This window comes from Salmo trutta, chromosome 1 (genome assembly GCF_901001165.1).
Source record: "Salmo trutta chromosome 1, fSalTru1.1, whole genome shotgun sequence".
In the NCBI taxonomy this organism is placed as follows: domain Eukaryota; kingdom Metazoa; phylum Chordata; class Actinopteri; order Salmoniformes; family Salmonidae; genus Salmo; species Salmo trutta.
Window position 1 is genome coordinate 29,278,577 of NC_042957.1, and position 144,179 is coordinate 29,422,755.

Genomic DNA, 144,179 nt, shown 5'->3' on the forward strand with positions numbered 1-144,179 from the left:
CATCTATGAAGACAAGGACCACTGTCAGGGCAGGTGATGAGGTGATCTCTCTCCTACAGAACCTCCACAGGAGAAAGATAGAGAGACAGGAGAGAGAGAGAGAGAACATCATCTGAGGTGTTGATAACCACACCACGTGATGGAGTCAAGGCAGATCGCCTCCTTAACTGTCCCCATCAACCACAGACATAAACCACGGTCCTTTCTCAGGACGATGATAATGTCATCATGAGCATTGCACTGTGTGCCCAGCCACCATGGAGACCATCTGGGCCTGTCCGCTTTTTATACATTTCAATTCAGGCCTTTCTGAAGGGCCATTAGGAAGATTTCCATCCAACCTTTTCATGCGGATGAATTACCTGACACATAAAAAGAAAGTCACTACAGTGCTGACGGAAACCGGAAATGTCGGTTCAAATTCATAGACGTCGACAGACAATTTGTTCGTTGGACATGGCAAAATGTGTTGCAAATGATATGTTAAGTTGTAGGCCTACCTCCATGAGGTGGGAAACCATGAAGAGTTTCAAGGCAGATGAAACATGTTATGATGAACTTCAGATGAAAGAACAGTTGCTTTGCGATCATGCTCGTTTCCAATAGGCTAAATAGCGAGGGTAGGCTATTTTTTAATGATGGTGACATTATGATCGGTGCTTGGGTGCCAGTTATCAAATAAAATAATCTTGCTCTTATCCATATCTCATCATATAAGCTGTCCACTTTATCATCAAACTGTTGTCTAGAGAGCAGAGTGAGCACATTTTTATTAATCACAACAGTTTTTGTGACAACCATCGGTAAAGTTGAAAATGTTTTCATGCAGATTTTAGAGTATTTGCATTCAAATCTGTCCCCAAATGGATGGAAACCTAGCTAATGACAGTTCAAGAAGACGACGGGTTGATGAAAAGGTAAATGAGATAAATAGACACGGTATCCTTGGCTACTGCTAACAATATTATTACTGTTAACCATAAACAGACATCTGCCATGACTCAGGGTAATTCACTAGCTATGTGTGCTTGGACATAACCTCTGCTCTTGTATATTCTAAAGACTAACACTGTAGGTCTATGAATGTGCTGAAAGGAGGCTGGGATGGAAGTGATAATTCCTCCCTCTCCGACTGTGTGTCTCATTCAGTGTGAGAAAGGCTGAAATTATTACCAACTTGCCTCGCTAGCTCTCTCTTTAATTACTGATATTGTGCAGATGCAAATTTTGGATGATGGAATGTGTAATTTAAATCAGATGAACTGCAAAGTTCTCGACAGGATGCTTGTTAGTAAGATGAGGAATTCTCTTAAGGCGCCCTTTGTCTGGGAGGAAAATGTGTTGCAATCAATCCATAGTTTGGTGACAAGCGCTCTTGAAAGCCTAGGCAACTTTTCATTATATTCTTCTCCAGTATCTATTTACTGTGATATAGTATGTCTGGAAGGTGGGAATCATATTCTAATTGTAGTGGCTATGGTTATGAAAATTCGTAATCTACAAAAAGCTCAGGTGGTAGGATCTGTAAAATTGTTGATAAGTTTGTTTGATTTGCCCTCAGTAATGAGCACTCATCCAAATGTATATGAGGGTAATGAGGGCATACTGTGTGTGTGTGTGCCTACAGGGTGTGTGTGTGTGTGTGTGTGTGCGTGCTCTGTCGATTGACATGTGAGCTCATTGCCACTCTGATCACTGGTTGCCGAGGCTCCAGGGCCACATCATTAATTAGAGCTGGTATAATCTGTGCCACATGCTGAACTTTGCAGGGATTTCAGGGCTAGTGCAGCTGCCACCAAATTAATGTCAATGTATGTGGATGTAAATGAGCGTCTCCTATTTTTGTACTGCCCTCACAGACATCAGTGGCTCTAATGCTCATTTCACAGCCATTCAAGAAGTGAAGCTACACTGATTGCATAATCCCTGACACAACTAATTTTGGTAACTACATAAGTAGAAACTGTACACAAAACATTGATTTAGCATGATACGAATATGGTTAAGGTTATTGATTGGCACAAGGACAGACTTTGACCATGACAACAGATGGTTTACAAGTCTACCTACTGCTAATGAATGCATCCAGATAATGTAGCTTGACGCTAGCTCTCGATGTGAGGGCCACCCCTCTCCTTCTCCTCTCCTCTCCTCTGCTGGTCATGCCAGTGGGATCAATAGCAGCATGACGAATGTGAACTTGCCAGGGTTAATGAAACTGGAGGAATATTTCAAATGGTAATACGAGGAAAGAGACAGGCTGCGTTTACCATGCATGTCAGCGTCCCAACTGAATAATCAATCTCTCCATCTCCTCTTCTCTATTTCTTCCCTGACTCACTCCATCCTGACCGGGACACCTCTGCACACAACAGCATTGGACGTTTTACTTATGTCATATTATTGTATTTAAATATTAGTTCAAATGCATTGCCTGCAGTATGGTGCTAGGGGGTGATTCCAGGACTTGCTTTTACAGGTGCAGTGTGATCTGTTTTTGTTATCTCTTTTTTTTTATCAGCGGATGAGATGCTGTTGGCCGTCTGTCGCTGGTGAAAAAATCTAGATGACAGAGGTCATGTTTATTTCATGGCTGAGCTCACCGGCCCATTTGATCTGATTACTCAGCCCATCTCGCTTACTGACCTTTCATCTCCTCTGTACGGGGAGAACTCCTGCACCTCACCAGGCCAAACTCATTTACTGTTGCACTTTTATCACACTCTCTCTCTCAAACTGCCAAACTGCTCATATCCAAAGGGGAATATCAAGACAGCGAACAAGATGGCATGGGAAAACGTCCTCGGTTAGTCATCGTAGCTATTAATATGAATACATTATTATTAGCTTTTGTTTAGCTTTATAGATTGCCTGGCTAAGAGCTAAATTCAGACTTTTAGTGAGTCTGCAAAGCCTTGTCATTATCAATCTAATCTCTTTGCATGACTTGCAGAGTGGACCACTTTTCCATGACTGGGAGCTTGCAGAGTGCACTCATACTCTGTGACATTATGATTAATATTTGACTGGAACTGTCCCTGGACTCTTGTCTCTCCTTCCCCCTGAGGGGCCTGTATTGATGCATGAAGAGCACTAAGTTCAGCTTGTTTGATCTGCCCAGTCAAGGCTATACAATAGAGAACAGTTGCATCCCAATTCATCGGTCTCATCTATCTTTCACCCAATGTTGTTTGTCACATCATCAGCAAAGCAGGCCAGTGATTATTTTTACTGCCTTGTTTCACTGTAATAAATCATGGTGATCAGTAAGAAAAAGTGTCTCCTGTAATCACATTGCTTTTGTATGGACACCTTTATAAGGGTATCACTATGCACAGTATACACAAACTGTATTCATGTCAATAAATAAAGCACTTTATCACTGGCATCGCCAACCCTGGATAAAATATGTTTTAAGCATGATAGAGTGGTACACTCAACAAATAATGTCACTTCTAGACCGACAGGTTTCTTTCTCAACGTACACTACCAAACCCCTGTAAAAAATGAATGACATTCAGCTCTGACCTTTAAAGGGAGCCATTGTTACCGTAAAGTTTAGCATCAGCTGTTGACCGGGCGTGCTCCGCTCCAAACAATGTCTCTGGAGTTGTGACATTCAACAGCACAGAGCAGATAACGCAGCTATGAACACTTTGACACTAGCCTGACATTTCCTCACACCAATACAAGCTGTCAGAAATAGCCCTCGTCTGCACACTAATGCCCATGGACAGCATCTGAACTCAAAACGCCTGAGCCGCTGGTGCATAATACTATGACAGCGAGTTAAACGCATGCATTGTGAAGAGTTAAAGATATTAACTACCTATAAGGCCTACACTAACCCATCACGACTGGACTACCGACGTAATCTGCCCGAGGGTTCTTTTTCCAACAGGACCCTCCGTCGCAACGTCCCCTGAATGCCCATCTGCTAGCCTGCTAGCCACGGCCCGGCTAGCTGTCTAGAGCATATCGGACTGTTAGCTGAATAGGTCCATCGGCCGACTTCTTGGGCCACTATACCTATTTTGCCAATTGGACTGGGCACCTTTACTACATGGAACCCTACTAATCCATCACGGCTGGTCTGCCGACGGAACAGCACGAGGAGGCTACAACAAACGTCTTCTGTCACAACCTCCCTCAAAGGCCCTTCTGCTAGCTTGCTAGCCCCGTCCCGCTAGCTGTCTGAATCGCCATGTCTCCAGCCAGCTTAGCTACTCACTGGACCCCTATGATCAGTCGGCTACGCATGCCTCTCACTAATGTCAATATGCCTTGTCCATTGCTGTTCTGGTTAGTGATTATTGTCTTATTTCACTGTAGAGCCTCTAGCCCTGCTCAATATGCCTTAGCTAACCCTTCAGTTCCACCTCCCACACATGCGGTGACATCAACTGGTTTAAATGATGTTTCTAGAGACAATATCTCTCTCATTATCACTTTTGCCTAGGTTTACCTCCACTGTATTCACATCCTACCATACCTTTGTCTGTACATTATGCCTTGAATCTATTCTATCGCGCTCACAAACCTGCTCCTTTTACTCTCTGTTCCGAACGTACTAGACGATCAGTTCTTATAGCCTTTAGCCGTACCCTTATCCTACTCCTCCTCTGTTTCTCTGGTGATGTAGAGGTTAATCCAGGCCCTGCAGCCCCCAGCATCACTCCCATTCCCCAGGCGCTCTCATTTGTTGACTTCTGTAACCGTAAAAGCCTTGGTTTCATGCATGTTGACATTAGAAACCTCCTCCCCAAGTTTGTTTTATTCTGCCTTAGCACACTCTGCCAACCCGGATGTCCTAGCCGTGTCTGAATCCTGGCTTAGGAAGACCACCAAAAACCCAGAAATTTCCATCCCTAACTATAACATTTTTCGACAAGATAGAACTGCCAACGGATGCGGAGTGGCAATCTACTGCAGAGATTGACAGATCTCTGCAGGCTTACTATCCAGGTCTGTGCCCAAACAATTTGAGCTTCTACTTCTAAAAATCCACCTTTCCAGAAACAAGTCTCTCACCGTTGCCGCTTGCTATAGACCACCCTCTGCCCCCAGCTGTGCCCTGGACATATGTGAATTGATTGCCCCCCATCTATCTTCAGAGCTCGTGCTGCTAGCTGACCTAAACTGGGACATGCTTAACACCCCAGCCATCCTACAATCTAAGCTTGATGCCCTCAATCTCACACAAATTATCAATGAACCTACCAGGTACAACCTCAAATCCATAAACACGGGCACCCTCAAAGATATCATCCTAACCAACTTGCCCTCCAAATACACCTCTGCTGTCTTCAACCAAGATCTCAGCGATCACTGCCTCATTGCCTGCATCCGTAATGGGTCTGCGGTCAAACGACCTCCCCTCATCACTGTCAAACGCTCCCTAAAACACTTCAGCCAGCAGGCCTTTCTAATCGACCTGGCCCGGGTATCCTGGAAGGATATTGACCTCATCCCGTCAGTAAAGGATGCCTGGTTATTCTTTAAAAGTGTCTTCCTCACTATCTTAAATAAGCATGCCCCATTCAAAAAATGTAGAACCAGGAACAGATATAGCCCTTGGTTCACTCCGGACCTGTCTGCCCTTGACCTGCACAAAAACATCCTGTGGCGTACTGCACTAGCATCAAATAGCCCCCGTGTCATGCAACTTTTCAGGGAAGTTAAAAACCAATATACACAAGAAGTTAGGAAAGCTAAGGCTAGCTTTTTCAAACAGAAATTTGCATCCTGTAGCACAAACTCAAAAATGTTCTGGGACACTGTAAAGTCAATGGAGAATAAGAGCACCTCCTCCCAGCTGCCCACTGCACTGAGGCTAGGAAACACTGTCACCACCAATAAATCCACGATAATTGAGAATTTCAATAAGCATTTTTCTACGGCTGGCCATGCTTTCCACCTGGCTACCCCTACCCCGGTCAACTGTCCTGCACCCCCCACAGCAACTCGCCCAAGCCTCTCCCATTTCTCCTTCACCCAAATCCAGATAGCTGATGTTCTGAAAGAGCTGCAAAATCTGGACCCCTACAAATCAGCCAGACCCACCCAATCTGGACCCTCTCTTTCTAAAATGATCTGCCGAAATTGCTGCAACCCCTATTACTAGCCTGTTCAACCTCTCTTTCATATCATCTGAGATCCCCAAAGATTGGAAAGCTGCCGCGGCCATTCCCCTCTTCAAAGGGGGAGACACTCTAGACCCAAACATCTACAGACCTATATCTATCCTACCCTGCCTTTCTAAGGTCTTCAAAAGCCAAGTTAACAAACAGATCACCAACCATTTCGAATCCCACCGTACCTTCTCCGCTATGCAATCTGGCTTCCGAGCTGGTCATGGGTGCACCTCAGCTACGCTCAAGGTCCTAAACGATATTATAACTGCCATCGATAAGAGACAATACTGTGCAGCCGTATTCCTCAACCTGGCCAAGGCTTTCGACTCTGTCAATCACCACACTCTTATCGGCAGACTCAACAGCCTTTGTTTCTCAAATGACTAACTTGCCTTGTTCACCAACTACTTCTCTGATAGAGTTCAGTGTGTCAAATCGGAGGGCCTGTTGTCCGGACCTCTGGCAGTCTCTATGGGGAAGCCACAGGGTTCAATTCTCGGGCCGACTCTCTTCTCTGTATACATCAATGATGTTGTTCTTGCTGCTGGTGATTCTCTGATCCACCTCTACGCAGACGACACCATTCTGTATACTCTGGCCTTTCTTTGGACACTGTGCTAACTAACCTCCAGACGAGCTTCAATGCCATACAACTCTCCTTCCATGGCCTCCAACTGCTCTTAAATGCAAGTAAAACTAAATGCATGCTCTTCAACCGATCGCTACCCGCACCTGCCTGCCCGTCCAGCATCAGCACTCTGGACGGTTCTGACCTAGAACATGTGGACAACTACAAATACCTAGGTGTCTGGTTAGACTGTAAACTCTCCTTCCAGACCCACATTAAGCATCTCCAATCCAAAATAGAATTGACTTCCTATTTCGCAACAAAGCATCCTTCACTCATGCTGCCAAATATACCCTCGTAAAACTGACTATCCTACCGATCCTCGACTTCGGCGATGTCATTTACAAAATAACACTCTACCTAACAAATTGGATGCAGTCTATCACAGTGCCATTGGTTTTGTCACCAAAGCCCCATACACTACCCACCACTGCGACCTGTACGCTCATTGGCTGGCCCTCGCTTCATACTCATCGCCAAACCCACTGGCTCCAGATCATCTACAAGTCTCTGCTAGGTAAAGCCCCGCCTTATCTCAGTTCACTGGTCACCATAGCAGCACCCACCCGCAGCACGCGCTCCAGCAGGTATATTTCACTGGTCACCCCCAAAGCCAATTCCTCCTTTGGCCACCTTTCCTTCCAGTTCTCTGCTGCCAATGACTGGAATGAACTGCAAAAACCGCTAAAGCTGGAGACTATTATCTCCCTCACTAACTTCAAGCACCAGCTGTCAGAGCAGCTCACAAATCATTGCACCTCTACATAGCCCATCTGTAAATAGCTCATCCAACTACCTCATCCCCATACTGTATTTTTTTATTTTGCTCCTTTGCACCCCAGTATCTCTACTTGCACATTCATCTTCTGCACATCTATCACTCCAGTGTTTAATTGCTATATTGTAATTACCTCGCCTATTTTATTGCCTCACCTCCCTTATCTTACCTCATTTGCTCACACTGTATATATACTTTTTTTCTATTGTATTATTGACTGTATGTTTGTTTATTCCATGTGTAACTCTGTGTTGTTGTATGTGTCGAACTGCTTTGCTTTATCTTGGCCAGGTCGCAGTTGTCACGACTTTCTCAACTAGCCTACCTGGTTAAATTAAGGTAAAAAAAATTTAAAAAAACACTGTACGTTTTTGTTTGACATGCTGCTTTGTTGCTAGTACGGAGCATGGTCCAAAAACATGACTGTTATTGGTTAGCCATAATCATCTGTCATTCATTACAGCCTGCGCAACATGTGAATCCCAATGAAGCACAGCTGAGACGAATACAACACAACACGATTAAATCATGTTTCAATGCTGACCATTATGAGGGCTGAGGTGATGAGAGCACTTGAGTCAGAATGAGAGGATCTATCCATTATTTGCACAGCGGTCAGGCCCTTCTAATGATGTCTCCAGCTAGTGACCTTTCTCCGCGGGTGTCTGAGACGTGAGGAAGTGTCCCTGCTATCATGTTGCTGTGATGTATGGCGAGGAGCTGCTCTGACTTATTGCCCTTCACACGCATTACACAGTGCCTGTTAGTCAGGTACTGCCCCTTCATTTAACGGATGTATCAGAGTGGTCACCATAGCAGCATCTCTTATTCTGCAACTGCCAGCCTATTAATTATGACTGGTTTGCAGCTTGATTTCCTGTTTCATTGTTTTGGATGGATAAGTGCTACTTGAGTGTTGGTTGGAAACCTAATGTTTGCGGGTGAGTGTGTGTGTTTATGTGCGCGTGCAGAAGAGTGAGAGTGTGCGCGCTGTTATCAGTGTGTGTTCCTCTCTGTATTGCAGTTCAGGTCTGGGTTTCTTTGCCATTTCTCATTTATTTTCTTTCAGGGCTCTTGTTCAGTATTCTAACAGGACACATGGACCAGTGCATGTTGTGTGTTCTTTGGAAAGATGTCCTTCAACTGCAGAAGTTGAAGCAGAAGTTGAAAACCATATATTTTGTATAAATAGAAAGCAAAAGAGACCAGAGTTTTGACTAATTAAATGAGTGTTAAATTAGTGTTAACCTTTATCACTCACCTCTCAGTTGTACATCACCAAACATGTCTTGTTGGAAGCTCTTCATTACTACACTTCTGCCTGTGTCACCAAGCCCTGACAGATACAACAGACAGCCGAACAAGGAGGTGTGGAATCTGGAATCTTTTGTAAAGAATATGAGGGTGCTGTGGCAGAGTGTTATTTGTGTGAAAGGGGAGTAATAAGAGCAAGTTGACCAGGGTGATTAATGCGTTATCGATCCTCTCACCTCTCCTCTCTAAAGCGAGGAGTCTCCAAGCAATCTACAGGCCAATTTACAGTTCTCCTTCACAAAGTCTCCCAAAGGGTCAGAGTGCAACGGCTTGGATGACACAGAATGAAAACATGCAAAGCTGATTTCTTTGCCAGCCAGGTGCCACAGTTGCGCCTCTGCACCTTTCTAGTTCAGTCCTCCTCCACTGACCTGGGACCAGTGAGTGGAATAAACGCTTTGGGAGTGTGGCCAATGCAGCGATTACAACTGATAGACACTTAGAGGGAGTTTGATCGGCTGGGTTATCATTTACAGTTCACTCATTGCCTTTGGTTCTCAAACCATTCTACTCTCTCATGGGCTCTATACAAATCTCTGTACAAACGCCTACAACTGCTTTTCAAACGGCAACAAACAATAATGCGGATCAACAGTGATGAAGTCGAAGTGTGACTGTGGACTAATACAACTATGAAATGTTAGATCATGGAGGCATTAGATTAGATGTGGAGAAATGGATAGGGCATATATAGCCAACCACTTAGCCACTATGTTAGGGACAGCAAAGCCATTACAATCTTAAAAGTCCAAGCAAAATGTTGCCTCGTGAATATCTACCAATTCAGAACCTGTGCCCATGACAAAGAATCTTTCTTCAAGAGTTGTTTCAAGTTTCTTGATTGGTCTCCCTATTATCTTGTCCTTTCCATCCAATTCCTTCTTCCACCTCTATCCAACGAAGAGAACAGAATGTATTATTTTCTCTCCGTCATTCTGTTCTCTCTCAGACGGGACAAACTGTCAAATCTAGGGGTTGACGTAAGCAGGGTTTAGGCAGAGGGACTACGAGAGTCTACCTCTTGCATTTTAATCAACACCAGCCCATTTCAAATTAAAGGGGAGGCAGCAATGGAATGGAGACTCAAGTTATGGAGTTTCTACCGCTGTTTAATGCACTTTTGGATCAATAAACAATTGCAAATTGTTATAGTCAGCAAAGACGTGGTTGTAAAATACTAAGTTCAGATGGCATCCAATGACCTATGCTATTCTGTGAGTTGGTTGCCCATCAATATGTCTGATGTAATGGTGGGAGGTATTGAGTTGTTATTCCCAAACCACCCTGCTCCACACGCATGCAAGGTGAACAGCATACCGCACCAACATAGGCATTAGTAACCACCGAAATGCTAGTAAAAAATAAATAAATAATAATATCGGGAATCTGCTAAGAAAAGGCTTGGCATGGTAGTGTCGCACAGCAGCTGAGGGTGTGCCTTAATTACCACAATCAGTGTAATGATAACTAATTAGCCAATTCAAATTAGTTCCTGTAATTTCAAGTCTATCATCGAGATGAACTATTAGAGTCATCATTACTGTAAAGGTTGCTGTTGTCATTTCTAAAATGTAATCTAAGCGCCATCTCCAGCAGATGCAGCAGTGTTGGCCGATGAGATTTTTCACATCATTTAAATAAACAGCTCATTACACTGAAATTAATTGATTTAGCACAACGGAATTATGGGACGTACCAACAGGGGACAAAGGACACTGACAGAAAATCAAACCTCGACTGAATGTTCCATTTTATTTAACACATGGAGATCAAAGATAAAGAAATAAAAGTCAAACTCATTTTAAACCTCACTTTAAGTGCTTATCGGGTAAACATTTGGTGGCACTGATTTCTATCTCGTCTGTCAACCTCTGCCCTACGTAGATGGTAAACAGTATATAATATTTAACAGTTGTGTTGGAGTAACCAAAGGCTTTAATGATCTCATTCATTATTCAGAGGCGTTCATATCAGATGGTTCAGCTGAAAGAGAGAGATGGGCTGTTTACTAAGACTTGTAACAACAACACGCTGCCTCTCGACTGTCACCATCAAGCCTCTCAACGAGGAGATCGGACCCACAACGTAGAACCACTTGGTAAGCTACACGTGCGGCACGTACACAGACCCTACACCTCCCATTACGGTTAGGAGCTTACGACCTGTAATGCATTTACGAGTAGAAGTAGAATTAAAAGGTGTGAACAAACAGTCATCATATTGTCTAGTGGAGGTATTAGTAGTGGCTGTATCGGATAGGAGAGGTCAGTAGGTTTACAGGTAAATATCATTATGCCCTTAAGGTTGGATTAATATAGAGAATGATCATAACATTTCAAGAAGATCCATGAAGATGAAAATAGACAAGAAAGTACATCAAGCAAGAAGTTAATTACCATGTATTTCATAACATTATCTCAATCCGTTAAATAATATGTCATACATACATACATTATATGCCACTGTACATCTTTAAATATGGCGAGAAATATTGACAGATCTTAGAGGTAAAAAATAAATAAAACATTTACAGAGAGCATACACAATATCAAATGTTTAACCCGTCTTGAGAATCCTTTACCTTGTTATAACCAGTCCCAGTGCAGCCTGGTGACTGGAGACTATTGTGTGTCTTAGCACTGCTAGCTGACTCTCTGGGAGATATTGTTCATGTCTGTCAGTACCATTGTTCTGTAACTGCGCTCCAGACCCTCCATGAACTCAAGGTAATTACTCACTCTGAAGCCTTGGATGGGTTCCTCCTGATGGGAATCAAGGGGAGAGAAGAAAACACAACAACTCTGGTTAGGCTCCTAGTCCAGAGCTTTATGGGCTGTGTGTGTGCGTGTGTGTGTGTGTGTGTGTGTGTGGTAAGGAGGGTGGCATAGCAATATACAACTAACAACAACGTGGACTTAACAACCTGTAATAGTGCAGCCAGTATGTGGTATGACCTAATTTGCAAGGAAAATTTAACAACCCCAATTGGATCAAGGCCAAAATGCTGGAGACAAGAAGATAACATTTAATTTGGTCATTTGTACTGTCAGCAATTTACCTTAAGGTATTATAATTACTCTCGGAGTGACATCTTTTATGGTGATTCTCAAGTTCACAGACAATGAAAATGAAAAACACTCGGTGTGCAAGTGTATTCTGTTTGCTACCTACAGAACACAGCACCCAAAGGGCAGGTTGGCATTTATTGTCATGAATCTTGCCCTGGAGGCAGCTATGCAGTGTGGTCACTAGCTAGCACAGTCACAAAATCATAAAATCGGATTTAAACCGAACCTTAACCATACTGCTAAGCCTAATCTGAATGCCTAACCCTAACCTTCAATTAAGATCAAAAAGCACATTTTATTTTCATGACTTTTTCATGAACAACCCTGATCAAACAAGTGCAAAGCTAATTTCACATTCTTAAATTCACACTTTAAATGATGCAGAGAGGTACAGGTAGAGGTAGAAAGGTAGACCTGTTATCTACAGTATGTTCAGGAGTACATTCACTTAATCACCCTGTCAAAACATGAGTGCCGTCATGATAAATGTGAGATTAGCATGAAGAACATCCTACATCCTGTTTCTTTCTCTGTAGATGACAACGCCAATCGTTGTATGAAAATCCATCAAAATGACCAATGCAATTTCCCTTTATCACTTATCACCCAGAAAAAAGAGCTGTAAACACCGTCAAACATGTGGAAATAGTGAACAGATAAGAATTCATACTGCAAGAAGGTATACCAACTGTACTGCAGCCTTGATCTTATTGTTACAGTGAGAGAGAAGTAAGTAGGGGAAGAAGTGGACATGTTGGAAGGCACTTTAGAAAATGTTTCGGAGCAGTTCTTTGAAAAAGCCAAGCTATGTTGGCTGAAAACCTATGGCAGCATTATGTAATGACAGGCATTTCCTTTAGAATTTTCACAAACAAAGAAAGGCTTTATTTTCAGTTTTTCATGTAACTTCTGAGTCACTGACGATGCTTTTTCACTTTGTGTCTTCCACCGCATCAAGCTGCAGACTGACATCAAGAACAATTGTAACAAGTCATTTCCATTTCAATGTTTTATTTACATGAAATATAGACTCAGAAGGTGTAGATATGTAAAAACCCAACAAACCCATCCGAAGTCCGGCTTAAACCCTTCTCCTATTATTCAAAGTGTGAACCTCAATGAGCATATACAAGATGGCATGTTTCAAACTTTCCAAGTTGAACCGGGGACAGTGAAGAGACTGCTTAAGTGTGTTTCTGTCAAGCTGTATTTGCTACAAAAATGCATGCTACAATTCATCACAGGAATATCTCCAGATACAGCCATAACATTATCTTTTATTCAAACTACTGTCAGAGTCTGTCGATGGAGCGTGGACTCTGCTGTTATCTGCTGAAGACCGATTCACTAACCCCAGGTAGACAAACAGACTCACCTTGAGGAAGACCTGCAGGTCCTGGGTCTGTGTGTGCTGCAGGATGTCCTGCTGCAGGTGTTTCAGCACAGCCACACACATGTACACCTGGTAGTCCGGCCCCATCACCACACAGGTGGACACGTAGTGACAGATCTCAGACCAGTCCAGGTAGTTCCAGAAACACTGGCCTAGCCACTGCACACACATCTGGAAAAACACCCGCCCACACATTGAATAAATTATATAAAGAATGTAAACCATAAAATTAGATGGTTGAAGTGATGAAAATAAAGGGTTATGCTTTTTTTTTTATCTAATGACTTGGAGAAAAGAGTATTAAGGCTTTGAGGCAGTAGCTTTGTGGAGCATGCAGAGTGGTTGTAAGTCTACCACGTGCTTTAACAACTGGGGTTACATGAAAAATAACTGGACAGTCTGACTGACCATAATGACCTGACTAAACACTCTACCTAGGATACTGAAGCACACAGAGGACAATAGGTAAAGGACCCTGTCTTTCAAAGATAATTCGTAAAAATCCAAATAACTTCACAGGTCTTCATTTTAAAGGGTTTAAACACTGTTTCCCATGCTTGTTCAATGAACCATAACCAATTAATGAACATGCACCTGTGGAACAGTCGTTAAGACACTAACAGCTTACAGACGGTAGGCAATTAAGGTCACAGTTATGAAAACTTGGGACACTAAAGAGGCCTTTCTACTGACTCTGAAAAACACCAAAAGAAAGATGCCCAGGGTCCCTGCTCATCTGCGTGAATGTGCCTTAGGCATGCTGCAAGGAGGCATGAGGACTGCAGATGTGGCCAAGGCAATAAATGGCAATGTCTGTACTGTGAGACGCCAAAGACAGAGCTGGAGGTTCTGTCATGGTCTAGGGCAGTGTGTCACAGCATCATCGGACTGAGCTTGTTGTCATTGCAGGCAATCTCAACACTGTGGGTTTCAGGGAAGACATCCTCCTCCCTCATGTGGTACCCTTCCTGCAGGCTCATCCTGACATGACCCTCCAGCATGACAATGCCACCAGCCATACTGCTCGTTCTGTGTGTGATTTCCTGCAAGACAGGAATGTCAGTGTTCTGCCATGGCCAGCGAAGAGCCCGGATCTGAATCCCATTGAGCACGTCTGGGACCTATTGGATCGGAGGGTGAGGGATAGGGCCAATCCCCCCAGAAATGTCCGGGAACTTGCAGGTGCCTTGGTGGAAGAGTGGGGTAACATCTCACAGCAAGAACTGGCAAATCTGGTGCAGTCCATGAGGAGATGCACTGCAGTACTTTATGCAGCTGGTGGCCAAACCAGATACTGACTGTTACTTTGATTTTGACCCCCCCTTTGTTCAAGGACACATAATTCCATTTCTGTTAGTCATATGTCTGTGGAACTTGTTCAGTTTATGTCTCAGTTGTTGAATCTTATGTTCATACAAATATTTACACATGTTAAGTTTGCTGAAAATAAACGCAGTTGACAGTGAGAGGATGTTTTGTTTTTGCGGAGTTTATTTTCAATGCATAATGGATTACTATCAAGCTCAAATAATGCACCAATAAAAACAATGACAAATCCTAATTGGTTTTCCTGTCAGAATCACCAGTACGCTGGACACCCTTTACAGTTCTTTCTAACTGGGCCTCCAAGAGCATGTTGAGAATGCATTGTCTTTTCAAGTTATTTTCAATGACAGTATTTTGAAGGGAAAGAAGTGAATTCAACTAGAACTATCCAGTTTATCCTACCCTGTCTTTCTAAGGTCTTCGAAAGCCAAGTTAACAAACAGATTACTGACCATTTCGAATCCCACCGTACCTTCTCCGCTATGCAATCTGGTTTCAGAGCTGGTCATGGGTGCACCTCTGCCACGCTCAAGGTCCTAAACGACATCATAACCGCCATCGATAAGAGACATTACTGTGCAGCCGTATTCCTCGACCTGGCCAAGGCTTTTGACTCTGTCAATCACCACATTCTTATTGGCAGACTCGACAGCCTTGGATTCTCAAATGATTGCCTTGCCTTGTTTAGCAACTACTTCTCTGATAGAGTTCAGTGTGTCAAATCGGCGGGCCTGTAGTCCGGACCTCTGGCAGTCTCTATGGGTGTGCCACAGGGTTCAATTCTCGGACTGACTCTCTTCTCTGTATACATCAATGATGTTGCTCTTGCTGCTGGTGATTCTCTGATCCACCTCTACGCAGACGACACCATTCTGTATACTCTGGCCCCTCTTTGGACACTGTGTTAACTAACCTCCAGATGAGCTTCAATGCCATACAACTCTCCTTCCGTGGCCTCCTACTGCTCTTAAATGCAAGTAAAACTAAATGCATGCTCTTCAACCGATCGCTGCCCGCACCTGCCCGCCCGTCCAGCATCACTACTCTGGACGGCTTTGACTTAGAACACGTGGACAACTACAAATACCTTGGTGTCTGGTTAGACTGTAAACTCTCCTTCCAGACTCACATTAAGCATCTCCAATCCAAAATTAAATCTAGAATCGGCTTCCTATATCGCAACAAAGCATTCTTCACTCATGCTGCAAAAACATACCCTCGTAAAACTGACCATCCTACCAATCCTCGACTTTAGTGATGTCATCTATAAAATAGCCTCCAACACTCTACTCAACAAACTGGATGCAGTCTATCACAGTGCCATCTGTTTTGTCACCAAAGCCCCATGCACTACCCACCATTGTGACCTGTACGCTCTCATTGGTTGGCCCTCGCTTCATACTCGTCGCCAAACCCACTGGCTACAGGTTATCTACAAGTCTCTGCTAGGTAAAGCCTCGCCTTATCTCAGCTCACTGGTCACCATAGCAGCACCCACTCATAGCACGCGCTCCAGCAGGTATATCTCACTGGTCACCCCCAAAAGCCAATTCCTCCTTTGGTCGTCTTTCCTTCCAGTTCTCTGCTGCCAATGACTGGAACGAACTGCAAAATCTCTGAAGCTGGAGACTCATATCTCCCTCACTAGCTTTAAGCACCAGCTGTCAGAGCAGCTCACAGATCACTGCACCTGTACAAAGCCCATCTGTAAACAGCCCATCTATCTACCTACCTACCTCATCCCCATACTGTATTTATTTATTTATCTTGCTCCTTTGCACCCCAGTATCTCTACTTGCACATTCATCTTCTGCACATCTACCATTCCAGTGTTTAATTGCTATATTGTAATTACTTCGCCTCCATGGCCTATTTATTGCCTTAACTTACCTCATTTGCACTCACTGTATATAGACTTTTTGTTTTCTTTTGTTCTACTGTATTATTGACTGTATGTTTTGTTTATTCCATGTGTAACTCTGTGTTGTTGTATGTGTCGAATTGCTATGCTTTATCTTGGCCAGGTCGCAGTTGCAAATGAGAACTTGTTCTCAACTAGCCTACCTGGTTAAATAAAGGTGAAATAAATAACAAATAAATAAAAGACAGAGCTAACTCAAGTCCCAGCCTGTTCTGCTAGGCCCTCCACCTCTACACTGCAATTTACTCTGTATGTTTACATTCTCTGAATATCTTTCCTAGCAACTCCAAAGGATGTGGCGTAGCTGCAGCTGGAATTTTAACGAGGCACCCAGGAGCACAATAATATCTTGCCATTCCTGATGGAGGAATGAATCTGACCTTCATCCGATGGTCAGATTCATGACGTGATTCCTGATTTGTCATGTTTTCAAAACTCAATTTATTAGGGTATATTTTCATTTATGGCAAAGAATATACTGGATTTATATATAGAGCTGTGATTGGGAAACTGGGAGGAAGTGCATTCAATAGTTTGCACCCAATGACTTTGACTTAAAAGCTATATTATAAACTTTTTTTATTGTGAGAGACTCTTTGGCTTATAGTCCCTGTTGACACACATTACGTCTGAGATGACAGTCCGCCTGAAACACTGAGCCAAAAGGAGATGAGATCAAAAGGAAGATTTTTCAAGGTGAACTTTTTGTTTGAGGATGAAAGTTTACGTCAAGGGAATCAACTGTGGCAAGCCTGAACAACAGAGGGATTCCGCAGCCTCAGTTCTGAACTTTTATATGGAGAATAAGTACTACTGTCACCTTGAGGAAAACGTATTATGCCGGTTCATGAAAACTAATTTTCTATCCCATTTTAATGGTCATAAGCATGGTCAAAATAGTCTCCTAGGGTGTCCATTTCATTATAATACCATCCTGATGAGCAAAACATTTGGACGAGTGAAAGGACGGAGGGTGATATTATACCTGGGAGGGGGTAAAACCGGACATCCTGAAGGCAGAGAAAACTAGAGGCACTTCAGTCTTCAGCAGCATCTCTACATAGTGTGTTGTGCATGAGTAGACCGGATGGATGCTAGACTGAGCAATCTCCATGGGCAGGTGAACCTAAAAGGTGAAGAGAAGTTCAGATTTACAAAGCATAGTAACTAACAAAAGCCAAGCTCTGTAGGTTAATAGCTAAACTTGCCAAATGTGAACACCAAATGCCACACAAACAGACAGCTGATTGGTCTAATTTTCACTCCTCAATTTCCTCAAAACAGAATTGTCAGAGCCCAATGCTTTCGGAGAACACAGTGTGTGTGCGTGCGTGTATGTGTTTCACTGGGTACACTGTGTAAATTTGCTACTATCACTTAATCACTTGTCCCTCTGTTCTTCTAGGTATTGACAGCATCGACCGCATAAAACTTACAGAGGATTGTGCCGCCACTGTTTAGTAATTCTCCCTCATCTGCGACATGGTGTGCTTACTCCCATCTGCCTGCGTACATCCTGATTTGCATGCACTGCTGTTCGGATGGCAGAGCCATGAAGATTTGTAATCAGTTGTACAAACGCTTCCACCATTTCCAAGACATATTCTTACTGCTGAAACGCTATTAATGGCTGAGTATTCAACGTCATCAGCAGCCAAAGATGGCTGTTTCCAAATGTAAGTGGGGACATTGATAATGACTATTCCAGCATAATCTTATCATATTCACCATTTCCATCAAGAAAACACGCAGTATTAAGAATCCCTAGTCTACACGGATACAAACGATAACATAACTCAAACGTGTATGATTTGGCTTGTGGTTCATAAATTGGGTGAGAATATTTAGCATTAAAACGCAACTCATCTTTCCAATGTATGGCCATACAAATGACAGTATTTCATAAGAATCCAATTTTGCAGCAGGATTCATTACACGCTCCCACCGAATGAAAGACGTGTTTATCTCCTTACATACTTTTAACCGTCCTCTTCCTTGACTACTTCCAAAGCTGCATGAAAATAGAAGGCAGGGAGAAACAGAGGGAGAGAGCAGGGGGAGAAAAGAGCTACGCTCTATCTGTCAGACTGGAGGCAACTTAGTATTCAGTCCCTTCCTGGAAGAACGAGGGGTGGGCTGCTGGACTCACCGATCCGTGGAGCCTGGCGGGCCAGAGGAAGGCTGATGTGAGCAGGGTGGAGAGGTGGAGGAGGAGGCGGAGGGCTCTCTCCATGTCTCCAGCCATGATGAGGAACACGGTGGAGGCGAACCAGTCATGACCGGGGTAGGCTCCCTGCAGAGTGTCTGGTGGAGGGGAGTTATGGAGAGGCTCTGACAGAGTGCAACATCTGGGCCTGTCTGACTGGACATCACCATGGCCCCCCAGCAGAACAGCCAGACCAGGGGTAATGTCAGGGCCACTATAAAAACCACACCTAGAGCACCACAGGTCAGTCTCAGCAGGCAGGAGAGGGGTTAAAGATTGAGGGGCCCGAGGCTGGATGCAGTGGGCCTCCTTAATGTGATTGACAGACACATACTGTAGGGGAGTAGACGATGATGATGATAAACATAGACGTATGAATCTAAATTTAAAACAGAGCATAGTCATGAGAGGCTCTTATCAGGGAATAAAGAGAGGAATCTCAGCAGAACTTCAAGTATCATTCATTTGAGAAAAATGTAAAGTTTCTGAAAGGCTCTTGAGGGTTCATGTTGCGTCCTTGAAAAAAGCAGGTGTAAAATATATTTTCTTCCTCTGAGAGAAAATAATAGATATCACTTGACTGACTCTGGAATAGTCAGCGGATGCTTAGCCAGTCCCATTGTGATTCGTATGGTTGTCGAACATAGCTGATAAGGATACAAAGCTCCGACGTGAGTTTGGCTCTCTGTTGCGATAGGAGCTCTTGGCAATGCTTCATCAAAAGACAGAGGTCCTGCTCAGAGTTATCCCTCAGTAAGTTCAGATGTCTCCCATACCTACAAACAAACAGACACAAATTCAAACATTCAGGATTCTACTGTAGATCACACTTTGACTCATCTATTTAACAAATTATGTGGTGTTCAATCAGAACAATTAGGGTTAATAGAAGGATATAATTAGCCTAAATGAGCCTTGTCTTAACACTCATATCTCATTAGCATATTGCCCAAAGAGTATGCAATATCTTATTTGAGTTTATAGAAAGTTTACCTATTGTTCTAGAATATCTCTGCAATAGTGCTGATCACCATATCATTCTGTAATAATCGTTTTTTTGTTATCTTTATTGTCCGTTGAGTACCTGCCCTATCTGAGAAAATGGCTGGTGCTTACTGGGGGGATTGGAACAAAGCTGGGAGGTTCAGACTTTGAGGATGCAGACGGCGTTACCTGAGGGAGGCCTGAATCCCCAGCTGGTCCACAGACGACAGGCTGCCAGTCTTTATGCCGCTCCCCGACGCTATAAAACACGCAATAAAGGAACTGGAAATTACCAGGGGTTTACTCACTAGCGCTCCCCAGCCATCAATAAAAATGTCAATTCAATGACTGTGGCAAAGCAAAGTGACTGTGCCTTTGGTAATGCTCGCTCATTTGGCGAAATGACTCAAACCCTAATCTCGCATCAAGTGATACACTGCAGAGATGATCAGACGAGCATTCTGTATTCATCATAGAAACCAATGCATGCTTTAATTGAGAAAATGGCCTTGATGAGAGTGAAGTAAACCTGCAGCTCTGTGGAAACTACTCTTCCCTCCTTATTAATATCAGTGCCACTCCCTGATTGAAATGACTATCTAATGGAGATGAATGGCTTCTCTCTCCCATCGGCCATTGTTTCTTCTTGATAGATGAGCCCCTGAGAAAGGCCTGGGAGTGAGGTGAAGGAACTCCAGCAAATGACTCTCCACCACATAATGGCAGCCCCTCGACATGAGCAAATCTGTGAGCCTGTTGTTAATGTCAATCACACGCCATGACAGGGAAGGGGAAGAGAGCTAAACCGCACAGGCTATGACAACTGCTCCCCTAATGGACCATTTGGTGAAAGGAATAACTTCACGGAGGAAAGGACAAAAGGGGAAAACAGGGCATGGGAGTGTGTGTGTGCATGTGTGTCTGAGGGGGAGATGGGAGAGCGTGAGAGAGAAATGGTTTTCTTGACTTTTCAAGTTTCTTTAGACCTTTTCTACGATTCACCCTCCTTTGTGAGCTACAGTACAGCCCAAGAGTACAGCTCAGCTCTAATGAGCATGTCTCGCACAAAGAGACTCCAGTGTTTGTTTGAGTTAAGCAAGCGAAGCGGAGAAAGAACACTTCAAATCAAAATCAAATGTAATTTGTCACATGTGCCAAATACAACAGGTGTAGACTTTACAGTGAAATGCTTACTTTACAGTGTAGAGTTAAAAAGTAAGACACATATTTGCTAAATAAAAAAGGAAATAGTAACACAATAAAAACAATAACAAGGCTATATACAAGGAGTACCAGTACCGAGTTAATGTGCAGGGGTACGAGGTAGTTGAGGTAATACGGTATGTACATGTGGGTAGGGGTAAAAGTGACTAGGCAATCAGGATATATCATAAACAGAGTAGCAGCAGAGTGTGTGAAAGTGTCAATCTGTGAGTGTGTGTGTATGGCGTCAATATGCATGTGTGTATGTGTGTTTTGTGTGTGTGAGCGTATGTAGTGTGAGTGTGTGGGTGTAGTTTAGTGAGTGTGCATACAGCCAGTGCAAGGGAGTCAGTGCAAAACAACTAAGATAAATAAATAATAATAAAGGGTCAATGTAAATAGTCCTGGTAGCCATTTGATTAACTTTTCATCAGTCTTATGGCTAGAAGCTGTTCAGGTGCCTTTTGGTCACAGACTTGGCGCTCTGGTACCACTTGCCATGTGGCAGCAGAGAGAAGAGTCTATGACTTGGGTGGCTGGAGTATTTTTAGGGCCTTCCTCTGACACCACCTGGTATAAAAGTCCTGAATAGCAGGGAGTTTGGCCCCAGTGATGTACTGGGCCGTACTCACTACCCTCTGTAGCCCCTTGCGGTTGGATGCCGAGCAGTTGCCATACCAAGCGGTGATGTAGCTAGTCAAGATGCTCTCAGTGGTGCAGCTGTAGAACTTTCTGAGGATCTGTGGGCCCATGCCAAATCTTTTCAGCCTCCTGACGGGGGGACGGGGGCGATGTCGTGCCCTCTTCACGATTGTGTTGGTGTGTTTGGACCATGATAGGTCCTTAGTGATGTGGACACTGAAGAACTTGAAGGTCTCGACCCGACCTACTACAGCCCCATCGACGTGAATGGGGGCGTATGAGCACTCCGTTTCCTGTAGTCCATGATAAGCTCCTTTATCTTGCTGACGTTGAGGGAGAGGTTGTTGTCCTGGCACTACACTGCCAAGTCTCTGACCTCCTCCCTATAGGCTGTCTCATTGTCGTCGGTGATCAAGCCTACCACCGTCACGTTGTCGGCAAACTTAACGATGGTGTTGGAGTCATGTGCGGCCATGCAGTCCTGGGTGAACAGGGATTACAGGAGGGGACTGAGCACGCACCCATGAGGGGCCCCTGTGTTGAGGGTCAGCGTGGCAGATGTGTTGTTGTCTACCCTAACCATCTGGTGGCGGCCCGTCAGGAAGTCCAGGATCCAGTTGAAGAGGGAGGTGTTCAGTCCCAGGTTCCTGAGCTTAGTGATGAGCTTGGAGGGCACTATGGTGTTCAACGCTGAGCTGTAGTCAATGAACAGCATTCTCACATAGGTGTTCCTTTTGTCCAGGTGGGAAAAGGCAGTGTGGAGTGTAATAGAGATTGTGTCATCTGTGGATCTGTTGGGGCAGTATGCGAATTGGAGTGGGTCTGCAATGATGGTGTTGATGTGAGCCATGACCAGCCTTTCAAAGCATTTCATGGCTACAGATGTGAGTGCTATGGGGCGATAGTCATTTAGACAGATTACCTTGGCATTCTTAGGCACAGGGACTATGGTGGTTTGCTTGAAACATGTAGGTCAGGGCTGCCCAACCCTCTTCCTGGAGATCTACTGTCCTGTAGGTTATCAGTCCAACCCTCTTCCTGGAGATTTACTGTCCTGTAGGTTTTCAGTCCAACCCTAATTTAGCATATCTGTTTCAGCTAGTTAAGGTCTTGTTGAGCAGCTAATTAGTGTGTTAATTTAGGGTTGGACTGAAAACCCACAAGACGGTAGATCTCCAGGAAGAGGGTTGGGCAGCCCTGATGTAGGTATTACAGACTGGGTCAGAGAGACGTTGAAAATGTCAGTGAAGACACTTGCCACAGGTCAGCGCATGCTTTGAGTACTCGCCCTGGTAATCCCTCTGGGCCTGCGGCCTTGTGAATGTTAACCTGTTGAAAGCACTTAGAATTCTCTCACATCGGCTACGGAGAGTGTGATCATGCAGTTGTCAGGGGACAGCATGGTTCAGTGTTGCTTGCCTTGAAGCGAGCATAGAAGGAATTTAGCTTATCTGGTAGGCTCACATCACTGGGCATCTCTCAGCTGGGTTTCCCTTTGTAATCTGTGATAGTTGTCACGTCCTGACCATAGTAAGATGTTATTTTCTATGGTAGAGTAGGTCAGGGCGTGACATGGGGTGTTTTGTGTTTTTCAATGTTTTGTATATCTATGTTTAGGATCTAGTTTTCTATTTCTATGTTTTTTTGGGGGGGATGATCTCCAATTAGAGGCAGCTGGTCCTCGTTGCCTCTAATTGGAGATCATACTTAATTAAGTAGGTTTTTTTTCCACCTGTGTTTGTGGGTAGTTGTCTTCTGTTTAGTTTATGTACCTGATAGAACTGTGCGCTTTCGTTTTCTCTTTGTTATTTTTTTATTTTGTGTTCTGAGTTTAAATAAATATTCATCATGAGCAATCAACACGCTGCGCTTTGGTCCCCTCTCTACGGCAGCCGTTACAATAGTTTGCAAGCCCTGCCACATTCATGGTATTGATCAGGACTAAAACACAGGTGGCTCAATGAGAAACACTGACATACCTCTGCATGTTACCAAGTCAACCATATATTATTAGACATTTATTAACAGAATTCTACAGGAACACATAACGGAACATATATAAGGGAAGGGGTCTCAAACGGTGATAAAGGTATATTAGCCTAGGTTTGAGGAAACACTAAAACTAAGCTCCAAGAAAACATCAGCACCAATGCTTTAGAAATGACAGACCATCATTGACTGGTCTAAAGTTACTAGCTAGCTCCCATTAATAGATAATGGGCAGTGAGGTCTCATTGGACCCTGAAAACGTTGATGTGTGTTGACGGCTAAAAGAACACCAAAGCACTGAGGATCCTTTGAGCTTCAACGGAAAGTTAGTTAAATAACTAGTGATGAGATGGAGAGAATGTGCTCACTGAACAGTAAATAACCTGCCTTTGGATATCTGGACAAAGAGCCAGATGTCATGATGGAGCACATTGTACGAGATAAATTATTATAACACTAGGGGAAAAAACTATAATTGAGTTGGATTTAAAATGTTCCATTCTATATGAGTGGGGGATGGATGCTGATTTGTCCTGACATTAGATATCCACATAAAGTTGAGGTCAGAAGTTTACATACACCTTAGCCAAATACATTTAAACTCAGTTGTTCACAATTCCTGACATTTAATCCAAGTAAGAATTCCCTGTTTCAGGTCAGTTAGGATCACCACTTTATTTTAAGAATGTGAAATGTCAGAATAATAGTAGAGAGAACGAATTATTTCAGCTTTTATTTCTTTCATCACATTCCCAGTGGGTCAGAAGTTTACATACACTCAATTAGTATTTGGTAGCATTGCCTTTAAATTGTTTAACTTGGGTCAAACATTTCGGGTAGCCTTCCATAAGCTTCCCACAATAAGTTGGGTGAATTTTGGCCCATTCCTCCTGACAGAGCTGGTGTAACTGAGTCAGGTTTGTAGGCCTCCTTGCTCGCACACGCCTTCTCAGTTCTTCCCACAAATGTTCTATGGGATTGAGGTCAGGACTTTGTGATGGCCACTCCAATACCTTGACTTTGTTGTCCTTAAGCCATTTTTCCACAACTTCGGAAGTATGCTTGGGGTCATTGTCCATTTGGAAGACCCATTTGCAACCAAGCTTTAACTTCCTGACTGATGTCTTGAGATGTTGCTTCAATATATCCACATCATTATCCTCCCTCATGATGCCATCTATTTTGTGAAGTGCACCAGTCCCTCCTGCAGCAAAGCACCCCCACAACATGATGCTGCCACCCCCGTGCTTCACGGTTGGGATGGTGTTCTTCGGCTTGCAAGCATCCCCCTTTTTCCTCCAAACATAACAATGGTCATTATGGCCAAACAGTTCTATTTTTGTTTCATCAGACCAGAGGACATTTCTCCAAAAAGTGCGATATTTGTCCCCATGTGCAGTTGCAAACCGTAGTCTGGCTTTTTTATGGCAGTTTTGGAGCAGTGGCCTCTTCCTTGCTGAGCGGCCTTTCAGGTTATGTCGATATAGGACTCGTTTTACTGTGGATATAGATACTTGTGTACCTGTTTCCTCCCGCATCTTCACAAGGTCCTTTGCTGTTGTTCTGGGATTGATTTGTACTTTTCGCACCAAAGTACGTTCATCTCTAGGAGACAGAACGCGTCCCCTTCCTGAGCGGTATGACGGCTGCGTGGTCCCATGGTGTTTATACTTGCGTACTATTGTTTGTACAGATGAACGTGGTACCTTCAGGCATTTGGAAATTGCTCCCAATGATGAACCAGAATTGTGGAGGTCTACATTTGTTTTTCTGAGGTCTTGGCTGATTTTTTTAGATTTTCCCATGATGTCAAGAAAAGAGGCACTGAGTTTGATGGTAGGCCTTGAAATACATCCACAGGTACACCTCCAATTGACTCAAATGATGTCAATTAGCCTATCAGAAGCTTCTAAAGCCATGACATCATTTTCTGGAATTTTCCAAGCTGTTTAAAGGCACAGTCAACTTAGTGTATGTAAACTTCTAACCCACTGGAATTATGATACAGTGAATTATAAGTGAAATAATCTGTCTGTAAACAATTGTTGGAAAAATGACTTGTGTAATGCACAAAGTAGATGTCCTAACCGACTTGGCAAAACCATAGTTTGTTAACAAGACATTTGTGGAGTGGTTGAAAAACGAGTTTTAATGACTCCAACCTAAGTGTATGTAAACTTCCGACTTCAACTGTAGATGAGAGACTCATCACTAATTAAAACAGTTAATTATAGATAACAAAACTGTGAATGTGACACCGATGGCAGCATTTTATCATTTGCTCTTTACTTTTGATTGATAAATGTGTCACCACTGGGAAAGCGTCAAGCCAAAATCCACAAAAATGCAATATGAATCCCTCACTCACTCACTAGGCCACACTGACCTATGTAGTCCGTAGGTGGGAAGAAACGTTCTGACGGCAAAGCAGAAAGGTGCGACACAGCCTTCTCCAGTAGATCAGCCAGGACTGGGGGCGGATACAGGAAACACATAGTGGGTTTAAGGAACATCACAGATGCCTTTGAAAAGCCATCTCTCTTCAATGATACATCATGCAAGTACAAATTGAGCTGCTTTTACTGTACACACAGCTGGGAAAATAGGAAGGTAATCAAGCATCTTGTTTATCTAATATATGAAGAAAGGAAGCTCTGTGTAGACAATTTTTATAATTTAAGCTACATCAAAGGCCCTCGTCCTGGGCGCTTCTTTGTCTCTGAATTAAATAGGAAATCATGAAGTCTCTGACTCTGCACTCCGTGATCCCTTCACAAGCAATAATTCAAAATGTAACTATTTTAGATTGACATTCAGAGGAAGCAATTGAACACACAATGAATCATGACGGTTTCGATGATTAGCAACCAATAAATGACATGAACACCCTCAGAGACCGCAACAGTTGACACATGACAAGTATGGTCAATTACAAGTACAGTAAATGAAAATCTTATGTGGGAAAGATAGGAATCTTAACAAATTGGTCATTGATACATTTGCAGTTATATGCAGAGAGCTATTGGTTCTTCATTATCTAGTAGTCAGGACACTCAATATGGGTCTATCATTTCATCCACTGACAAATTGATCATCCACTGACAAATTGATCGTCCATTTATTTGTGGGAACTTAACGGACTATCAAATGTTAACATACTGTGTCCTCCGTCTGTGGTTTGAATATAAAACAGATGAGTTTATAACCCAACAGAACTATCGTTCTCAAATACAGTGTGTAACGTATTGATTGTAGCATATCATGTAATGGCAAGAACTTTCAAATGTTGATTCAGGGTTTTTATTGATAAACTATTCAAGGTCAGAAGTCTAGGTCTGGGTTTTTTCCCTTCTGACCATGTGACCTTACCAGGAATATCTCTGTATCGTATCTAGGGCCCAGAGTTGTTCCTGGTTAGACCATGTGGTCTAGAAAAACATATTGCCCTACACATAACATCATTGTATATCACCCACCGTTCCCTGAGACAATGTTGGACTTGGTGGTCATGACTTTGCAGTACTGTCTCCTACAGGTATCCATCCAGCTCCCATCCTTCTCTGTGTTCTTGGTGGAGGCCAGGAAGGCACTTATCTCACAGTCTACAGACAAAACAAAAATACATTGTTCACTCCGACTACCAAATGCATTTATTGACATTCTCATTAACTTCCAGGAGTCTTTTGCCTCCATTATGCAATCGGAGATATATTTTCTTTCGTGACCCTGACCTTTAAAACAACATTGACATACCGTTGAAGACAGAAGTTTACATACACCTTAGCCAAATACATTTAAACTCAGTTTTTCACAATTCCTGACAATGTATAATGTAATATTTACCCTATTTACCCCGGGTTATCTTTGGAAGATTCAGTATGTAATGCTTACCCTGTTTACCCCGGGTTGTCTTTGGAAGATTCAGTATGTAATGCTTACCCTGTTTACCCCGGGTTGTCTTTGGAAGATGCAGTATGTAATTCTTACCCTGTTTACCCCGGGTTGTCTTTGGAAGATGCAGTATGTAATTCTTACCCTGTTTACCCCGGGTTGTCTTTGGAAGATGCAGTATGTAATTCTTACCCTGTTTACACCGGGTAGTCTTTGGAAGATTCAGTATATAATACTTGGGTAGAGGGTATGATGAAAACATCGGCCATGGATAAGGGTCAGTGCCCTAAAAAAGATTAATAATCATAATGTTAAAATATATGCGATCTCTCTGTTAACAAACTCCTACAAGCGTACGTATCTCATATTATTGACACACCTAATAAAAATATGATGTATTACTGATTGTCTGTAGATGCTATGTAGTAAGTGAAATCTGAGCTATTCCACATGTAAAGATTTAGAATAGAAATCACATATGAACCATGGTTTACTTTTCAGATTCAGTGTACTCTAAATGTTAATGGAGTTTTGTTTGCTAATCCTTATCATCTTGTCTGTGCTATTTACAGTCATTGAAGACATGGTGCTATTGAAAGCATGTCTTTCCAGGTCACTAGTTTTTGTGTCACGGAAGCCACAGAATATCACAGCATCCCTGGAACAGGTTACCATGATGAACCTTTTGTATGCAGATGATAGCATTTAAATGTAACACACAGTTCTGGAAAACCATTCCTTCAGTCATCAGGACTTCCTCGACTTGATGTGAGGCCAAGGGGTGTGAATAGAAGGGCACTGACCTTCTGGAGGACCCTAAGGGGAAGTCTCCTCTCCGATGGTCCTCCAATCACACTAATACGCACCAGGATGTGGTTCCTCTCCACAGATAGACCATCAATGATGAAATCTCTGAGAGAGGAGAGGGGGGAAGGAAAGATGGGAGGAGAAATCTCCACTTCACAAATAAAACTAGCGTGCATGCAGATATATTTATTTTGTGACTGGACAATATGGAGCATTTCAATTCATGAACAGTTGCAATATCCATTAAGGAGGCATTCAAAACACCCTTTTGGAAATTGCCTTTTGTTTACGCTTTATTTCCATGACAAGGCAAATGATCCATTTCTTATTTTGTTGTGATTAACCTCTAACGGTGGAACCAAAGCCTGCCATACCATTATGAGGCACAGGAAATCAAAACCCTTTTCAAATACCCTTCACCAGACGATGGATCGGTGATGTTGTCCTTCTGACATTGCAGCAACATGTCGGAGATGTTGTACTGTGACTCCAGAAGAAGGAGGGAGTCTAGGTTGCAGCACATCACACTAAGTAATCTGAAAGTACACCAAAACACATAGATAAACACATTTTTACTTCTCAAGGACAGAATTACAGATCGTACAGACGTAATCGTTATAACATGACTCAGCCACTTGATTTTGAGTGCTTGCTCTGACAACCCATTGGGTCTAGCTGCCTACTGCTTACACACCTACAACGGACAGCATGTTGTCTTTTTCCCAGGGCTTATGAAAGCTATCATTTGTTTCTGCTAGCCTGCCTTATTGCCTTGTATATTAACAGACTCCACAGAGGACCAAGCCAGAGTGCTTTGCATAATAGGGAGAAAGAATCCCTAACTGACTTGTGGAAATAGATTTCAACATTAATGCAGCAGTTGTGAGAGTAATAAATCCTGAAAGCGGATGCAGGAGTGATGTGACGGAGACATTGTGTATTTTTGGAGAACATAGCTGCGACATAAAACAGGCAGGTGGAAGTGAGCAGTAAAATATGACAACCTTGGGTTATATTGTTAAGTGACAGAGATGTCCCTCTCTAATAGCTATAATGAAGGGATTTCTTACCTAGCAGTCAGTTCATATCAGCCTGGTCCTTTTACAGTGACAGTGACACAAGCCTACTGAACAGGATTTGGGCAGCAACACAACATACTGTACTGAAGCTGTACTCAACCAAAATGGTTCTTCCATTGCAGCCGGCTCTTTAACTTAAGACCAAAACAATCTTGGGACCCTTGGAGCAATTCTAGATATAATTGTTTCAACACAGACACCAAACTGCAGGAATGCAAGTTCTTGTAAACAGGAAAAAAGATCCAGTCCTTGAGCAGAAATAATCCTACCAGTCAAATCATTAACTACAAGTGAAAGATTGTGTAGAAGCCAGCCAGGAGGCAGTAAACATTATAAATGCTTGTTCTGCATTCAGGGAGCAAGGAGCTCCATCTTTGTTCATACCATTACAGGCTCTGATAAGGAGTGCAGCGTGAGGGCAATTCATTATCATTATTTTAAGCATGAAAAATGGGAGCCAACGTGCTGCTGAGACACTTGTGAAATGAACACTGAATAAAACCATTCAAGCAAATTACACAGCCACAGCGTTTTGTCAACAGGAAGCCTTCCTCTTCAAAAACAAGAGTCTCCTAATTGATCCATTTTGCATATTTGGTGGAGCTGAGTGGGGCCCTCCTAAGAGAATGTAGCTCAGGCTCTTTCATCTGCAGTTTCCGCCACGCTCCCTGAAACACCAACACTGACTTGCCCTCCTTCTGACTGGGGCGGCCATCGCTAAGGATTCCCTTTGACTTCAAAACCAGTGTGTCCCTCTGGCAGAAAAGTACAGAACATTCGAAACAGCAGAAAGAAAATAGTCTAAAGTAGTGAAAAATTCAGGGGCAATGTGTTAAAAAACAATAAGGTGTTTGTAAGAGAACAATCTAGAGACAGCCTTTTGAGATGCGGTACACAGAGATGTGATCTGGTTAAGCAAGGAGAGGTGTGAGTTGTTGCTGTGATGGAGCATTCTGTCAAAGCCAGATGATTCATTTCTGTGATGCTGTCAACTGTCATCATGCCCTCAGTGTGATGGACACCTTCAGTCATTCAGTTTGACGTCCATTGGAAGACAGAATGGCTTTGTGAGTTCTGAAGGCTGTCCGTTTCCCAACTCATCCTTCATTGTTTAGCATGCAGGTCAACATCTAACCTATATCTACAGTTCTTTTTCAAGATGTAGATGTTGTGTTCAGTTCCAAAGACAATTAGCATCGAGAAACCCTAACAAACAGTGAGTGAGCTAACACCCAGTCAAGCCTGAGTAAGGCAGCTTGGAAGTGGAACAAAAAATACTTTCCTCATTTCCAAGAGCTACTTCCATGCCAGAGAAGAAATACAGCCCCCCAGCATTGAGAAATGGTTACCAGGTGGTCCGTACTCACAGTGCTCTGCATTATTTATCCACTCTTCCTCCACTAGGAAACTGGTTTACTCACCCATAAACACACAGCAGCTGCTACATCTACACTGTGCTGTGCTGTCAGAGACTAGACATGTCTAGACTGTCCTATGGACACCGTACACGTCACTCTGACTAGTCCTCCCTGTGATATCCTGCCAGCCACTCCAGCGACACACAGACGGCTGTGACAGTTGTTGGGTGAAATGAGGACGTGAGGAGGGACAGTGGCTCAGTATTGATGACCTCTCCCCAGAGAGACAGGCAGAGGTCATCCAGTGACAAGTCTATAACCACTAGAAGTGTGTAAAAGTGAAAGAACCAGCCAGCCATGTTAACACTGAGACAGCCTGGTTTTTGTTTGAAGTCGATGTGGAATACATTGCCCTTTCCAATCCATATACATCACTAGGTTGATGGAAGATTATTTTCCAGAGAGTTCACAAAAGATGTGAGCAATATAAACAAAACAAAACATTCACATCAAATCATGTTTAGAATGAAAAAAAAATACTTCAAAAATAAGAATATCCTTTGTGGTAGCTTTAACAGTCGTGGGGTCTAATCTGTAGCAAATTATTTAGTGTTATATTAATTTGCTTTCTCTGTGTCTAAAATAGTGACTCAGTAACACAGCCTTAATTCAACTAAGAAAACATACAAGTCAATTCTGAGAAAAGCTCTTTTTATATAGTGGAATTATTCAGACAGTCGATGTCGCATAAAAATAGCATAAAGCAAAGAGTCAATCTCATATTGATCAGGCTAATCAGATGATAAACCACACAATGCATGCACTGCTGTGCCTTTGTGCTCCCGCCCCCCATTCATTCTGAAAGAAAGATCGGAGAACAGTATTGATCTTACCTCAGGCCAAACGTGTGAGATTGCTCGTAGTTGAACAGTGAATGAATTTTCACATCTGAGTTCACAGCAATCAGCCTATCAATCAAATCCTGTGGCAAAGAGGTACAACACAGAGTGAAAATGCTGAAAAGATTGTGATGATGTGAAAGGTAGATAATTACATTTCTACCTACATCCTGATCGTGTGCAGTAGTTATTGATTAGGCTATGCCTGTAGAAGTACACATGTAGGACTATGTTACAATGTAAGTGTGGCCTCCTATGGCAAAACCTGGAACTGCAACCAGTTAAAAGTACTACTAGAGACAGAAGAGGAAGCGACACACCCCATTCCCTCATTTTTAGCTGGTTACATTACATTCAATAAACTTAGCAGACCAGACCCAGCTGATATTGCATTGGTGTCTATGAGAGAACCACCCCGTTAAGCAGAGCGGAACTGACCATTGTTTTCCAATGGTAAATGGCCCAAGTGAACTATCTTCATGTATTCACCTTTTGGTACTACCTTATCTTCAACATTGTCTGCATAATCTTATATTTCACATTTTCACATATCTGCAACAATACATTTTATTTATGGGTAGCATAATCCGAACAAACTGATGTTAAAATGATATCCAACATAGGAAACAGATACAAGTGTATGTCAAGTCCAGCATTCTCCTGGTAGGGTGTGAGGGTCGGGACTGACTGTAACGGATGTGGGCATCTCCCTTAGGTTGTACTCAGCCTTGTTGGGCAGAGGCTGCTGTCCCAGGAGTTCCCACACAGCATGGGGGGAGGACAGCAGGTTGACCAAGGACAGGAACGACTGGGGGGAAGGGGAGGGGTGGGGTCAAAACAGTCATACATCATACATCAAACAGTCATACAGTCATACATCATTTGGTTGTTCTGAAAAGCTAAGGTCAAGATGAAATGAGTTTGGGTTTATGACAAGGTTGGGATACAGCACATTTTTTGTTTCTTTCCTACATTCTATTTATTCAAAGAGCTTTTTTGTTGTTGCTGAAAATGGAACTTGGAACGTTATAGGTCTAAAGATCTATACTGCATTTCAATAAAAAAGGATCAAAGGGATGACAATTACATTCACATGTGCTCCAGACAGTGTGTATTGCTGAGGCGTATCAGAGGACTGACATATTGCTAGATCATCTCAAACTGATGAACACCAACTGTGAAAACCTGAGTAGATTACTTCCTGTAGATTGGTGAATATAAAAGACCGTATTGAAATAAAACATCAGAAAACAAGAGCTAGGCTATTATCTGTTAGATACCGTTATTTAATTTAGGGGATAAATGGCAGCAAAAAAAAAACAAACATTGTCATTCTTGCAGGTCTTCTACTATTCTGGTTCCTATCCTATCTGAATACGGTATAGACCTACCACTCAACCTTTGACCCACCCACCATGAATAACTAACAGAACAGGGCCCACAGTCATAACACCAATGTCAATCAGAGTGTTCACTGAAATAAACCATCCATCCCGTTCATGAGCACTCTCTGTAGTAAGTCCTCTCGCTGACCTGATGACCAAGAAAGGTTGACTGTGAATACCAAGGCTGAGTTGTCCTGCTGATTATCCTCAGGAGGCTGCATGAGGAAACCATGGACGTTGAAGCACACGGCACTGTAAAGATCTGAGCAAAATAATTTACCTTCAGACAGCTCCTGTCAATGGGGTCCATGGGGGTGGACTTGGGGTGAACGACCCTCACATCCTCTCTCCCACACTCCAGGACCGACCATATCTCCACCACTAAGGCCTGCACAAAACCTGCCAGGACATACTGAGGGGTAACTCCTGTGTTAACACTGTATAACAATATGCTCTGTTTTACTAGTAGTAATACTGTACCAGAACTGTGTAAAGCCACCACACCGGGGGCTGTTGCTGCTACCTGTGTTACCATCACACCGTAGCCAAACTTCTCACATCGGCTGACCTGGAGGAAAGCGTTTTCACAGATTTCAAAATAGCTCATGATTACTATTGGCCCAATGCTATTTACTATCTTGCATAATCAAAAAGTGTATGTGTGTGTGTGTCTTTGTGTGAAGAATATTTGTTTATTCTGAAAATGGGAACACATTAGTTAGGCCAGAGGCACTGTTCTACGAAATGGCACTCAGATGTATAAATACATCGCATTTCTGTTAATTGATTTGATGTAAATCACTAGCTCAAACAATTGATCGAAAATAAAGATGAAAGTAAAATAACAAGTAGAAAATGCAAGAAAGACCTACAGAATTTAAGCCTATTAAGCCTCAGATTCCAAACACATTTTCACCAATATTGTGGATGAATCAAAGTAATGAGCATTAACTACAGATAGGACTAAAATCTGAAATGCAAGATTTAAAAAATTTATAAATGTGAATACAAAGTGATTTCATGCGTAAAGATTCTTAACTAATTACAAAACAATGGCGCAAATTAAAAATAGATTAGCTTAATTACAATCTGGAGCAAAATGTACGCAAAACAAGGAAGGTAATTAGGAAGTGCATGTTAACAATTCAAGGCAATTAAATCAGCAGGGAATTGTGCCCACGTTTCCAGTACATGATGTATACATTGGGCAGTAAGGCTACATAAAGAGACATTAATACATCAAATTCAGTGTAGGGGTACCAGCATATGTACAGTTGAAGTCGGAAGTTTACATACACTTAGATTGGAGTCATTAAAACTCATTTTTCAACCACTCCACAAATTTCTTGTTAACAAACTAGTTTTGGCAAGTCGGTTAGGACATCTACTTTGTGCATGACACAAGTAATTTTTCCAACAATTGTTTACTTATAATTCACTGTATCACAATTCCAATGGGTTAGAAGTTTACATACACTAAGTTGACTGTGCCTTTAAACAGCTTTGCCTTTAAACAGCTTGGAAAATTCCAGAAAATTATGTCATGTCTTTAGAAGCTTCTGATAGGCTAATTGACATCATTTGAGTCAATTGGAGGTGTACCTGTGGATGTATTTCAAGGCCTGCCTTCAAACTCAGTGCCTCTTTGCTTGACATGGAAAAATCAAAAGAAATCAGCCAAGACCTCCACAATTCTGGTTCATCATTGGGAGCAATTTCCAAACGCCTGAAGGTACCACGTTCATCTGTACAAACAATAGTACGCAAGTATAAACACCATGGGACCACTCAGCTGTCATACCGCTCAGGAAGGAGACGCGTTCTGTCTCCTAGAGATAAACGTACTTTGGTGCGAAAAGTACAAATCAATCCCAGAACAACAGCAAAGGACCTTGTGAAGATGCTGGAGGAAACAGGTACACAAGTATCTATATCCACAGTAAAATGAGTCCTATATCGACATAACCTGAAAGGCCGCTCAGCAAGGAAAAAGCCACTGCTCCAAAACCGGTTTGCAACTGCACATGGGGACAAAGATCGTACTTTTTGGAGAAATATCCTCTGGTCTGATGAAACAAAAATAGAACTGTTTGGCCATAATGACCATCGTTATGTTCGGAGGAAAAAGGGGGAGGCTTGCAAGCCAAAGAACACCATCCCAACCGTGAAGCACGGGGGTGGCAGCATCATGTTGTGGGGGTGCTTTGCTGCAGGAGGGACTGGTGCACTTCACAAAATATATGGCATCATGAGGCAGGAAAATTACCCAACTTATTGTGGGAAGTTTGTGGAAGGCTATGTTTGACCCAAGTTAAACAATTTAAAGGCAATGCTACCAAATACTAATTGAGTGTATGTAAACTTCTGACCCACTGTGAATGTGATGAAATAAATAAAAGCTGAAATAAATCATTCTCTGTACTATTATTCTGACATTTCACATTCTTAAAATAAAGTGGTCATCCTAACTGACCTAAGACAGGCAATTTTTACTAGGATTAAATGTCAGGAATTGTGAAAAACTGAGTTTAAATATATTTGGCTAAAGTGTATGTAAACTTCCGACTTCAACTGTATATAGCTGGGCGTTATAAATACTAAGTAGGGTAGTGGACTCAATTTTGCCTATTCATCCCTACCATGGTGTTTTCTCTCCATACCTGTAGTTTCTTGGTAAACCTGGAGAACATGTAGGTGACACACTCATTGATGGCTCCAGTCTGCTGGAGGAGCAGCAGGCCTTTCGGTGTGGCAGCGAAGTTCAGCAGGTTGTCCAGCAAAGTCTCCTCCCAAACCACTCTGTGTGAACAGACAGCAGAAGGAAAGATTGATGGGAAGACTCATTATTTTCCATCTTATTTATCCTTCCTTACAACATGCTAGAGGGGTGACTGAAAATAAAATCACAACATCATTTTAATAGATGCTGTTTGCCTGCAGGGGGAGACACAAAGAAACTTACACATTCTGCAGCTCCTGAGAGGATGTGCTGGGGATGGCTCCGGGAACCGGTGTGGGAACTCTTTCTGACAGGGAGCTTGTCTGTGAGAGAGAAAAGAAACCTTCAGCTTAAGCCTTTGTTTTTCTCCCCTGAACCCGTACACTGAACTTCAATAATGAGGAGTTCAGCAGTCATGTTAGAGGCTCTGCATCTCATTCCTCCAGTCTTTCTACCTTCCTCCATAGAGGCACAGGGCTCACAGGGATTCATTATTAGCAGTGTAGAGAGTTCTCTGTCTCCTGTAGCTGCCTGCCTGATACGCAACACCCATCACAAAACAATGGCCTTAGACAATATGGTTTTGTTTAAACTTTCATGATATTTGGTTTGTGGAGGTGCTATTGTGAAGGCAACGTTTTGTTCTGGGATGGTGAGGGTAGTTGCGAAGCTCTAATTGAGCTCTAATTGAGAATTGGTTAACACTCGCAAGGCCGCCAGACGGAACACCAGGACCGGTTCTCAAAGCATGCACAGACCGGGTGGCAAGTGTCTTCACAGACATTTTCAATCTCTTCTTGTCCCAGTGTGTAATCCCAACATGTTTCAAGCTGACCACCATTGTCTCTGTTCCCAAGAATTCCAAGGTAACCTGCCTAAATGACTGTCGCCCCGTAGCACTCACAGCCGTCACATTATGAAGTGCTTTGAAAGGCTGGTCATGAGACACATCACACCCTGGACCCACTCCAATTAGCATACCGCCCAGCAGATCCACAGATGACACAATCTCAGTTGCACTTCACACTGCCCTCTCCCACCTGGACAAAAAGGGAAATAACTATTTGAAAATGCTGTTCATAGACTACAGCTCAGCGTTCAACATCATTCATTGTCCATCACCAAGCTGTGGACCCTGGGACTGAACACCACCCTCTGTAACTGTTCGTGGCGGGGCGCCCCCAGGTGGTGAGGAGGCTGAAAAGATATGTCATGGGCCCAAGGATCCTCAAAAAGTGGAGAGCATCTTGACTGGCTGCATCACCGCTTGGTATGGCAAATGCACCACCCTCGATCGCAAAGCGCTACAGAGGGTGGTGCGGACAGCTGCCATTCAGGACGTGTCAGAGGAAGGCCATAAAAATTGCTGAAGTCTCCAGCCACAGACTGTTCACTCAGCTACCGTCCGGCAAATGGTAGTGGAGCATCAGCTCTCGGACCAACAGGCTCCGAGACAGTTTCTACCCCCAAGCCATAAGACAGCTAAATAGTTACCTAATGGTTACCTGGACTATCTGCACTGACCCTCTCTTGCACTGACTCTATGCGCACTCACAAGACTATACACACACAACTACACTGATACACTCACAGAAAACCCACTCACATACACTACATACGCACACACACGCTTACCTTCAACACACATACACACACGCATATGGACACAACATCAACACACATTCACACACACTTTCTCTCATATACTGCTGCTACTCTGTTCTTTATTTTACTCTTAATATTATCTATCCTGATGCCTAGTCTCTTTACCCTGCCTTCATGTAGATACTGTACAGTATCTACCTCATACCTCTCTCTGCACATTGATCTGGGACAGGTACTTCCTGTATATAGCTCCATTCTTGTGTATTTTATTCCTCTTGTATTACTATTTTTCTTTTTATTATAATTTTTTAAAACTCTGCATCATTGGAAGGGCTTGTAAGCAAGCATTTCATGGTTAAGCCTACACCCGTTGTATTCGGGGCATGTGACAAATACAATTTGATTTGATTTTTAAGATACCACGGATGCTGGAGGTTTGCGATCAAGAAAATACAGCTTGTCCATCATAAAGTATGTTTTTCGGTAAACTCCAGCATCCATGGTCATTTAATGACTCCAAATATTGTATAGGGCTGCTATATATGGTAAAATAGTATTTTTCTGATGTTTTCCCCCCACCAAGTACAATAGTTAATACTGTATTTCACATGTTATGTGTATGAGAACATTTTAGGAGGGTGGAGTTTGGTATCTGAATGTGGGATAAGGAGTACTTAGAATTCCTATTGATAAAGGCGTAGACAATGGCTCATAAAAGCCAACAGCATATCATACATGCTAGCTGGCAAATGGGTAATCAAACTAGTAAAACTGCTGATACACTGGGAGTGTAGATTTGATATATATAAGGTTACATAAGCAAGATCTTAAACTTATCCTTAGACACTCCCAGTGTATCAGCAGTTTTACTAGTTTGATTACTCATTTGCCAGCTAGCATGTATGATATGCTGTTGGCTTTTACTATATATATATAGTATACACTGAGTGTACAAAACATTAGGAACAACTTCCTAATATTGAGTTGCACCCCCTTTTGCCCTCAGAACAGCCTCAATTCGTCAGGGAATGGACTCTACAAGGTGTCAAAAGCGTTCCACAGGGATGCTGGCCCATGTTGACTCCAATGCTTCCCAGTTGTGTCAAGTTGGCTGGATGTCTTTCGGGTGGTGGACCATTCTTGAAACACACGGGACACTTTTGAGCATGAAAAACCCAGCAGCGTGGCAGTTCTTGACTCTTGGCAACACTGATTGAATTGGATTTAACAGGTGACATCAATAAAGGGTCATAGCTTTCACCTGAATTCACCTCTTCAGTCTATGGCATGGAAAGAGCAGGTGTCCTTAATGTTTTGTACACTCAGTGTTTAATGACTCAACACAAGTTGAGTCTCAGTGATGTTCCATCTCAGTGGAAGTACTTTTGTCCCAATACTTTTGGTCCCCTAAAACGGGGGGACTACAGTTGTTCTTCCTTTAAAAGTTTTGAGCTTATGCCGCGACCATTTGTGGTAGATGGTGGCAGATTGTGGTAAATTGCATCATTCTGGCAACAATGGCTGAGATTTAAATAACGTTCAATAGAACTCTGCGGCACCCCGCAAGCTGTGCTGCAGTACGCCGCAACTTTTAAAGGAAGAACCACTGTATGTACAAAAAGTGCTGTAACTAAAGCTGACAGTCTGCACTTTAACCTCATAGTCATCTTTTTTTATTTTTTTTATTATTTGTGTAGCTGTTTGACATTTTACTGCATTGTTAGGAGCTAGTAACATAAGCATTTCGCTGCACCCACTATAACATCTGCTAAACTGTGTATGCGACCAATACATTTTGATTTGATTAGTATGATGGAAAAATTGCTTCCTTTTCGGTAGAGTAAAAACATACCTTTTTCCAAGCTGCAGCGATGCACTCATGCAGGCCATAGGGCCTGAGCACCTGCAGTCCTTCACATGTGTTGTACATCTGCCGACACACGAAGATGAAGGCCCCGCTCACGCCATAGGATGTCTCTGCATTCCGTAACAATGGCAGCTCTTTAGCCAGGAGCCTCTGGGTGAACTGAACGATTACATGGGCAGCTGAAATACTAGACCACAAATAAAATACCCTGATCGATTACATGAGCCGTCACTCATACTGGTATACCATTCAATTGTTTGATGTACAAGGATTAACAATCCAACATAAATTGTTGTGCTCTGTAAGTACACGAGAAAAAACGGCATACTTTTTTAGTATACTTAAGATACTGAAAGTGCAATATTCATAATAATAAACAATGAATAAGTACCCTGTGTATAAAATATGTTTTTACTTACCCTTCCCCCTCACCAGAAACTAGATTTCTTTCATATAAGAAAAGTGATAATCCTCGCTCAGTGGTGGCAATTCTTGCGAGAGTGTCTGCTATATGAATCAATGTAGTTTCTGGGGAGTTTAATTTAGCCTGTGACACAAAACACTTAATTGAAATGGCTTTGGGCACATTACGGAATTAATACAAAATAATACAGACAACTCATACAGTGCAACTGTAACTAACTTATCACATACCATCAACACATTTCTACAATACTAATAAACATATTGCTGGGGATGTTGGTTGATTCATTTGTATATAGAACTGAACTGAAATATTGTATACATTATGTCCAAATAAACACCTGGATTTACCCCAGCTTACACTGCATTACATATATTGAATAAATACAGGTTTATAACCATTAGAGCTGAAAGATTGTATTATTTTAGTGTAGTTATTTAGTGATATTGTACCAAGTAACCTAAAATGCTGACCTGCTTTATGCTGACCTGGTTTATACTGACCTGCTTTATGCTGACCTGCTTTATACTGACCTGTTTTATACTGACCTGCTTTATGCTGACCTGTTTTATGCTGACCTGCTTCATGCTGACCTGCTTTATGCTGACCTGGTTTATACTGACCTGCTTTATGATGACCTGCTTTATACTGACCTGTTTTATACTGACCTGCTTTATACTGACCTGCTTTATGCTGACCTGTTTTATGCTGACCTGCTTCATGCTGACCTGCTTTATGCTGACCTGGTTTATACTGACCTGCTTTATGCTGACCTGCTTTATACTGTCCTGCTTTATACTGACCTGCTTTATACTGACCTGTTTCATGCTGACCTGCTTTATGCTGACCTGCTTTATACTGACCTGCTTTATGCTGACCTGCTTTATACTGACCTGGTTTATACTGACCTGCTTTATACTGACCTGCTTTATGCTGACCTGCTTTATGCTGACCTGGTTTATACTGACCTGCTTTATACTGACCTGCTTTATACTGACCTGTTTTATACTGACCTGCTTTATACTGACCTGCTTTATGCTGACCTGTTTTATGCTGACCTGCTTCATGCTGACCTGCTTTATGCTGACCTGGTTTATACTGACCTGCTTTATGCTGACCTGCTTTATACTGTCCTGCTTTATACTGACCTGCTTTATACTGACCTGTTTCATGCTGACCTGCTTTATGCTGACCTGCTTTATACTGACCTGCTTTATGCTGACCTGCTTTATACTGACCTGTTTTATACTGACCTGCTTTATGCTGACCTGCTTTATGCTGACCTGCTTTATGCTGACCTGTTTTATACTGACCTGTTTTATACTGACCTGCTTTATACTGACCTGCTTTATGCTGACCTGTTTTATACTGACCTGTTTCATGCTGACCTGCTTTATGCTGACCTGTTTTATACTGACCTGCTTTATACTGACCTGCTTTATGCTGACCTGTTTTATGCTGACCTGCTTCATGCTGACCTGCTTTATGCTGACCTGGTTTATACTGACCTGCTTTATGCTGACCTGCTTTATACTGTCCTGCTTTATACTGACCTGCTTTATACTGACCTGTTTCATGCTGACCTGCTTTATGCTGACCTGCTTTATACTGACCTGCTTTATGCTGACCTGCTTTATACTGACCTGTTTTATACTGACCTGCTTTATACTGACCTGCTTTATGCTGACCTGCTTTATGCTGACCTGTTTTATACTGACCTGTTTTATACTGACCTGCTTTATACTGACCTGCTTTATGCTGACCTGTTTTATACTGACCTGTTTCATGCTGACCTGCTTTATGCTGACCTGTTTTATACTGACCTGTTTTCCTTTGAGCAGAGTGATGATGGGTGCCAGCAGTGTCTCTATGACAGGGGTTTGGTAAAGGCACTCCACTGCACACTCTGTGCGGTCACCCAGGGTCCTCAGCAACTCCATTACAAGAGTGGTGGGAGAGAGAGTGTCTAGAAACACAATTGCAACGACACACATGCAGACATGCACATACACCCACGCACACAAACACACGGGACAGCTCAGTTTAAGATTTTACGACACTGCAACGAAAATTCCTAAGTATCAGTAATCATTATTTGAACAAGGACCATGAAATCTATGTTTATTTTAAGCTAAAGTTTGTGGCTTTAGCTGTGGAGCACTGGCAAAGGACATGCTGTTAGACAGGGAAGGTACATTACTATTGATCATTTGACTGGGGTAAAGGTATTGTAGTGTTGCTCATGAAAGTGAAGGGGCAATAAAATGGGTGTTGGTGTCACCAACAGATAATATACACTGAGTGTACAAAACATTAAGGACACCTTCCTAATATTGAGTTGTGCCTGGCACCTACTACCATACCCTGTTCAAAGGCACTTAAAAATGTTGTCTTGCCCATTCACCCTCTGAATGGCACTCATACACAATCCATGTCTCAATTGTCTCAATGCTTAAAAATGATTCTATATCCTGTCTCCTCCGCTTCATCTACACTGATTGTAGTGGATTTAACAGGTGACACCAATAAGGGATCATAGCTTTCACCTGGTCAGTCTGCATCATAGAAAAAGCAGTAGCACACTCAGCATATAATGGCTCAACACAAGTTGAGTCTCAGTGATGTTATGTCTCGTCTCAGTGAGTATCACAGTGTTCTCTAGACAAAGGTCTGACAGACACAAAGTGGGTGTACTCTAGAACACACATATCAAGATAAAGGCCTGTCATAAAAACTAAGCCACATACTGGAGTATCTGAGTTGTTCCACCAATTGGGTGCCTTTGAGTAGTGTAACTGGGCAAAAACAAACTTAGATTTCACGTAATTTTTACATTCTGTCATAAAGAACTAAAAAAATAAAACACTGTTTCCCATCTCACGAGGTTAAATAAAAAAATGAATATGGTAAGTTCCTATAAAGTGCCATATAAAGTAACAGGGTTGACGATTTCATCTTAAAACAGCCATAAATCCCCTTATGACAGCGGAATTGGAAGTTTGCTGTTGGCAACAGGGAGGGGCAATTGAAAGAAAGCTTCACAAAAATGGCTGTATTGTTAAAACATTTCTAGCTTGTCTATCTATGGGTAGCAGGGTTGACAAGTTATGCTTAACCCTCTCACTTTTCAACCACAAAATACCAGAACACAGCCAAAAAAATCGTAGAACCAGCTCAGCTGCTTTTACACTATGGTTTCAGGATTAGATGTTCAATGTTCATTTTAAAATATATATTTAAAAAGAAATAGTTTCACCACATTAAAACAAGAGTTCAGTTCACGTAACAGGGTTGACCTTAAAATGAGGGACAGACAGACGTGAACAATTAAATAAATAACACTATTCAGAAACGACTTTGTCAAAGCAGCAAAAGAACTAGGGCCAATGAAGGTGAAAAAAAAAATCTTCCTAGAAGTCACAAAGGGTGCACCGAGGGACATATCAAAATGCTGCATTTTGGGACTTCAGTCATTATAAAAATCTGATGCATTGAATTCTCCATGTGGTCTATATTAAAGGGCACCTCCATTAATATAACTTGCTTTCTACTTAAAATATCAAAGGGATGCAAAAGGCACTCATTTCGTGGAACAACTCATCTCTTGTTGCACCTTCTTGCATAGTTAATTCATCATCTTAATGAGAGGGTGGGAAGCATGTGTAAAAGAAGGCTTGATAGTGAGTCAATGGGATGGGAGAGGCAGCGTGAACCACACCTGCATGTGATGAGTCACTGTGAGGAGGCTTGGGGTGTTGGTACATGATGCTAATCAGAATGACAACCAGGTCTGTCAGACTGACTGGATCTGTAAGAAAATTACACATGTATCAGACAGTTAGGGTGGCAACCTAGAGAAATGCAACAGCTCTTCCTCCAGGATGGGGTCTACGTAACTTCTGTGAAATAACTGTCACACTATGTTTTTTCCATTTAAAAAAGTATTCATTTCTGTTCATACCTTTGCGTTTCCATACTGTGATGGGAAAGAGCTTTCTCCCATTAGTGTACATGAGAAGCCTTCCAAGCACACATAATGAGTGAACGAAATACATATATTCCAGCTCCTTGGTAGTGTAGAGAGTCCTTTGAGCAGTGCCTGGACAGAAACAAGATTATGCTTCAACAGTGGGAACAAAAGAGATAACATGCTGTCTAAACTCCTTTAACATTTATTCAGGTGAAACTCCATTCACGACATGTAACAAATAGCATGCTGATGTAATTTCATATGAAACAAAATACAATTTCTTCACCAACCTATCTTTTAGCATATGCTGAAACAATAAAACACTACGGGCAGTGCTGATAATACAGGTTCAAACAAGGGACAAAAAAGCCTTTTGCACAATCACTGACAACAGGGTCAGTTTATCTGTGTTCATCCAATGCAAGGTCAAGAATGCAGCCTCACTCTACAGCAGAGCTGCCCCACAGAAGACAACACGAGACACGCTCTGTTTTAAAGAGACCTATAAGGGAGAGAGGCATTAGGCATCTTTTTTATTAGGCCTTCCATACTATACATGAGGCTGTAGGAAATATCAAAGGCACTGTATTCAGGAGAAACAACGTATGGGAGAGAAATAGTGGGTCATTCTTAGGTCTCAGTGGATATAGCATTGGGAGAGAAGAGAGAGAAGCTAGTCTGAATTAGAATACAGGCTTAGTTTTTTTTCAAAAAGCCTAAGGGATGCTTAAATAATTTCTGCACTTCCATAACCCCAGAGTCTCCCTTACCTAATTACCTCCTACATAGCTTACAATTAGTTGTTTAGCACAATCATGGTGATGTCACGCCTACACCCCTCCCCCTCTCCAGGGCTTGATGTTGCCGGTCTACTAACCACCGGTCCTGGCAACCATCATTACCCACACCCCATCATTACCCACACCCGCTCCCCATCATTACCCACACCCGCTCCCCATCATTACCCACACCCGCTCCCCATCATTACCCACACCCGCTCCCCGTCATTACCCACACCCACTCCCCATCATTACCCACACCCGCTCCCCATCATTACCCACACCCGCTCCCCATCATTACCCACACCCACTCCCCGTCATTACCCACACCCGCCCCCGTCATTACCCACACCCTCTGCCCATCATTAACCCCACCTGCTCCCCAATATTACCCACAACCACTCCCCATCATTACCCACACCCGCTCCCCATCATTATCCACACCCGCTCCTCATCATTACCCACACCCGCTCCCATCATTATCCACACCCACTCCCCATCATTACCCACACCCGCTCCCCAATATTACCCACACCCGCTCCTCATCATTAACCCCACCCGCTCCCCAATATTACCCACACCCGCTCCCCATCATTACCCACACCCACTCCCCATCATTATCCACACCCGCTCCCCATCATTACCCACCCACTCCCCATCATTACCCACACCCCCTCCCCATCATTACACACACCTGCTCCCCATCCTTACCCACACCTGTTCTCCTTCATTACCCACACCTGCTCCCGATCATTACCCACAGCTGCTCCCCATCATTATCCACACCCGCTCCCCATCATTACCCACACCCACTCCCCATCATTACACACACCTGCTCCCGATCATTACCCACACCTGCTCCCCATCATTACCCACACCCGCTCCCCATCATTACCCACACCCACTCCCCATCATTACACACACCTGCTCCCGATCATTACCCACACCTGCTCCCCATCATTACCCACACCTGCTCCCCATCATTACCCACACCCCATCATTACACACACCTGCTCCCCATCCTTACCCACACCTGTTCCCCATCATTACCCACACCTGCTCACGATCATTACCCACATTGCTCCCCATCATTACCCACTCTTGCTCCCCATCATTACACACACCTGCTCCCCATCCTTACCCACACCTGTTCCCCATCATTACCTACACCTACTCCCTATCATTACCCACACCTGGACTTCATCATCACCTTGATTACCTTCCCTTTCTTTAGCTCTCAGTAGCCTCAGTCATCAGGCAGAATTGGTTTGTTTTCACGTTCAGTAAACCACTCCTGTTTTGTTCACCTGCCTTGTCTTATTATTAAACTCTCTTTCTGCACCTGCTTCCTGACTCACTGCATATTCATTACAGGTGAGCTCTAGTCCACACAAGTCATTATTTGTATCATGGACCAAATGATGAATACATAACACATGGTCATACATAATCTGGGCTTCTCAAGACTTGAAAGACCAGACTTGAATATACTCTGGCTGATATTATAGACATTTTGCTATTCTACTCCCTGAGCTTGGCCAGTCAGTGATTTCCTCCATCCCCACCATCCCTAACAGTATTTCACTATGCAGCTTCTCTGCTCTTCCCCAGACTACACAGTATACACAGTGGTAATCTCTTTCAAAGCATGGTAGCCCTCCTCGGCCCTGGCGATAGATAGATAGCAGCAGAGCCATCGGGCCTGGAGGAGGACAGACCGTAAGACCACAGACAGAGGAAAACAAACCACCGGGTGTCTGATAACTGCAGATACGGGCCGCCTCAACAAGACTTGACTTATTCAGCATCGAAACACCCCACACTCAGTGGGATAAGGAGGCGTGTGAACCAGGTGAATAGGGAGAGGTGGAGGCGAGCTGGGAGGGAGGGCCTGGTGCCAGCATTGAGTTCTCAAGGGATGTACAGCAGGTGAAAAGCCACAGAAAAAGCTATTAGCCTCTACTGATTAAAATGTCCTGTGTAATAATTAGAAATGTTCTCCAACAACCAAATACAAAATAGGTCTACATGTTGATTATTGGTGTTGTGCTACAGTAGATCTTGGTTACAATATCATTTGAATAAAATGGAGAAATACAAGTGTAGATGAAAGTTCAATTTACCGATGTGCTGGTGCTCCATAGAGTGGATGACCTCAGCCGTCTCATCTCTGACTGGGTCACAGGAGTCATAATAATGAATGCACTGCTGAAGAGCTGCCACAATCTGGGATAGAACAGCGCTCATTACAATCATCAAAGGAATGTTGAAAACACTGAAAAAATACAACTGAAGACCTGTAAAGTAAATCATTTGTTTGAGGGTAATACATTTTCCAGCACTCTACCTGCGAATAGAATATAACTAGATATATAGAAAGTTTAATGTCTTCAACATCCATCAACTATATACTGCAAGACAATAATGAAATGTATGGCAAGGTTTTAATAGCTATAAAGGCAATCTAGACTTTAATCTTAATAAAACTGGAAACAAATCTATCATCACGAAGGAGGACAATCAGAGACAATCATCAGCTCGTCACCGATCGCATCACCACCACCCTCACTGTCACAGAACCATAAAGATGAGTCATCACTCACTCACCAGAGACTTGTACTTCCTCTCCAGGAGCCTAAAGACCACGGTCCTGCTGTAGTAACCATGCTGGAAGAGACAGGAATGACATCATATTCACTCAGCACTGACAATTGGTTTGACTACTATGAGGGGGATTGTTTTTTTGTGGTGTTTTAGAGAAGGTTAATATTGTGCTCACCATCCACTTCTTAAACCAGGTGGCTTTGATATCCAGTAAGGCAATGAGGTGCATGGGCTTCAAGGCTTTCTCTGACCCTTGTGTCTCTAACCCGTGTTCAGGGTGTAAGGACAGGAGGGAGAAAGTACTCTCTATTATCTCCTCCATGTACCTAGTGACAGAAAGAAGATACTAAATCGAATTCTAGATTAAACTATTAATTTGGATCACTTAATAAAATAGAACAAACATCTCACTTCTCTGGGTGTCGAATCCAAAAGGTTGTTACTTCCTTCTGAAAATCATTCATTAATCGCATCTGGCAAACAAAAAAAAAGTATAATAATGACATAATTTTCATATAGGTATAACTGCCATGAAAGTATCCCATTAGAGAGGGTGCATACTTGTTTTAGGAGACGGGTAATGTCCTGTCTGTTTACATCAATCCCCGCTGATCCAGTAGGGAGGCTCAGTTTATGGTACAGGAAGTCAGACTCCAGACTTTTGGCTATTTATCAGAAGGCAAAATATGCATTATCCACATCAGACTTTGAATAAAAAAGAAACAATACATTTCAGGAACATATATGGGAAAAACAAATGAATTACCTAAACTGGTGTAGATCTCCCTTGTTACATTCAGTGGAGAACAGGAGAATGTTTTTGCAAAAAAGCGCAAGACCTTATCCTGAGTAGAGAGTAAACAAAATAATACTGAGAAATCTGAGGAGAGAAACAGACAGCCTTTGGGAAATAGGACTCATACAGATGTGAATTGTTGCAATTTCACTGTGACAAATGTTCATCAGACTGAAAACAACTAAAGTTGTACACAAGTTCCCTAGGGGGTGAATTCCCATATCAGAGTATCCTTTTCTATTTAAGGACCTTGTATTCATCTGAGGTTTCAAATGTCTACTCTAAGTATGCCTACAAGAAATACCGACAATGTGTAACTATATGTGAAAATGGCTTACTTTACTTTGAGTTAATACAGTGATTGAATTTATGTTTGCCCACTGACAAAGAAATTATCAGTCTATAATTTTAATGGTAGGTTTATTTGAACAGTGAGAGACAGAATAACAACAAAAAAATCCTGAAAAACGCATGTCAAAAATGTTATAAAATGATTTGCATTTTAATGAGGGAAATAAGTATTTGACCCCTCTGCAAAACATGACTTAGTACTTGGTGGCAAAACCCTTGTTGGCAATCACAGAGGTCAGACGTTTCTTGTAGTTGGCCACCAGGTTGCACACATCTCAGGAGGGATTTTGTCCCACTCCTCTTTGCAGATCTTCTCCAAGTCATTAAGGTTTCGAGGCTGACGTTTGGCAACTCGAACCTTCAGCTCCCTCCACAGATTTTCTATGGGATTAAGGTCTGGAGACTGGCTTGGCCACTCCAGGACCTTAATGTGCTTCTTCTTGAGCCACTCCTTTGTTGCCTAGGCCGTGTGTTTTAGGTCATTGTCATGCTGGAATACCCATCCACGACCCATTTTCAATGCCCTGGCTGAGGGAAGGAGGTTCTCACCCAAGATTTGATGGTACATGGCCCCGTCCATCGTCCCTTTGATGCGGTGAAGTTGTCCTGTCCCCTTAGCAGAAAAACACCCCCAAAGCATAATGTTTCCAACTCCATGTTTGACGGTGGGGATGGTATTCTTGGGGTCATAGGCAGCATTCCTCCTCCTCCAAACACGGCGAGTTGAGTTGATGCCAAAGAGCTGCATTTTGTTCTCATCTGACCACAACACTTTCACCCAGTTGTCCTCTGAATCATTCAGATGTTCATTGGCAAACTTCAGACGGGCATGTATATGTGCTTTCTTGAGCAGGGGGACCTTGCGGGCGCTGCAGTATTTCAGTCCTTCGCGGCGTAGTGTGTTACCAATTGTTTTCTTGGTGACTATGGTCCCAGCTGCCTTGAGATCATTGACAAGATCCTCCCGTGTAGTTCTGGGCTGATTCCTCACCGTTCTCATGATCATTGCAACTCCACGAGGTGAGATCTTGCATGGAGCCCCAGGCTGAGGGAGATTGAAAGTTCTTTTGTGTTTCTTCCATTTGTGAATAATCGCACCAACTGTTGTCACCTTCTCACCAAGCTGCGTGGCGATGGTCTTGTAGCCCATTCCAGCCTTGTGTAGGTCTACAATCTTGTCCCTGACATCCTTGGAGAGCTCTTTGGTCTTGGCCATGGTGGAGAGTTTGGAATCTGATTGATTGATTGCTTCTGTGGACAGGTGTCTTTTATACAGGTAACAAGCTGAGATTAGGAGCACTCCCTTTAAGAGTGTGCTCCTAATCTCAGCTCGTTACCTGTATAAAATACACCTGGGAGCCAGAAATCTTTCTGATTGAGAGGGGGTCAAATACTTATTTCCCTCATTAAAATGCAAATCAATTTATAACATTTTTGACATGCGTTTTTCTGGATTTTTTTGTTGTTATTCTGTCTCTCACTGTTCAAATAAACCTACCATTAAAATTATAGACTGATCATTTCTTTGTCAATGGGCAAACGTACAAAATCAGCATGGGATCAAATACTTTTTCCCCTCACTATGTATTAGAAATCATCAGCTGCCAAACTAAGCTGGCCAGCTCTTTTCCTTGTATAAGCAAAACAAGGATGACAGTATTCATTCTCCTTTGTTGGCTCTTTAATATGATTTTCAAAATGTCATAAGACAGGCATCTCTCTGAGAACATGTTATCTGCACTCATAGGAGCCAACTTTTCTGTGAGCATTATTCAGTGACTTACACTGAGGTCAGGGTCTGGGTCAGCCAAGGCAGCAGAGAGGTTCCTGCGCAGGCCACTCCAACTCTCACAGCTTAGCACATCCGAGGGCGGGGCACAGCACAGAGCCTGCAGGGCCTCCCAGCGCACCTGCACAACACATCACTTTCATTCTCAGGGACCACACAACATGGGCTCCAATCAATTAAATCTCTGCCACTAGTAATAACCTAGCAAATTATACAGGATAGAAATCATATTGAAATCCTTTTACCTCTTTAGGCCTACTAGGGTCAAGCTTTTCAGCAAGAACTTGCAGCTGTTCTTGTTTGATAAATGCATAACTCTGTATAAAAACATGGAAGCATTTGCAACTGTAGTTAATGTGTAATTACTGTACATTCACTTTTTTGAGCTCGGTAAGCTATAATTAGACAGCATAAATTACACTGATTACAAACGCAACTCAGAGGCAACACAAACAAATGTTGCCTATAATGTAATGATTTACACGTTTAATAGTATTACTTATCCAAACCAAAATAAATATGTTAATAAGGTATAATGATACTGCTCTGATAGTGTATAAAAAGCCATTCAGTTTATAGTTCGGTGGATCCTCACTTTGTCCTGGACTAGATTAAACCCCCTATAAATCAATATGAACTCTGCCAGCACAAACAAAAACACATAATGCGTTTATATAGCAATGCTGAGTAGCAGACCACAGAGTTGCAGACCAATTTCAATTAGGGCATCAAGAGTGACTTGTTTTACATGCTATTACCTGATTGAAGGACGAATCACTGTCAGAGCAGTTGTCTGTGTAATGGCTGTTTGACTGCTGATGTTGGCTCTCCCTGTGCATCTCCTCCTTTCTCAGTTGGTCCTCTTCAAATTTATTAATCAATGATTCAACGACTACCATCATCGTGTTCTTCAATGTCTGCATCATTTGCTTGTATCTACACATGAGAAAGTAAATGTGATGGGTGAATGCAATGCCAGATCTAGTCTACACTCCTGCTTCAAGATTGTATTCGTTGTGAAGCATACAAGCACATACAGACTCCCCCTATAAGCAGTGGAATATTCAGTGAAATAAGTGGCGAGTCATGTTAGTCATCTCGTCTTCACTGGGAATGCTTTATGGACACTGGAGAGAGAGACCATACACACTCTCCAGATTCTCTTGTCTTCCTTGTAACAGCATGGACCAAGGTGTCCTGAACAGACCCAACAGCATATCCCTCTCCTCGGGCACAGCTCTCTGTCTCCTCCTCGATGACTGCTCCCAGAGAGCTTTCCACATACTGCCGCAGGTACTTAACAAATTCATAACTAAAAAAGAGACCAATAATAAACAAGAATTATATGAAAATGGATACAAATTACTACAGATTTGATGGTAACAATCGAGAAAGCAATTCATTTCTGAATACTTATGGAAGTTCTTGTCTGTCTCCTCCAGATGAAGCAAGATTTCCTCTGCACATTCAATGGATGGTGCACCAGAGATTCTGTCTTTGATGCTTTTTAGAAGTTGCCTCAACAGAGACTGAAGTTCAGCCTCAGCCTCAGCTGAGAACTGAGACATGGTCTTGATGTGGATTCACTCTCCTCTGCAGAAATACAGTAACGTTATCTGCAGAATTCAGATTAGAATGTGCCAACTTAGTTATCTAGCTAGCTCCTACAGTGCTTCTTCAATGCGATAACTAGCTAGTTAGACAAGCGATGTAATTGTATTAAAAACCTGTACACGCATTGTCTTGCTATGTAGCTAGTTGATGTTGTGTTTGTTGACATTTCTGCTATGAGGGCGCTAACATAGTTTGCTAACGACGGTTGCTAACGTTAGCTTGCTAGCAACGAAGGAAATTAGATAAAGTCCTTTGCGTGAGCTAACTTCGTTCAACATGTTCCCAAACCATTGCAAATGTATCCCATTGTAATAAACGGTGTAGGACTTACTAGCTACATATGGTACAGCGTATTTAGTCATTATAGCTAGTTAACGTTAGCTAGTTGAATAGTTTGTAAACATTTCGAACCTGCTGCAGCTTGGCTGGACCACTGTCTCTATGGAAACAGGTAGCTAGCTCACACTCGTGCATTGTGGGATATTCAAAGCAGATGAAGGTCACAGGCAAAGATGATGCTGAGAAAAGGGTTGCAAACAAACATCAATGGTGGAGGATGTTTAAGGATGTTTGAATATTTCTAAAGTTAATATTGACAATGATGATATGCAATCAATTACAGCTACTACTTGTAAAAGGTTTTCAGACGTTATGCTTGTTACTGTGCCTTTAAATCCCGTTCCTGTGTTAGGTGTCACATGGTCTCCATGTTTACAATCCCTTCCGGGAAAGGATCGTCTGTCAAAAGCCAAACTACCTCAAGATTGCACCTGTCAGAATTGCTATTTATCTAGATGGCATAATACGATACAAAGTTTAACTAAGTATCAAGTAAAGTATATAATCAGAAAAGCGTTAGCTAGCTTATTGAAGTACATAAGTAGTACAGATTGGCTAGGATTGGAAACCATTGTTTGTAGTTTTTTTTAGTTTAGCTAGCTAAATACCAACCCGTGACTGCTATGGCTGCTGTTGACAGTTTTGAGCTTTTGTATAGAGAAATTGCTCGGTCATGCAATTCATGTGTGGAAACCCTAGCCGTTGTGGGTGCTCTGTATACAGCCAGCAAAGCTTTCATCCTCGTGCGGGACTGCTACAGCTTTGTCAGGGTGCATTTCCTTCCTCGACTGATGCCAAGCGTGCGCCTTGGCCGCCGTTTTGGTGAATGGGCTGTCATTTATGGTAAGGTAAATGCAATAGAATAGACAGCGAATAATTCCACAGTTCACATAGAGGGTTTTTATGTTATGGTTCTCATCATGTCTTCTATGCCCATGTATTGCAGGTGCTTCAGAGGCCATAGGGAAAGCCTATGCAGAGGAGCTTGCCAGGCAGGGCATCTGCATCATCCTGATAAGCCAAGATGGTGCCAGTGTCAGTGACACAGCCAAGGCCATATCTGAGACTCACAGAGTGGATACAATGGTGCTTGTGGCAGACTTCAGTCAGGGCCATGCAGCTTGCAAGCCTGTCAAAGACGCTTTGCGGGACAAAGACATAGGCTTTCTGGTTAACTGTGTGGATGACTCCCTTCGCAACTCGCCAAACTTTACTGGTCTGTCTGAAGACCTGTTATGGGACGTAATCAACAGAAATATTGCTGCCACCACACTGATGACGCGCCTGGTTCTACCTGGCATGGTAGAGAGGAGACGTGGAGCAGTAGTGAACATCTCTTCTGGGGCATGTTATAGACCCTCTCCAAGCAAAGCTGCTCTCTCTGCGTCTACGGTCAGATTCTACGCACACACATACACACTATTAGGTGTGTGTGTGTGTGTGTGTGTGTGTGTGTGTGTGTGTGTGTGTGTGTGTGTGTGTGTGTGTGTGTGTGTGTGTGTGTGTGTGTGTGTGTGTGTGTGTGTGTGTGTGAGTGAGACCCTAATGACGTTCATGTTTTTAAATGCGTTGTGGCCTTATCAGCTTACTGTTTTGTTGAACTGAAATGGCTGTGATTCTTCTCTTTTTTCTCAGGCTTACCTTGACAACTTTTCCCGGGCTCTGCACCATGAATATGGTCGTCAGGGAATCTTTGTGCAAAGTCTGGTACCTTTCCAAGTGGCGCCCCATGGAGCATCAGCAGGCGGGTGGCTAATACCGCAGTCAGATGTGTATGCCCGTCATGCCATCTCCACCCTGGGCATCTCACACAGGACCACAGGCTATTGGCCCCATACACTGCAGGTACACAGATCAGTGCTGATTAAAATGGGTCTTGGTAGAGTTGAGGGATAGACATTTAGTAGCCATCGTCCATTTTAAACTATAGACTAACCATGACTCTCTTGTTGGTGTTATCTTTTCCAGTTTCGACTTGTGCAGTCAATGCCAGAATGGATTTGGGTCTTGGGGTCACGTATGCTCACAAGCTCATGCTGAAATGTCTCCAGAAACGGAACTGCAGCCACTGAACTCATGACAACAAAGTTATGCCTAGCTGGTAGTCATACAGTCATCACACAGATGATATCACACTAGTATCATACAGATAATATTACACTAATGAGTGAATTAGTGTGTGTAATGATTGTATCTTGAATTGCATAAAAAATGATATTTATTCATAGTTTATAATAATACTAAAGAATCTCCAGGAGTGTAGTGCCCAAATTATGTTGATGACGTCCGTGAAATGCACAGATATGGGAGGTGATGGAGATATTCTTTGCAGTGATTTGAGGTTTATTTGACCAACTGTGATCATTGAGGTGTTTAACTGGCATTCCTATGTAAAGAGTTGTTTTGATACAACGGACAGTATACTTGAGAATAGATTTTGAAATGGGTTATTTTTTATTTAGTGATGTGCTGTGATTATAATTATTGGCGATATGATTTGCAGAAACAACTTGCGTGCTTGTGAATTACTTTTCATGTAGTCTATGCTTGGTGAATATGCATATGTTATACATTTTTTATTATGCTATGCATCTCAATAAAGATGGTCCTTACTAGATAACTATTTGTTGATGTACTTGATCAGGGTTTCATTTTTGAACATAACATATCTATGTGTTTAACAACAAAGACAAGATAGTTTTGTAAATCATTTTTATTTAAAAAGACCAACCATCTTGACATATGGAATATTATTTTGAAAAAATGTGGTCAGTCATTGTCTGTAATCCTCACAAGGACATGTGAAGCAAAGTCTGCTGTTAAAACCAAAACAATTGATGGAACAATTGGAAAGTAACAACTGACAAAGAAATGGCAAAATGTCTAAGTATTAGACACATAAAATGCATATTGTGTATAAATATCAATATTTGGTCTGTAGTCAATTAAATTTTGTTGCAGGTTGGCAGTGTCTCACTTTTGTTTTTTTAAGCTTAATTTCTCGGATATTAGCATACCCTGCCTCTATGTTTGGTATAGCCATACAGTAGATATCATATGAACCTAAATTATCATTTTATGGTTTGACCTTGGGCAACAACACTACCACAGGTCATTGAATGGTGTCATGACTAAGAGGTGGGATATGTAGTCTTTGTTGTGGTTTGGATGGTGCCTCCATAAGAGGGGAAGGTTGAGAAGATTCTCGGCTTCACTCTGACATCACCCTCCTGAGAGACTGAGCACAAGTCTTGTCCGTTGGTAAGTTGAAAAAGCAAGCAATTCACTTATAATCATTACATAATCAAATACCAGGTTTGTGCAAATTGCATTCATGACATTAGAAAGTGAGATGTAATGGTCTCTTCTTTTATTACGAAAATGCAAGGGTCTCTTAAAATAGTTAAGTACATTGCGTCTGATTAGTTGTTGGTAATACCATACTAGACAGTCATAATGCATAGACAGTGAGGTTAATCAATTGAAATTTACATTAAAGGGATATTTTATAAGGGTGCATGAGATTTGCTGACCATGACTAAAAAGTAATGACAGCCTATAATTATAGTATTTATAACATACCTGTTTAACAATAATTAGACTGCGCGTACATCTTTGATGAAAAACTATCTGCAGTGAGAGGTTTTTCCTCAGAAAACATTGATAGGCAAAGATTCAATTTTGAGTCTGCGTTCAATAAATGACCCTGAATTAAATTGCGGCACAGGAAACTGTAATGGAAAGGCAGGAAATAATTGGAATGTCTTCTTGTGCCTTCTGAATAAAGCAATCAATGTTTGGGGGTTTAACAAGGTCGGGTCCTTGGTTCCCACCAGATTGGAAAGGTCTGTTGTTGTAATGGCTCCTGATATCTGGGCCTCATTGGCCTTCACTTATCAATGTACTCAATGGTTCAAATTAACCGATAAAGAAGGTCCTTGATTGACGACTCATTGGTACATTTTAATTAGTACTGTTTAATTCATGCTGTTATGAGATCTATTCATTCTCTAAAACATTGCTTAAAACATTAAATACATTTTACTGTTGTAGTCGCAACAGTAATCGACCATGTGATAAATCAATTCTATGTTTTTCCACAGCAAACTGTCTAACTGATCAAAATGGGTGAATGGGACTTGCTGGGCCGGCTGCTGGACAAAGTGCAGTCCCACTCCACGGTCATAGGGAAGATCTGGCTAACTGTCCTGTTTGTCTTCAGGATCCTGGTCCTTGGGGCCGGGGCAGAGAAGGTGTGGGGGGACGAGCAGTCAGACTTCGTCTGTAACACAGACCAGCCTGGATGTGAGAACGTCTGTTATGACCACGCCTTCCCCATCTCACACGTCCGTTTCTGGGTGCTTCAGATCATCTCTGTTTCCAGCCCAACCCTAGTGTACCTGGGCCATGTCCTCCACATCATCCACGTAGAGAAGAAAGTCAGGGAGAAGATGAAGAAGCAAGCACAGGATGAGCAAGCCAATAACTTCCTGAAGAAGGGCTACAAAGTCCCCAAGTACAGCAACGACAATGGAAAGATTAACCTGCGTGGCCGTCTATTACGCAGTTACGTACTGCACGTACTGGTGAAGATCATTCTAGAGGTGGGGTTCATTGTGGGACAGTACTACCTGTATGGCTTCACCCTCCAGGCCCGCTTTATCTGCGTTCGCTTCCCCTGCCCTCACAAGGTGGACTGCTTCCTGTCCAGACCCACAGAGAAAACCGTCTTCATCTGGTTTATGCTGGTTGTAGCCTGTGTGTCTCTACTCCTCAACCTCATTGAGCTCTTTTACCTGTTTGTCAAATTGGTCAAAGAGTGTCTGGACAGAAGGCAGGACTACACGGTGACCCCGGTCACCCCTGTCCTGGAGAGGAAGGCCTTTGAGAACAAAGACCAGATGATCCAGAACTGGGTCAATCTGGAGTTGGAGCTGCAGGGGAGGAAGCTAGGCAGTGGGGTGACGAAAAGTGTGGCTTCTGAGGAAAACACTGCTAACATGGGGGAGGTCCACATCTAAGGTGTCAGCTTTTGAACATATTATTTTTCACACAACCTGCTTGTTTGTTGACTCAATGATTCGCATGCCAGTCTACAGCCATACATATTTCTCCTAAATATTAAATTACATATTGATCATGTTTTTATGTGATAAAGGATTCATGTTTGAGCTTGTACCACAGACAAATATTTTTAATATAAATATGTTTCTTTAAATTAGATGCATTTCTTAATTTTCTAAATATTTCTTTGCGATTTGTATTATTGGTTGTGACATTGCATGTATAAGTAGATGTCATTCATATAACACAATAATCTTGATTTAATAAATTATTATTTTATAAGGAAATTATTCTGGCTGGTATTGTGTTTGGTTTGAATGTTTCGGACACCATGATACCTATTTTAGGAACAACTCTGGGCTCTGTGTTATCAATTCATTACAAGACAAAATTGTTTATTTAGATGTGTTCCTGTTAAGACTGTTGAGTGCATGCTTCTTATTGTTGTGGGTATGTATCTTTCTGTCAGTCATTATATATGGCCCTTCCTGTCAGTCCTGTACAGGTTAACTTTTAAAATGGCATTTGCTGATTATGACAACGTGACAGGGAACCTGACGCAATTCTTACCACCATCCTCCAAAACTCAAGGTTCAACTCATGTTAGCAATCAGTTGGTCTTAGAGGTATATTCTCCATAGAGTCAGGACCAGGTAGGAAGCAACTTCTTTCTCCTCACTTCACATTTTCCTATCCTTTGAGTCATTAAAAAAAACAAACAAGTAATAGTTTGTTCTGTAATTCTTTTGGATCGAATGAATTTTTACTGAAGTTATTATAGACTGTTCAGTACGTAAGGTGTTTGGGGTGTACTGACTACCATGCAATATCATAAAATATGAACATATTATTAATAGTAAATAAGGCATACATCAACTTTTCCTCATTATCAATACATACTAGACATGAACTATGATCTAGCCTGTCGTGCTTTTTGTTGCTCTTCATTATGTGACTAACTGCTTACATTTTAAGTTTTTTTTTGAACGAGGGTTATCTTTCAATACAGAAGGGTTATTACATACAATGTTGTAATATATATATATATATATATATATATATATATATATATATATATATATATATATTTTTTTTTATATTGTCTTTATTTTTATTTTTTTTTCACCTTTATTTAACCAGGTAGGCAAGTTGAGAACAAGTTCTCATTTACAATTGCGACCTGGCCAAGATAAAGCAAAGCAGTTCGACAACATACAACAACACAGAGTTACACATGGAGTAAAACAAACATACAGTCAATAATACAGTAGAAAAATATGTCTATATACAAAGTGAGCAAAATAGGTGAGATAAGGGAGGTGAAGGCAAAAAAAGGCCATGGTGGCAAAGTAAATACAAAATAGCAAGTAAAACACTGGAATGGTAGATTTGTAGTAGAAGAAAGTGCAAAGTAGAAATAGAAATAATGGGGTGCAAAGGAGCAAAATAAAAAAATACAAAAAATACAGTAGGGGAAGAGGTAGTTGTTTGGGCTAAATTATAGATGGGCTATGTACAGGTGCAGTGATCTGTGAGCTGCTCTGACAGCTGGTGCTTAAAGCTAGTGAGGGAGATGTGTTTCCAGTTTCAGAGATTTTTGTAGTTCGTTCCAGTCATTGGCAGCAGAGAACTGGAAGGAAATACGGCCAAAGGAGGAATTGGCTTTGGGGGTGACCAGAGAGTCTTAATGATAGAGGGATATCAGTTTTAGGAACTTGGTCTTGATGCTGTTGAGTGCGTGCCCCAAAAATCAAATGAATGATTAAGGATAAAAAGAGAAGTGGAAAACATTGACAACTTGACTCATTGATAAGATGGGCCTTCTACTGTCAAATTAATTAACTGGTTATTTTCTTCTCTTCTTCAGAAAGCCATTGAACATCAGCAAACATGGGAGACTGGAGTTTTCTTTCCACGTTACTGGACAAGGTGCAGTCCCACTCAACGGTCATTGGAAAGATATGGATGAGTGTCCTGTTCCTGTTCAGAATCATGGTTCTGGGTGCTGGAGCGGAGAGCGTGTGGGGCGATGAACAATCTGATTTCATATGCAATACGCAACAACCTGGTTGTAAAAATGTCTGCTATGACTGGATCTTCCCCATATCACACATCCGTTTCTGGGTCATGCAGATCATCTTCATCTCCACTCCAACTCTTCTGTACCTGGGCCATGCCATGCATGTCATCAGCCAGGAGAACAAGCTAAGAGTCATACTGCACAACCAAGAAGATAATGGCATGTTGAAGAAGCCCAAATACACAGATGAAGCAGGGAAGGTCAGAATTAGGGGAGATTTGTTGGGCAGTTACATGACCCAGCTATTCTTTAAGATCCTTCTAGAGACCGCTTTTATTGTGGGCCAGTACTACCTGTATGGGTTTGTCATGGTCCCCATGTTCCCTTGCTCCAAATCTCCCTGTCCCTTTACTGTAGAATGCTACATGTCCCGTCCCACAGAGAAGACCATATTCATCATCTTCATGCTGGTGGTGGCCTGTGTGTCTCTGGCTCTGAACGTGATTGAGGTTTTCTATCTGCTTTACACAAGAGTGAGATGTGGCGGCTCCAAGGGGCGCACTCATCACACTACCTCAGCAGCGAACCCTGCCTCCCTCCGCTCCCATAGGTGGTCTGGTCGCGTGGATACTGAGATGGACCCACTGAGACAGAACAAGATGAACCTGGAGTTTGAGAGTGGCCAGAGTTTAGGGGGTAGTCTGGATGGAGCCACACAAGAGAAAAGGTTGCTAGGTGACCCCAAAAACACTTGAAAGTTAATTAGCCATGATTGTACACTACCTGTTTTGCTTGCTTATGTTTATTGATTTAAACGCAGTGCACTAGTAGTTAGTGTATTTTATGTATTGATGTTGAATGTTTACTGTTCAATTGTGAACTACTACAAAATGAAATGTTACCCCTAAATGCCAATACACCTTGATATCTGTGAAATAGAAATGTAATTCAGTTATAATATCCCAATGGTATGTTCTATGTAACATTTTCTGTCATAGGAAGCTTTGGGATTTTGGAAATCTATTTCCCCAGTCAGATTAATTTGTGGATACTATTTCTATCTCTCCGTGTCCAGTATGAAGGAAGTTAGAGGTAGTTTAGTGAGCCCATGCTAACTAGTGTTAGCACAATGACTGGGAGTCTATGGTATCTGCTAGCATTGAGAAGTTGATAAAGGGCCCCATTACTAAAAAATCCCTACCACCTGGGGTCTTGAAATTATTTGTATATTGCCTGATGAATGTTAACAACCGAGATATTGTCTATCCTACAATACAATCTAGATATGCAGTGTTTATTTTTTTAAATTACTAAATAAAATATATTGTAAAAAAAAATGTTTTAAATGTTTGTATTAATGGTGGTTGCATGAACCTTAGAGACTGAAAACTCATCAAACAATCACTGAAACATGTTACAATAATACACATGAAGGAATAGTTGAGTCTCTTTGGACAGCATTTATAGAAATATTGCTTTTAAATGAACATCACTGAAGAATAAGATCTTAATTTGATCACTAGTTTCTTGCTATAGTGTATTTAAGGTTTATCAACACCTACAAAAATCCATTAATTATAATTATAACCTAATAATTCACATTTCCTGTTGCTTCAGGATTATTTTCCTGCTGTAGCAAACTGGCTCAAATTAAGATCCTACATCTGTATGTCTCCCAACTCTCAAAATAAAGTGGCTTATTATTATACCAGAACTTTGTCAAAATACCAATCCAGACAAATGTTCTAGGAGTGCTAGACTGTGTACTCTGCATATGAAAATATTGCTATAGGCATAACTTGAAAATAAGGAATGGCACATCCTTCAACCCTCACAATAAAGGGGCTTATAGCTATAGTATAATAAAATAAGTATCCTTATTTTTTGCCAGCACTCTATTAATGTCAATCGTGGCACATATTCTGAGAGAGCATTGTCAACAACAAAAATACAATTTCATACAGTATACTCTGAAAACTATCCAAAGAAATCCCCCCCCCCCCCAAAAAAAATATTGATTTAAGATTTCATGAACTTATATTACCCTTTGCCTACCTAGACCTAGACCACCCACATTTTCAATGAGAAATCATTAGCAAAGTCTATGGCTTAGATTACAATGCAATTTCATGGTTATTACTGACTCATTTGGAAATACAAAATGACTCAACGTTAAAATGTACCTTATCGTTGTTTTGCCAATTATTAACTTGTACAATCATTCCCAGGAACACATAATTCTAAACAGCAGATGTATCATTTCCATTCACAACGTGTCAGCTCGCACGACAAGACAATTGTGTAATTCGACAAAACTAAAGTTCAAGGTAAACTAGTAGCAGTACGTAGCATTTCAACATTTGCCACTACAACTGCTGGGTGTTGTGTTCTGCCCAGAAGGTGTCTGTTTAAAGGTAAGACATATTTAATGAACTATTTTGTTGTTTTCACTTTACATGAAAACACATAAGAATGCAAATCTAATATCACTAAAACCAAAATGATTTATGGATAAGCTTGAACCATTGTTAGATGGACAACCTTGGCTTAAACATATCTTTAACCTACAAACAAAAGTTTGAGTTTTTATTTAAATATAGATTTTGTGGTATTTGGGACATTTTACACTTACATACTTTGGGCATATCATAAAAATAAATTGAAATAATTTGTAAAAAAAATGATACTCAAAACAGAATGTTCAGTCAGGCCCATAATTACTGGCACCCTTGATAAAGATGAGCAAAAAAGGGAGTATAAAATACTGAGCTATATTGTATGCTCAAACAAATATAGAAATTATTTTATACTATTACAATTGCTCAGAGAAAGAGATATACAGTAGTTTAGAGATTTAGATTAGAGATCACATTGGGAGGTATCTTAGACCATTACTGCATTCAGAATCCAGATCCTTGATATCCTTCGTCTGTGCTTTTGGAATCCCCTCTTCAATTCAAACCACAGCTTTTCAATGGGGTTCAAGTCCAGAGACTGAGATTATTTTGTTGTCAATTAACCATTTCTCTGTGGATTTTGATGTTTGCTTGAGGTTATTGTCTTGCTGGAAGATGCACTTTTGTCTGTTTTAGCCTCCTTGCAGAGGCAACCAGGTCTAAAATGTCCTGGTACTGGGTTCATGATGCGTATGACCTTAACAATGGCCCCAGGACCAGTGGAAGCAAAATAGCCCCATAACATCAAATATGTTAGTGATGGATCTTTGATGTTATGGAGCTATTTTGCCTTCCACTTGTCCTTGGGCCCTTTACCAAGTACCAGGACATGTTTAGTGCCATTATCCTCACAAGATGAGGTATTGAAAGGTATTGAAAACAGGGTTGCCAGTCATTTTGACCAGAATCTTTTTTAGATTTTTTAAATGACTGAGCAATTTTTTTTTTTTTATCTCTGAGCAATTCTATTAGCATAAAATAATATTACAATAAACTGTAGCTTAGATTTGTATTATTTATTTTATAGTGTGTATTTATCAAGGGTGCCAATAATGTTGGATCTGGTGTAATGTACTGCATATATAAAAAACATTATATACACTGCTCAAAAAAATAAAGGGAACACTTAAACAACACAATGTAACTCCAAGTCAATCACACTTCTGTGAAATTAAACTGTCCACTTAGGAAGCAACACTGATTGACAATAAATTTCACATGCTGTTGTGCAAATGGAATAGACAACAGGTGGAAATTATAGGCAATTAGCAAGACACCCCCAATAAAGGAGTGGTTCTGCAGGTGGGGACCACAGACCACTTCTCAGTTCCTATGCTTCCTGGCTGATGTTTTGGTCACTTTTGAATGCTGGCGGTGCTTTCACTCTAGTGGTAGCATGAGACGGAGTCTACAACCCACACAAGTGGCTCAGGTAGTGCAGCTCATCCAGGATGGCACATCAATGCGAGCTGTGGCAAGAAGGTTTGCTGTGTCTGTCAGCGTAGTGTCCAGAGCATGGAGGCCCTACCAGGAGACAAGCCAGTACATCAGGAGACGTGGAGGAGGCCGTAGGAGGGCAACAACCCAGCAGCAGGACCGCTACCTCCGCCTTTGTGCAAGGAGGAGCAGGAGGAGCACTGCCAGAGCCCTGCAAAATGACCTCCAGCAGGCCACAAATGTGCATGTGTCTGCTCAAACGGTCAGAAACAGACTCCATGAGGGTGGTATGAGGGCCCGACGTCCACAGGTGGGGGTTGTGCTTACAGCCCAACACTGTGCAAGACGTTTGGCATTTGCCAGAGAACACCACGATTGGCAAATTCGCCACTGGCGCCCTGTGCTCTTCACAGATGAAAGCAGGTTCACACTGAGCACGTGACAGACGTGACAGAGTCTGGAGACGCCGTGGAGAACGTTCTGCTGCCTGCAACATCCTCCAGCATGACCGGTTTGGCGGTGGGTCAGTCATGGTGTGGGGTGGCATTTCTTTGGGGGGCCGAACAGCCCTCCATGTGCTCACCAGAGATAGCCTGACTGCCATTAGGTACCGAGATGAGATCCTCAGACCCCTTGTGAGACCATATGCTGGTGCGGTTGGCCCTGGGTTCCTCCTAATGCAAGACAATGCTAGACCTCATGTGGCTGGAGTGTGTCAGCAGTTCCTGCAAGAGGAAGGCATTGATGCTATGGACTGGCCCGCCCGTTCCCCAGACCTGAATCCAATTGAGCACATCTGGGACATTATGTCTCGCTCCATCCACCAACGCCACGTTGCACCACAGACTGTCCAGGAGTTGGCGGATGCTTTAGTCCAGGTCTGGGAGGAGATCCCTCAGGAGACCATCCGCCATCTCATCAAGAGCATGCCCAGGCATTGTAGGGAGGTCATACAGGCACGTGGAGGCCACACACACTACTGAGCCTCATTTTGACTTGTTTTAAGGACATTACATCAAAGTTGGATCAGCCTGTAGTGTGGTTTTCCACTTTAATTTTGAGTGTGACTCCAAATCCAGACCTCCATGGGTTGATAAATTGGATTTCCATTGATTATTTTTGCGTGATTTTGTTGTCAGCACATTCAACTATGTAAAGAAAAAAGTATTTAATAAGATTTTTTATTTCATTCAGATCTAGGATGTGTTGTTTAAGTGTTCCCTTTATTTTTTTGAGCAGTATATTTGGTTATTGAAAAAAAACTGAATTATAATGTCTGATGCTAAAATATTATAGATCAGATTTTGACTCAGAATACAGTTAATCTCTTGATAACAGACAGCATGTGAAATCTCTCCAGTCAGGCAATGTGTTTTATAGCTTACTTTACTCAAAGAAATAGCCTTAATATCCCATAAACAGCTTGTGTTCTTCTCTCCGTAACACAGACCGCTCTCTGTTCATCTACTCTGGGATTTTTTTTACCCATTTAATCCTTTTTCATTCAATCTCATCATAGATTTCCAATCATTTGTCAGAATGTTGCCAATAGTGTAACTCAACCTTTCGCTTTGTTTTACCAAACGTATTTGTTTTTTCCCAGCTTCTTTCTAGCCAGAGGTATCAGCAAAAATGGGAGAGTGGGGATTCCTGTCATCACTGCTGGGCAAGGTGCAGTCGCACTTCACGGTCATTGGAAAGGTTTGGATGACCGTCCTGTTTATCTTCAGGATCATGGTCCTCGGAGCAGGGGCGGAGAAGGTGTGGGGCGATGAGCAGTCCAATATGATTTGCAATACCAAACAGCCCGGCTGTAAGAACGTGTGCTACGACCACGCCTTCCCCATCTCCCACATCCGCTTCTGGGTCCTTCAGATCATCTTCGTCTCCACCCCAACGTTGGTGTACCTGGGACATGTCATGCACGTCATCCACAAGGAGAACAAACTGAGGCAATGGCTGAGTCAGGCAGGCAATGAGATGGGGAAAATGCCTAAGTATTCTGATGAGAAGGGTCATGTCAAAATCAAAGGTGAATTGCTGGCTAGTTACACAGTCAATATATTGTTCAGGATTCTGCTTGAGATAGCGTTTATAGTGGGTCAGTATTACTTGTATGGGTTTATTCTGGAACCCAAGATTGAATGCAGCAGAGCTCCCTGTCCGTTCACTGTAGAATGCTTCATGTCACGACCAACAGAGAAGACCATCTTCATCATCTTTATGCTGGTGGTGGCGTGTGTATCTCTGCTGCTGAATGTGGTGGAGATATTTTATCTGATCTGCTCTACGTGTGGCTCTGGCTCAAGAAGACGAGCCAAACAAGTCCCAGCCATCGCAATGCACAGCTGTCTGGATGGAGGCAGCACTGCCCGAAATCATTGATCACCACTCAGCTATTCAGTGGCAGAGAAAGGATGACACTGAAACTGTTCAGTCCTAAAATAATGCAGTGTCTAAAAAATATTGTTAGGCTTGGCTTGATTCTATAAGTATGGGTTAATACAATGCAGTACGTGTAACAGGACCAACACTTTGAGCTTTGATTTATTGTCCTCTGGTTAACCAAGCCAAACATGTTGTATTTGTTCATGGTGTGCACTAGAAGGAAATCAAATGGATTGCAACCTAATTTTCAGCAGTCTTGTCGCTCCTCAGTGAGATGGTCATCGAATTGGCTTTTTGTGATCATGTATGAATCTTAATATAATGTGATTCATCATACATTGTTTGGGTTATTGAAACCACACTGACCTAAAGTGACCAAAACATAATCCAGAAAATATTTGTGACTTTCAATATTTGTAAATATGTCAGTTTGATTTTTGTATTTATTTTATGTGCTTGTAAATAAAATGTAAAAAATGTGAGCTTTGCCTAGAGTGTATTTTATGTTATAAGATGAGGAAAACATTTAAATAACTATAAACAGGCGACTGGTGTGATGTTTTATACCATCATATTTTATTCTGTCAATATACTGTATGTACAGCATATAAAAAAGTAAATCGCGCAGCAAAACTAGACTATGATGTGTAAACTGTATCAGTGATTTGAATGACTAAGACCAAAATACAAGCCGTAAATATAGCATTGTCTTCTTCGGTCAAGAGGTGCAACAAAATCTTCATGGTAATAATGGACTATAGTAAATGTGTGTGCAATGAGGCTGTAGACTACACGCTGTATGTATATCTGCAGGAATGTACAGTATATTGCAAGTCAATTATGGGTTAATTTTATGAGACGCAAGTATAAGTACCTCATCTGTTAGATTTTCAATACAAGTGAATCATCTACTGTCTGTACTACTCAGTGAAAGTTTGCTTGAGAGTCGGGAGATGACACGGAAACCGGCCACTAGGGGCAACAGTGAGCGCTGTTACCTTCAAGTAGATTTCGGATTTGCAAGGGCATTGGGGATGGTGGATCGGCGTATACATCTGCCTTTGATTCCAAAGGTTACAAGTTGAAATCCAGCGATAGAAAGATGTTTTTGAGATTTTTGTTTTAAGCCTATCCCTAACCTTAACCCGTACCTTAACCATTCGGAGTTAATGCCTAAACTTAACATTAAACACTTAATAAATGTTACATTTTCAACAACTTCAATATTTGACATTTGAGAAACATGGACGAACGTTTAATTCTAACGGGGGACTGTGAGAGCTAGTTGCATAAAGCACAATGAACTCCAGATTAATCTTGGACACCTGATGTGTTGCACGGGTAAATCTACTCAAACTCTGAATTACACAATAATTCATAATTGTTAACAAAAAGAACTAGCGATACAAAGACAGGGCACATAGCGTTGAACTTGAGGGTGCTACTAGGATTAAAGACGATGATGCAAATAAGTTACTGGGTCATACCATGATACAGGAATAGATCTCAATAAATACTGGGAATAAATTAAAACCGTGATAGGATCGGAGGCTCTGAATGCACACTTTAAATAACCCTGCCGGCCTGTACATGAGGCTGCCTCTCAACAAACCTGCCGCTCAAGCTCAGTAGCTTAATGTGACGCACACAAATATGTATGGTCATATTGTTGATGTTTTATTTAGTTTGCTATTTTATTTTTTGCTCCCCTCTATCGTGTACCTGGGCCCCTAGTCCCGTGTCGCAGGCATCCGGGGGGAAAAAAGCAGTTTTGTGTTTGTCTTTCTCTGCCACAAATCAAATCAAATCAAATTTATTTATATAGCCCTTCGTACATCAGCTGATATCTCAAAGTGCTGTACAGAAACCCAGCCTAAAACCCCAAACAGCAAGCAATGCATATGAAAGAAGCACGGTGGCTAGGAAAAACTCCCTAGGAAAAACTCCCTAGAAAGGCCAAAAACCTAGGAAGAAACCTAGAGAGGAACCAGGCTATGAGGGGTGGCCAGTCCTCTTCTGGCTGTGCCGGGTGGATATTATAACAGAACATGGTCAAGATGTTAAAATGTTTATAAATGACCAGCATGGTCAAATAATAATAATCACAGTAGTTGTCGAGGGTGCAACAAGCACGTCCGGTGAACAGGTCAGGGTTCCATAGCCGCAGGCAGAACAGTTGAAACTGGAGCAGCAGCATGGCCAGGTGGACTGGGGACAGCAAGGAGTCATCATGCCAGGTAGTCCTGAGGCATGGTCCTAGGGCTCAGGTCCTCCGAGAGAAAGAAAGAAACAGAGAATTAGAGAGAGCATATTTAAATTCACACAGGACACCGGATAAGACAAGAGAAATACTCCAGATGTAACAGACTGACCCTAGCCCCCCGACACATAAACTACTGCAGCATAAATACTGGAGGCTGAGACAGGAGGGATCAGAAGACACTGTGGCCCCATCCGATGATACCCCCGGACAGGGCCAAACAGGCAGGATATAACCCCACCCACTTTGCCAAAACACAGCCCCCACACCACTAGAGGGATGTCTCCAACCACCAACTTACCGTCCTAAGACAAGGCCGAGTATAGCCCACAGAGATCTCCGCCACGGCACAACCCAAGGGGGGGGGGGCGCCAACCCAGACAGGAAGACCATGTCAGTGACTCAACCCACTCAAGTGACGCACCCCTCCCATGGACGGCATGGAAGAACACCAGTAAGCCAGTGACTCAGCCCCTGTAATAGGGTTAGAGGCAGAGAATCCCAGTGGAGAGAGGGGAACCGGCAAGGCAGAGACAGCAAGGGCGGTTCGTTGCTCCAGCCTTTCCGTTCACCTTCACACTCCTGGGCCAGACTATACTTAATCATAGGACCTACTGAAGAGATAAGTCTTCAGTAAAGACTTAAAAGTTGAGACTGAGTCTGCGTCTCTCACATGGGTAGGCAGACCATTCCATAAAAATGGAGCTCTATAGCCGTTTGCTTAGAAATTCTAGGGACAATTAGGAGGCCTGCGTCTTGTGACCGTAGCGTACGTGTAGGTATGTACGGCAGGACCAAATCGGAAAGATAGGTAGGAGCAAGCCCATGTAATGCTTTGTAGGTTAGCCGTAAAACCTTGAAATCAGCCCTTGCCTTAACAGGAAGCCAGTGTAGGGAGGCTAGCACTGGAGTAATATGATCACATTTTTTGGTTCTAGTCAACCACCTCCACCTGGTTGAAGCCACTCACCAGCTCCAGGGTGGGGAACCAGCAGGCGCCACTCAGTGCATCCAGGATTCTTCAATTCTTGGGAGTGGGTAAGCATCTCATCTTGTTGTAGCATTCAGTCTCCTGTAATCCATCCACATCTTTATTGAGCCATCCTTCTTCATAACAATAACTGTAGGTGAGGAATGCGGGCTGCAAGTCTCCCTGATAATCTTCTGCTCTAACAGCAGTTTGATGTGAGCCTTGACCTTCTTCTACTGACTTGGTGGAAAACATCTGTACCTCTGACATACTGGAACATCATCTATGTGAGGAATCTCATGTTCTATCAGGTCAGTGTATCCTACATCTCCATCCTCTTTAGCAAAAACATCCGAGTACTTACGCCGTAAACCCCTGACCTGTTCTTCCTGAGATGGACTCAATTTGTGAAACTGTAGATCGTTCACCTGTTGTGAAATGGATGGTTTATCTGGCTTTGAACACACCTGAATATGTTCTATGAAAACAGTAGACCTACTCTCATCGGGAAAATCTGTAAACATAACCTCTGTTTCTGAACTGCTAAACACCACCTCTGCTGACTGGGCGGAGGCTAAATGCATACCTGGTTCCAGATACACATTCGCTACCCCCACATTCATAACTGGCATCATTAACTGGCCTGTTTCTTGAGCTATAAAGGCACTGGTGATCAAGATACCTGCTGGCAAGTCACCTTCCTCTGGTGTCAAAGGTTCTAACAGTACTGGTACCCCTGGGCTCAGCCCAACCTGGCAGCCAGTGGCTGAGACCAACTTCATAGTGGGATTAAAAGGTCTGCAGGGGAGAGAAGATTTACAAACTTGTTGTCCTGTTTGTCCTAGGCTCAACATACTTCTAAGGCCTGCCTAAATGTGGCTTCACACTGGTATCTGGCAGTATTGTGGACCATGATGCTGCTTGAGAATGCTGAAATAATTTTGAATTACATTCATTCCCACTAGTCCTGGAACCTCCCCTTTTCTCTCCCTGGTATCTGGGTCCATGGAGTCCTTGACCACTAGAATTCTATAAGGACCGACGCTGGAGTCGAGAATCAGGTACGGGGAGTCAACATTTCATTAGGAACAGACATGGAACAAGACAGGAACAGCGTCAGCACACGGATATACAAAGACAGACGACAATCAATGCAGCAGCGGGGAACAGAGCTGGGGAACTGACAAATATATGGGAGGTAATAAACAGGTGATTGAGTCCAGGTGAATCCAATAAATTGCTAATGCGCGTGACAAGGGAAGCAGGTGTGCGTAATGATGGTGGCAGGAGTGCGTAATGCTGGGGAGCCGGCGTCCTCGTGCGCCCGGGGGGAAGACCGGGAGCAGACATGACAGAATTCCCTGTTTTGGCCTTCCGAGATTGGCAGCAGTCTAAGGCACGGTATCGCAGTGTTTGAGGCGTCACTACAGACCCGGGTTTGATGTTGCAGCCGGCCGCGACCGGGAGACCCATAAGGCGGTGCACAATTGTCCCAGCTTCGTCCAGTTTAGGGGAGGGTTTGGCCGCCTGGGATGTCCTTGTCCCATTGCGCTCTAGCGACTCCTTGTGGCGGGCCAGGCACATGTACGCTGACACGGTCGCCAGTTGTAGTGTTTCTTCCAACACGTTGGTGGGGCTGGCTTCTGGGTGAAGTGAACAGTGTGTCAAGAAACAGTGCGGCTTGGCAGGGTCATGTTTCGGAGGACGCGTGGCTCTCGACCTTCACCTCTCCGGAGTCCGTACGGGACAAGACTGTAACTACCAATTGGGGATATCACGAAATTGGGGAGAAAATATATAAATATAAAATAAAATAATTTTGGTTTTGAAAGGGTTTTACCTATTACCAGTACATCCAACTCTAGGTTGCCTACATAAGGGATGTCTAGACCCTTTTCTGCTTCAGCACAAGCCAACCACAATCTGACAGCAGACCTACACCTTCAGCTTCAAGGTGTAGGTTTCTTTAAAGAAACTCTCTGTGATCAAGCACCCCTTGGAACCTGTATCAATCAAACAGTTTGTATCTAAAACCGTGTCGGTTTTCCACAACCAACACGTGGCCCTCGGCCGAGCTGGCATGGTTTGCCTCCTGCCCCCTTGCTAGGTTGGGGTTCACATTCTGGTTACAACACCTGGCTATGTGTCACCCAAGAAACGCACAAAAACAAAAAACGAATTCAGTCACATTTTAATCATTTAGCAGACAGTCTTATCCAGAGCAAATTAAAGGAGCATTTAGGGTTAAGTGCCTTGCTCAAATGCACATAGGCAGATTTTTCACCTAGCCTACTAAGGGATTCAAACCAGCGACCTTTCAGTTACTTGCCCAACGCTCTTAACCACTAGGCTACCTGCCGCCGTTAACCCAGATGTCGGTAGCCTATGCATCTAATTTCCTCTAACATTCCTAGCCATATGAGATATTTAAGTCACAACTCAGCAATTTCTCATTATTCATTACAACATCCCAGTGTTACCTGCATACGCCACACCCCATGGTGGTAAAAGGGTGTAACACAAATGAAACATCTATGCAATACATTCAATCAGTGTTACACAACAGAGTCAGAGATCACTGGTAAAATCAACAGCATTCTACTGTATTTGGGATCTCTTGTTATAGTTGTGAGGTCTACACTGCATGGCTTTCATCAGCATGGATATCTATACATGAGAAAACAAATTACGAACATAGACAGCGATTCAACCGGACATCTAGCAAAAGGCATCTTTATCAAACTGTGTTTGTCATTAAGTGCATACATCTCAGCTGCTGAAGGGCTGCTACGCCCCTGCCTAACCTTTGACCCAATCAGGTAGAACATCTCGACCACATTGAGGAGCAAAGAGACACAAGCCATCACCTGCAAGAAGATGATAAAGATAGCGTTCTCAGTGGGCCATGACATGAAGCACTCTACACGGTCTCCCTTACATGGGTATCCACTGCATTTAATCTTACTGGGCAACACGAAGCCATACAGGGAATACTAACCCACTATGAATCCAACCTCAAATAGAATCTTAAAAAAACACATGAAACACATGTTACTGACAAGCAAGGTCCCCTATATGTGAACTCTCTCCTTGTCATCAGTGTATTTCGTGGTGATTTCACAATTCTATTATTTCCTTTTGATTGTTGGTGTCTTAGCGGGTTCTCCCTGCGGATGTCGTGTAATGACATGAGCCAGGTAAACCCGAGTGGTGGTGGAGATGAAGACGATCTGAAGAACCCAGAAGCAGATGTGGGAGATGGGGAAAGCCCGGTCTTAGCACAAACTCTTACAGCCCGATGAAAGTGTTTTGCAGACCATATAGGATTGTTCATCTCCCCATACTTTGTCGATCCCTGCCAACAGTACCAGCAGTCTAAACACAAACAGGACAGTCAGTCAAACCTTCCCGACAACCGTAGAGTGGGATTGTACTTTGTCCAACAGGAAGGCAAGAAAGGACCAGTCCTCCATGATTGAAGTTTGGCTAATTGGTCAAAGGGAAGACAAAAAAAATGAAAACGTGATAATAATTGTGTTATTACAAATGTAAATAAAGTAGTCAGCCGATGTTCTATGTAACATGTTTTGCTGCCACGTTAGCTCAAGGATACAGTACCACCTGAATACAACTGTTAAACCAAAGCAGCTTTCTTACCTCAGAGGTGAGCACCGTCTCTTCACGCCAGTTATTTTCTACTGAACTCTTGATGAATTGGATTCTCTCCTCTTACAGTTTGACATCGGTTTCTATCATTATGTTGTCAACACCGTCCACCCCGATACTCACTGACACCCTGCACGATTTTCATTCCTCTTTACAAATGTTTAAACCAAGGAAGGCGGAACTCATGTTCTTCCTCAGAACTGCTTTTTCAACTAAATATGTTATCATTGGTCAGTCAACACCCAATGTCTCATCCCTGTGAAGTAATCAAGTGTCTGTAAATCCAAAAGGCCATGGTGCATTCATGGATGTTATCAAACACGACCCATGGTATTTGGTTCTTACCTACTGTAGAGAGTAGGCAACTGTACTTTTCAAAGATGCCTAACATCAACAGATGCGTTTGCTCATGGAGGATCTCAGCTGTGTACAATCATTTCAAGTACTGACACAAACATTCAGATAAGACAAACATCCGGTAAGAACCACTAACTTTCTGCAGACAATACAGTCAGAGAGGGTTGAATGACTCCACGGAGTGTGTTTGGATCTCACATGTTTAGATCTTCTTTGTGCTGAAGTTAACATGAGGTGAGGGTGGAGCATCAAAAGGTCATCCACTTTTCAAGGAAGTGATCCATTGTTGCATGGGTCAAATTCATAAGTGAAGTCTGATTGGTGTAAAAGTGTGACAACAAGCATGCAGTGTGACTGTGAGTCAGGCTGACCAAACCGCCAGGTTTATAAGAATGGCCTACCCTTTCAGTCTTTCAACATCTTAATCCATGGGCACAAACATTATTCCTCGTCTCCGGCTTGTAGATTAAAATGTATTTCTGACCTGAGCAACAAAACTGGTGAGTAAATCAGTTTTGTACAAACTGAGGATAATACAGTATATCATGTAAACGTAGATGTCAATAGAAATATACAGTAAACTATCATAGATTTTGATTAGAAATGATTTCAACTTAATTTTAAAATAGTCCTGTGAAACAAATGTACTTCTCCAGTCGGGTTGACAGCTCACTAGTCTACTATCAAAGTCAAAGTATAATCTTAGTAGGATTTCACTATTTCTCTATGAAGGGATTCCTGAATAAAATGTTAGACTACTCCTTTTCTTATTCCATAGATACTAATCAGCCGCAACGGGGGACTGGTCATATCTTTCTAAATTACTGGACAAGGTGCAGTCCCACTCAACGGTGATTGGAAAGATATGGATGAGTTTCCTGTTTATCTTCAGGATCCTGGTTCTGGGTGCTGGAGCGGAGAGCGTGTGGGGCGACGAACAGTCTGATTTCTTCTGCAACAACGAAGAACCTGGTTGTGAAAATGTCTGCTACGACTGGATCTTCCCCATATCACACATCCGTTTCTGGGTCATGCAGATCATCTTCATCTCCACTCCGGGGGAAAATCAAAATCAAGGGAATACTGCTGCGTAGCTACATGACCCAATTGCTCTTTAAGATAGCGTTAGAGCTCGCTTTTATTGTGGGACAGTACTACTTATACGGGTTTGTCATGAAATCCTTCTTCCAATGTCAACAAGAGCCCTGTTCCAAACTGGGCGCTGAATACTTCATGTCCCGTCCTACAGAGAAGACCATTTTCATAATATCCATGCTTGTTGTGGCCTGTGTGTCTCTGCTTTTGAATGTGGTCGAGGTGTTTTATTTGATTTGCACCTGAGTAAAATGCGGAGCCAAGAAACAGTGCCCACTGCATATTAGCTCATCTGAGAACACAGCCACCCTCTACAATGAAGCACCAGCATGGTACTGTAACATGGATAGACATAAAGATCACTCACTCATGCCTTCACAGATTCCAGAGCGAAGCTGAACTGTTGGAGGAAGAGAAAAACACGTGTTAGGCTTGAAATAGATTTCACTTGATGATATTCTGCTCTGTGAAGTGACATACTGTAATGGGTGGCCTACAAGTAATATAAAAAGTGTAAAGTTACATTCCAGTGAATTCAGTATGTGTTTGTTCATATTACAGTTAATTTCTATGCTGACAGTGCAATGACAAATGTTTGGCAGGCTATGTATACTGTTAAAAAGAAATTAGAAAAACACCATAGCCACTCATTCCCAGAGCATACACTAGATGGCAGCATAAACTTGGTGATTGAGATCACGTGAACAGCACTGCTGATCTGCAGTATAGGCTATATGTTAAAGTCTTATCTATAGGTCTAGTTCGATGTACATAAGCACACGCAACACAAGTTACCTTTCATGTCAAAGTTCCATATTATAGTGCAACATAAATTCGGTAGGTTTCTTGATGAATTACTCTCATCTTGATTCATGTTTGACACTTTCGGTCTGTCATTTTTATTGAACCTTTATTTAACAAGGCAAGTCAGTTAAGAACAAGTTATTTACAATGACGGCCTACCAAAAGGCAAAAGGCCTCCTGCGAGGACGGGGGCTGGGATTAAAAATACATGAAATATAAATGTAGGACAAAACACAAGAGAGACAACACAACACTACATAAAGGGAGACCTATGACAACAACATAACATGGCATAAGAAATGATGAAAAACAAGATGATCAAACATGTTTTGATCTACATGCGATTAATATGAATTATTTTCACCCATTAAAACATAGCATATTCCACAACTAGGCTACTAGTTTACAGGTTTGCCCACAGGACCTAATACAGAACGCTTTAGTATAGGCTGTAGACTTGGTCTTGGTAAAGTTTTAAATCCATACTGGTCTGAAAAAGGTGTTATTAATCTTTGTTATAAAAAGGTTCATTTTTCTATTGCACAATTACATTTCAGTAGAAGAAAAGTAGAGAAACAGAGCGTAAGGATGTCTAAGTCTTGACGTAGGGGTCAGGTGACTGACTCCAAACTTTTCTCTCCATCGTTACTTTTTTTCTCTCTCCCCCAGCCCGTATGTGGACTGTTATAAGCAAGGAAAGTTTGACAAGTCAGTCTCAGATTCTCCGTGGTCCCAAACTTGGATTTCAAGAAAGCGGTGACTGTTTTGAAGAAGTGACGGAGAAAGTCCCTAAGGGCTCTCTTCTGACTTCTCAGTAACTTTCCAGGTAAGCTTTGCGCTATATCAACTGCCATTATTGACATGAAGAAGTAAAAATTTGTATCTATATATATTTTTTGTCACTGTCAGAAGAAACTAATTTGTGCTCAGATTCCAGGCAGGCTGTGCCAATCCAGACGCATTGTATTTCTATAGGCTATCCGATATAGTAAGGTCCATACTAGATCCTTTATAAAACATTTACTTTTTTCTGGGTTTAATAAGGAAAAGTTTAAATGATCCATCTGTTTCTTTTGCTGTTTTATTTTTCCAATTTCGTGTGTTTAGTGCTTTTAAGATAAACGAGTAACCTGCGGCAAATTACTCAAAGCAGCATGGAATGAATAATTATTACACGCTTTATAGAGGACTTTAACTGAACAGTTTAGAAATTGGAAAGTGGGGATTGATTTGTTTTAAAACAAGCTACATCGTAACCAAGCATATTGACATGTTTCATTGATATTTTTCTTTGGCCTTATAGAAAATCTTCATGAAATGTGATCGAGTTGGGCTACTCGGATTTTTAAAGCTCTTCCTTGCATCTTGAGAGCACAGTTTAAATCCTCTTCCAATGTAAGGAGACCTTGAAGTTGAAATGATGTGCTTACAACCTGACAAATTGCTTTATTCACCCAACTTCTCGTTTCATTGCTGTAGTAACATAATGTCAAGATCAGAGATCTCAGGGGGACGATGGCATCAGTGGGTTTCTTACTGTAGATCAGCAACGTCTACATGGACGTGTTTCTTCTTCTTCAAGTTTCCAAATGGTACTGTGATATTAAATAGGCCTATAAATGACTCAGTGAAACATTTTTTTAATTTATTTTTTATCATGGTACCATCATTATTGAGTAAGAAGCAGTCCTTGGTTATTTTCCACTATACTGTAGGCATCCTGTACAGTAGCCTATGCAGTACAGTATTAGCTAAGTGAAGCCATGCTGTTGGTACATCCTCCAACAGATGGCTTCTACTGATCCATGTTTGTTTATTGTGCAGTCATTCCTGGGATCTTTATTCGGATAGTATTCATGTTTACAAACTTGATTCCTATCTGACATGCAGTGTCATTAGTATCTGTAAGAATTGGGTCTTTGTAGCGGAGCTAGGCAGGTCACTAAAATGCATACAATGAACTGGGGCCCTGTGCTCTACACTCAGAGGCTCAGAGAGAGCGTGTTCCAAACACTCCCCAGCAGGAGAGCTGTTGGTCCCCAGTCTTAGGCTTGCACTGAGAGCAGAGAGTATCGTGCCTTAGTACAGTATCGTGCCTTAGTACACTGTCCACTTCCTTCATAGGCTGTATAGGTAGAGTTTCTACCAGATTTTGGGAATGATATCTACTGAGGATGATAGTTCATGAGGATAAAAATGACATCTATTCTGAAGACCGTATAGTTATTTTCTCAGCTGACTAGTAAATGCATGTGTTATGTGAGGAACAGTAACTGTGTCTACAACTGCACGACATTTCTTTGGGACTGGGGGGGTATTTACATAGCAATCCTTAGATTACACAGTACGGCACAATTTAACATTGACAAATGCTTACACACACGCTATTTGACATCTTTTAATTTGGTCGGCGTCTCTTATTTCTACGTTGTTTCATGTTTATTACAGTTGTTAACAAACAATGGTTTGATGAGAAACAGCTCCCCGGCACATGTTTTCATACCCTGCCGATGAAGGGGAAACAAATGTCTGCGCTTGTGTTTCCCCAACCTGGGTCCTATCATCTACCATTACACTGTTCACTTACTCAGTATTTTAAGAAGTACCATCAACACTGGTTGGACCACACAATGTGATTCTCCTCTTGTTACTTCCAATAGGAAGACAATAGCCTTTAAAATGGCTCTCCGGATTGACGATTCATTAAGCGTAGTGAAAGGTAGCCGTTGACATCGGCCTTGTTCAGATCTTTTCCGGCGATTGGATTTGTTCTGTGCGTCACTACAGCCATCACAAGATTTTCCTCAAACATTGAGATGTGTTTGACACATTGAGTCTGTACCGGTACCCCCTGTATATAGCCCCGCTATTGTTATTTACTGCTGCTTTTTAATTATTTGTTTTTCTTATCTCTTACTTTTTTGAAACTTTTATTTTGACTTGTATTTTCTTAAAACTGCATCATTGGTTAAGGGCTTGTAAGTAAGCATTTCCCTGTATGGTCTACACCTGTTGTATTCGGCGCATGTGGCAAATAAAATTTGATTTGATTTGATCCAATTCACAAATGTAACTTGAGATATAGTGCTATATAACCGTGTTTACTGTATATAGGAATATGTTTGAACACTTACAGTATATTCATTATTTTCTGTCTAATTGCAGCTAAAACTCCATCATGGGTGACTGGAGTGCTTTGGGGAGGCTACTGGACAAGGTTCAGGCTTACTCCACGGCTGGAGGGAAGGTGTGGCTCTCTGTCCTCTTCATCTTCAGAATCCTGGTGCTGGGGACGGCTGTGGAGTCTGCCTGGGGGGACGAGCAGTCCGCCTTCAAGTGCAACACCCAGCAACCTGGTTGTGAGAACGTGTGCTACGACAAATCCTTTCCTATATCACATGTAAGGTTCTGGGTGTTACAGATTATCTTTGTCTCGACGCCGACTCTTCTCTACCTTGCCCATGTGTTCTACCTGTTGAGAATAGAGCAGAAGATTAACCGCAAAGAAGAAGGGCTGAAAACCATCCAGAACGACGGAGGCGACGTGGACGTACCTCTGAAGAAGATTGAGTTAAAAAAGCTCAAGCATGGGCTGGAGGAGCATGGGAAGGTTAAGATGAAGGGAGCCCTCTTGAGAACCTACATTGTCAGCATTTTCTTTAAGTCCATCTTTGAGGTGGGCTTCCTGGTCATACAGTGGTACATTTACGGCTTCAGCTTGGCCGCTGTCTACACCTGTGAGAGGTCCCCCTGTCCTCACAGAGTGGACTGTTTCCTCTCCAGACCCACTGAGAAAACCGTCTTCATCATCTTCATGCTGGTAGTCTCTCTGGTCTCCCTGGTTCTGAATGTCATTGAGCTCTTCTACGTGACGTTCAAGAGGATCAAAGACCGCGTGAAGGGGAAACAACCGCCCGTCCACTACCCTGGCACTGGGACATTAAGCCCCACTCCCAAGGATCTGTCCACCACTAAGTATGCCTACTATAATGGCTGTTCCTCTCCCACTGCCCCCCTGTCACCCATGTCACCCCCGGGGTACAAGCTGGCCACTGGGGAGAGAACCAACTCCGTTCGCAACTACAACAAGCAAGCCAACGAGCAAAACTGGGCCAACTACAGCACAGAGCAGAACCGCCTGGGCCATAATGGCAGCACCATCTCCAACTCCCATGCACAGGCCTTTGACTTCCCTGACGACACCCAGGAGAGTAAGAAAATGACCCCAGGGCACGAGCTGCAGCCGTTGGCCCTGATGGACCCCAGGCCTTGCAGTCGAGCCAGCAGTCGCATGAGCAGTCGGCCAAGGCCAGACGATCTAGATGTCTAGCCCCTCCCCAGCCCCCCCTGTCGGTGGCCTTGGCGCCAGAGAACAGAGAGTACAAGGGGGGCGGGGGCAGGGCGGGGCATAGCCCATTCACTGTCCTAACTAGAGAGTCAATAAAGAGACATTAAAATACTTACACTGTTGGAGGTACTATACATTTATTGATGACTTTGAAACTAGTGGAGCTAACAAGCTTTAACAACAAAAACATCTAGTGGGCGAAGAACATGTGACCCTGTTCCGATAACTGTGCCCACGTTTCACTTTAGAAGAATATGCCTTGGCGATGTGTTAGTTATCATGTTTTTACCTGTAGGTTTCATTATATGGCCTCACACAGTTACATTCCATTTAGAAAGATTGCACTTCAGTATAACAGCAATGTGTCTTTTTCCATGCTTTGCAAGTAGTTTGAAAACATTTGGCTTGTAAGTCTCCGTCACACTCATCTTCTGTATGACTTCCAAGTCTGTCTTGTGAAACAGGATTGTAAGAAGGATGCTCAGTTTCATGAATTAATATTTATTTATTAGTAAAAGTACATCCACCACTAGATAAAAAATGTACTACTATCCAAGGTCATATCCATATAAATGATATAAAGTCACCACACCCAACTGCATATTTATTGATAATAATAAAAAATGATTAATACAATACAATTTTCTCAACAAATAAGAGGTTGCTTTTATTATCGTGGACTGTCATTTCCTGATAAACTTTGAATTTATGTGGTGTCGGTTGTTTTATTTGATATTTGTTGTTTTGGGTTTTGTGGGAAAGTGGTTGCTTTCAGATTGTGGACTCAAGCTGCTGTAAGAGAAATACAGAGCAACAGTTTTTTATTTTGGGTCTCAAAGCATCTTTGAAAGAAACCTTTATTTTCTTCTCATTTTAAAGTGTATGTCTGCTTTTTCTTTTCTTTCCTGTAGGATGGTAGAGGAGGGCAGTAGAATGATTATTTGTGTTTTACCTTTGGAGTGACATTTTTCTTTTTTTTTAACTCAATGTAATCATTGCTGCTTGAGAGATAGATTTTTAGTACTGTAAATCAAGCTAACTGTTTCACCAATGTGAGTTTTTAGAAGACTGCTTATAGAGCTAGACTAATATTTAGTCAAATATATTAAAAGGTATATGCCAATGTAGCTCCACAACTACCAAACACTTGTAGATGGGATTTCAATTGGACATTTTCATGTTTTCGGTGTTTTTTTCTCTCCCAATATTGCATCATGGTATTTCGGTACGTCAACAGAGAGTTTCATGGGTTATTCAGCTACAATGGTGTTTGCACTGAGATCTTGACTACGGTGTAATATGAGGCAAAAAAAGTGGCAAATGTTTTCTGATATGCATGTTACTAATTTATTTTACTATACACCAGGCAGAAATCACTACAGTACATACATTCAGACAGGGCTTTTTTTTTTGTGACCGCTGGTTTCAATGATCTCAAAAGGCTAAAGCAAAGGGCCTCCATTCAGAATACAAGACACACTTCGGTGTACATTTGTTTAATAATGTGGTCAGCTAATGTCATTCCATGGAAATCCACTGTTGTACAGTGTGTAAGTGCATGAGAGCAAGAAAAAAACAACAAATTAATTATATCTGTGAAAGGCTTTTTTAACCAATAAAGATTTTTTCTTTCTTTACAAGTCTGTCATCATATGCACCTCATTCTGCCTTTCCTCTTCTTGATTCAGTATGTGTCTATAGTCCAGACTCATTGGGCCACCAGAACCTAAGTGCCTTAAAAATAGGTATTAAATAGATATTATGGTCAAAAGATACATTTGTCATGTGTTGAGACTACAGTAGCCTTTCTTCTATCGTAGGTAACACCCCCCCCCCCCCCCCCAATGATCATATATGATCCCCTGCTCGTGGATATTAAGAGAATGATAAGTACTATATAGTATATGTAGTGAAAATGCCTTGGAGACTTTGAAAACTTCATAATATGCAAAGACTCAGCACTTTTTTCTCTTATCCAAGTTTCCTATTTAACCTTTCCACAAAGCTAAATAAAACCACATGTTTGGATCCAGTCTGTAGACCACATGTGGCTGGAGCCGAGGAGAAAAGCTCGACTTTGATCCAATGCTAATTAATCTACATTTTAATTTAACAATGACTTTTTTTATCAGGACTTTTAAACAAGATGTCACTGTAAGACACAAAAACAGTTGAAACACACCATTTAAAAGACAAATATTTATTACATAATGCATTTACATAACAGTAGATACCAATTAAGAACTATTGCCAGAGTTTGAAAAGTAACAGAGCAGCAGTTTACTCAATTAAGATAAAGTTATCTAAAATGTGTTTCAACAATCTGTATTCTCTGTTTAAAAGCAAATACATTACTGTTGAGTACTAAATGGCAGAAATAGTTCAAACGTAAAACAAAATTAGCAAAACTAAATCACAGCATTTTCACATTTCAAACAGTAGTCCTAGCACATTTGAAAGCATTCAGAAGGTGATGGAAAACTATAGTACTACAACTTCTGACCCTCTGGTGCAGATGCTAACCACATGCATACTTGATAAATGTCAAATAAAGTCCTGTGATTGTAACTGCACTTGGTGCAGTGGTCAGGTTAGAAAGGCAACATTTTACTGTGTTTATGCATGTTTCATTGCTTCTTTTTAGACAACAAGGATTGAAATGAGAACAGCTTTACAGCGCTTTAAGCCTTATTTTCTTCACAGACTACTGTAAACCTCAACGTCTGAGTTACATTTCCACCGCCTGTTCAACCGTTCAGACCACAAGGCCAGGGCGGTGCTACCAATACATACTGTAGTAAAGCTAATAGAAACAGCTGGTGCCTGGTGTAGACCTCACGTGATATTTCACGTCACAAAATAAGCTTTTAAAAGTTATTTATTCCTTTTATCATGTCAGTGGGGTGGAAATGAGTTTTATTAGGCATCTTTGACAGATTAGCCATTCCCTTGTCCTCTAAAGGAAAACTACAGATGAATGGGTAGCACAACACATCAAAAAGTGAGATAAACTATCTACTGTACTATATATGGTAGATATAGCCAGGTCCATAATTATTGTCAACCTTTGATAAAGATGAGCAAAAAAGACTGTATGAAATATATAATACAAATACTGAGCTGTATTGCATATTGCAAGCAAAATATTCCCATAACATCAAAGATCCACCACCATATTTTACAGTGGGTATGAGGTACTTTTCTGCATATGCTTCTGTTTTTCTACGCCAAATACACCACTTCGATCGGAACCGGTGCTATGATCAGATGACATGAAAATAGAGCTCTTTGGCCACGCACACCAGTGGTGGATTTGGCGTTGAAAAACAGAAGCATATGTAGAAAAGTACCCCATACCTACGTTAAAATATGGTGATGAATTTTTGACGATATGGGGATATTTTGCTTCCACTTCCTTGTTAAGGTCAAGGGCATCATGAACTCTACCCAGTGCTAGGACATTCTACCCAGTGCTAGGACATTCTACCCAGTGCTAGGACATTCTACCCAGTGCTAGGACATTCTACCCAGTGCTAGGACATTCTACCCAGTGCTCTGACATTCTACCCAGTGCTAGGACATTCTACCCAGTGCTAGGACATTCTACCCAGTGCTAGGACATTCTACCCAGTGCTAGGACATTCTACCCAGTGCTAGGACATTCTACCCAGTGCTAGGACATTCTACCCAGTGCTCTGACATTCTACCCAGTGCTAGGACATTCTACCCAGTGCTAGGACATTCTACCCAGTGCTAGGACGTTCTACCCAGTGCTAGGACATTCTACCCAGTGCTAGGACATTCTACCCAGTGCTAGGACATTCTACCCAGTGCTAGGACATTCTACCCAGTGCTAGGACATTCTACCCAGTGCTCTGACATTCTACCCAGTGCTAGGACATTCTACCCAGTGCTAGGACATTCTACCCAGTGCTAGGACATTCTACCCAGTGCTAGGACATTCTACCCAGTGCTAGGACATTCTACCCAGTGCTAGGACATTCTACCCAGTGCTAGGACATTCTACCCAGTGCTCTGACATTCTACCCAGTGCTCTGACATTCTACCCAGTGCTAGGACATTCTACCCAGTGCTAGGACAAAAACCCAGTTGCCTCTGCCTTAGTCTATGTGATTAATGGGGGCTTAGCTAAAGCGGTGTTTGTGAGACAAGGACGTATCCCAAAGGGGCCTGTGGCTGGGTCTTTTTATAAACTCATCTGTAGAGTCTGAATGGTTTGAGCTACAAACTATTAAAAACTATCTATGAAAAGCTGAGAATCCCACGAATACACATACTGTATGTTTTCCTCTGTGATGCTCACAAGCTACACGAGATTTGTGAGAAGATAAAGGGTTATTCTACATAGAAGATTGTCATAGGAAATCCCTACAATACTGTATTAAGCTCACATAGTTGTTGTCACAAACTCCAAACTCCACACAGTTGTCATTGACTAGTTGAATATTCATTTCCCCACTGATCAAACCATTTCTGTACTTACAGCATTCATAGAAATTCCTTTTTATCAGGCTTTTGCTTTGGCGGACGTTATTTTATTGTTTATGTCAAATAGTTTTGTATTCTACTTGTAGCCCTGGTTGTCCTGAAAATAAAATGGTAAAACACTTAATTGTGAGGCTAAATATAAGAGCTGGACATGCAGATAAATGAAAGTCAGATGAATGAAAATACAAATTTTGCTGGGGTCTCGGGACTGATACTGTAGTGTTAAGGATTTGGAAAGATTCTGTATGGGGGAATGGTTTTAAGATCCCTCGCAACGCATTCTCCAATCTCATAAAAGATTTTAGAAAAAGGCAAGGAGAGGGTTCTGGAGTATAGACAACGGGGTGCCAATAATTGTGACCCCTTTCTTTTTTAAGATTTTGCATTATTTGTTCAACAAAATCTCTTTCTCTGAGCAATTGTATATTAGTATAAAATAATATATATATTTTTTAGCATACAATACAGCTCATTATTTTTATAAATATTTTTTGCTCATCTTTATCAATGGTGCCAATAATTATGGAACCGACTAGACAGTATAGCATTCACCTCTTAACTGACCTATGGAGTTTTTTTTTTACATGCCTTTCACTTTCCCATCTCTTGTTAGGACAAAGCTGTGGCCACAACACAGACTTGACCCTATTTACTTTACAGTCACCGTTATTGGGTCAGCTAACAAACTTCGACATGTAGCTCTTTCAAAATCACAGCATGGAAATATCCCACCTGCTGCTAGCTGGCAGTTGCAGGGATTATAGGTGAAACAGAACATCATGTTTCATCCCTTCAAGCAGGTCTTTCATCAGAATCAAACCGAGCACAGAGAGTATAAACCCAGGCTGGATAAACCCAACCATTCCACATGTATGTGAGAAAAATGTAGGAGATCACATAGTCACTGTATGTGCTACCTGTGTACCGGAACCTCAGATCTTCTTTAATGGGCAGATCCACAGTGAGTGCGGATATCATGCTCAGTCATGTTTCCTGAGCTGTCTACAAACTCCTAACTGTTTATATAAGCATAAGGAAAGGAAAACATTAGGATGCTTCCAATTTTAAATGGCTAGAGTAGCAGATCTCAAATGGTCTCCGCTTTCTTTGTGGTTGCAAATTGGATTCATACCCAATACATTTTCTTAGAATTTTTCCTCTGCCGGACGGAGGCCCCCAACCAGAGCACTGTTGTTTTATTAAACACGGGAAAGCTGCTCCGTACATGTCTAAAGAACATGAGGACATGCACTGAGTCAAAGTAGGTTTGTGCTAATGCACTTTTACTGTCAGTTAGACAAGCACACACCACCATGCCCAATCTATTAGGGATCTGCCCTGGAAGTGTCCACCATAAGTGGAGCCATAGCAGGATGTATGTGCTGAAATGTGGGGTCCCAGAGCATAAGAGCATGTGCCCCCAGGGTTTCCTCCCACGGAAAAGGACACAAAAACACAAGGTAAACAGTTCTGTATCTGAACTATGTGTTTTTATTAGTTCCTTTTTTTATGAACTGACTTAAATAGAAGAGTTGAATAATTGTTGAAAAGTTACCAGACACTGAAAGCTAAAAGCATTCTTAGGGGTTCTTACCATAATATCAGCCATAAAACATCACTTCATTAAACTTAATGCATTCTTTTTTTTATTACATTTCACACACACACACACACACACACACACACACACACACACACACACACACACACACACATTCATATTTTTATGTGCCTTTATTTCAAGGCAGATAAACCACAGATTGCAGAAAGCTGTGTCCCAGACATTTTTGCTTTTGAAGTCTGTGAGCAGCATATGAGGCATATGGTTAATGAGCTTCCTTGTCCCACACAACGGGAGCCTAAGGCAGAGAGAGATGCAGAGAAGAAGCACTGAGGACAAAAACAGGATCTCTCAGGTAGCTGGAATCAAATCAAAATCAAATCTAATCTAATTTTATTTGTCACATGCTTGGTAAACAAGAAGTGTGGACTATCCGTGAAATGCTTACAGGCCCTTCCAAACAATGTATTGAGAAGAAAAGGAAAGTAATAACATGAGAAATAAATATACAATGAGTAACGATAACTTGGTTATATACACAGGGTACCAGTACCAAGTCGAAGTGCATGGGTACAAGGTATTTGAGATAGATATGTTCATATAAGTAGGGGTAAAATTACTAGACAACAGTATAGATAATAAACTGTAACAGCAGCGTATGTGATGAGTCAAAAGTGTCATGCCTGCTCTCGCTCCCCCTCTCTGGCGCTCGAAGGCGCCAGGAGACCCATCATTACGCATACCTGTCACCATCGTTACGCGCATCAGAGCTTCATGGGACTCACCTGGACTCTATTACTTTATTGATTGCCTCCCCTATATCTGTCACTTCGTCAGTTTCTTCCCGTGTCTGCATTAATGTTGTTTTGTTTCCCCTGTCCAGACACTGTCTGTGTTCTGTTTCATGTCCGTTGTTTATGAAATGTTCACTCCCTGCACTTGCTTCTCATCTCCTAGCGTCTGTCCTTACACAAATGTGTGCAAAAAGGGTCAATGCAGATAGTCCAGGTAGCTATTTGGCTAACTGTTTAGCAGTCTTAAAGCTTGGGTGTAGAAGCTGGTCAGGGCCCTGTTGGTTACAGACTTAGTGCATCGGTACCGCTCGCAGTGCAGTAGCTGAGAGAACAGTCTATGACTTGGGTGGCTGGAGTCTTTGACAGTTTTTAAGGCCTTCCTCTGACACTGCCTGGTATAGAGGTCCAGGATGGCAAGAATCTCGGCTCCAGTGATGTACTGGGCCATTCGCACTACCCTCTGTAGCGCCTTGCGGTCGGAGGCCAAGCAGTTGCCATACCAAGTGGTGATGCAGCCAGCCAGGATGCTCTCAATGGTGCAGCTGTAGAACATTTTGAGGATCTTAAATGTAAATGTAAATGTAGGATCTGAGGGCCCATGCCAAATCTGTTCAGCCTCCTGAGGGGGAAGCAACATTGTTGTGCCTTCACGACTGTGTTGGTGTGTGTGGACCATGTTCATTCCTTAGTGATGTAGAACCCGAGGAACTTGAAGCTCTCTACCCACTCCACTGCAGCCCTGTTGATGTGGATGGGGCGTGCTCCTGTTCCTGTAGTCCACCATCAGCTTTCTCTTGCTGACGTTAAGGGAGAGGCTGTTGTCCTGGCACCACGCTGCCTGGTCACTGACATCTTGCCTTTAGGCTGTCACATCGTCGTCGGTGATCAGGTCTACCACCATTGTGTAGTCGGCAAACTTAACGATGGTGTTGGAGTCGTGCACGGCCACGCAGTTGTGGGTGAACAGGGAGTACAGGAGGGGACAAAGTGTTGAGGGTCAGTGTGGCAGATGTGTTGTTGCCCACCCTCACCACCTGAGGGTGGCCTGTCAGGAAGGGTGAGAGCAAGCCTTGTATGAATTTCTGTGTGTGGAGTAATCTATGTGATCTAGAGTTTTGTTGCCTCTAGTTGCACAGGTGACATGCTGGTAAAAATGAAGTAAAACAAATTTCAGTTTCTCTGCATTAAAATCATTGATCACGAAAAGCACCACCTCTGGACGTGCATGTTCCTGTTTGCTTATGGCCCTATGCAGCTCATTGAGTGCAGTCTTAGTGCCAGCATCAGTTTGTGATAGACAGCTACGGAAAATATAGATGAAAACTCTCTTGGTAAATAGTATGGTCTGCATCGTATCATGAGGTATTCTAACTCAGGCAAGCAAAAACTTGAGACTTAACATTATAGATTGCGCACCAGCTGTTTTTAACAAAGAGACCGACCTCTCCCCACTCCATCTTACCAAAGGCTGCCGACCGGTAATGTTCACCTAAAAGGTTTTCGGGCACTGAGAACATTTCAGGTCTGCTGAGCGCAAACTTCTGTGCAACTTCCAGCGTGCGTTATCATTTTTAATTTAGTGTTTTAACTGTGGCCAAGTAGGCTACTGTGGCTATTTGATCATAATGTAGGCCTACCATGTGTGGTGTTCAATGTAAGCCTAACTATGTCAAACGGTGGGTGTAGCTGGTGCATGGAAGTCAGGCGCAGGAGAGCAGAGATGAGTGGACAAAGCACTTTACTGAGGCAATTATTAGAACACACGCAACTGCATCACAAAAACAAATGCCCACAGAACAAGTGTGGCAGCACAAAGAACAACAACCAAGTACAAAGTACCGGCTGCCACAAAGCACGGGTACAAAACAAAACCCGGCGCAAACCAGCTGGAAGCGTGCCAACCTTGACAATAAACAATACCCCACACAGACATGGAGGGAACAGAGGGCGAAATACACATAGTAATTATGAGGAGATGTAAACCAGGTTTCCAGGAAAACAAGACAAAACAAATGGAAAATGAAAGGTGGAGCAGCGATGGCTAGAAGACCGGTGACGCCGACCGCCGAACGCCGACCGCCGAACGCCGCCTGAACAAGGAGAGGGACCGACTTCGGCGGAAGCCGTGACAAATTACTTGAATCTTTGAAAAAAACATGCAGGTCTTGACATTAACTTGTTTATGCACTTGTCCGAGGTGACTGAACATTTTGTTGTGTTGTTTGATGCAAGAAACCACTTTACAGAATACAATTCATTATTATTCCAATACCATTATTACAGAAAATCAGACAAATTATGCTACCCTCTGCCTGTTTGCTACTTAGCTTATTCAAGCCTGTCTCAAAATACACCACTGCCCTTTTAAGAAAAAAAAATCTTTACCTGTCACGTCCTGGCCAGTATAAGGGTTAATTAGTATTGTAGTTTGGTCAGGACGTGACAGAGGGTATTTGTTTTATGTGGTTCAGGGTGGTGTGTTTGTTTAAAGGGTGTTTGATGTAGTATTTCCGGGGTTGTGGTTTATAGTCTATGTTTATGTATTTCTATGTGTAGTCTGGTGAGAGTGTTTCTATGTTGTGTTGATTGGGGTTGGGACTCTCAGTTGAAGGCAGGTGTTGTCTATCTGCCTTTGATTGAGAGTCCCATATATTGGGGTGTGTTTGTGATTCGTGGGTGATTGTTCTGTGTTGAGCTTTGCTTGGCCAGACTGGTTTTTTGTTGATCGGTCGTTTCTTTGTTATTGTTGTATGTTCATTTTTGGAAGTAATTAAAAATCAAGATGAGCATACACGTACCTGCTGCGTATTGGTCCTCCTTCACCGACGACAATCGTGACAGAATCACCCACCACTCAAGGACCAAGCAGCAGAGGAAGGAGCAGACGGCGTTCGAGTTGGACTGGCGGGAGAAGTGGACTTGGGAGGAAATTCTGGACGGGGCCGGACCTTGGCATCAGGCTGGGGAGTATCGCCGCCCGCAGTGGGAAATTGAGGCAGCCAAGGCAGAGAGGCGGTGGTACGAGGCCAGAGACGCGCTGAGGGAGAAGCACGAGAGGCACCCCCAAGAATTTCTTTGGGGGGGGCACACGGGTAGTTTGGCTAGGCGTAGGAAGAGCCGGAAGCCAGCTACCCGTGGTTATATGGAGGAGCGTATGGGGTGGGGAGCGCTATGTTTCGCTGAGAAGCGCACTCTCACCCATACGCACGCACAGTCCGGTGCGAGTTATTCCAGCCCCTCGCAGGTGCCGTGCTAGAGCGGGCATCCAGCCTGGTAGGAGGATGCCTGCGCAGCGCATCTGGTCGCCGGTACGCCTCCGAGGACCAGGCTACCCAACTCCCGCTCTACACACGGCTACCATCAGGCCCCTGCACAGCCCAGTCTGCCCTGTACGAGCACTCCGCTCATACAGGGCTACTAGTTCCATCCAGCCAAGGCGGGTTGTGCAGGAGGTAAAATCTAGACCGGCTGTGCACCTCCATAGCCCTGGGTTGCCAGCTCCTGTCTCTCGTGCGGACCCGGAAGTGCGTCAACCCAGTCCGACTCGTCCTGTTCCCGCTCCCCGCACTAGCCTGCAAGTGCGCAAACACAGCCTCGCCAGTCAACAGTCGTCAGAGCTGCCCGCCAGTCAACAGTCGACGGAGCTGCCCGCCAGTCAACAGTCGTCGGAGCTGCCCGCCAGTCAACAGTCGTCGGAGCTGCCCGCCAGTCAACAGTCGTCGGAGCTGCCCGCCAGTCAACAGTCGTCGGAGCTGCCCGCCAGTCAACAGTCGCCGGAGTGGTCAGACTGCGCTGAACTGCCGGAGTGGCCAGACTGCGCTGAACTGCCGGAGTGGCCAGACTGCGCTGAACTGCCGGAGTGGCCAGACTGCCCTGAACTGCCGGAGTGGCCAGACTGCGCTGAACTGCCGGAGTGGCCAGACTGCGCTGAACTGCCGGAGTGGCCAGACTGAGCTGAACTGCCGGAGTGGCCAGACTGCCCTGAACTGCCGGAGTGGCCAGACTGCCCTGAACTGCCGGAGTGGCCAGACTGCCCTGAACTGCCGGAGTGGCCAGACTGCCCTGAACTGCCGGAGTGGCCAGACTGCCCTGAACTGCCGGAGCTGCCAGACTGCCCTGAACTGCCGGAGCTGCCAGACTGCCCAGACTGTCCCCGAGCTGCCAGACTGCCCAGACTGTCCCGAGCTGCCAGACTGCCCAGACTGTCCCGAGCTGCCAGACGCCAGACTGCCCAGACTGTCCCGAGTTGCCAGACTGCCCAGACTGCCCCGAGTTGCCAGACTGCCCCGAGTTGCCAGACTGCCCCGAGCTGCCAGACTGGCCAGACTGCCCCGAACTGCCAGAGTGGCCCGACTGCCGGGAAAGGCCTGAACCGGAGCCACCTCCTGATATAAGTGGGTTGGGGAGGGGGGGGTGTAGCACAGTGCCGTCGTTGACGGCAGCCACCCTCACTTCCCTCCCTTTAGTAGAGGGGAATTTTTGTTTTGTTGTTTGGGGTTGTTGTTTTGGTTTTTGTTTTTTGTTTTAAAGGTGCTTCCGGGGTTAGCACCTTTAAGGGGGGGGTACTGTCACGTCCTGGCCAGTATAAGGGTTAATTAGTATTGTAGTTTGGTCAGGACGTGACAGAGGGTATTTGTTTTATGTGGTTCAGGGTGGTGTGTTTGTTTAAAGGGGTTTGATGTAGTATTTCCGGGGTTGTGGTTTATAGTCTATGTTTATGTATTTCTATGTGTAGTCTGGTGAGAGTGTTTCTATGTTGTGTTGATTGGGGTTGGGACTCTCAGTTGAAGGCAGGTGTTGTCTATCTGCCTTTGATTGAGAGTCCCATATATTGGGGTGTGTTTGTGTTTGTGATTCGTGGGTGATTGTTCTGTGTTGAGCTTTGCTTGGCCAGACTGGTTTTTTGTTGATCGGTCGTTTCTTTGTTATTGTTGTATGTTCATTTTTGGAAGTAATTAAAAATCAAGATGAGCATACACGTACCTGCTGCGTATTGGTCCTCCTTCACCGACGACAATCGTGACATTACCTGACTCGCTTTTTAAAGACGGCTAGAAATGTACGTTTTGTGTTTTTGTAGGAAGCAATCACTCCCACATTGCTGACTACAAATTCGCTATAACTGGGAAAATAACTCACTAACTAGCAAAGGATATGAACAAATGTGCATGTGGCTACATGTAGCTCTCACTTTGATCTCAAAACAAATGCATCTAATCACAACCGGTCATGCTGTAAAAACAGTCCAGTTCAAAGTCAATGGCACAGATCCATATATGGCAATTGTCTATTTGCATATAGGCCTATTTCGGCTCTGATTGGTTATAGCGCACCGGTCTGTGTAGACTAAAGGCCTGAGTCGTGCCTGTCAATGCAATAGAATCCTATTCCGATGCTCTCGGCCTTCTACAAAATCTCTTGCATAGTTAGTTTGCATACTAAGTGATGCAGAGTTCATTTTGTTTCGGTATGATGCATTGAAAGTGGCTAATATTGTGTTGATTTGATCATAATTCCCACTGTAAAGGGAAATGTTGATAGTGTTAAGTAAAGGGGAAAACTCTAGAAATTTGAGTGAAGTTCTATCTTGTGCTTCCCTGCGCTGGCTTATATTTCTTCTGCATGGCAGTCCCGGGGGAGCTGTGCGCCCGTGTGCAGTTTAGAGGGAACATTGCCGACCGGTCTCGACGATGCATGGAAAAACCAGCTAGATGTATATTATCCATGTCCTTGTTCAGCCACGACTCTGAGAAACATAGAATATTACAGCTCTTCAGGTCCCGTTGATAGGATAGTCTTGAACGGAGCTCGTCCAGTTTGTTCTCTAGTGACTGTACGTTTGCCAATAGAACGGAGGGTAGAAGCGTCTTCTTTGCTCACCAACGTAGTCAAGTCAGGATGCCGGCTCGTCTGCCTCTCTTGCGCCGTCGCTTTCTCTTTCTAGTCCCGGGGATTAGGGCCTGGTCCAGAGTAAGCAGATCGTCCAGAGCTTACGACTTGTTGAAGTAGAAATTGTAATCCAAATTGAGGTTAGTGATCGCTGTTCTGATGTCCAGAAGCTGTTTTCGGTCGTAGGAATTTATGGCGGAGACATTATGTACAAAAAAAGTTAAGCTCAGCTAATTTTACTGGCACACACAAAGTATTTCCACATCTCACTAAATACTGTTCTGTATACTTTCTTAACACTTCCACATCAGCAGTCGCTAACAACGTAGCCTGGTTGGTGCATAGGCAATGCTGGTTAGTCTATATTTAGCCAGTTGGGTCCTGGTTTTCCATGGAAAGATCCAAATCTCGAAAATCAAGCCAGGAATGGCGAGTTCTACATTATATTTCACATACCTAATATGCTTGAGATTGAATCACTTTCACATTGAAGCACAAGATTCTTTTGGCAATGCTGTACATATTCGCCAAAGCAATAATTTCACCGGGAGAGGTCTGTAAGCAGTTATTCGCTTGCTCTCGCTGAGGGAACAGAGTGAAATAACCAGAGGTATTGTGTGATTGATGGCTTGGAGAGTCACTGGGTCAGGCCCAAAGTCAACCTCTCACTTGCGTAACAAAATAAAGACCCTACAGTACATACTGTATACCACCTGGCCTCTCATGCAAATGAAACGAAACAAGACCAGTTGGTAGTAACATATAATTCTTAATCCCAAAGCAAGTGAGATGGCTTAAGACAGTAGGAGGAGTACAGAGCAGAACAGACTGCCCAGTGGAAACTGTTACTCACTGTAAACTGATCCAAATCTCCTTTAGGAAAAAAAACGTTCTGATTATCATTCTGTTATGATTGATAATCAGAACCAGTTAAGTCCGGTGTTTAAGCTAAATCTGGATTTGCACTAACTCATAGCAATAGCTAAAGCTTACCTTCACCCAAATGACTACAGTCCTTAGTTTGCCCAAATATTCATCACCACAGTAGCCTAACTCATTAACACTTTGCAATCACACCAAGAATGCAAACCCTTAAACCCTCTGACATTTATATTTCTTTTTATATTACTCTTTGGAGTTTTCCATAACATGGTAGATCAACCTTGTCTCAGGGCAATTTGTAGGATTTGGTCTGTAAATGTGCTACCTCCAGTTAGTATGTAATACTGTATTAGGCTACGTTAGGTTACATTATGAAGGTAATAGCGGTCATATAATATCATAATAATTAGAGGACGTATAGTATCACTCGTCTTACCCGGTCGAGAATAGCATATTAATTGGATGAAGCGATGTATCATATATCTTGGGGGACGTATAGTATTATACATATTTCTCTGAGACCAGGTTGCTTGTTGCATCATAACAACAAAGAAGAAAAAGGGGGACAATTTAGGTTGGTGGTTGGGAGAACTAACAACAAAGGTTGGGATAACTTACGTAAAAGGTTAAGAGAACTAAAATGAAAAAGGAGAATTAGGTAAAAAATACTACAGTTGTTTCCAACCTGACTCGAACACGCAACATTTGGATTGCTAGATTGTCACGGTATACGCCCACCCATCCTCCCCAACCGACCTCCCTACTAAATTAACTAGACCATTAGTACATTTCATTCGTCTTGAAGGTACATACAAATATATATAGTATGCTTTGTATGGCTCTGAGGCCAGGCTGGTTAGTTAGCCTTTTACTGCAGTGGGCTAAATCAGGGCCACACAGTGATTCTTGGTAGTCTTAAACAAATCTACTTTGAAACACAAGTATACACATCACACACATGGTTATGGGCTTTAAAAAAGAAGACACCTGTACAATGTCAGATATACACTTGAAATGTGTTACATTTTGAGTTTGCATCCCAATATTACACTTTATATACATCACAGAAGACTGAAATATAACAAAACTGTGTGACATAGAAACACTGGATTTTTGTGGACCATTTAAAAAAATTATGTATTAACTATGAAATTATGAAACAATTAATAACATTCCACCCATGAGGCCAAATAGAGCGCTTTTGGTCATTGACTGCAAGAAAGGGCTAACTAGATTCAGTAGATTCGTGAGGACTGTAGGCTACAAATGACTTTCAGAGGCCAATACAACATGCTGAGTATGACATAGCACCACCTTAAAGCTGTGGATGCAATCAGCAAACAAGTTGAAGAACACATCCACCAATTTCAAAACTGAACTTGTTTTCATTGGCAAGCTATTACGCAATATAAGGCTATGTACATAAGCAGTTGATTATGTTGAAGATGTAATGAATATGAAATGTAAAGATGAGAGGCTACTGTCTTGCCTCTCAAGCGATTGTAGTTGTAGTAGATTTACCGGGGCAGTGTCTTTGCTACTGATAATGAGTCACGCATTCTTAGAGCACACTGCTTTTCTATTAGCATACAAACCTGCACACTGGGGACGTGGGCATTTAGCTGGATGAAGCAGAATGAAAAGAGAGGAAAAGAGCATAAGCAACTCATGTAGAAAAGGAGGAGACAGGCCACTGCGGAAATTGAACAGGAAGTGGAGGGTACGTGTGCTTTCCAACAATGGGGACTGGACAGGTTTTGCAAAGCAAAATGAAAGAAGACAGAGGATGTTGATCCTGCTAGTTCCTGCATACCATCCAGACAGTTTTTGGGAACCCTCAACATCCTTTGTTCAATAAAAAGAGACTCTCAAAATGTTCACGCTGTGATAGAAAGGAGACAATCCCAAGTGTTTTTGGACAGAACAAAAAAGACCCAATGTGGAACAAACTATTATGTTCAAGAGGGAAGGAAGGAGGACGCAGCACAAATGAACAGGATTAAATGGCATTTAAAACAGAGGACAAAAAATGTAAGATGCTAGTGCCACTACCTTGGGGCAATGACAGTGATGAGATCTCCAAACATCAGAGATACTGCCATATTTCCTCTCCATCATCCTAGACAAATGGTAATTGTACTCAGGACTAATGTGATAATCCATTTGGTTTATGTTCTTAAATGAACTCAAAGCTATTTTCCAAAACACTGCACATACAATGACCCTACGGCATGTTTTGTGTACTAAAACATCAACAAATACCAAATGTTTCATTAAGGATTGTTATAATAATTTGTCATCTTTTCCACAGCATCTTGCAGTGGAATTACGAAACGGAAGTACAACAACAAAAAACTTCCCACATGGCACACACTGGTTGAATCAACATTGTTTCCATGTAATATCAATGAAATTACATTGGACCAAAGTGGAATAGACGTTGAATTGACGTCTGTGCCAAGTGGGTTGGGCTGAGAGTTATGGAAAGAGAGTTCTAGAAATGTGTGAAGGTACTGTATGAACAAGAGCTAAACACGTACTGCACGATGAGAAGGCCAAGCAAGGCAAATACCTTCAGCAACCAAGCCAGGCACAAACAACAACAAAAACAACAAACATGTTAAACCGGGAACCAACAAGACGCTAATTAGTAATCAACTCACAGAGAACTCTTTGAAGAGGCTTGGAAATGGCACAACCTCTTGCAGAATGGACTTTGCCACCCTATTACTACCCATGGTAGTCTCTTGGCCAGCCATCTTCCCAAATCAAATCTCAATCATTGAGGATTTGTGTCCTGTCATAACAATAAAAGCAGTTTAGATATATTACCGGTCAAAAGTTTACTCCTTCAAGGGTTTCTCTTTATTTTTACTATTTTCTACATCGTAGAATAATAATGAAGACATCAAAACTATGAAATAACACATATGGAATCATGTACTTAGCAAAAAAGTGTTAAACAAATCAAATTATATTTTATATTTGAGATTCTTCAAATTAGCCACCCTTTGCCTTGATGACAGCTTTGTACACGCTTGGCATTCTCTCAACCAGCTTCATGAGGTAGTCACCTGGAATGCATTTCAATTAACAGGTGTGTGTCACGTTCTGACCAGTAAAAGGGGTTATTTGTTATTGTAGTTTGGTCAGGACATGGCAGGGGTGTGTTTGTTTTGTGTTGTCGGTTTTTTTTGGGTATTGTTCTATGTTTCTATGTTCGTATTTCTAGTATTTGTATTTCTATGCTAGTTTTGAGAACGACCTCCAATTAGAAGCAGCTGGTTTTTGTTGCTTCTAATTGGAGGCCATATTTATATGGGTTTATTTTCGCTTGTGTTTGTGGGTGATTGTTCCATGTATAGGCAAGGTTACCTTACAGGATTGTCGTGCGTTTTCTTGTTTTGTTTCAGTGTTCACGTATGAATAAATATATAAGTATATATAAGTATGGACACTTACCACGCTGCGTATTGGTCCGATATTTCTTACTCTTCATCAGAAGACGAATCGTATGACAGTGTGTCTTCTTAAAAGTTAATTTGTGGATTTTCTTTCCATCTTAATGCGTTTGAGCCAATCAGTTGTGTTGTGACAAGGTAGGGGGGTATACAGAAAATAGCTCTATTTGGTAAAAGACCAAGTTCATACTATGGCAAGAACAACTCAAATGAGCAAAGAGAAATGACAGTACATCATTACTTTAAGACATGAAGGTCAGTCAATACGGAAAATTTAAAGAACTTTGAAAGTTTCTTCAAGTGCAGTCGCAATAACCATCGCTATGATGAAACTGGTTCTCATGAGGACCGCCACGGGAATGGAAGACCTAGAATTACCTCTGCTGCAGAGGATAAGTTCATTAGAGTTACCAGCCTCAGAAATTGCAGCCCAAGTAAATGCTTTACAGAGTTCAAGTAACAGACACATCTCAACGTCAACTGTTCAGAGGAGACTGTGTGAACCAGGCCTTCATGGTCAAATAACTTTTTTTGTTACTACATGATTCCATCTGTGTTATTTCATAGTTTTGCTGTCTTCACTATTATTCTCCAATGTAGAAATTAGTAAAAATAAAGAAAAACCCTTGAATGAGTAGGTGTTCTAAAACTTTTGACCGGTAGTGTATGTCTAATCTGTTAATTATTATGTTATTTTGAAGTGAAGCTAATGAGGTGTTACCTTGGCGACCCCCATTATCTCCAAGCATATGCACTGGATTAGACCTGGATGTAACAGCTAATATGCACAGGGATTGGGGACAGAGGAGTAGGTACCACTGCAAGCAATGCACCTAACTCCAGGATTCAGCAGAGACGTCAAATCCTTCACTTTGACTTGAGTACAGCCAGAGAGAGAGAGATCCTTCCTCACCCAAAGTATATTGGCAAATGTCTAACGTTCCAACCCAATCCCACTGCCAGAACTAATCAGCTGAAAATGCTGATTCAAAATGATGCTGACAAATAAAACCAAGCCCTTACTCAAGGGAAGGCCCATTCAAAGTCTATTTACTAACAATGGAGCTGTGTACCCAGGCACACATTCAGGATTTATACTTCACGCACATGAGCTCTCATTGCCCTTGACAGTAGCATGTAAAGTGACAGACCTAAGAAATGCAAGATTTAGTCTCAATGTGTTTGATGGAAAGACAAAATGGCGCACAACTGCAGAGACACCCTCCCACATTCGCAGCTAAATGTGTTTTGCTTTTTCAAATTTTCCCCGCATGAGCCCAAATCAGGAATTTTTTTCCTATGCAACCCCACCTCTGCTTCGCACGCCTCCGAATGCCTTGCTGTCAGTCTTTGGGATATTGGCAACAAAGACTTGGACACATACTTAAATGCACTGCCAAGCTCTGTATGCTTTTTATGAAGGTTTTAAAAGAAACACCTTTGAGTCCAAAAGTACTGTATGTATTTATACAGCAATTATTATTTCTATGGGTTGATTTAAAAAATGCACAGCAGAAGCAATGAGCTCATGTCATCTAGAGAAGTGGATATAAATTAGGGCATGGCCACATCTTTATGCTTCTGTCATTTTTATGGTCAATAATTACTTCAGCTGTAGTACATACATGTATGTATACTTTGAAATAGTTTCTCAGATGGAAAATGATTTATGGTAGTAATGTAAGAGTAAGATGAAGTACCATTTAACTAAGCTAATGGACAGAAAGTGCACTTCAGGAGACTGGGTTCGTCCCTCCACGTACTAGAGGTGAGTGCACTAAAGCTCTTGATGTCTGCACCCCTTTGTACCAATATAGTCCACAGGCAATAGAAAAGTGTGAAGAACGGTAACCATAGCAAATCAGACAAGTGTTTAATTTGGCTCGCTGTCCCTTTCATCAAATGTTATATCATTCCTTCCTGTATGTACAAACACTCTTGGCACAATGTTCTGATAGCCTTTAGGTCTAGTCTAGAGGAAAGACCTGCACATCTTTTCATGATTTACTTCAGATCATAAAAATAGTGTTTTCTCACTATGTGTGAAGAAAAAAGTGTGCAGAAGAGGAAAATGCGATATAGCATTAAACTTGTCAAGTATATTACCATTAGAAGCGCTGTTCTTGGAGAGAGGGGTGAGAGCAGCAGCGAGAATCGCCACCGACCTGACACACCCCCTCAACCAGGAGCACCAGCTCCTATCATCATGGCGCCGATACAGAGTCCATCTTTGGAAAACCGCCAGAGCCCAGAAATCATTCATTCCCAACAGCATAAGTCATTTGAATAAATAACTGCTCACCCCCCCCGTCCTAGAATTTACGAACTGAATTACGTTGTCTGTATTGTCTGTTGTAGTTATTACTTGTGATTTATGTCTGTATTTATGACCCTGTTGGTGATGCTGTGCTGTTGTTTGTTGAGATGCAAGACAACTTTCCCGAAAGTGACACACAATAAATAATAATAATAATAATTATTAGAAGAGACCATTATAATCATTAATTACAATAGCAATACAGCAACAATTGGTACACAGACTGATCTGGACACAGACTGATCAGAACAGAAACACTGTATCTGTGGAAAATAGGATTACACTACCAACCACGTACACTTCTCTTAAAGATCTGAAATTCAAATCCCACATCAAACCTTAAAATTTGGCGTTCTTTTGTTTTTCAAGAAGACTAAGCTCATTCTTTGCCCACAACATTAGTTTTTAATAAAATGATGTTATGTTCATGAACTTGAACCCAGACAAAGTTTACTCCATGATTATGAAATCATATGTTATGCTGTCAACGCATCATGTGATTCTATGTATGGTTTGGGTTTGTTTTGCCTAAACATAATTACTGAGGAAATTATTATTTTCACCTTTTCAGTTTGAACATTCCCACCATTATGTTCCCACGGTATTTCAGAGGAAGTCAATCAGGTGGGCTTGGCCAAGTCTCTTCCAAACAAATTCTTTCATGTTTTGGGGGGCAGTGTCACCCAATCACAGTATCCTGGTTCAGTACCATTCATTATTGGTTTGGAAAACCAATCTCCCACATTGGAACTGTATCAGAGTCAGTTGAGTCAATATAGATGGAGGACAGCCATTCAGTAATTTATATACTAGGTATGTTTGTCCAACAATATTTATTTTTTGCTGGGGCTCAGCAATAAGTAATGAAAATTAAAGCAGTTGAACATTTATATGCTGTAATTACTGAACCGTTTGGCCTGGGTCTCTCAGACATAGACAGGGCTTAATAACCCTCTTCTTGGGTTTTACTGCCCACAAAACAGCTTCATAAACAGTAGCTACCAGTATCACCTGCTGGGTGTGCTTGGCCCGTGGACAGTGGGCCAGCCAGGGACAGCGTGGCTATGCCACAAGAGGATACCCTCCAGCCCCCATGTCACCCTCACCACAGGCCCTAGCTGAGTTTTACATTTCAACGTTTTTTATTAGACTAATACACCTGGGTGATGGTTTAAGGCGCAGATGAGTCACTTTCTTCAAAATGGAGTGGCTGTAAAGTTGTAACAAAATGTATTAATAATCCCAGCATTAACAACTGGAAAGAAAGGTGTGATGGTTTAGAAGTAGATTTAGTGGAAAACGATGAACTTACAGTAGGTGTGCACTGTGTCCGTCCCATTCAAATGGCATGTAAGGTAGAGTAGACACCAATCCCTAACCTTTTTGCTTTCTCAAGTAAGCCAACATTTTAGGAGGGTGGAGTGGATATTTTTAGCAGGGTGTAATGTGTAAAGCCATTTTCACCATACCAAAAAGGGCTCAGGCCCATCCAAAACATGACTGTATGATATACACTGAGTGGACAAAACATTAAGAACACCTTCATAATATTGAGTTGCACCCCGTTTTGCGTTCAGAACAGTCTAAACTCGTCATGGAAAGAGCAGGTCCTCCTAATGTTTTGTACACTACGTATAGACGCAGCTGCTGTAGAAATTGTGATATAGTGCTGTGTTGTACTGGTTCGCCTCTCGTCTGCTATCAAGGAGTATGTAAGTGAGCTCAGTTTATTAAGTCTGGTGGAAAGTTTATGTGGCTTTAAATTAGTGGCCAGCCTATATGAAGGCATGTCTGCTCCTCGTCACTAGAGTTACCAAGTCTCTGTGAGAGGAAGAAAACCCAGCAAGAGTGTCTGAGATTGCATCATCTATCAACAGACAAATAGAGAGATAACGGTGTCTTAAGTAACAGCTCTTGCGCTGTTTGTATTCTTCATTGTGGGTATATTTTATACATTTTATATTAGAAAGAAATACGAAGTTGGTTCTCTGAAGGCATCATTTTCTATCTGTAGGTCTTTCTCTGAGACAGAAGAACGGGGCCTGTAAACACAAAGCATCTCAGAAAATGTCCTCGGAATCCTGAAAAAAACTGTTTAGGAAAAAAAAAACTCCCAGCTCAGAGTAGGTTTTAGGAAGATGTTAAAGGGAAATTTCAGAATGTTTAATCTTCATATTTATCATCTCCAGCACCACCCCAACATCAACATACACTATATATACAAAAGTATGTGGACAACTGTTCAAATTAGTGGATTTGGATATTTTAGCCACACCCGTTGCTGACAGGTGTATAAAATCAAGAACACAGCCATGAAATCTCCATAGACAAACATTGGCAGTAGAATGGCCTCACAGAAGAGCTCAATGACTTTCAACGTGGCACTGTCATAGGATGTCCTCTTTCCAACAAGTCAGTTCATCAAATTTCTGCCCTACTAGAGCTCAACTGCAAGTGCTGTTATTGTGAAGTGGAAATGTCTAGGAGCAACAATGGCTCAGCCGCGAATTGGTAGGCCACACAAGCTCCCAGAACGGGCCTGCCGAGTGCTGAAGCGCGTAACACATAAAAATCATCTGTCCTCGGTTGCAACACTCACTACCAAGTTCCAAACTGCTTCTGGAACCAAACTGCCTCTAATACAACCCTAAGTAATGATAGACTGCCTCTTTAACCTCAGCTGGCAGCTCTTTCATGACATAAAGGGCATCCAAGGTTGTGAACTTGTCTAGGCCCAGGTCGAGGTGCATCTGGACGCAGATGTCTGTCCTCTCCACCTCCCTGTCCTCTCTTCTCCCCCTGAAGCCTCAGCTGAGGGACTGGGTCTGAAGGCTGGCTGGTGTTAAGTTCTTAGTGAGTCACATGGATCCAAGCCCTGGCTCAATGTGCAGGCTGGGGGATTGGGGCTCCAGAGGACAGCTGTTGTGTTTAGCAGGGCTGAAGCTGAAGAGCAGCTAGGACTGTTGGAGCATCACACAGCAGAAAAAAAGGTCTCTTCATTTCACTATGACGAAGGCTGTCAAACTGATGTGTCATTTTCAGAAGATTACAGTGGGAAAATAAGAACTTTATGGAGTTTAGTAAAGGGCAATTGTCTGCCTTTCACCAAACTGCAGTCGTGACAGCATTTGGTATCCATTTCATTTGATCTCCCACAGTATGGTGGAGATAGATGGTTGGCGATTAACTTGGAAAAAATAATATATAATGGATCCCATTTGGAAAGGAAAGGGATTGGGGATTCATTAGCCAAAGACAATGGCAACAGAAAGTCTTACCGGAGTCTGACACAACGAAAAAGACATTACAGGCCAAAGACTTTACAATTTACATACATTTAAGAATATGAACATGTAGTGTGTGTGTGTGTGTGTGTGTGTGTATGTGTGTGTGTGTGTGTGTGTGTGTGTGTGTGTGTGTGTGTGTGTGTGTGTGTGTGTGTGTGTGTGTGTATCTATCAGTTACACATACATGTCAGTACATACACACAAACAGTAGGTCACATGGGGAAAGGCGTTGTGAGGTGTTGCTATATTTGTTTTTTGAAACCAGGTTTGCTGTTCACTAGCGCTATATGAGATGGAAGGGTGTTACATGCAATCACGGCTCTGTATAATACTGTACGTTTCCTTGAATTTCTTCTGGACCTGGGGACTGTGAAAAGATGTCTGGTGGCATGTCTGGTGGCATGTGTGTCAGTGTTGTGTGTAAATTGACTATGCAAATAATTAGGAATTTCCAACACATTATTGTTTGTTATAAAAAAAAGAAGCGGTGCAGACTGTCTTTCCTCAACTCTCAGCCAAGAGAGACTGGATTGTTAGCTTTGTTTGATGAAATCCTTTTTTAGGAACAGTTGTGAAGGTAATCTGTTGAGAATAACTACTTTATGTCATCTACAGGACAATTTTCCCTGACTGAAAATATTTCAGTTATCAAGCAGCTGTTTCTATCATTAAATGCTTTTTTATCATGTAATCCCAACAGGAGGGTATTTGTTTACACCTGTTCAAAAGTCTGGAGTGTTGTGTTTGTGGCTGTGTGCCGGTGAACGTCATTTTCTAGTCAAATTAATTTTTTCCGAGCCAATGTCCCCATGCACAAAGTAAGGTCCACACAGAAATGCTTTGTCGAGATCGGTGCGGAAAAATTTGACTGGCCTGCACAGAGCCCTGACCTCAACACCATCCAATACCTTTTGGATGAATTGGAACACCGACTGCGAGCCAGGCCTAATCGGCCAACATCAGTGCCCAACCTCACTAATGTTCTTGTGGCTGAATGGAAGAAAGTCTCAGCAATGTTCCAACATCTAGTGGAAAGCTGTAGCAAGTACAGGGAATGAATTTAATAAATAACGGAACAAAACAAGAAACACGAGTATCGTACAGTCAAACACAGGAACTGAAACAGAATCAATTACGCCTGACACCGAATCCAAACCGGCTGCGCATGTGCGCCATCGTGCGCTATCGTGCATAAATGTATTTTGTCCTCCTACACCAAACGCGATCACGACATGCAGGTTAAAATATCAAAAAGAACTCTGAACCAATGACATTAATTTGGGGACAGGTCGAAAAGCATTAAACATGTATGGCAATTTAGCTAGTTAGCTTGCATTTGCTAGCTAATTTGTCCTATTTAGCTAGCTTGCTGTCGCTAGCTAATTTGTCCTGGGATATAAACATTGAGATGTTATTTTACCTGAAATGCAAAAGGTCCTCTACTCCGACAATTAATCCACACATAAAACGGTCAACCGAATATATATATGAACTGTAACTCAATAAAATCTTTGAAATTGTTGCATGTTGTGTTTATGCTAAAAGAAAGGAATGAGGTGGGTAGCTAATTAAGTGTGTCATTGTAGCAAAGTATTTATAAACAAAAAATCTGATCTATTAAAAGTTTCCTTCATTTATGTTATATTATCAATACAATGATTGATTTTGGCCCAATAGTCATGGCATATTCCAACATTCAAGGAGCTTTCCGTTTTGATTGGGTTATTTTGTCTAAAAACCTTTAGGCCTACCTATATATATAAAACCAAATACAACTCTGCATCCCTGCCCAGCCTGGCAAGAGTGGCCAAAAGGGTGTTTAGCATCCCCAGTGGCTCTGCAAGCGCAGAGGGGATATTCTCCACTGCTGGCCTGCTCTCCAGGCACCATCTCATGAGCCTTAAGCCACAGACTGGCCAAACTCGTGTTTCTAAAAATGAATTCAAAGGCACTGTAGACTGAGCCTAAAAGGCATTTTTTGTTTAATTTTAATTTAATTCTAAGTAAGTCACAGCCTATATGCACAATTTATAGACTATAATAATTTAATACAACGAAATGTTGTTTAAATGCTTAGCGTTAAATGCCCTTGACTCCGTACCAGCCTAGTGTGTCATACTTGCAAATGCTTCTCAATGTCTTTCTTTATAGACTATAGCCTTGAAATAATTGAAATAATACAGCCTAAATAATTCATTTTAGTTTCTTCTTAGGCTCCCTGTTTGGCTCCTGACCTATTTAGAGTGTTTACATGCTGTTTAATATGACATGTAGCCTATTTGAAATGATTAGTACTTCTTACGTTCACCTTTTCATGTTTATTAAAATACTTGTCATTCAAATTATATAGTTTGGTTTCAATACTTCAAAACCAAATGGTAGGTCCAGGTAGTGACAAAAATAGATGGGTGTTGTGATTTTAATGAATGGAGTGAATTTGGAGTTGCAGTTTTTTTTCTTGTGAGCGAGTAGCTGTTTTTAGCAAGCGAGGAGCGCAGGAGTGGTGCGCAAGCACTCAACTTCGCTCACTTACTCTGGGTTGGGCTAAGACGAGTCCCATGACACTTGTGGGGGTTGTGGGGCAGAACGGAGAACACCATCGTGTTTGTGAGAGTCTCCCCTTTCCATAGAGTGGTCATAATAGTTTGGATGCTACAGACATTTTTGTGAGAAGACCTATTTTTGGGATGTCACATGTTCTAACAAACACTGTAGCTCGGCCACCTTCCACCGCAGATGCGAAGACCAACATAGACATATGTGGTGGTTTGAGACGCAGCCCATGCAAAAAACAGATTATATCTAGCTTAAATTGACAGATTTTGATGGGGATTTTTTTATTATGTTACTGAGATTGATTTATGGGTGCATCAATAGACTCTTAAAGATTTTAACCAGGGGCCGTATCGAAAATTGGCCATAAGTCCTGAGAATAGAGACATTTTACTCCTACTCTTATGTGAAAAATTAAAAGCTATGCATGAAGCCTCTTCACTCATAAGAGTCACACCTAGTCACCAGATATTTAGGACACCTCATTAGCTGTCCTAACCAGTTAAGAGTTACCAGCAGGTGTCTTGCTAATAAAAAAATGCAGCGAGTCAGAGGTTCCCTCATAATAGACAGGCAATTGCTGTTGTTGAAAAAATATTTAGATATTTCTGTATGATAAAATTCATAAATAATCTAGACCCACATGCAATAGTATCTTTTGCACTTTTGACAATTATTTTACGTGAGGGCTACATCACATGATATGCCTAATTAAGTGATAATGCCCGAGAAGCCGGTGGAGGATATATATTGGTACGGGTGTTGTTAGGCCCGAGACGAAGTCTCACTGTGCCAATATATACTCCAAACACCGGCTTTGACGGCATTATTACTTTTATACAGCGGGTTACCAACATATTGACATATTTTCATTCAAAACTTTATTTTTATGAATTTATTCATACTATTTCATCCTTCCACAAGATATAGTCCCAAAACAAATCTAGGATAGTTACCCAAGCCGGCCGGCCATTCGTTCTATCGGTTCGGTTGCCAGAGACGCGACCCAGTCGTTCAGTCTTTTTGTTCTGTATCTATGGACCCTCTTATCCCTTGCTTGCTAGCTAGCCAACTGTGGCTAACTTACAATCACGTCAAACAGTGCGGCCAGAATAACAACAGTAGCTGCATTTGTTTAAGCTGTTTTCTAGTGAGATTTATTTGGACACATCCATAACAATGAGCTGATGAGGTGCGATTTTGCTTGGCATAGAACATGTGCTCTCTCGTCGGGACACTGTTGTTCAGAGTTGCTAGCTAACAACACAGCTAACACAATCACCTCAAACTGAAGCTGGAAAGAATGCAAAATATCTGCACGTTGTTTCCTTTTAATTGACATTTATTTGTATACATCCATAAAAATGATGCCGGCTGATTCATGATTTAGACTGGCTTAGAAATGATGCCTGCCTGTCTATCTTGTCCCGACTCCCAACACATGTATTACTAGGGGACAGCTGGAGATAGAATTTGAATATTGAAACAATATTGCAAATGTCGGAGAGACAGACAGCAATACGGTACCTCAAACTGCCGTGATTACCAGCTGAGATAAACATTTAGGAGTTGATTTTACTCCTGGCTCAGAGTTTGGCTGAGCAGTGACTTAACATCATCCTAAAACCTACTCTGAGCTGTTTTTTGTTGTTATTGTTGTTGTTGTTGTCTTAAAACAAGTTTAATCAGGATTTCTAGGACCTTTTCTGAGACACTTTGTGGATACGGGCCCAGATGTCTGTTTCCAGTCACATTGTCTTTATTTAATCCATAGCACTTTGTGTGGCCGTGCGTTTTGGCTGTGTTCCTCTGGTGTTTTTCTGTTGCGGACAGAAAACCACAGCTTTATAATGTGACACTTTTAATTAGCTGGTTAGAGTTGAGAAACTGCATATCTCATACATAACTACCACAAGCGATGGCTTAAACATTCTAAACTATTTGCTGACTGAATTCTGTAAAAAAAAAAAAGGTGTTTCGGGCCACATCACAAAAACACTACAGAGGTCTTAAATAACTCTGTAATTCAACCTGTATGCCTTGTGAGATATTTATCTTTTGTTCTTACATATCATTTGTCCGGGCCACTTATGCATCAGCTGGTTTTGGGACTACTGCATCAGTTGAACATTGTTTAACACCACTATCATGAGAAAGCAGGCTTTTTGGTCAGCACATCAAACAGCACAGTAACTCTCATGAATGGCCAAAGCAATCAAGCCCTGATTGCCTAAGCCATCCAAGCTCTTATTATGTGTAATCTTTGGTAATGTTGCAGACAACCAATAGATCTGACGTCCTCATTTTGTCCTTTCCAACCTGGTATTAAGAAGGGTGAGGTAAAGACCCATTAATGCACACTAGAACACTGCCTCGCCAAGTACAAAGTGTTCATACCGTTTCTACACTAAACATATTCTTGTTATAAGTCGTCTGTTGTATTTGAGCTAATTTGAATACTTGAGTGAGGTGCTGGGACTCTAAAAATGGGAGCGCTTCTGAGAAATCAGACTCAGTCTGCCAACTGCATGGCTGTGAGAGAATAACACTTACCGTGGCAGTTTGTTCCTTTCACTGGGGTGATGCCTATCTCTGTCCCACAATACCTCATGCTCTCTGGTTATGTGCGGTACACATCTTCAGTCTCTCTTAAGAGTTCAGAATCATGTTTAAAATAGTTGTTTTCTGTTTCCACTGAGTGCAGTCAGCATGAAGCAGAAACAAAGAAATGATCCCTTTAACACTAATTGCTCTTGGCTATTGTGTCCATGAAGCTCTCTCCCAATGTTCCTGGTTTTCAAAGAGCTTCCTCTAAAGACATCCAAGCTATCCATCAGTCTGTCAGATACGTTTATTTCCACACGTAAAAAAGGACACCCATCTGAAGAGTGCTACATTAGCAAAGTTGCTCTGCTCAGACTAGAGGGACGCACAACTTTTTGGGATGGGAAAACAAGTTTTGAAGACACTGTAAATGGATGCTCATTGCAATTTCTGATCAAGTTTAGCCAAGACAGATCTGTCTGATTTCAGATTCATGCAAATGATTAGCTAACAGATGTAACCCTTCATTGGCATTCATGATGACTCAAATGAACATGCTGGAACGCCAAACTGTAATTGCAGCTAGGAAAAACACGTGGAGGCTTTCTGTCAGATGTGTATTGTGGACTAATAAGAACAGACAATAAAATAATAACTGTTCTAAGGAGGAGAATACTGAAATATCTCCTGCGTGGAACTAACATGTTCACCTTAGCCTGGAGGCTGGCCAAGTATGGAACTTCCATCTCCCTTACTAGGTAGGTACATACTGTACTGTGGAGCTCTACCACACCACCTGCATTCCTACTGAAAGAGATCTCTAATCTACCATTAAGTCCAAAAGTTTATTTTCAAGGATGACCTTGAGTGTTTTCCATTTTTAATAGTAATATTTAGACTGGCATCACACTTGCCAGTGCAAAGAGACATTTTATAAATAGTTAAAAGGTCATTTGGAAACAGACCACAGGCATTATGGAACCTTTCGTAATTGATGCTGGAAAGATATTGAAAGCTAAAATACACAGAGAGCTCTTCTATGTGCAACGACACAACAGGTCCTATTTGGATAGTGTTCACTCAGAAGCATTATGGAATAACACGCAAATGAAGATTTGAGGAAAGTATATGACTTAACTTCGCCAAACATCATGGGTTGAGGAGTGGTCACAGTGTTTTTACACAAGTAGAAAAAAAGCAAAAAAGAGGAATAAGGTCATTTGTTCAAGTCAGGAGCAGAGAGCCCACTTGACATAATTATGGCCCTGTATGGCTCCAAGAGAGCCCCACCTAGTACACTCTATCGCCCCTTTGCCTCCCACAGACCTTAAACAAGTCGTCTCAGGGACTTGTAAAATGTTATGCCGCAACCATTAAAAGAGCTTGAACCAGAAGGTGTTATCCTAATTATGTCAAATCTTCCTTGTGGAGGAAAAAAAAAGAGGCTGAGGTTGAAGAAGAGGTAAATCAGGGAAGATAACTCATCCCTCCATCCCGCCAACTTGTAATTATAGCACGGAACTAGGCTTTCTCCACAGCTGACCACCTGACCACACTCCCAGGCAATTTTAGCTAAGATAACATCAGACCTCTGTGACCTCTCCGAGAGAGACAGTAAATGGTTTACATTCAAAATATGTTATTATCACCTACCTTTCGCGCTTACTGAGGATTTGCGTAGAATACGTTAACAGCAAACTAAATAATGCAACGGATTCATCTCAGAAAACATTTGTATATTTCGAACCATTATCTTATCTGCGGAAGTTGAGGGGAAACCCACATTGAAACGTGTAGCCAGCGGTGTAAAGTACTTAAGCAAAAATACATTAAAGTACTACTCAAGCAGTTTTTTTTGGTATCTGTACTTTACTATTTATATTTTTGCCAGCTATTACTTTTACTTCTCTACATTCCTAAAGAAAATAATGTACTTTTTACTCCATACATTTTCCCTGACACCCAAAAGTACTCGTTACAGTTTGTCAGGAAAATGGTCAAAATCACACACTTATCAAGAGAACATCCCTGGTCATCCCTACTGCCTCTGATCTGGCAGACTCACTAAACACAAATGCTTCCTTTGTAAATGCCTGAGTGTTGGAGTGTGCCCCTGGCTATCCGTCAATAAAAAGAAAAAAAAAGAAAATTGTCCCGGCTGGTTTGCTTTATATAAGGAATTTGAAATGATTAATACTTTTACTTTTGATACTTAAGTACACTTTAGAAGTTTCATTTACTTTTGATACTTAAGTACATTTAAAACCAATTACTTTTAGACTTTTACTCAAGTAGTATTTTACTGGGTGACTTTCACTTTTACTTAAGTATGACAATTGAGTACTTTTTCCACCACTGCATGTAGCCTAGGTTATCATTCTGAAATTATATGGTCATTATTACTGACAATACCCCTTTAAGACTTTTATTGTGAAGCACTTAATTATTCCCAGAAGGCACCTGCGCCTGTCCAGAGGGAAAGAGAAGAGCTTTGATGTTGATGGGATTCCAACTTGGCTGCGTTCTTGTGATTCTGAGAATTAATACAAGATAAAGTACTTTACCCGTTGTAACCTTGAGTTATTTTATTCTAAGACCCAGAAGTTCTCTGGAGAAGATTGAATGTAATATCCACAATCAAGAAATTAAGGTTAGACATAGTATTAAGTTTGGCTCTCTCTGGCTTCATTTTATATCAGGGCATTGTTTGGCCTAAATAAAGCCAGGAAAAAACAAAGTTATTGATGCTGGTTTAAAAGCCTTAAACAGAGGAAAGAAAAGGCAGAGACCACATCAGACAAAATAAACTATTCCTGCAACTTGTAATTATGTTTGAAATGTGGTAACTAGAAATTGAGATTTCCAATTACTTGCAAGGTCTTTCGAGATATAAGTCTGCTTCACATGGTTCCACTTTACAAGCTTGAAGAGTAACAAACAAATTGCACCTCATTTGGTTCACTGGGATATTTTTAACTGCCTTCGGCTAGCATGGCTGCAGGACAATCAATAACGTGCTGAGACAAAAACTGACACTGCAGAAAGCTTGATAGGGCGTACACAATGCCGTTGTTTTACATGAGAAATATAGAGGCACAGTTTATGGAGGGCCTGGCTGAGCATTATAAACATCATGCAGCTGATCACTCTGGGAGAATGGAGAGACAACACTGGCTTACGCTGACATGCCAAATGAAGATGTTGTCACCCATGACATAGAGAAAGGAATGATTCGTCTTTGAGATTATAAGAACAGCTATAGTTTAATCTCTCTGAGAGAACAAGTATAGCTCAAGAGAGTACTGTTAATTGTTTTACTTCATAAGTGTCCTGCTGCAGCAGCTAAGGTGTTTTTCAACTCCACATGACGTTGTTCTCGTTTTGGCATGGACTTCAGAAGATGTGTAGGATTTCAGAAAGCAAAGCACCTTGTTCTTTTTATTGCTTAGAAGTGCCGTCCAATAGTGCAGCTTTTATAACGCTACATAGTGGGGTGTTTGTTCGATTGCTCCTCACAAGCAGGGCCAAGCTGGCGGCCTGAAGAGAGGAACCCACAAAAGGCTGCTAGCCTGAGTACGGACAGCATGGTGTTAGCTCTCCTCTGTAATTGGTCACCTTAATAGGAGGCTCCGGTTCAAACCGAGAGATTTGGAGAGCTGCAGAGACCACGCTCACCACCCACTTCTCTCTCTCTGCTGGGAGCTGAGAGGTGGACAGCACACACATGCACGCACCTGCACTCATTAACTCACACAAACACACACACACTGGAGAAAGAGACACACTGGAGAACAAGAGGTTCTTGATAAGAATACATTTACCACATGAATTAACAATAAATGATTTGTCATCAGGAAGGTAAAAAGTGTCATCCTTGAAAATATAATTTGTCATACTTCTATGAGAGACTAGCTAGCAGACACTATGTTATATAAAACATGCAGCGTCTCAGGACAAGCCACTGATTCAGTTATGTATCAGAAACTATACAGCATTCCGAACAGATACCAGGAGTCCAAAAATTAGCAACAGAACACAATAGAGCTCAGTGACTGCATTATTAACCACAGGATATAACTCACAACACTGAGATTACACATTGTTATTTCACTCCCATAAAACTTTATTAGTTTAACACAATAAATGGCCTAGTCATGCTGAAATGTTTCATGAAAACAAAAGAGGCCTCTGCCGCTCTTTTAAAAGAAACAGCTTGGTAGACACTAAGCAATTCTGAACGCGAGTGGTGGGAGGAAGAGGGGGATATGGGTAGTGAGGGTGAAGGAGCTTCATCCCTCTTTAAAACAAACTGGCATAACTCTCCCGTGTTAGAATGGACGCTTCCTGAGCTGCTGACTGTATTAATGTCTTTTTATAAGCTCCTTTGTAAAGGGGAGAAATGGTCGACTTCACATCGAAAAGTGTCACATCCATTTTAATTGGAGAAAAAAGTTTTAGTCCGACAGGTAATTCTAAGAAGTCAAATGTCCTTTGGGAAAATATTTGATAGTAGAAAGAAGACAGAAAGTTAAACATGTGCTGCATGTTAATAAGTTAAGATGTTTGTTTGTTGAGTTGTAATCCTATTCAGGACTGTTGAAGCGATGTACTACTGTTTGTGGCTATTCATCAATCTAATACATGTAGGAATGATTACGGAAACTCAGAGTAAACTATACAATGATAGGAGGTTGAAAACTAGGACAAATTCAAACCAACTGAGCTCCATCTCTATAAGCATACTATCCTAGAATGCTTGAATTGAGATTCTTCTTGACAAAGTTGGCTCTGTTGACATTGTGTGGTCACCACATGCAGCAGCAGCAACAGCTGACTGGTCTGATAGAGAAGAGAGGGAAGAAGAGAGGGAGAAGAGAGTCGGAAGAGAGGGTAGATCAGCGGGAACAGCTGTTTTTTCCACAGGGGTCTCAGGGCTAAGCCCTCTCATAACCACGCTTCTTGCTGGATCGGGGCCTTAAACAATTATTACCACAAAGGCCTTTCTGCTGATGGCTTGGGCACATTGTTCCCATACTGGTGGCGTCCTGTCTAATTTGAAAGGGAATGTATGGTTACAGATGCTGAGTGCTGACCCAGTGCAGTGAAGGAGGAACAGGGCCGGCAGCAGACAGTAGCTGCACAGTCCCCCTGCTTGACCAGTCAGAGGAAATTAGGTACAGTACCCAATCCCCCTCCAACTCCCCACCACACCTATCCATGTTCCTTTGACTGTGACCTTAATTAGAAAAACAACACACATTCAGTAAGACAGTATGTGAAACATATGGCATTCAGGCCAATTAGTATGTAATGCGGTCACTAACACGTGAAGAAGCATGTCTCTACCTGTCAACAAACAAGATGCTGAATGGGACGCAGCGTGTCAGTCCAAAGTGAGTTCCTAGCAAACGGTTAATGCCATTTGAAAATGGAAATAGTTGAAGAAAAAAATCTTCCGCAAACGTGCTGAACCTTGACCAATAAGCATGAGTCTGCTGTTTGCTTGTCTTTTTGCACATTCCTCTGCAACATTTGAATTTGTTTGCTGAATGGCGGTATTCCAGAATGCCCTCCAGATCAGACCAGGGACAACTATAGTTTTAACTATGCTTTGTTGATGGTAACATGTTTTGGGAGGAACAAATAGTTACGTTGGAAGTGACTACAACTATTTGAATAAGTGACTACTTGCCAAAACTATTTGAGTACAGATCTCAGAAAGTAACTACTTTTTAAACTATTTAAATACAGATCTGAGAAAGCAACTACTCAAAAAAGATATTTGAATACCAATCTCAGGAAGTGACTACTTTCTGAAACTATTGGATTGGCTGCCTTCAACTAATGGCAGGGCTGTATCTGGAACTGCATTTTGAGGATAGAAATCTAATGAATAGAGCACACACAATCTCCTATAATATTCCAATCTATCTGACAGCCACATTGGATCTCCACAATACATTTCTATCTGAACATTTTGTAAATGTCCATTCTCCTGAATATCCATTGTGCAGGGGTACATAATCAAGTCAAACCAATTAACCAACACTTACCATTAAACTGTTCTTGTTCCTGTGTAATAAAACTGTAATTACTTTTGGAACAACATTTTATTAGCATGTTGTTACATAATACTTTGGCAATTTCATTTTAATTGCATAGCAATGAGCTGTGTTTTTTTGTAACTACTATACACAAGAGGAATAGTGACTATTCCTATTCCACTTATGTAATAACTCCATTATTATGCAATTCGATTAAAAAAAATACAAAATCCTATGTAACAACAATGTTGCTGTTGTAATAATCAAAGTTACTACACATGATGCCAACTGTTACTGGATTACCTTATTTCTCACTCATTATGAAAATATTTGTTAGTAATTTTGAAGCCGCAACAGTGGTCTATTGGAATTTTTTATAGATTTTTTTGTTACCCCTTTTTCTCCCCAATTGGTAGTTACAGTCTTGTCTCATCGCTGCAACTCCCGTACGGATTCGGGAGAGGCGAAGGTCGAGAGCCATGCGTCCTCCAAAACACAACCCAACCAAGCCAAGCCGCACTGCTTCTTGACACAATGCCCACTTAACCCAGAAGCACCAATGTATCAGAGGAAACACCGTACACATGGCGACCGTCTCAGCGTGCACTGCGCCCGGCACGCCACACCACAGGAGTTGCTAGTGCGCGATGTGTTAAGGACATCCCTGCTGGCCAAACCCTCCCCTAAGCCGGGCCAATTGTGCACCGCCCCATGGGTCTCCCAGTCACGGCCGACTGCGACAGAGCCTGGACTCGAACCCAGAATCTCTAGTGGCACAGCTAGCAATGTGATGCAGTGTCTTAGAACACTGCACCACTCGGGAGGCCCTAAGGTCTATTCTAATTTTGAGGTGATTCGATGTCCCTCATGTATTTAATTATAGACTAAAATCTATATCTAAGAGCCCTCCAAACCATGTGCTTATGATCATATATTTAGACTAACTCAACTAACTGTTGTAGTTTTTGGTTCTTCATTAAATTTTTGGCAGCAATCAAATACAATAATTTTTTTGTTTTCAAGAAACAGTATTTGGTTTTCTGAGAGGTATTCAAATGACTTTCAAATATTTCTTTTTTTTCCTGAGACCTGTATTTTAATATCAAAGAAAATAGTTGTCTTTTAGTTGAAACTATATAAACTATATTCGACTACCTCAAGTATTTTGAAAAGTTGGTATTTTCAAATAAACAACTATTTCGTTCCCAGGTCTGATCAGTTCCTGTCTTGAGATAATCATCCGCACCATTAAGAGTTTCATACGTACTGCCGAGACACTACATCTGCAGAGCTGAGAGAAAAAAGTCAGCCACCATAAACTAATGAAGTACAAGCCTGTTTATCTTGGCAAGTCTGGGAGAAATATTTAATTGCTTCGGAGAAAGTCTAATGCCTGCCGAACCATAACTGCTCAGGCTCCAACACTGTTATTTAAAACACTGTTGGATGATTGTGCAATGTGGTAACTGTGAAGCTTTGGGGGGGTTTATGATTACCAGGATGTAGTCTGTTTTCCAAACACTGTTAGATCATCTATTCCATGATGCATTTCATTGAGGTATGAAAATAGCTCCAATGGTGCCATGTATTGCATAGGATTCTCAAATATGGCATACATGCAATACTATTCAATGAGTCATTCAATGTTGTCATAGTGAATAAACTGCTTTACAATTCAGGTATTGGAAGCCATGTGTATTTTTATGAGTTGAAGTTATGTGATTATATACATCCAGATTCCACACCCCAGTCTGCAATAACTCTCCGTATAATGCATAGAGCTACAGTACTAGAGAGTGAACCTGGTCAGCGATGTCAGAAGTGTTATTGGAATCATTGCCCGTCTTTTTTTGTGACCACGTCACAGACAGGCAATAATATTCAAAAAGTACATATATATATATAAAGTAACGAAAAACAGTAAAAAAAACATTCACTAATAAAACCTATTTCTCCTCTCTGTCCCATCTCCCCTTCCCCTCCCCCTTCTCAGTAGGTGAAACCCATTCCTATTCCCCACCTCTCCCACTCCCCACCTCTCCCACTCCCCACCTCCCTCCCTCCCTTGATGGGCTCATGTTGTGGCCATATCTATGCATAAAACAAAACATCATGGGTAACTCATCTTATGTCTGTTAAATTGTTTGTGGGACCAAGGCACACATGAATAGAATCAGCCTACATACATCGATATTCAATACAGATATTTAAAATACAATTGATGAATTCAAACATGATTACATTAGAATAACTCATAATAAGCTTTCAACCTTTTTGACTGCTCTATGTATCTAATGTTGTTTCCTTGGCGTTGTTCACATGAGTTATGGGCTCTAGTGAAAGAACATCAAGGAAGTTTTGTAGCCATTGAGTAATGCTAAGCTTATGTGGAGGCTTCCATCTGGTCACTAACATTTGTTTTACCGAAGTCAGTCCAGGCAACTATACTCGTTTCGGAGGTACTGTGAGAGTCAGTGAAGAGTCATCGTTCAACAATAATATTGGGGTGATAGGAAATGGCAGCACCAACTGCGCTCGACACAGACCTGGCAACCTGTGACAAAAAGGTCTTCACACTGGGGCAGTCCCAGATCATGTGACCATGAGGTCTTCACACTGAGGCAGTCCCACATCATGTGACCAGGAGGTCTTCACACTGGGGCAGTCCCACATCATGTGACCAGGAGGCCTTCACACTGAGGCAGTCCCACATCATGTGACCAGGAGGTCTTCACACTGGGGCAGTCCCATATCATGTGACCAGGAGGTCTTCACACTGGGGCAGTCCCACATCATGTGACCAGGAGGCTTTCACACTGAGGCAGTCCCACATCATGTGACCAGGAGGTCTTCACACTGGGGCAGTCCCATATCATGTGACCAGGAGGTCTTCACACTGGGGCAGTCCCACATCATGTGCATGCATGAAGCTTCCACTATTTCCTTGAGAACACAACAGACAATTTGGAATAGAAGCAAGTTTACATTGGAAGCGTTTCCACGAATTTGTAGTGTATTAATTGATGATTCATATTTTGGAGGACATAGGGTTAGTGTTTCAGACTCTTTTCAAATCAGTATTTTGTTTGTGGTCTTTAAGATGGGCTTCTAGTAGATTTTGATATAGACTGGATACAAAGCCTCCACTTGTGTTCTGGCTCCTTAAAATCTCAATGACTGAATGGAATGGGAGTGGTTGACTCAATGAGACTCCATTACTGGGCAGAGAGGTTCTTAAGGTTCTTAACTTCAAAAAAGTTAATAAATGACGAACCAGGTGAATTATACATATTGTTTTAGGTCATGAAAGGATAATAAACCTTCATCATTCATTATGTCAGAAAGTTGATGAATTCCTTGTTCAGACCATTGTTTAAAATAATTTTATTTGGGTTTCCAAATATCTGACTTCAATCTCTGTTGGACAAAGCCTGTTTGATGAGGATGAACTAGTTTGGGTAAAATGGTTTCAAGACATTCAGCTTGAACCTTGGTGTACAATTTCACGTCACTGTTAATGAGGGACAGAGGCCTATGACTTGATGTAAGTGTCCATTGTTGTTCGGCGCTTCCACACAGGATGTCATGTGGGCCTTGTGTATTTGTGTCAACGTGGGAAGCGGAGGGTTCGGCGAGCGCAGCAGCGCATCAACAGGAAGAGGAGCAGGGACCGGGGCTCACCCTGATGTGTGGCTGTGACCCCGTACTGTAGCAGCATGTACTGTATGTCCCCATTCCCACTGGTGGAGATGGGGTCGGGCTCACCAATATGTGGCTTGTAGTTTACAGTATATACTAGCAGCATATACTACTATACTGTGCGTCATTGTTCGTTCCCATCGGACACTAAAGTAGCTGTTGCTACACAACAAGACCTAGCCATGTTGCATGCATAGTGAGTGACTCCGCAACTCTATTGCTCAGTCTGCTTAGCTCCCACCTCCGGCAGTAATGGGTGGCAGTTTAATAAAACCGCTGTCACCGAACTTAAGTGGAATGTTAATAAAGCCACAGTCACACTGAGACAGAGTTTGAGTCCGACTGGACCTGGAAAAGGGGGAATGATTTCAGTTTACAGCTTGTCAACACATACTGTACGTAAGAGCCCATTTCACATCCATTATAAAAGTCAGCCGGGCACTGGAAGTGAGACTACTACACACATCCCTTCAATGCATTAACACTTAACTGTTGGCTGAGGGTACTGGCCTCTCCCCTGCCTGGCCCTGCTTGGCTTCAGCTTGTGACATTCCCTCTGTGACGTCTTTGAGCGTAGCAGCGGCTACCTCTAGAGAGATCATAGGGGTAGCACATGATTTACATTAAGGTGTTGACAACAGTTACTAAGGGGTACGATTGTGAATGGATGCAGCAATAAGTTGGTAGAACCGACGTGTTTCGTTGTATTTATTAAGAGGGACTGTGAGGAATAGAAAAGCAATGGCAGCCTGTTGTCGTTGTGTCTGAAAAGAGATGTTCCCCTCTCCCTAGCGTGTTTTCATTTTTTCTGGCCCCATTCAGTGTGGTTTCCATGTACTTACTTTACAGAAAACCAGTCATTAAATATTTTGTGCTGAACTGCCCATTCACCCACACAGTTAAATGTAGTTGTTTATAAACTGACTCACCCTAACCAAATGTTGTGCGATCCTACAGTATGACTGGGTTGTTGTGGGACGTCACAAACGTCACAAAACAAAAGATTGAAGTGCCTTTGAACTCAATATTAGGAAGGTGTTCTTAATGTTTTGTACACTCAGGGTATATTATTATTAGTATTAGTATTCTTACGCTTTCTTCAGCTAATCAGATGACTAAAATGTACGATGAAGTAACACCTCTGTTACTTGGTAACTGATCTGTGTGACATAGACGGAAACAGACTACTGAGGACATGTACAGTAGGCCTGTATTTTTGTTTCAAGAACTCAACAAGTAATTAGTCATGACTCCCAAACTTTATGGTGAGAAAAAGTTGTCATAAAAAGCACTGGTCGCTTTCATTTAAATCTGGAGCGGCCAAACAAATATTTTAATTACATTTCCACGACTTATTAAAAGAAGCCAAAAACAGAAACTTTTTCGGGTGGGGAAAAGAATGTGTAAAAAGGGCTTCGTTTGGCCTTGATGGCTTTAAAACAGTAAACAAACAATTTTTTTCCCCCAGAAAAGGCTGTCCTGACCTCTCTAATTCCTCAATGACAGGGAGCTTATCACATGGCCTTAGCTAGGCCCACGGTTATTTCTCTTCCCACAGCCATGTCACTGGCGGAAGTGGAGCTACTTGAATAAAACCCTGACTGCTGAGGCACATTGGGGACAAAGGAGCAACGTGCAGGGATTCAGGGAGACACGCACACACACGCAGACATGCAGAAGCACTCACACACACACACAGACACACACACACCAAAGCTCTGTCTTAGTACTCAAGGCTCTGTGAGGGAGACAGATAATTCCGATTCCAAACGTCCACTTGGAATTTAAACTTGCACCAGAAAGAAGACGGTGCTGAAGCGCACAGCCATAAGGCTGCTGGCGGACTCTGCACACTCCCTAGAGGCTTTCACAGACATATGTCACGTACGTCACCACTCAGTCACAACCAGAGCTGCAGGAAATAGACAAATGACTGTCACGTCTAGTGTGTTTACAGGCTGCGGAGCTACCACCTCATTTTGCTCTTTTCAGAACTACCACCTCACTTTGCTCTTTTCAGAGCTACCACCTCACTCTGCTCTTTTCAGAGCTACCACCTCATTTTGCTCTTTTCAGAGCTACCACCTCACTTTGCTCTTTTCAGAGCTACCACCTCACTCTGCTCTTTCTTTTCTTGGACAGAAAAAATATGAAATCTGGCAAAGGATTTCATGAGATGATATATTGTATAAGTACATCCACAGTTTGTGTATCAGACAGGAATAGTCTCTGTGCGCTACTGTAACCACTTCAGAGTCCTAAGCATCAGCTCTGGACTATGTTGACCCACAGCAGAACCATGAAACATCCCAAATCCCATTAACATTTCATTTGTTTTAAATAAACATCCGTATGCTGTAACAGTGGTCATATTCCATAGAGGTATCATTGTGAATGGCCTCCCAGGGATGTATGTAATAGCCAGGAACGTTGGGAGAGATGTGACCCAGAGAGAGCAACGTTGCTCTTCCCTCCTGATAATATCTAAAGGAAATTAATTACTATTAGTGTTTACTTTCAACAGAAATATGACATTGTCCAATTTAGTAATGGACAGAATGTCTCAGCCCTCATAGAGTTATTGCAATGGTGGTGACATGTATTGAGCTAGATAGTAATGCAATTACCTAAAAGCACAATGTTGTCACCAGTCCACACCATTACGCATGAAGTCCAATTGTTTTCGCAATCATAAGATGACATTAAGTGAGAAAATTGCTACAAAACACATCGCTGGCTGCCAAAAGTGGTTTTACAGGCCTAGTAAACACATCTGAAGTGATTTTATCTGGTTATGCTACATTGTTAGGTTGGATAACGGGTTGATTTACAGCCCAAATAAGCTATTAGTGAATTTTATCTCATTCTGAGCTGCTTTGGACTGATAGAGACTGATGGAGAGACGTAACACTCAAAGTAAAAGGGTGGAATATCCGCCTATGTTTATTAAACAGACCGCGCAGCTGTAGGATACCTGTTTTCACAGTGATAAAACAGCTGCTGGGCGGATCCCACCCTATCAGGTCGTATCAGAATGACTGAGGTCAGTGTTATCATGTTGATTCACGTTTCTCCCTGTTATTTCATATCCTTGATGCCTGTTGGCCACATCACCGGGGGGACAGGGATACTGAGGGACAGATCTGCCATACCCAGTAATATGAAACAACATTATGCAACCACACTTATTTTGAACACCATCTATTGTTCTATCATGAGTAGGGACAGGAGTTTTGCCTGCCCACAAAACATGTAACCTGAGCACATAGCCAATAGCTTAGGCCCATCCTGGTCAGCTCATATAGTCAGGAAGAACTCCAGAACGTCTGTCCCTAATCATGAGAGATCATTTTTGACCTCTTGGAAGTGCTCTTCACTTCCTGATGCTATAAAGTGACAATTAGTGGCATTGGCAGAACGTGGACGAACATGTTCTTTTCTGGTTGTCGTTGATCTTCTGTTGTTGTTTATCTGTGAGGTTTTTGGTTTGCTATGTCCACTTCTGCATTCAAATGAGAATACGACACCTTATAATCTGTCCCCCCCTTCTCTTAATGTCTCCTGGTCTATTATTTGTGGCATTTATATCTTCTGCAGCATAATTGTATGTTATGATAGGCCACTTCGCAAAGCATTATTATTTTAAGGCTCAAGATTGTCCATATGCTTTAGATTTGCTATTTATACGATTTGTGAACTGGGTTTTGTCTCAGTGATTTGGTAAATACCATACACTTTGCCGTCCTGACTCTCAGACCCTACTTAGAGGGGCAGAGAATAATGATCCTCATCATGACAGTAATAAGTGTTTTGTACTAACATTTCAAATGACTTGTCATGTGCAGGTATTGTGGTAATTGTCGGTTTGAGCCTGAGAAGGGTGATTCATATCAAACTAGTTCTCTGGAGAGTATCACGGCCACCCACAGCTGATTTCACTGTGTTATTACTGACAGCTAGCAGACACAAACAGAGTCACAGAGCTCAGCTTAAACATACCCTGAGTATGGGAGATGTCAACAAGTGCTCTCAACATCCTTCTGAATGGCAATTTTCAGTGACTTGTGTTGTGACAGTTTACAGGAAAAGGTCGGCGTTATCAAATCAAATGGTCACATACATATATTTAGCAGATGTTATTGCGGCTGTAGCGAAATGCTTGTGTTCCTAGCTCCAACAGTGAAGTAATATCTAACAATTCATCTAAAGTAAAAGAAGGGAGTTACGAAATATATAAATATTAGGACGAGTAATGTCGGAGTGGCATTGACTAAAATACAGTAGAATAGAACCCAGTATATACAAATTAAATTAGTAAAGCACTATGTAAACATGATTAAAGTCACTAGTGTTCCATTATTAAAGTGACCAGTGATTCCATGTCTATGTACATAGGGCAGCAGCCTCTAAGGTGCAGGGATGTGTAACTGGGTGGTAGCCGGCTAGTGATGGCTATTTAACAGTCTGGCCTTGAGATAAAAGCTGTTTTTCAGTCTCTCAGTCCCAACTTTGATGCACCTGTACTGACCTCGCCTTCTGGATGGTAGCGGGGTGAACAGGCTGTGGCTCGGGTGGTTGATGTCCTTGATGATCTCTTCCTGTGACATCGGGTGCTGTCCTGGAGGGCAGGCAGTGTGCCCCCGGTGATGCATTGGGCAGACCGCACCACCCCCTGGAGAGCCCTGCTGTTGCGGGCAGTGCTCTCAATTATACATCTGTAAAGGTTTGTGAGGGTCTTAGGGACCAAGCTGAATTTCTCAGCCTCCTGAGGTTGAAGACACACTGTTGTGCCTTCTTCACCACACTGTCTTTACTGAAGACTCATCTATTCAGTAGGTCCTATGATTGAGTGTAGTCTGGCCCAGGAGTGTGAAGGTGAACGGAAAGGCTCTGGAGCAATGAACCGCCCTTGCTGTCTCTGCCTCCCCTCTCTCCACTGGGATTCTCTGCCTCTAACCCTATTACAGGGGCTGAGTCACTGGCTTACTGGTGTTCTTCCATGCCGTCCCTAGGAAGGGTGCGTCACTTGAGTGGGTTAAGTCACTGACGTGGTCTTCCTGTCTGGGTTGGCACCCCCTCTTGGGTTGTGCAGTGGCAGAGATCTTTGTGGGCTATACTCGGCCTTGTCTCAGGATGGTAAGTTGGTGGTTGAAGATATCCTTCTAGTGGTGTGGGGGCTGTGCTTTGGCAAAGTGGGTGGGGTTATATCCTGCCTGTTTGGCCCTGTCCGGGAGTATCATGGGATGGGGCCACAGACAGGCCTCCTGTCTCAGCCTCCAGTATTTACGCTGCAGTAGTTTATGTGTCGGGGGGCTAGGGTCAATCTGTTATATCTGGAGTTTTCTCCTGTCTTATCCGGTGTCCTGTGTGAATTTAAGTATGCTCACTCTAATTCTCTCTTTCTCTCTTTCTCTCTTTCTTTCTTTCGTTCTTTCTCTCTCTCGGAGGACCTGAGTCTTAGGACCATGCCTCAGGACTACCTGGCATGATGACTCCTTGCTGTCCCCAGTCCACCTGGCCGTGCTGCTGCTCCAATTTCAACTGTTCTGCCTGCGGCTATGGAACCCTGACCTGTTCACCGGACGTGCTACCTGTCCCAGACCTGCTGTTTTCAACTCTCTAGAGACAGCAGGAGCGGTAGAGATACTCTCAATGATCGGCTATGAAAAGCCAACCGACATTTACTCTTGAGGTGCTGACTTGTTGCACCCTCGACAACTACTGTGATTATTATTATTTGACCATGCTGGTAATTTATGAACAATTGAACATCTTGGCCATGTTCTGTTATAATCTCCACCCGGCACAGCCAGAAGAGGACTGGCCACCCCTCATAGCCTGGTTCCTCTCTAGGTTTCTTCCTAGGTTTTGGCCTTTCTAGGGAGTTTTTCCTAGCCACCGTGCTTCTACACCTGCATTACTTGCTGTTTGGGGTTTTAGGCTGGGTTTCTGTACAGCACTTTGAGATATCAGCTGATGTAAGAAGGGCTATATAAATACATTTGATTTTGATTTGGACCATTTCAGATCGTCGTTGATGTGTATGCCGTGGAACTTGAAGCATTTCACTTTCTCCACTGTGGTCCCATCGATGTGGACAGGGGCATGCTCTTTCTGCTGTTTCCTGAAGTCCACAATCAGCTCCTTCATTTGTTGACGTTGAGGGAGAGGTTATTTTCCTGGCACCACTCCGCCAGGGCCCTCACCTCCTCCCTCTCGGCTGTCTCGTCATTGTTGGTAATCAGGCCTACAACTGTTGTGTCGTCTGCAAACTTGATGATTGAGTTGGAGGCATGCGTGGCCACACAGACATGGGTGAACAGGGAGTACAGGAGGGGCTGAGCATGCACCCTTGTGGGGACCCTGTGTTGAGGATCAGCGAAGTGGAGGTGTTGTTTGCTACCTTCACCACCTGGGGGCAGCACGTCAGGAAGTCCAGGACCCAGTTGCACAGGGCGGGGTTCAAACCCAGGGCCCTGATCTTAATGATGATCTTGGAGGGTACTACTGTGTTGAAGGCTGAGCAATAGTCAATGAAAAGCATTCTTACATACTATAGGTATTCCTCTTGTCCAGATAGGATAGGGCAGTGTGCAGTGCGATGGCGATTGCATCGTCTGTGGATCTATTGGGGCGCTATGCAAATTGAAGTGGGTCTAGGATGTCAGGTAAGGTAAGGTAGAGGTGATATGATCCTTAAATAGCCTCTCAATGCACCTAATGATACAGAAGTGAGTGCTACGGAGCGATAGTCATTTAGTTCAGTTCCCTTTGCTTTCTTGTTTAGCTTGTCCGTGAGCAAGACGGCCCAGCGTTGTCCGGGTTAGGGTTTGGCCGGGGTAGGCCATCATTGTAAATAAGAATTTGCCTGGTTAAATGAAGGTTAAATAAATAATAAAAGAAATAAAAAAGCATAAACAACGTGTTTTGATTATTTAATTTACCTCCAACATGATTGAGCCTACTTTAATTGATTCACATTATTTCTGTATTTTCCAGAGGTACGTGTAGTCAGGCTGTGTGACGAACGTCGTAGTGAGGAGACCAAGGTGCAGCGTGGTAAGTGCTCATGTTCAATATTTATTATAACTCAGAACACTAAATCAAATCAACAAACAACGGAAAACGAACGTCACATTCTGCAGGCTATACTGAGCTGTACAAAAACAAGATCCCACACTGAAGGAGGAAAAAAGGGCTGCCTAAGTATGATTCTCAATCAGAGACAACGATAGACAGCTGCCTCTGATTGGAAACCATACTCAGCCAAAACAAAGAAATACAATGACATAGAATGCCCACCCCATATCACACCCTGACCTAACCAAACAGAGAAAAACGGCTCTCTCAGGTCAGGGCGGGACAGTACCCCCTCCCAAAGGTGCGGACTCCCCGCCGCAAACCTGAACCAATAGGGGAGGATCCGGGTGGGCATCTACTCATGGTGTTGGCTCCGGTTCGGGGCGTAGCCCCTGCTCCGCCCGCTGATCCCTCCGCTTTTGTAACACCGGACAGTGGATCGTCGTCGAAGGAACCGGACCGTGAATCATCGCCAGAGGCTCTGGACTGCAGACCACCGCCAGAGACTCTGGACTGCAGACCGCCGCCGGAGACTCTGGACTGCAGACCGTAGCAGGAGACTCTGGACTGCAGACCACCGCTGGAGACTCTGGACTGCAGACCGCCGCTGGAGACTCTGGACTGCAGACCACCGCTGAAGATTCTGGACTGCAGACCGGCGCTGAAGATTCTAGACTGCAGACCGGCGCTGAAGACTCAGGACTGCAGACCGTCGATGAAGACTCTGGACTGCAGACCGTTGCTGAAGACTCTGGACTGCAGACCGCCGCTGAAGACTCTGGACTGCAGACCGCCGCTGAAGACTGGACTACAGACCGTCGCTGGAGGCTCCGGACTGGGGAATGTCGCTGGAGGTTCCGGACTGTGGGCCGACTCAGGAGGTTCCGGACTGTAGGCCGTCTCAGGATGTTCCGGACTGGGGACCGTCGCTGCAGGCTCCGGGCCATGGATTATCACTGGAGGCTTCGTGCCATGGATCATCCCTACAGGCTCCGGGCCATGGATCATCCCTACAGGCTTCTTGCCATGGATTATCACTGGAGGCTCCGGGCCATGGATTATCACTGGAGGCTTCGTGCCATGCATCATCACTACAGGCTCCGGGCCATGGATCATCACTAGAGGCTTTGTGCCATGGATCATCACTGGAGGCTTCGGACCATGGATCATCACTGGAGGCTTCTTACATGGAGCCGGAACAGGTCTCACCAGACTAGGGACTGACGCCGGAAGCTCTGGACTGGGAACTGTCGCCGGAAGCTCTGGACTGGGAACTGTCGCCGGAAGCTCTGGACTGGGAAGGCGCACTGGAGGCCTGATGCGTGGGGCTAGCACAGGTGGCGCCAGACTGGTAACACGCACCTCAGGGCGAGTGTGGAGAGCAGGAACAGGACACACCGGACTGGGCAGGTGCACTAGAGGCCTGATGTGTGGGGCTGGCACAGGTGGTGCCAGACTGGTGACACGCACCTCAGGGCAAGTGCGAGGAGCAGGCACAGGGCGTACCAGGCTGGATAGACTCACTGGAGGCCGGGTACGTGGGGCAGGCACAGGATATACTGGGCCGTGGAGGCGCACTGGAGGTCTCGAGCGTAGAGCTGGCACAACCCGTGCTGGCTGGATGCTTACTTTCGCCCGGCAAATGCGGGGTGCTGGCACAGGATGCACTGGGCTGTGAATGCGCACTGGTGACACAGCGCGCAGAGCCGGCGCAGCATATCCTGAACCGAGGAGGCGTACTGGAGACCAGGAGCGCTGAGCTGGCACCACCCTTCCTGGCTGAATGCTTACTCTAGCCTGGCAAATGCGGGGCGCTGGCACAAAGCGCACCGGCCTGTGAATGCGCACTGGCGATACAGTGCGCATCACCGCATACCACGGTGCTTGCTCAGTCACTTGCTCCCCATGGTAAGCACGGGGAGTTGGCTCAGGTCTCCACCCTGACTCCGCCAATCTCCCTGTGTGCCCCCTCCAAAAAAGTTTTGGGGCTGCCTCTCGTGCTTGCCTCGTGGTTGGTATAGTGCCTGGTAATATCGCCGCTCCTCTCTCGCTGCCTCAATCTCCTCCCTCGGACGGCGATACTGCCCAGCCTGACTCCAGGGTTCTTTCCCGTCCAGAATCTCCTCCCATGTCCACTGGTCCATACCACACTGCTTGGTCTTATTGCGGTGGGATCTTCTGTGATGTATGTCGTAGGGAGGAGACCAAGGTGCAGCGTGGTAAGTGCTCATGTTCAATATTATTATAACTTAGAACACTAAATCAAAACAACAAACAACGGAAAATGAACGTCACGTTCTGCAGGCTATACTGAGCTGTACAAAAACAAGATCCCACACTGAAGGAGGAAAAAAGGGCTGCCTAAGTATGATTCCCAATCAGATACAACGATAGACAGCTGCCTCTGATTGGAAACCATACTCAGCCAAAACAAAGAAAAACAATGACATAGAATGCCCACCCCATATCATACCCTGACTTAACCAAACTGAGAAAAACGGCTCTCTCAGGTCAGGGCGTGACAGGCTGTCTTCATTCAGGCATCTGTGGAGAGAATTGCTGCCCCACATCTCAAGCACTAAGCCCAGGGCAGACCTGTGCTGGCAGTGCCAGAGGAACAACTATCAGGTTTTCAGATCTGCCTACCTGCTAGAAGCTGTTAAGTCAGCCAAGCAGAAGAAGCAAGAGCAGCATCTCCTGCTTGTTCAGAGTGAGCGGTCTGTCTACCAGAAGACGGTTTCTGACTGCAAGACCACCTGTCAAGACCTGCAGTTGTCTCTGGGGGCCCCTACTGAACCAGAAATTTATTACAGCTTTGATTTTGCTCAACAAGTAAGCCACATTTCCTCCTTTACACGATTAAGGACATATATATACACTGCTCAAAAAAATAAAGGGAACACAAACAACACAATGTAACTCCAAGTCAATCACACTTCTGTGAAATCAAACTGTCCACTTAGGAAGCAACACTGATTGACAATAAATTTCACATGCTGTTGTGCAAATGGAATAGACAACAGGTGGAAATTATAGGCAATTAGCAAGACACCCCCAATAAAGGAGTGGTTCTGCAGGTGGGGACCACAGACCACTTCTCAGTTCCTATGCTTCCTGGCTGATGTTTTGGTCACTTTTGAATACTGGTGGTGCTTTCACTCTAGTGGTAGCATGAGACGGAGTCTACAACCCACACAAGTGGCTCAGGTAGTGCAGCTCATCCAGGATGGCACATCAATGCGAGCTGTGGCAAGAAGGTTTGCTGTGTCTGTCAGCGTAGTGTCCAGAGCATGGAGGCGCTACCAGGAGACAGGCCAGTACATCAGGAGACGTGGAGGAGGTCGTAGGAGGGCAACAAACCAGCAGCAGGATCGCTACCTCCGCCTTTGTGCAAGGAGGAGCAGGAGGAGCACTGCCAGAGCCCTGCAAAATGACCTCCAGCAGGCCACAAATGTGCATGTGTCTGCTCAAACGGTCAGAAACAGACTCCATGAGGGTGGTATGAGGGCCCGACATCCACAGGTGGGGGTTGTGCTTACAGCCCAACCGTGCAGGACGTTTGGCATTTGCCAGAGAACACCAAGATTGGCAAATTCGCCACTGGCGCCCTGTGCTCTTCACAGATGAAAGCAGGTTCACACTGAGCACGTGACAGACGTGACAGAGTCTGGAGACGCCGTGGAGAACGTTCTGCTGCCTGCAACATCCTCCAGCATGACCGGTTTGGCGGTGGGTCAGTCATGGTGTGGGGTGGCATTTCTTTGGGGGGCCGCACAGCCCTCCATGTGCTCGCCAGAGGTAGCCTGACTGCCATTAGGTACCGAGATGAGATCCTCAGACCCCTTGTGAGACCATATGCTGGTGCGGTTGGCCCTGGGTTCCTCCTAATGCAAGACAATGCTAGACCTCATGTGGCTGGAGTGTGTCAGCAGTTCCCGCAAGAGGAAGGCATTGATGCTATGGACTGGCCCGCCCGTTCCCCAGACCTGAATCCAATTGAGCACATCTGGGACATCATGTCTCGCTCCATCCACCAACGCCACGTTGCATCACAGACTGTCCCAGAGTTGGCGGATGCTTTAGTCCAGGTCTGGGAGGAGATCCCTCAGGAGACCATCCGCCACCTCCTCAGGAGCATGCCCAGGCGTTGTAGGGAGGCCATACAGGCACGTGGAGGCCACACACACTACTGAACCTCATTTTGACTTGTTTTAAGGACATTACATCAAAGTTGGATCAGCCTGTAGTGTGGTTTTCCACTTTAATTTTGAGTGTGACTCCAAATCCAGACCTCCATGGGTTGATAAATTGGATTTCCATTGATTATTTTTGTGTGATTTTGTTGTCAGCACATTCAACTATGTAAAGAAAAAGTATTTAATAAGATTATTTCTTTCATTCAGATCTAGGATGTGTTATTTAAGTGTTCCCTTTATTTTTTTGAGCAGTATATATATATAGTTGATGTCGGAGGTTTACATACACCTTAGCTAAATACATTTAAACCCAGTTTTTCACAATTCCTGACATTTAATCCTAGTAAAAATTCCCTGTTTTATGTCAGTTGGGATCACCACTTTATTTTAAGAATGTGAAATGTCAGAATAATAGTAGAGGGAATGATTTATTTAATATTTTATTTATTTCATCACATTCCCAGTGGGTAACAAGTTTACATACAATGAATTAGTGTTTGGTAGCATTGCCATTTTATTGTTTAACTTGGGTCAAATGTTTCAGGGAGCCTTCCACAAGCTTCCCACAATAAGTTGGGGGAATTTTGGCCCATTCCTCCTGACAGAGCTGGTGTAACTGAGTCAGGTTTGTAGGCCTCCTTGCTCACACACGCCTTTTCAGTTCTGCCCACACATTTTCTATGGGACTGAGGTCAGGGCTTTGTGATGGCCACTCCAATACCTTGACTTTGTTGTCTTTAAGCCATTTTGCCACAACTTTGGAAGTATGCCTGGGGTCATTGTACATTTGGAAGACTCATTTGAGACCAAGCATTCACTTCCTGACTGATGTCTTGAGATGTTGCTTCAATATATCCACATCATTTTCCGTCCTCATGATGCCATCTATTTTGTGAAGTGCATCAGGCCTTCCTGCAGCAAAACACAACATGATGCTGCCACCTCTGTGCTTCACGGTTGGGATTGTGTTCTTCGGCTTGCTAGCCTCCTCCCCCTTTTTCCTCCAAACATAACAATGGTCATTATGACTAAAGAGTTCTATTTTTGTTCAGACCAGAGGACATTTCTACAAAAAGTAAAATTTTTGTCCCCATGTGCAGTTGCAAACCGTAGTCTGGCTTTTTTATGGCTGTTTTGGAGCAGTGGCTTCTTCCTTGCTGAGCGGCCTTTCAGGTCATGTCAATATAGGACTCGTTTTATTGTGGATATAGATACGTTTGTACCTGTTTCCTCCCGCATCTTCACAAGGTCCTTTGCTGTTGTTCTGGGATTGATTTGCACCATTAGCACCAAAGTACGTTCATCTCTAGGAGACAGAACGCGTCTCCTTCCTGAGCGGTATGATGGCTGCGTGGTCCCATGGTGTTTATACTTGCGTACTATTGTTTGTACAGATGAATGTGGTACCTTCAGGCATTTGGAAATTGCTCCCAAGGATGAACCAGACTTGTGGTCTACAGTTTTTTTTCTGAGGTCTTGGCTGATTTCTTTTGATTTTCCCATGATGTCAAGCAAAGAGGCACTGAGTTTGAAGGTAGGCCTTGAAATACATCCACAGGTACACCTCCAATTGACTCAAATGATGTCAATTAGCCTATCAGAAGCTTCTAAAGCCATGACATCATTTTCTGGAGTTTTCCAAGCTGTTTAAAGGCACAGTCAACTTAGTGTATGTAAAATTCTGACCCACTGGAACTATGATACAGTGAATTATAAGTGAAATAATCTGTCTATAAACAATTGTTGGAAAAATTACTTGTGTCATACACACAGTAGATGTCCTAACCGACTTGCCAAAACTATAGTTTGTTAACAAGATATTTGTGGAGTGGTTGAAAAACAAGTTTTAATGACTCCAACCTAAGTGTTTGTAAACTTCCGACTTCAACTGTATGTATATATATATATATATATGTTCAATAAACTTGGTAGGTGAACTGATGTTGTGCAAGGTTGTAATATCTTCAATTTTTGTTTTGTTATTTCCTGTTTTACAGCTTCAATGTTCTGGAGCCTGGTGTTGTTTTCCCCGAGGAGCGTTCGGATTCAGTCAGGACCAGGTTTCAGCTGGTATTTAGTATTTATTAAATATTTTTATCTGGACACTTTGTTTTTACCTGGAATTTTTCCTTATTGTAGGCTACTACTTTTACAACTTTTAGTCTTCATCTTTACTACACTACTCACTGACCTCACATGTGAATCCTTAAAGAGATGGTTGGGGCTGACTTAAGAGAGTATGAACAATGCTGAATGGGTGTAGACAAAGGAGAGCTCTCCAGCAGGTCCCAAAAATTCAAAGGCCATTTTCTTAAAAGTGAGGTTACAAGTTTTTCAACTTTCAAAGCAGAATTACTTTCCCATTGTTCCTCTGGCACTGCCAGCACAGGTCTGTTCTGGGCTTAGCTGAATCTGGGAATGAATGGAGTGGCTGTTGAACAAGTCAAGGATACTAAATTACTTGGGCGTTACCTTAGATTGTAAACTGTCATGGTCAAAACATATATATTCAACCGTTGTAAAGCTGGGGAGAGGTCTCTCCGTAATAAAGAGATTCTCTGCTTTTTTGACACCGCACTCCAAAAATCAAGTTCTGCAGGCTCTAGTTTGTCTAATCTTGATTATTGTCCAGTCGTGTGGTCCAGTGCTGCAAAGAAAGACCTAGTTAAGCTGCAGCTGGCCCAGAACAGAGTAACACATCTTGCTCTTCACTGTAATCAGAGGGCTGATATATACTATGTATGCCAGTCTCTCTTGGCTAAGAGTAGAGGAGAGATTGACTGCATCACTTCTTTTTATAAGAAACAATGTGTTGAAAATCCCAAATCCCAAAGAGCTCTGACACACACACTTACCCCACGAGACATGCCGACATGGGTCTTTTCACAGTCCCCATATCCAGAATAAATTCAAGAAAGCATACAGTATTATATAGAGCCATTATTGCATGGAACTTCAATCCATCTCATACTGCTCAAATAAAGAGCAAACCTGGTTTAAAAAAACAGATAAAGCAACACCTCACGGCCCAACGCCTACAGTAGATAGTTTGTGTGTATGTATTGATATGTAGGCTACGTGTGCCTTTACATTTTTTTTGTAGTTCTGTCCTTTAGCTGTTCTTGTCTATTAATGTTCTACATTATGTCATGTTTCATGTTTTGTGTGGACCCCAGGAAGAGTTACTGCTGCTTTTGAAACAGCTAATGGGGATCCTAATAAAATACCCCCCAAAAAATCCACATTGTGTTACGTTACAGCCGTACTGTAAAATTGATTAAATTAATGTTTTTCCTCATCAATCTACACACAATACCCCATAATGACAAAGTGAAAACAGTTTTTTAGAAATGTTTGCAAATGTATAAAACATTAAAACAGATACATTATTTACATAAGTATTCAGACCGTTTGCGATGAGACTCGAAATTGAGATCAGGTGCATCTTGTTTCCATTGATCATCTTTGAAATGTTTCTACAACTTGATTGGAGTCCACCTGTGGTAAATTCAATTCATTAGACATGATTTGTAAAAGCACACAGCTGTCAATATAAGGTCCCACAGTTGACAGTGCATGTCAGAGCAAAAACCAAGCCATGAGGTGGAAGGAATTGTCTGTAGAGCTCCGAGACAGGATTGTGTCGAGGCATATATCTGGGGAAGGGTACTAAAGATTTCTGCAGCGTTGAAGGTCACCAAGAACACAGTGGCCTCCATCACTCTTAAATGGAAGACGTTTGCATCCACCAAGACTCTTCCAAGAGCTGGCCTCGACACAGAGCAACTGGGGGAGAAGGGCCTTGGTCAGGGAGGTGACCAAGAACCCGATGGTCACTCTGATAGAGCTCCAGAGTTCCTCTGTGGAGATGGGAGAACCTTCCAGAACGACAACCATCTCTGTAGCACTCCACCAATCAGGCCTTTATGATTGAGTGGCCTGACGGAAGCCACTCCTCAGTAAAAGGCACAGGGCATCCCGCTTGGAGTTTGCCAAAAGGCACCTGAAGGACTCTCAGATCATGAGAAACAATATTCTCAGGTCTGATGAAACTAAGAATGAACTCTTTGGCCTGAATGCCAAACTTCACGTAAGGAGGAAACAAGGAACAGTTCATCACCTGGCCAATGGCAGCATCAAGCTGTGGGGATGTTTTTCAGCATCAGGGACTGGGAGACTACTCAGGATCGAGGGAAAGATGAACATAGCAAAATACAGAGAGATCCTTGATGAAAATCGGCTCCAGAGCGCTCAGGACCTCAGACTGAGGCAAAGGCTCACCTTCCAACAGGACAATGACCCTAAGCACACAGCCAAGACAACGCAGGAGTGGCTTCGGGACAAGTCTCTGAATGTCCTGGAGTGGCCCAGCCTGTGCCCGGACTTGAACCCGATCTAACATCTCTGGAGAGACCTGAAAATAGTTGTGCGGCAACACTCCCCATCAAACCTAACAGAGCTTCAGAGGATCTGCAGCCAAAAATGGGAGAAGCTCCCCAAATACGGGTGTGACAAGCTTGTAGCGTCATACCTAAGAAAAGTCGAGGCTGTAATCGCTACCAAAGGTGCCTCAACAAAGTACTGAGTTAACAACTTCTTAGGGATAGGTGTCCCGTCAACGGGACAGTTGTAAATCATGCAGCGCCTTGTGTCACGATCACAGATTTTAGAGAAACAACAAATGTCGGTACATATAAGTATCTTATATCGGCTAAAAGCTTAAATTCTTGTTAATATAACTGCATTGTCCAATTTACAGTAGCTATTACTGCGGAAAAAAATGCCATGCTATTGTTTGAGGAGAGCTCCTAACAACAAAACACTTTTTTCACCACGATAGGTTTGATAAATTCACCTCTCACATTCTGAAATCTTGCTCTGATTTATCATCCAAATGGTCACAGAGATAACATGAAGTGCTGCTTTGTTAGATAAAATCCTTTTTCATATCCTTAAAAGGTCCATATAGCATGCACGATCGAATACTTATTTCCACATGTTCAATTTGCGAAGAAAATAATCTGTTAAAATCTAACCCTAAACGTTGTTTCAACCAGTCAAATCATGTTCATATGTATTCCTCAGAGATCCTAGAATGTAACCAGACTTCACTATATCATTAGGGGTGTAGTATATCCTATTACGACACCATATTTGGTCAGAGAGCAACGCCTTCATGGCACGCCGATGACGCGGGCGGTCTTCACTTGAACGACTCTAACTCTGTCAAATAAGCACCAATTGGGGTCAAACAAAGCTAGCTAGATAGCCAATGAGCTGGGCTTTATGGGAGTATCTGTAAATCCTGTATCTGCCGTAAAATGTAACTACTAACCTTGTACGACAGCATGCCTTTTCCTTTTGGACAACAATTACAAGAATATTCAGAGTTATGAAGTTATGAAAACTGGTTGTTTTGCAAATGTTGAACTTATAATATGGCTACTAATACTGGAAAAGCTAAATCAAAGTCCAAGTATACAGACTTGACAATATTCTTGCAGAAAAATGTAATATGAATGCAAATGTTCTTTCACGATTTGCCCAAATGTACAAGGGTGACTTCACACTAAATGTAATTTAGTTCACTCGTACTTCAAGTAATCCGTCTGAAACTTTGCACATACACTACTGCCATCGGAATTACAACCAGAGTGACGACTGGAACTGGGACCTTTCTGTGGCATTTCAAAGATGGTGCTAGAAAAAAACCGTTAGTTTTTTTCTTTGGATTTTCTTCTACCAGATCTATTGAAATTATATTCTCCTACATTCAATTCACATTTCCACAAAGTTCAAAGTGTTTCCTTTCAAATGGTACCAAGAATATTCATATCCTTGTTTCAGGGCCTGAGCTACAGGCAGTTAGATTTGGGTATGTCATTTAGGTGAAAATTGAAAAAAAGGGGGCTATCCCTAATTAAGGGTCTGAACACTTATGTAAATGTGATATTTCCGTTCTTTTCAAAATAAATGAGCAATTTTTGGGGGTCAAAATGGGGTACTGTGTGTTGATTGATGAGGGAAAAAAAACAATTCAATCATTTTTAGAATAAGGCTTTAAAGTTACAAAATGTGTAAAAAGTCAACTGGTCTGAATACTTTCCGAATGCACTGTATGTGTGTGTAGAGTGCGTGTGCTAGCACCATGTGCGTATGCGTGTCTGTACCTGTGTGTGTCTCTTAACAGTCCATAAGTTCCATAAGGCGTATTTTTATCAGTTTTTTTATCTGATTCTACTGCTTGCATCAGATACCTGGTGTGGAGTAGAGTTCCATGTAGTAACTTGGGGAATGTGAAGAGACCTCTTGTGGCATGTCTTGTGAGGTATGCATGGGTGTCCGAGCTGTGTGCTAGTAGTTAAACAGACAGCTTGGTGCATTCAGGTCTTACAAAAACATGTAGTGATGAAGTCAATCTCTCTTCTACTTTGAGCCATGAGAGATTGACATGCATAACATTAATGTTAGCTCTCCGTGTACATTTAAGGGCCGGCCGTGCTGCCCTATTCTGAGCCAGTTGCAATTTTCCTAAGTTCTTCTTTGTGGCACCTGACCACACGACTGAATAGTAGTCCAGGTGTGACAAAACTAGGGCCTGTAGGACCTACCTTGTTGGCGGTGTTGTCAAGAAGGCAGAGCAACGCTTTATTATGGACAGACTGTTGGTTCGTTCATGGCTTTTTCAGACTTGGCCTAAAGCTATGAGCGTTAACGTTTCAAGCCATCTCCACCCCAAGTGAAAACAAACTAATATGACTTCATGTGAGTATAATTTAGATAACTATTACTCACAGCCAAATATGTCAGAATACAGGGGGCTAGAGTCACTTTTTATATAAATCTAATCAAAAAAGTTATATTTGTTTAACACTACAAACACATCAAGTTTAACAAACTGCAGGACAAACAATTGATGCGACCATGATGTTCTACAGTCTGGAGTATCAGTCATTATCTGAAACAGATGTTGTTTTAGCTAGCTTTTCTTAATTACGATTTTGGACTCGGGTAGATGGAGCATTTGAACTTTGACCTTTCAAGTCTTTATCAATGAGACATGGAGGACTTGTTGCTGGGGGGGATTGTTTGGCCTTATTTGTTGCATGAGCTCCTCCTCCTTGCCTTGCTTTAAGAACTGTAAACACAGACACGGGTCACTTCCTGCAATTGCCTTCCCTACTCCTTGTGTCAGGCACATCCAATTCCTGATTATTAATAGCTGTGACTGTTGAAAGGCATAATTTACTAAGAACAAATAGGGAACGAACAGCACACTGGGCAGATGTTTTCTTTTCAGCAATGAGATTGTTACTGATATGCTGAGTGGCAGAGGCCACAGGGGGCTTTCATTGTAATGAGGTGATCCGTGTGGGAAAATAAGATCTTGAGATTAGACCCTGTCCATATTTAGAGACTCCATGTTCAGTGTAATGAAAAAGGTTATTATGCTCTTCACAGTCATTTATATCTGTGTGTCGTGCTGTACCGTCTTGCTTGGAGTCGGTATTCCATCAGGCCTGCTCTGTGCTGGGTGGATTCCAATGTCTGTAAAGATAGAGAGGAGATTTACTCTGCTAGGATTTTATTCAAGGTGGCTAAACAAACGATGTGTGTACTCAGCGTCTGGCTGTATATTAACAGTGTAGGAATAACATGGCTCATAAGGAATCACAGAAGCTTAATGTAGACTGGGTAATTTGTGGCTGGCTCCAGACAGTGGACATCACATCTTCCAGCCCAGTGACCGCGTTGATTACTGTGTGGAGGCTTTGTTATTCTACCCTAGCTCTGCTGCATATGCCCTGTGGATACAGTAAAGTTGGACCGCTTTATGTGCAGTAAATTTGGCTACATTAAGTAAGTCACACTACACACACAATTACTAAGAAAGTATTGAGCCAATGAATGTATTTGTTTTGTGTTTGTTTTGTGGTGTGGGATTTAAACCTGACATAAGTTTGTGCTGTGTGTTTTGTCCTAATATAAGGTACTGACAGATCAGTCACACACACATGTACGCACGGACACATCAACACTTAGAAAAAAGGGTTCCAAAAGGGTTCTTCGGCTGTCCTCATATCAGAACCCTTGTTGGTTCTAGGTAGAACCCTTTTTGGCTTCAGGTAGAACCTTTTTGGGCTCCATGTAGAACCCTCTGTGGAAAGGGTTCTTCATGGAACCCAAAAGAGTTCTACCTGGAACCAAAAAGGGTTCTTTAAAGGTTTCTCCTATAGGGACAGCTGAAGAACCATTTTAGTTTATAGATAGAACCTTTTTTTCTAAGAGTGTATAGACACACAGATATTGGAAAGGCATGTCGTCCAGGAGTCTTCCAGGAACATCAGATTCTGAAGTTGAGTTCTTCCTCCCCACCCGCCCTTGTCCCCCCATTCACATTTCTTGCAGCCAGTAATACAGTCATTTGTTTGACCTCTGTAATTTTCCTGAAGGACATCCTGAGGAGGAACAATAGTGGAGAAAAAAGCAGAGCAGCAGTTCCCAAGCTTTCCACGCCATTGTTTATCTCACAATGGTACCACTCAGTTCCCAGCGCAATGACACCTGCACTTCACAGTAAATCCCATCAAACAGTGTGCCACACACTCAATTCCACCCACTCGAAGAGAACTTGAAGAGTGGGAAAAATGAGAGTCATGGCTGGTAGAACAGACAAAATATCAAAGTCAGTGTGGCTTATAGCAGGTCCACTGCAAGGCAGATTGTCTGTATCCCTATGGCAAGTACACTCTCAAAAAAAGGTTTAGAATTGTACTTAAAAAGGTACTGTACAAATGCTTGTCAATGTAGTGGTACCCTGTAGGGTTCACCCATTGTACCTTTAGTTATAGTTACATAATTGTACCCTTGCAGTTTGTACCTTAAAATAGCTGTCACGTCCTGACCAGTATAGGGGTTATTTGTTATTGTAGTTTGGTCAGGACGTGGCAGGGGGTGTTTGTTTTATGTGGTTCAGGGTGTGTTTTGTGTATGTGTTTAGGTAGAGGGGTATTTGATTTATTAGTCCGGGGTTTGTTAGCCATTGTTCTATGTTTGTATATTTCAATGTTCTATCTAGTCTTTTGTATTTCTATATATAGTTAATTGGGGTAGGACCTTCAATTGGAGGCAGCTGGTTATTGTTGCCTCTGATTGAGGGTCCTATATTTAGGAGTTTGTTTTTCATGGGTTTTTGTGAGAGATTGTTCTTGTTTAGCTGTTTTGCCTGACAAGACTGTCAAGTTCGTTTTTGTTTTGTATACGTTTATGTGTTTCCTTCTTCACCAATAAAAAGAAGATGAGTGTACATTTTCCCGCTGCATCTTGGTCTCTACCCTACGACACCCGTGACAATAGCCAATAGTGTACCTTAGGGGATGAGATAATACCATTCTTACATGTAGTCCACAGGTACAAAAGTACACCTTTAGAAAATGTACAAATTTGACTTTTTAGGGTACCGTTTGTTCCTTTTAAGTGGAAAAATGTACCTCTCAAAAGGTTTTTGGGTGTAGTTTTAACACTGTCAGGTGTAAAGTTGTATTTGCATATTTCCCAGGGTGCCTTTCAAGTGACTTTTAGAGTTACCAGTAACACCCATGACTGTGTTTGCTAGTGACGAAGACATGGTTGTTACATTCAGTTGCTTTCAGTCCTGTAACCTTCACCAAGTGAGAACCTAAGTGAATATTTTATCATTGAAATTAAACTATTTAATGCAATACATTACATATATCATAAGGCCATACTTTAACAGCCTAGTTTTACCACAACGGTAAGCAACTCCTGGTTTGCAGGCCACATCGGGCAAGTCACATTATGCTGGCTTGCAAAGTGATATGTAATTTCTATTGGAATCCAGCCAGAGTTAGGATATCCAAAAATTGGAGCTTTTAATCACCCACAACTTGTATTTAGAATGACTGCCAAATTAGGGAAAATGTATAAATGAGACTACTAAATGGGAGAAACCATCTTAGTAACAGGTGCAATAAGTCTAATTACTAACAGATTGGATTAGTTTAGAAAAATGAATGTTATTAATATTTGTGTGGGATAAGCTCAATCAATCAATGTGCATGCAAAAACACACATAATGAAACAAACAATTCTAAAACTCTACCTGCAATAGAGCATGCTGGGAAATATTATAATGATGGAGTTGGTTTTTTCACTGTACCATGTGAGATTAATGTACCCCAGGGTACAATACTGTACCCTAACTGTACACTTTCTTCTGAGCGTGTACTGTAGGTACTTATCATAATGAGTACATCCGGCAATCCCTCAAACAGGCAATAAACACTCAAATAGGATATTGCTTATTGGGTCATTTCATATGGAGCCCTTTTCACTCCTTTATTTTCTGAAGTGCACAGGGCTTTCTCCCCAAGATATACAGTATACATTGTTCCGGGGCTTGATCCGTTGACAAAAATCCAATCTGTTCACAATAAAATGCAACAAATCGCCCATAATTGTGTCCAGAGCCACGTCTATTTGTCAGCACATGGTTGTGAGTAAACAATCGGGACACCTCTGGTGGAAGCTAAACATACACAGGCCTGGAAACTGCTGACTGAGCAGGGGGGAAGCGAGGGAGGCATGACCACACTGCCACTCCCCTGAGCACTGGGATCGCTTTATAAACTACCAGGGAAGTCTGCATAATGTGATAATGCCGATGGGTAATGGACCAGTGATGTTTATAACATGGTAGTAACTATGTAATAGCAGTGTAAGAATGATTCATTTCTTATTCATCGTTTTCTGTTAGAATTACAAATGCTCTATAAGAATATGGGTATAATGGACATGCTTGTTTATTTTACCCATCTGGTTAAACAAGTTCCAAAAGGTTTATTGATATAAAGATACACCCATGCTGGCCAAGAAGCACATGTATCTCTCAAGCAATGTTGAAAGAGTTTATAATATGACAATAAAAACAGAAAGGTGAATACTTGTAGTGACTTGTAAAACACATTTGCTTGATCCAGCTTTGCCCCTGCAGTTCATCATACTGAACAATCTGCACTTGATCTAGCCACACAGCATGTGGACCCATATGGAAGAGGGACAGCTGATGAAATATCCAGTTCTCACAGTCAGAGAGAATCAAACATAATATATACAAGCTATTGGGTTCCTGTATTGATGCTACCACATTAAGAGATGTACAGAAGAGCACCTTATATAAGGTGTTATGTAATTCCATTATTTTCTAGAGCTTACATTATGTAACCCTTATATGGCATATTTGCAGGTTACCTCTCTAGAAAATGCATATTTTCACATGCTATTTAAATGGTTTCTATGTACTCCGTAGGTTATTACTTATCTCTGTTACGGCCACATATGTCCTAAAGAAATCAACATGAGGCCTCTGAGAACGAACTGGCAGGAAGGATAAGAAAATGAATTTGCTTCGTCTGTTGTTAGCCTTCACAAAGACCACGGACAGGGACAAGCACAGTGGGCTCCTATTATTGCCTTTTCGGGAAAGACACTGATCTACGTCCCTCCCTCACCCCCACGGGCCCCTAGGTACTGACCATGAGAGGCATGTTTTTAAATTCTGTTTGGACAAAAGGTCGACGAGAGGAATTCCCATCGGAATCCACACCTCACTCTGTTGAACTCAGCTGTGTATGATTGTCTTTCTTTCTCCTTACTATGCGAAGGCAGCTCAATTTACAGCACAATTTTTATCTTCTGTTCAGCAGGCATAGGTCCAGGGAAAAGGTGCTCACAATGGTGGGGGATGGCCATGCTGGTTACAAAAGCCAATATGAATCCAAATACATACAGCCCCTCCGGGTTCTGCATGCCATTGAGCACTTCTTACTCACCGTTCTCTCCATCAGCATTTCATTCTGATTCAGTGTAAATCATGTTTAAAGTACAGAGAGAGGATAGGCACAACTTTTTTCATTTCACCCTGACTATCCACACCCCAGGGGGGGAGCCTGGAGACTTTCTAATAATACGTTGAGAAGGGAAACAATATTGTGTGAGGTAGGCTGGGACTCTGGTTCACTGCTCGCTGATCGCATCACCCTTTACATTGACTGACTCTGTCGCAGCTGGAATGCCACCCCATAAACTCTGAGCATTCTTTATATTCATGGGAGTTTTAGGCACTTAAATTGCTACATCAACCTCAACCTCAACTTAAAACAGAAATATCTGAGTTATAATTGATTCACATTCATCACATGTTGTAATATTTTCCATTTAAATGGCCTGATATGCACAAACTTTGATACAATATAGAAATGTAACAGATTTTGTCATGTTCAGGTTTGAGGGAGCTGTATTTGATGACCTGGATTGTTCGCAATCTTTAGAAATGACTCAGCTAATATTTTCATGGGAAATTGAACTGGGGGAATTGGGTAGAAAACCTCCATTTGACAGGTTTCATCTGCTGCAGCCAGATCAATCGTCCTGTCAGTTTGAGAAAACTGCATGGGGGAACAAGAGCAATATTGAGCAGTGGCTCAAGTGAATGCCTGCCACAAAATGGATAAGCATTTGTGTTGCAGCACCAGAGCCCAGCCTCTAATTTTGTGTCATGCTCAAAATAAATATTAAGCGTTCCCACTTGCATTTCATTTGGACAAAATGCTATTGAGGACAGTTTGTGTGTTGCATGATGTAGTATAACCTTTCAGTACACCCTGTACACCAGTTCCACCAGCTCCAATGTAGTGTTCGAGGACAGAAAGCAGGGTCAACATGTGGTGCTCTAATCTCAGCGGAAACAGCGTTCTCATTCATGACTTCATGCTGGTACTGTGATGCCATTTCCATGTTTGCTGGGTTTAACCAACGGATGCAGAATCAGATAAATACATTTCCCAAAGGACTCATAATTGGGAAACTAAAGGCTGTAAATACATGCTTGTCTGTTTCCCTTTACATCATAATGTTCAGTCATGCATTTTCCATCTTATCGTCTCAATGCGGTGTTACGGCCAGTTACTGGTCCCTTGATGACATGCTTGGAAATGCTACAAGACTCCAAAGTCTTGTGATCACGCTGTCTTTCTCTAAGATAAGGTTGCCTGAACCAGTAGGGCACGATTTCAGGTAACTGCAATTGCAAGACTGTTATTATGCCGTTATATCTCTCTCAGTTGCCATGGTGATCGATCTGGACCTTTACCATTTACTGTAACACCAGAGCTCTTTCAAAGGCTTTTCCCAAGCAGGGGTTCCCTATGGAATCTCTTTGCAGAGCAAAGCTAAACCAGCTAATAAGCTGTTATCAGGAATAAGACGGCGTGATTAACAACAGACCCAGCGCTTTGGTCTCTTGATCATCATTGTGGATAAAAGTCTGACCCATTAGAGAAGCCTGAGCGCCATTCTTGGAACACCTGGAAAGATCCAGGAAACAAGACGGAGGAATGTTTGGTAACAGGGAATGCATTGCACAAGGTAGCTAACGTTAGTTCTGTCAAAGGGTCAGTCAAATCAGATATCCCTGTCCAATAAATTCACCAAAAGGAGATTCAAAAATCAAAAGATATTGAATGTGATTAACTCCCAGATAACAGTATCTTGTCTTTCTTAGTTTTGATATGTCATATTAAGTTGTTTAAATTGCACACAAACGTTGTACATACACTGCTGCCATCTAGTGGCCAAAATCTAAATTTCGCCTGGGCTGGAATAATACATTATGGCCTTTCTCTTGCATTTCAAAGATGATGGTACACTTAAAAAATAAAAAATGCGTGTTTTTTTCTTTGTATTATCTTTTACCAGATCTAATGTGTTATATTCTCCTACATTCATTTCAAATTTCCACAAACGCCAAAGTGTTTCCTTTCAAATGGTATCAAGAATATGTATATCCTTGCTTCAGGTCCTGAGCTACAGGCAGTTAAATCGTGTCATTTTAGGTGAAAATTTAAAAAAAGGGGCGGATCCTTAATTAACTCAGGAACCACACCTGTGTGGCAGCACCTGCTTTCAAAATACTTTGTATCCCTCATTTACACAAGGGTTTCCATTATTTTGGCAGTTACCTGTATGTGAAACCGATAAGTAAAAATGTGTGAATTTGTCATATATGCGAAAACATAACGTTAGTAAGTATCCTAGTCAAGGATGTGATAATCAAGCAATATTGGCACTCTACACTTCAGACAGACCAAGTGAAGCGGAACAGAAGCAAACCGTGAATTTGGAGGTTGAAATGCATCCCTCTGGTGGCCAAGTTGACCTTTTCTAAGAAATGTCATTGGTTTGGGTAGAAAAAGTTGAAAGGCTGATGCGGAATTTGTTACAGGAATTAATCACGGCCACCTGGTGAGGCTAGCATAGGTCTAAATGTACAAGCTTATGTAATGGGATCAGCTAACATTTAGCATTTGATCACGTGCAACCACGTCAACTATTTTAATTGGGTGATGCTTAAACTTAACCTTGCACTTAAACTTTTTCTTATATTTGAAAGTATTTCCCCATTGAGATCTAAGCATGCTCTAAGCACCCAGCCATGAAGCAAAACTTTAACAAAGACAAAGTATAACCCAAAATCCCCCTGGCCTGGATGTTTGTTTAAGCGCATGCCTCACACCTTTCTGATTTCTGTAGGCGTGTTTTGACTTTGTCCAGGGGAATGTGCTGATGAGCCAGGGACACAGAAATAACACCCACATTCCTCTCATCTACTGACGAGGAGGGAATGCAATTAGCACGTATTAGAGAGACTGGAGCGCAGCTGTCAGGACACAGGCTGGTGTACAGTACTGTATACCCACAACCCATCCTGCCACTCTGCTCCGCTCCACTCTTGCCCCCGAGAGCAGTGGCTCTGCATGTCTCTGCCCACATCCCAGCCTATCTCCTGGGGGAAGACTGAATGATTTGGCCCTGGAAGAAAGTGGAGCCAATGTTCTGTTTCCTTCCAGACCCTACGTCTTTAATTAAGTCCTCTCTGACTGGGTCCACATAACATCTGATGCATATGGGTCAACATGGACTCTCCAGTCATCAAAGGCTTGTGCTTTTAGGAGCGCCCAACCCCCCGAACCCTCCTAGAAGAAAGTAGGAACACATGGATGTTAAAACACCAGTTGATTAAGTTGAATTGGCATCAATTACATCTTGGTCACTTCTGAAATCTAGACAGCATGTTTAATTTGAAAAGTAGTTTGGTTGCATTTTGTTACTTGAATTTGTATCTGTAAGTTAATGACATAATTTATGCCAGATTGATAATCTCAACCCATGGTAAACATAAAAAGAAGTAATTTAGCTATATTTAACCTCATGCTGAGTTTGTGATGTCTTTAATTATGAGCATTTCTCATCTTGAAAGGACTAATTTTATTTTACAGTAACACTGGCAATTACAGCAGGAAGATTGCCAAAAACCAAAGGAAATAGGACCAAATGACCATTAATTCGACCAATGTCACAGGCTTCAAAATAAGTTATTTGGATGGAAGATGATGGTGTGAAGGAATCTGGACCACTGCCCCCAACACACTTGAACCCAGGCAACTCACACCAGTACTCAACACCACCAAGCACACTAAACAAGACAAGCTACAGGCAAAACATTTGCAGACCTGGGAAGAAAATAGTTGTATTTTGTACCAACTTTTCAAATACTAGAGGTACTTGAATATAGTTTGTATAGAGTTTCAGCTAAAAGGCAAATATTTTCTTTAATATTCAAAGATCTGAAAAAATGTGTCCTTAGCACAAGCCAACAGTTCTTTGAAATGTAGTGTACAGGTGTCTGAAGACTGTTTTGGAACATGCTGGAAAATGCTTATGAACAATAACCTCGGCCTGGAAGTTCAAAGTTGCTCAAAACGGTTCCATATGGGCTTTATCCTTGTTTTGCAATTTGATGTGTGAAAACATTGGCTGCTATGGTTGAGGATTTAGTGTATTTACTGAGGCTTGTTGAATGTGAGAGGCCAAATTGAGCACCTGAGAGTAAGCTCAGTGATGGATCCCTGGACAAGGCTGCAAAACCCGTCTAATAATCAAAGCAACACATCTTGGTGAACTGGGTTTTCCCTGTAATGCTTCCATTGTGAATCTGGTATATTAATAGTTTGTCACTTAATGGTGTTTGTGTTTATATCGAAATGCGTGTGGATGGTAACTGTGTTTAGTCTCTTGTCACAGGTGTTGGCTCCAACAAGGCTTACCATATCATCATCTTGTAGGAGCAGAGATCGGAAAATGTCTGTATCAAAGCTATGTGTTGCGTGTTGCTGAGGGTAAACATGCATATTTATAAGATGTAGCCATGCTTGAGCTTCTTTAAAGGGAATTTATTATTGGTGACACATGTTGAGGAGATGCCAACGTGGCAATGTGTTTGTTCACACTTGTAAACACAGCTGGGAAGACCAACCAGCAGAATTCCTCCTGTCTCCCATCCTGCCTGGTTACCTTCACTGATACTCTGGAATACAACCCAGGGCCTGGGAATGGGATTCCACTTGGGGAACTTAGGAGTGAATCTTAACATCCACTTAACTCAAATATTTACTTAGTCATGGATTTATGTCAATGGGAGATTAAGTGACAACTTAAGTGGAAGCTAGAATTAGACCCTGGTTAAAATACAGTAGCGGCCTTCTTAAAGATAACCGAG

The 144,179-nt window shown here is 42.4% G+C and overlaps 6 protein-coding genes and 2 pseudogenes across 13 annotated transcripts; 6 read left to right on the forward strand and 2 right to left on the reverse strand.

Annotated features, from left to right (window-relative positions):
- Positions 1-10,586: 10,586 nt before the first annotated feature.
- tbc1d32 (TBC1 domain family, member 32) lies at positions 10,587-52,205 on the reverse strand. Of its 8 annotated transcripts, none has more exons than XM_029752155.1 (34): positions 51,935-52,205; positions 51,323-51,502; positions 51,060-51,221; positions 50,668-50,845; positions 50,155-50,226; positions 49,905-50,030; positions 47,740-47,818; positions 47,535-47,638; positions 47,385-47,446; positions 47,149-47,299; positions 46,977-47,036; positions 46,493-46,595; positions 43,582-43,719; positions 43,339-43,428; positions 41,444-41,586; positions 39,616-39,743; positions 39,182-39,383; positions 35,968-36,047; positions 35,666-35,804; positions 33,486-33,573; positions 33,286-33,404; positions 32,309-32,428; positions 31,615-31,703; positions 28,698-28,820; positions 28,281-28,389; positions 27,670-27,763; positions 27,063-27,188; positions 25,973-26,056; positions 19,942-20,011; positions 19,429-19,544; positions 18,712-18,866; positions 17,548-17,688; positions 13,298-13,486; positions 10,588-11,616 (listed from the first exon to the last, which is right to left on the reverse strand). In XM_029752155.1, exons 2-34 carry the CDS (start codon positions 51,475-51,477, stop codon positions 11,497-11,499), a joined length of 3,915 nt encoding a protein of 1,304 aa, XP_029608015.1. In that variant the 5' UTR covers positions 51,478-51,502; positions 51,935-52,205; the 3' UTR covers positions 10,588-11,496. The 8 variants fall into 8 exon arrangements, 7 of the variants coding, with proteins under 7 accessions (XP_029607991.1, XP_029608015.1, XP_029608008.1 ...); XM_029752148.1 differs by having other exon boundaries at positions 25,955-26,056; XM_029752131.1 differs by having other exon boundaries at positions 10,587-11,616; positions 25,955-26,056; positions 33,286-33,573; positions 51,855-51,935.
- Positions 52,206-52,258: 53 nt separating this feature from the next.
- Positions 52,259-54,482, forward strand: hsdl1 (hydroxysteroid dehydrogenase like 1). The gene is made up of 4 exons (XM_029752171.1): positions 52,259-52,705; positions 52,809-53,254; positions 53,498-53,707; positions 53,831-54,482. The coding sequence occupies exons 1-4, from the start codon at positions 52,486-52,488 to the stop codon at positions 53,900-53,902; spliced, it is 948 nt and encodes a 315-aa protein (XP_029608031.1). The 5' UTR covers positions 52,259-52,485; the 3' UTR covers positions 53,903-54,482.
- Positions 54,483-55,107: 625 nt separating this feature from the next.
- On the forward strand, positions 55,108-57,056 carry gja11 (gap junction protein, alpha 11). The gene is made up of 2 exons (XM_029752181.1): positions 55,108-55,123; positions 55,966-57,056. Exon 2 carries the CDS (start codon positions 55,987-55,989, stop codon positions 56,881-56,883), a length of 897 nt encoding a protein of 298 aa, XP_029608041.1. The 5' UTR covers positions 55,108-55,123; positions 55,966-55,986; the 3' UTR covers positions 56,884-57,056.
- Positions 57,057-57,494: 438 nt separating this feature from the next.
- LOC115193501 (gap junction Cx32.2 protein) lies at positions 57,495-60,272 on the forward strand. The gene is made up of 2 exons (XM_029752192.1): positions 57,495-57,579; positions 58,794-60,272. Exon 2 carries the CDS (start codon positions 58,817-58,819, stop codon positions 59,699-59,701), a length of 885 nt encoding a protein of 294 aa, XP_029608052.1. The 5' UTR covers positions 57,495-57,579; positions 58,794-58,816; the 3' UTR covers positions 59,702-60,272.
- Positions 60,273-61,206: 934 nt separating this feature from the next.
- LOC115193510 (gap junction Cx32.2 protein) lies at positions 61,207-65,709 on the forward strand. Its single transcript, XM_029752203.1, has 2 exons — positions 61,207-61,360; positions 64,443-65,709. The coding sequence occupies exon 2, from the start codon at positions 64,472-64,474 to the stop codon at positions 65,222-65,224; it is 753 nt and encodes a 250-aa protein (XP_029608063.1). The 5' UTR covers positions 61,207-61,360; positions 64,443-64,471; the 3' UTR covers positions 65,225-65,709.
- Positions 65,710-71,055: 5,346 nt separating this feature from the next.
- LOC115191349 (gap junction Cx32.2 protein-like) lies at positions 71,056-71,930 on the reverse strand (annotated as a pseudogene).
- An 893-nt stretch (positions 71,931-72,823) lies between these two features.
- On the forward strand, positions 72,824-73,941 carry LOC115191451 (gap junction Cx32.2 protein-like; annotated as a pseudogene).
- A 1,104-nt stretch (positions 73,942-75,045) lies between these two features.
- Positions 75,046-80,367, forward strand: LOC115193517 (gap junction alpha-1 protein). Its single transcript, XM_029752216.1, has 2 exons — positions 75,046-75,205; positions 77,545-80,367. The coding sequence occupies exon 2, from the start codon at positions 77,558-77,560 to the stop codon at positions 78,707-78,709; it is 1,152 nt and encodes a 383-aa protein (XP_029608076.1). The 5' UTR covers positions 75,046-75,205; positions 77,545-77,557; the 3' UTR covers positions 78,710-80,367.
- Positions 80,368-144,179: the final 63,812 nt, after the last annotated feature.

What these genes read in the sequence shown, in the direction of transcription:
- tbc1d32 (XM_029752131.1), bottom strand. Translation starts at nt 51,477, where the DNA reads ATGTCTCAGTTCTCAGCTGAGGCTGAGGCTGAACTTCAGTCTCTGTTG. An exon ending in GGAGATCTACACCAGTTTAG is followed by an intron (nt 47,639 to 47,739) that starts GTAATTCATTTG and finishes TCTGATAAATAG; the next exon opens with CCAAAAGTCTGGAGTCTGAC. An exon ending in CAGTGACTCATCACATGCAG is followed by an intron (nt 41,587 to 43,338) that starts GTGTGGTTCACG and finishes TTGTGTTTCTAG; the next exon opens with ACACTCTCTCTCCCACCACT.
- hsdl1 (XM_029752171.1), top strand. Translation starts at nt 52,486, where the DNA reads ATGGCTGCTGTTGACAGTTTTGAGCTTTTGTATAGAGAAATTGCTCGG. An exon ending in TGAATGGGCTGTCATTTATG is followed by an intron (nt 52,706 to 52,808) that starts GTAAGGTAAATG and finishes CATGTATTGCAG; the next exon opens with GTGCTTCAGAGGCCATAGGG. An exon ending in CTGCTCTCTCTGCGTCTACG is followed by an intron (nt 53,255 to 53,497) that starts GTCAGATTCTAC and finishes CTTTTTTCTCAG; the next exon opens with GCTTACCTTGACAACTTTTC.
- gja11 (XM_029752181.1), top strand. Translation starts at nt 55,987, where the DNA reads ATGGGTGAATGGGACTTGCTGGGCCGGCTGCTGGACAAAGTGCAGTCC.
- LOC115193501 (XM_029752192.1), top strand. Translation starts at nt 58,817, where the DNA reads ATGGGAGACTGGAGTTTTCTTTCCACGTTACTGGACAAGGTGCAGTCC.
- LOC115193510 (XM_029752203.1), top strand. Translation starts at nt 64,472, where the DNA reads ATGGGAGAGTGGGGATTCCTGTCATCACTGCTGGGCAAGGTGCAGTCG.
- LOC115193517 (XM_029752216.1), top strand. Translation starts at nt 77,558, where the DNA reads ATGGGTGACTGGAGTGCTTTGGGGAGGCTACTGGACAAGGTTCAGGCT.